The sequence below is a fragment of the Daucus carota genome, chromosome 9 (genome assembly GCF_001625215.2).
Source record: "Daucus carota subsp. sativus chromosome 9, DH1 v3.0, whole genome shotgun sequence".
Classification (NCBI taxonomy): Eukaryota; Viridiplantae; Streptophyta; class Magnoliopsida; order Apiales; family Apiaceae; genus Daucus; species Daucus carota.
Genome location: NC_030389.2, coordinates 9,112,093 through 9,219,027, shown reverse-complemented (window position 1 = coordinate 9,219,027; position 106,935 = coordinate 9,112,093). Strand labels below are relative to the sequence as shown.

The 106,935-nt window shown below is 33.5% G+C and overlaps 9 protein-coding genes and 1 pseudogene across 17 annotated transcripts; 2 read left to right on the top strand and 8 right to left on the bottom strand.

Moving 5' to 3' along the window:
• Positions 1–4,660: 4,660 nt before the first annotated feature.
• On the bottom strand, positions 4,661–6,799 carry LOC108200460 (probable xyloglucan endotransglucosylase/hydrolase protein 30). Its single transcript, XM_017368618.2, has 4 exons — positions 6,459–6,799; positions 6,104–6,204; positions 5,728–5,936; positions 4,661–5,343 (listed from the first exon to the last, which is right to left on the bottom strand). Exons 1-4 carry the CDS (start codon positions 6,646–6,648, stop codon positions 4,845–4,847), a joined length of 999 nt encoding a protein of 332 aa, XP_017224107.1. The 5' UTR covers positions 6,649–6,799; the 3' UTR covers positions 4,661–4,844.
• A 4,551-nt stretch (positions 6,800–11,350) lies between these two features.
• Positions 11,351–27,262, bottom strand: LOC108203117 (putative acyl-activating enzyme 19). Of its 2 annotated transcripts, XM_017371863.2 has the most exons (19): positions 26,787–27,259; positions 24,964–25,461; positions 23,928–24,124; positions 23,067–23,270; positions 21,215–21,928; positions 19,813–20,489; positions 19,044–19,119; positions 18,877–18,963; positions 18,487–18,530; positions 18,199–18,307; positions 17,728–17,787; positions 17,094–17,178; positions 16,666–16,730; positions 16,052–16,111; positions 15,568–15,612; positions 13,990–14,099; positions 13,258–13,905; positions 11,738–11,969; positions 11,351–11,577 (listed from the first exon to the last, which is right to left on the bottom strand). In XM_017371863.2, exons 1-17 carry the CDS (start codon positions 27,118–27,120, stop codon positions 13,695–13,697), a joined length of 3,576 nt encoding a protein of 1,191 aa, XP_017227352.1. In that variant the 5' UTR covers positions 27,121–27,259; the 3' UTR covers positions 11,351–11,577; positions 11,738–11,969; positions 13,258–13,694. The 2 variants fall into 2 exon arrangements, with proteins under 2 accessions (XP_017227352.1, XP_063940715.1); XM_064084645.1 differs by lacking the exons at positions 11,351–11,577; positions 11,738–11,969; positions 13,258–13,905; ... (2 more) ...; positions 16,052–16,111; positions 16,666–16,730 and having other exon boundaries at positions 17,125–17,232; positions 26,787–27,262.
• Positions 27,263–36,065: 8,803 nt separating this feature from the next.
• Positions 36,066–40,744, top strand: LOC108202884 (histone-lysine N-methyltransferase, H3 lysine-9 specific SUVH1). 3 transcript variants are annotated; one of them, XM_017371482.2, is made up of 3 exons: positions 36,066–36,225; positions 36,564–38,643; positions 40,479–40,744. In XM_017371482.2, exon 2 carries the CDS (start codon positions 36,641–36,643, stop codon positions 38,591–38,593), a length of 1,953 nt encoding a protein of 650 aa, XP_017226971.1. In that variant the 5' UTR covers positions 36,066–36,225; positions 36,564–36,640; the 3' UTR covers positions 38,594–38,643; positions 40,479–40,744. The 3 variants fall into 3 exon arrangements, with proteins under 3 accessions (XP_017226971.1, XP_017226972.1, XP_063940440.1); XM_017371483.2 differs by having other exon boundaries at positions 36,074–36,225; positions 36,512–38,643; XM_064084370.1 differs by having other exon boundaries at positions 36,078–36,225; positions 36,629–38,643.
• Positions 40,745–42,522: 1,778 nt separating this feature from the next.
• Positions 42,523–69,893, bottom strand: LOC108202820 (uncharacterized). Of its 6 annotated transcripts, none has more exons than XM_017371364.2 (20): positions 69,738–69,893; positions 68,818–69,086; positions 68,631–68,712; positions 68,456–68,533; positions 68,287–68,346; positions 68,090–68,194; positions 67,616–67,726; positions 67,305–67,346; positions 64,749–64,859; positions 64,499–64,650; positions 62,073–62,203; positions 61,840–61,949; positions 61,688–61,730; positions 61,485–61,576; positions 50,244–50,292; positions 48,982–49,052; positions 47,977–48,093; positions 45,439–45,524; positions 44,205–44,250; positions 42,523–42,790 (listed from the first exon to the last, which is right to left on the bottom strand). In XM_017371364.2, the coding sequence occupies exons 2-20, from the start codon at positions 68,967–68,969 to the stop codon at positions 42,758–42,760; spliced, it is 1,671 nt and encodes a 556-aa protein (XP_017226853.1). In that variant the 5' UTR covers positions 68,970–69,086; positions 69,738–69,893; the 3' UTR covers positions 42,523–42,757. The 6 variants fall into 6 exon arrangements, with proteins under 6 accessions (XP_017226853.1, XP_017226857.1, XP_017226855.1 ...); XM_017371368.2 differs by having other exon boundaries at positions 61,840–61,946; positions 69,738–69,876; XM_017371366.2 differs by having other exon boundaries at positions 68,818–69,039; positions 69,738–69,876.
• On the bottom strand, positions 52,750–52,864 carry LOC135149817 (small nucleolar RNA R71; annotated as a pseudogene).
• Positions 69,894–73,681: 3,788 nt separating the features above from the next.
• Positions 73,682–75,471, bottom strand: LOC108202053 (benzoate carboxyl methyltransferase-like). The gene is made up of 4 exons (XM_017370426.2): positions 75,335–75,471; positions 74,841–75,245; positions 74,478–74,732; positions 73,682–74,235 (listed from the first exon to the last, which is right to left on the bottom strand). Exons 1-4 carry the CDS (start codon positions 75,407–75,409, stop codon positions 73,861–73,863), a joined length of 1,110 nt encoding a protein of 369 aa, XP_017225915.1. The 5' UTR covers positions 75,410–75,471; the 3' UTR covers positions 73,682–73,860.
• Positions 75,472–77,436: 1,965 nt separating this feature from the next.
• LOC108200938 (S-adenosyl-L-methionine:benzoic acid/salicylic acid carboxyl methyltransferase 3-like) lies at positions 77,437–79,158 on the bottom strand. The gene is made up of 4 exons (XM_017369211.2): positions 78,748–79,158; positions 78,245–78,649; positions 77,909–78,163; positions 77,437–77,812 (listed from the first exon to the last, which is right to left on the bottom strand). The coding sequence occupies exons 1-4, from the start codon at positions 78,820–78,822 to the stop codon at positions 77,486–77,488; spliced, it is 1,062 nt and encodes a 353-aa protein (XP_017224700.1). The 5' UTR covers positions 78,823–79,158; the 3' UTR covers positions 77,437–77,485.
• A 70-nt stretch (positions 79,159–79,228) lies between these two features.
• LOC108200937 (sesquiterpene synthase 2-like) lies at positions 79,229–82,113 on the bottom strand. The gene is made up of 7 exons (XM_017369210.2): positions 81,739–82,113; positions 81,366–81,651; positions 80,828–81,203; positions 80,530–80,748; positions 80,201–80,342; positions 79,873–80,121; positions 79,229–79,778 (listed from the first exon to the last, which is right to left on the bottom strand). Exons 1-7 carry the CDS (start codon positions 81,865–81,867, stop codon positions 79,485–79,487), a joined length of 1,695 nt encoding a protein of 564 aa, XP_017224699.1. The 5' UTR covers positions 81,868–82,113; the 3' UTR covers positions 79,229–79,484.
• A 4,820-nt stretch (positions 82,114–86,933) lies between these two features.
• Positions 86,934–89,938, top strand: LOC108202066 (heavy metal-associated isoprenylated plant protein 4). Its single transcript, XM_017370442.2, has 4 exons — positions 86,934–87,184; positions 87,771–87,940; positions 88,408–88,495; positions 89,303–89,938. The coding sequence occupies exons 1-4, from the start codon at positions 87,067–87,069 to the stop codon at positions 89,626–89,628; spliced, it is 702 nt and encodes a 233-aa protein (XP_017225931.1). The 5' UTR covers positions 86,934–87,066; the 3' UTR covers positions 89,629–89,938.
• A 1,360-nt stretch (positions 89,939–91,298) lies between these two features.
• LOC108201885 (AT-hook motif nuclear-localized protein 23) lies at positions 91,299–92,577 on the bottom strand. The gene has a single exon (XM_017370222.2). It carries the CDS (start codon positions 92,360–92,362, stop codon positions 91,526–91,528), a length of 837 nt encoding a protein of 278 aa, XP_017225711.1. The 5' UTR covers positions 92,363–92,577; the 3' UTR covers positions 91,299–91,525.
• Positions 92,578–106,935: the final 14,358 nt, after the last annotated feature.

The following is a 106,935-nucleotide window of genomic DNA, read 5'->3' as shown; positions in this document are numbered from 1 at the left end:
ACAATAACACATAATTTCCACCACAAAAACTGACATCTTTATATAACAAAAAGTAACCAATTCATATGGGTATCATCAATACAACTACTAAATGTCTACTTTCGCAATGCATCCGACATAAAATTTAAAACATCTAAAATTAATGATGATACTATCATTAGCAACTTTCAAATAAACAGGTGAGACGAGCATATTCATGGTACCAGCCTACTTAGAACGTAATGAAGTTGCCAAGTAGGTGCAGCTCTATAGAGTTGAATTTTCCTGTTGTTTGTATTACAAAAATAGACATTAATACAATTTGTTCTAACCAAGACATCAAGATATACGAATATTGTATGAAAAACTCAATTTAAAATTCACTATCAAGTATGTAACTACAAACAAATTAAAATGTGAAACATAGTATTATGAAAATTTAGAGTAAAGACAAAAAAATTTAAGGTTGAAATATCTTCAGATGTTCCATTTTCGGTGAAACAAGGCTCTGGATATAAACATCAACTTCCAGACACCCACCGATGTTATTGATTTGGAGCACCTTAGTCTTATTTTCCTTTGGGGTGTACAATATAACTCTAGGATAATATCACCATTTGTTGAGATGACAAACGAGGATGAGTACTGAAATGACGATGCACTATCCATGCACGGGAATAGTGAACAATTTTGTCCACACAGCTAGTGAAGAAGGCATGCAGTACCCATAACACGGCGTAGTTGTTCCGGTAGTTACATAAAATGGAAAACAAATGGTTCAACACACTCAACGTCAAATCATAATCGTCTTCCACAATCGGGGTGGCACAAGTTCAGTTTACATCTTCTTTTATACATCAAATGACATAAGGACTCAAAGAGAGTTATTATCGAAAAATATTCCAAGATTGAAGGCAAGTTCCCTACTAGCAAGCCAACATAATGATCCGTTCACAAACTTTCCGGAACTATCCCAAAAGGGAAATCTAAAGTCCTCCTCCAACATTGAGTCTTTGAGCTCCATACCTCAGTATGAGTTACATAATCATCACGTTCATTATGAGATGTGGAGAAACATACCACAAGAAACTTATCAGTGGAATCAAGATATGCAAACCCGTAAACCCCATAACTTCCGGAACCCAAATGCTTACCCCAATTCGGCAATATTTCAGACATTGACTCGTCATCAAAAGACAAACAAACAGCACATCTATAAGAACTAACAAGCATATACCTCCATCATAGGCATTTGTTATAGAGAAAAAAATATCTGCGGATCCAGATGGAGCAAGAGGTGTCAGTCGACCCTCCTTAATTTTTCGTCCTTAATTTTATATATAGTCTCCTTAAAAATTTAAACAATTAGCATTGCACTAATTCTTTAAGTGAAAGAAAAATATATAATAACTAGTCTTGCATTAGTTTTCTAAGTAAATTAGAGTATTATTTCTAAAGGAAAAACATCAAATTACTAGTATTGCAGATAATGTTATGCAACTGTAAAAAATTACATAGTCTAAATATTAAAATTTTATTTTATGTATTATCATTTTGGTATTGAACATTCTAATCGATGTGTACATGACTTGTTTATTTGGTGCAACGGTAAAGAATTACATAATATGGATATTCAATTATTTTTTGTTTTCTGTGTTATCATTTTGCTATTGAACATTCAAATCGTGTCTACTGTCTATACGTACCGAATCTCCAACTTGTTATCGCTATTACAGTAGGTTATATTATGTTTTACAATCTCCCTCTATTTGTTTGTTTAGGTTTGACAAGAAAATCCTTAAAAAGGATAATACAACTTACACTTAAAAAGCACAATAATTAAACTGGAAATAATACTAAGTACAGTCTCGATTATATCTTACACATTCTAAAATTTAAAAGTAAATACAAGTAGCCATTGTTCCTCTAGACTGAACTAATTTTTCTTTGATTTCTTGGATCTTGCATTGATCATAGCTTCATCTGCTCTTTTCTTAGCATCGTTCTCTTCAAGAATCTGCATGTGTATGTCCTCAACTTCAACAATCCCCGCAGTGATACTAGTTCCAAAGCATTTGCACGAGAAGGATCCTCAAATCTTTTCTTCAATTTCTCCAGAGTAGGAAGGTGCCTCATTTCTTTCAATTTTTTGAAAGTCGGTTTCAGTTCCATACCTTCGATTGTCATGATAATCCGAGATGGATGACCACGAACTCTCGTAGTATTGTGTATTGCTTCCACGGTCTTTTTATAAAAAGAATTAATATTTTTTAAATATAAATCGAATTATTATATATGTGTTTTTGGTAAAAATCAAAAGTTATATTATGCAAGTACAGAAATACTCCTAAACTAACACCTCGTCTTTAACATTAACATAAATTTTTAACGGAAGAGTTACAAATTAATTTATTTATTTTTGAAATTTGGAGGGCGGACTACAACGATTTAAAGTATAGGTCCTTAACTGTCTTTTGGCCAAACTTATGGATACAAACTACATTATACTCTAGAGATGAATGATAGGAACACCTACTACCCCAGATTCGGTCCTTAAAAAGCCCAGGCTTTTTTTAAATAATCTGGACCAAGCTTTCTTAGTTACCGGGACAGGCCAGGCCAGATAAATTATGAAAAATGAGGGACTACAACAAGCCTGATGAAGTAGCCCAATCTAACCGGACTTTGACCCGGGCTTTTCTTTTGTAAAATAATTAGATACATATCTATATTCTCTAAAACAAATTATACTTCACAAATTCACAAATTCACCGACTCGGCTACTCATCACAAATTCACAATACACTCTGCTTCGCTCCTTCCTCAACTCGTCCGCTCAGCTCAATCTCATTCCGCTCACTGAAGCTCCGGCCCGGCGTTCTTTCCTTCTATATTCTCTTTCTTTCTTTTTTTTTTATTCGCTGATTGTTTCATTTATGGAGTTGAGAAGCCGATTGCATCTAAGATGACTGTTTTATCTGGGTTTTGTTTTGATTGTACAATTGCTATTTTCTTCAGGTATATCTATCTGGGTCTGGGGTTTGTGTGTAATCAAAAGCTATTGGTGTGTGTGTGTGTTTGTGTTTATTGTGTGTGTATTGTAGCTGCATAAATAATTGTATTTATTGGTGTAAGAACAAATTTATGAAATGTTTAAGTAAGTGGTTTTGGAGGCTGTGATCCTGTCTTTTAAGAACAAATTTATTGTTGTATTAACTGCTCCCCTTGGATTTAGTGGTACTAGTTCGTGGTAGGTCTTAGGTGGTTGTTTGAATTTGTTATTGTTTTCATGTTAAATATATATTCAATTCTGCCTTTACAAATAGCCGTTTTATAACCGTTAGAAGGGTAGAATGTGGAAATAATAGTAATTACTTTTTTGGCAGAGTACATGGACGGAATCATGGAAGCACATGGATGGAAAATTGGGAAGCGTGCACATATTCACATGGAGGGCCTGGAGCATCACATTATTTTATATTGTTGTAATAAATTATAACTATTTTTTTATACTAGTATTGTACAGTTGTGCTTAGGAGTATAAAGTTTTAAGTTTAAACTGTTGTAGAGTGTAGACGGTATAATCTATGCATAACTCTATACATGGATGAGAACTCCTTTATTAATTTCACTTATTTAATATATTTTAATTTTATTCACCTGGCTTTTGTCCAGTCTAAACGGGCTGGGCTTTTACCTATTGCCAGGCTTTTATTTGGGCTGTAACCGGGCCAGAGGCCTTGTAACGACTTGCAAGCCAGTCTGGCACCAGTCCGGGTTTTTCTTATCCGGTCTATATTAGATTTTTTATCAGACCTATCCAGACAGGATTTTTAAGCCCGGTGTTTTTATTTAGCTCTAATATTTTCTAGATAAAAGTTGGGCTTTAAATTGACGAAGACCAAACCTGCAAATGCCTCGCATTATAAGAGAAGACGACTTACATCAGTAGAAGTCGATCACCTACCCCATTCTCCATCCCGTTAAGCACATCTGATGTATGACTGTACTTCATGTTAAACTACACATCATGACAAAATGTTTTGACATGATCCTCACAGAACACCCCTGCTTATACCATATCTAATATTAAAAGAAAGAACTCCCAAGATTTCTTAACTTCATAATTATTCAAAACTGTAATCACCTTCCACATTCAGGGAATTCAAGCTACATGTTGAATCTGTCAAAAGGTGATCAATCTAATTGCAGTAGTATGATAGGTGTAAACTGAATTTCATTTAACAGATTCTTATATCATTAACCAGAATGTAGAAGTGAAAAGCAATATCATTCGCGAGGAGGGGGTGTTCTGAAATTTAAATTTACGACCATTTTTCTTGATAATTTTACAAGGTAAACCACAATGATCTATTTTCTTGTTATACACTTTGGCATAGTTTATGCATCTTTTTGCTGTCGAATTCTGAATGCAAGTTTTTGACAAATATGGCTTATAGCCTTACAAGTGAGTCTCTGTTCTACTAAATTCTCGAGGTGAGCCAGGGTCGAACACAAATTCTAGGATGACAGAGGATAAACTCTTAACCACTTGAGCTATCTAACCGTGCTCGTTCTGAATGCAAGTTTGGTACTGCAGAATTTTTCAATTTTATATTGTACCGTCTGTACATGTCTAGTGTACCATATTGCCAATACTAAACTAAATTTAAGGCTCGAATTGTTCAAAGGGTGAACAGTTTTATTATCATTTTTACAGGAAATCACTATACCACGATTTCTATATCATGGACTTGCAATCAACAAATAAATATATCACACGTAAATATTTGTACATCACATAAGGCTCAAAATTTATTCTTCTTTTCTATACAAAATAATCTTTGTAAGAATCACAGCGCTTTTTAATTACCGTACCTTCTTCCTCTGGCAATCTTGCTTCTTCTCTGAGAATAGCTCCGACGCTTGCCACCAAACTTCAATCTCCCGGTATCCTTAAATTGTTCTCTTAACAAAGGATCAATCACACACTCTGGTAACGCGACAGGGTATCTCAATGTATCATAGCAGTAGGAATAATACATGTACCGTTGCCTGAATTTACTCATCGCCATTCGTTGTTTTGGAGTGACAGTACCGAAACCAGAGGTAACATCATCTTCGTTGCAACTAGGAGTGGTGAACTCTTCCAACGGATCAACAGAGCATCCCTGGAGGGTGAGGTCAGTAAATTCAGCCACAAATGGCGCGTACTTGTAGTTCACTCTGTATTTTCCACCCGAGGTTGCCCAGTCCGAAGCATCCCAAATGGTAGCATACAAAGACATCGGTTTCAGAGGGTAGTCTCCACCCATTGCTTCATTGTGAAGTATTTCCCTTATCGGAACATCATCAATGTAAAAGCTGAAAACACGTAACATCTCAAATCAGTTACAGAGAACTACTAATTCACTTAATTCGATAAACAACTGCAAATTAAAGCAATCTCAGCATATAAATTCATTCCGGTTATACTATTAAATCAAAAATACAGCAATAACAAATTTCAGATCATGACCCTTTCAAACATAACATTAATCATAGCACCAAATATTTGAATACAACACGAAAAATATTAATTGCATGAAGAAAAATTCAAATCCATGCAATTTATAATACTAGAATTTATAAAAGAAAAACTGATCACGGAAGACGGTATCTAGAAGATATGAAAGATCAAAGAAAATATTAAGGCGATAAAATTGACTTGTTCATATGGTATGATAATATTAATTAAAGAAGACTCACATGATATTGTTTGACGTCCATAGTATGCTATAGCGATGAAATTCTTTAGAAGGGTCAAACCAGAGAGTATATCTCTCTTCCCTTCCTCTGCTTGTGCTTCCATTTCCATACAAATTCGTCTGGAATCTCCATGGTTTGCCTTTGGTATTTCCCAAGAACTCGAAATCTAATTCGTCGTGAGTCTTCTCAAATACATCTCCGTTGGTTGTCTGCGCAAAAATTTGATAATTCAATCAGTTGAACATGTTAAACGACCAATTCTCCAAACCCCTCAGACTGTTAGGAGGAGGGCTTACGAGGATCATATGTTCTAACAGAACAAACTAAGCAAATATGACAATCTTCATGTGAATTGTAATAAAATTGTGATACTTACGTAAAAGGCGACAACGATTCCGGCAGTGTAAGTGGATGGGAGCTTGATTTTAGCACTGAAGAAGCCATGAGTGTAGAGATCAGAAGACTTGAAACCAGAACCTGGTACAAAATCAGCATCATGTCCATTTATTAACTTAATTATCACCAATAATTTTCAATAAAAATAAAAAAACACTCATAAATTGATTACATCAAAACAACTTTTTAAACAACAATCAGTAAAAAGTAACGTAAAAAATTGAACCATATTCACTAAGTGGTCTACCACCAATCACCACAACTAATTCCAACTGAACACGTCAAGTAACCCGTCCATCTAAAACTTTAAGGTATTCGAGAAACACGAAACATACCTGTATACTGGTTGAGATGAAGATGAACAGACTTGTCATCATCCGAACGAGCAATATTCCCATCACCAAAAAGCGGAGCAAAGCCTTTGTTGAATTCTATGGTTTCTACTTTACACTCACCTCTATATTGCATGAGAAACAAAGAGAAACATAATAGTACTAGTCTTTTTGTGGAACCATAATTCTCCATCTTCTTTGTGTGTGTTTTTAGAAGGAGAGATGACAAGTGAATGTGTATATTTATGTGCTAGAAGAAGCAGCAAGGCAAGGAAGAATAACGCGGTCAAAAATTTGAGCTAACTGATAGAAAACGAGTTAATTGGTTTTAAGACATCATCATTAATCTTCTTTTGAGTATTTTAATATTATTATCAGTTTTGAGTATGTTACAAGGAAAGTACACCTGTTTCGCATCTATTTCCTCTTTTTTTTTTTTCTCTTTTTTTTTTACATGTAAATCTTTTCGTTGCCTTTTTATTACCTTTTCTAGTGTCAGTGTCACTGTGTAAATTACTGGATATACAGGTTTAGCGCTCGGCTAGACAAGAACTTGACTCGTATTTGATTGATTTATTCATGAGTTAAGTTAAAATATAACATTATAAATTAATTATTAATGAATCAAATATAGATCATATTATAATTCACCAATAAATTCATTAATATATTTATGAGAGTAGTTCGTAAATAAGTTCGTGAGTTCTTGAGTAAATTTAGTTAGTAAATTTATAAATATGCTCATTTTTTTGATTTATTATTAATTTATGATCAAGTTCAATAATAATAATAATATAATAAATTGTTTTATCAAGCAATAACATGTTGTTAAACTTCTATATATACTAGCCTTAAACCCGTGCAAAACACGGGCGGCTATATAATTTTAAACTAATTATTAATTATTATATAATAGTAATATATATTAATGATAGTAAATTTACTATTTTTAATTTTTTAAATAATTATAAATTTATATTTAAAAGTATAATGGTGGAGTTTTTATCTTGTAATATATCAAATTGTTTAGAGATGTAAAACTATGAGAACTCTACGTGTAGCAGACTTTTAGTTATAAAGTGAATCACCAAACTAACATGACCAAACCAAAATTTTGTACGACGACAAATTATATTTGGCTTATTATATTATAGTATAGATGTCTACATTCTAATAATTTATTGAAGTATAACTAGTATCATTATTTTTTTTTTGTCAGGAACTAGTATCATTATTAGTTGTACATTAACTAAAAATATATCATATATCATGTTAAATGTTTATTTAAACTTGTTCACATAAATAAAATATATTTATTTGTAATTTTTTGATATTTAATAATTTAACTTTTAATACACAAGAACATTTTATATTTCTCAATTTAGTCCTACTAAGTGTAGTAGACACTTGTAGCCATCTGGCCTATATAACAACTTTGTATTGAAGCAATTTCATGAGTAATATATTTAAGTTATTAATAAGTATAAAATGATGAGCGAAAAAGTTTGTAAATAATATTAATTATTTGTTTGCAAATATGAGAAAAATCACGCGAGGCATGTTTCGTGAAAAAAGAATTCCTTAATAAATCATATTTAAATAATTGTTTTAATTTGACTGAAACTCGAGTTGTAGTCCAAGTTTGACTTAACTAATACTCCCTCCATCCCAAATTATCCCAAATTAGATGAACTAGTTGACTTTGGGCACGTAACTTAAGGTGCATTGACCGACTAGCTCCGAAATTTATTTTTAAAATTTTTTCTTTTGCAAACGAAAATTTTATATTTGAATTTTTATTTGCAAAAATAAAATTTTAAAAATAAGTAATGTAGCTATGCGGTCAATAAATTTTAAAGTGCGTGCCCGAAGTCAACGAGTTCATCTAATTTGGAATGGAGGAGTAATATACGATATTTTAGGATTCGACTCGGCTTCTTTACCGTTGGTCTTTTGGCCTGTGGGTGATGCTTTGAAGAAAAATAATTAACAAAGCTATGGGTCTAATACACGAGCTTCTTCGGTTGATACAAAAAGAGAGAAAGAAATTAAAGAAGCTAGAGGCCAAGAAAAAGGTGCAATATTGGCAATTTGCAATCCATGTGTTTGTGTATATTTGGTGGATTGCGTTAGGAGGAAGGCTAAGAGGGAAAGAGAGAGGCGTATTAGAATGAAATAACTTTATTCTTTACTCAAGGTTCAGTTCACTTACAGGCTACAGCTGGTATGATTGGCATATTCATATACATGTACAACATTTAACTTCCCGTTCTGTGTGTGTACACGAACTACTCATACTCATACACTCATACTCATCATATTATATTATGAGGGGACTTAGGGGTTTTGGACCATGACGACCGTTTGTCAGAAACCGTTTATATAACATATATTATCAGAGATGTCGGATCTATATTTAAAGGGTCAGGATTGAAGCATTTTTTTTATCGATCTGTTATAATTTTTCGCGGATCGGAACTTTTTGGTACCGAGAAAAATATTCGTGGAAATGAAAATTTCTGATCCACAAAAAATTAAAATTAAAAGCTTTCATTCCAACCATTAAAATGCATATCTATCCGAAACTGTGTGTTGGATAAGCCCTTCATAAGATACGGTTGTTATTATGTACCAAAACCCATTATGTAGAAAGCAAGTTAAACATCAAATACGTGTCTACACATGTGTGGTCTATGACTATCTTTCCATGCAATTTTAAGCGCTCTTCATTTTGTTATTACGCTCTTCTCTTTCGCTTTCTTCGTTATCAATTTATCATGTAGATACCAACAATAATACAGTAATAAATAATATATAGATGCTACAAAATTGACTTGCACGCTGCTTCATAATTTCGACGGAAGAAAACAAGGTTTTTTTAGTATACTCCCCATTTTACTAAAGAAAGTTAAAATAGTTTTGAGAAAATGTGACAAGTGCGAGAAATTTTCTCCAAATCATCTCATTTTATGAGAAGGTTGTGGAAAGAAGCTCATGAGAATTTTTTATTTTTTTTTTCTCTTCTCTTTAAAAAATTCCAAAGCATGATTTCAAAGAAATTAAAATTTTCTTTCTTTCTATCTTCCCTTCTCTCGTATCCTTAATTCGGAATACAACAATAATTCTTTATCGGATTCAAATTTATTGGATTCGACTATCTCAAACCCTCCTATCAGTATGCTGTTTGACTACTACCCGTTTTAATAAATATTTAAGATCGATAGGTGGTGTATAGTGATCAGTCCTTGAAAGCCAACAGCAAAAATTAAGAGAGATATTATTATAATTAAGATCGGTAATACATGATTAGGCAGTAGATGAAATGTAGGTGCTCCCACTTGTTCATATGATCTATATTTTGAGGTAATATATGGTGTTTGGTTGAAATGATAAAAGATGTTGAAGTAGTTTAACGACTACGACAACAAAGACGCACATAACCAACCAACACATTATTATATTACTAGTACTAGCCTTTAACCCGTGCGAAGCACGGGCGGGTATATAGTTCGTAATTTATTATTTATATTTAAATTTTAACATCATTTTATTAGTATTTTAATATTAATAGATTGAATTTAAATAAATTATATTATTCGACTGACTATATTCTTTCCCGATTACTTGAAAATGGACAAACCCTATATATATATAATACATTTAATCCGATTTTAGTACATGTAGATTTAAAAATTAAAAAAATCAGAAAATTCAATTTTTTTCCAAACATAGACTATCTTGTAATACATTTGAAAGATTCAAATCTAATCAATCGAATTTCAACATAATTCTGTAATGTTGATTTTTTTGACAACAGAAACTTTTAAGATTAGAATTTGAAAGGATTATGTAATGTGTGGTGTTTATATTGATATAGAACACGTTTAAGTTAAAAAGAGTTATATAAAGCTTCTTGTTAAAAAATGATATTCAAAATTATTATTTATAATTTTATTTATAACATCATTATAATTTTTTAATGAAATATTATATGATAAGATATTATTAGGAGTGTTTTTAATATTTGAAACTGTTTAACAATGTAAGATTAATAGACTCCACATTTGTAGAGTTGTAGTACCAAAAGGAGAGTACCAAACCAAAAAATATAACTAAAATCTAGGACTACAAATTATACTCATGTTGGCTTATTATAGTATAGTATAGATTATGATTAGGCGGCTTTATCTTTTTCTGAGTTTTGATAAGAATGAAAGTCTTCTATCTTCTTGTCTTGTGTTTTATATATAGATTATGTTATGCTATGAAGTACTCCTATGTGTATATCTAGTTGCGGCGCTATCTCAATTCTGTCTGCTTCTCTTTCTTAGTATTTGGTTTGTTAAATAGCTCAGTCTATGATTAATAGTATTCCCCAGTTTCTTAGCCTTAATTTCAGTACTCGCTATTCACTAGAGTAGAATCGTGTTAAGTGTGATTTCCAGTTTTTGAAATTATATCGTTATGATTAGCTGGCATGTTAATTTTTTAAAGAAAAATTAACAACTCAAGAAATATAATGATGCAATGTTTAATAAGAAAATTGCAATTAGATGGGTCACGGGTGTTTAAAGACATTTACGAGACGACTTGAATAGAGTTCAACTGGCTATTATCACGGGTACAAATAGATACAATTTCCGTGACCAGAATCTGCCTGCCAAAAACTTGGCTTGTATTTTTTCTCATTAAAAAAATAATTTACTCATAGCAATTGTACTAGTGCTGAGCACCAACATGGATTTTTTTCCGACTTACATGCCTTAATGATAAGTGTCTCTTCTAATTTTTCCTTGGAAGATAAATCCGATCACTTGGACTATTCAGTCGTGTCGCACCAATATAGATTTTAGTCAATCAGGAATTTATAATACTAAATGGCAAACACACAAAAAGACTGAGCAAGTGAGCATCATATTTAAATCAGTAACTGAGACTGGAATTATAGTTATTACTTATTACTTATTAGTATGACATAATTAACCTATTGTCAGAAAAGTGTTCATTATCTATAATTAAGAAAAAATGCCATCAAGACTTGGAGGACTAGATGTTCCCCCTACTTTGCACTTTCCCAGATACTCGTCGCAACTGAATGTAATGCATAAGCCATCGGGATTTCCTAGAAAGCAAACACTACTTGGTTACTCCAAATTGCAGTGGAGAGACAACTACTTATAACTTCATGCAACAACATGTACACATGTGACTAGGCCCTGAAAATCAAAGCAATTGAAATGTAGATGTAATTCACACAACACATGTATGAAAGGTTTTCTTACCAAGTTTTAGAAGTAAAGTTGAACATATGCTTCACGCACGGAAGTGCAACCCATGCGCAATAATAATGCTGGTAACCTGCATGTCATGATCAATTCAATGATTTTTAGGCCACTTCCATGCCTGATTCACAGTACCAGTTCAGCAACTAAAGTGAAATGTTATATCATGTGTTATTCCAGTGTTCCTCTTGATATTATGCTCGATGAGCTGAATAAAAATTCTCCCCTGGAACTGCAACATGGGAAACAGACAGCAATTTCAAATACTAGAAACAGGCAAGATTAGCATTGGTACTAAAGAAAATATTATATCTAGAATTTGGACTGGTCGAAAGTTAGTTTTAATTGTTGGTTAGGGAATGAAACAGATGATGGTTGCATGGTTTATTGTGAAAGTTATATTACCGAAGCAAATAGAAATACAAGTCAGGTATGCTCAAAGCAAAACATAATATAATGCCACCTCTAATTGTGTGTGTCTGAATAAAACTTATAAGATCAAATTTGAGGCAAGAGAAGTACATGCATGCATAATATTGAATATATTACAAACCAGAAATCCATCACAGAATTCATTCGTGCAGATTTTAAAATTACTTTAAAACTTGCACTTGGTACATTCGGTTAAATTTCTAACAATCTTATCACTGGCTGCCAGTTCTGATGAAATTAGGGGGTCACAGTAAACTCAACATATTATGCTTAAAATTATTGGGAGGAATGGACTGGGGAAGGAATGTACTGAAAAAATGTCAACCAAAATTACAAGGGGGAAGAGAAGGATGCAAGGAGGAAGAGTGGATTAAAATGTAAGAGGTCAGATTTCTGTGACAAGGTCTGTGAAGGATAAATAGTACATATTCCATAACATTCCCTCCCAATTGTATTCATTGCAGACCGTTAGTTAACCATTTCTGTTATTATCCCAACTTCCTTTAAAGAGCTGTTACCATCGAATATAGAGGGCATATTTTACCATAAATTGGTAATATCTGTCCAATTTTGTGAAGCAAGATGCATATATAAAGTTCATACCCAGCACACAAGGCTCCCTCACTAATGGAACACGCTCTCAAGAGTTCCCAGCCCAGGGCTAAATATTTATTGTGAAGCAATATACACCAGTGCGAGATATTTTCAGGCCAGTAATTCACCCCTAAGCCATGTTTGTTTGAAGGGATTAAAAATCCCGGACAAATACATTATTTTCTCCAAATTTAAAGGATTATAATCTAAAAGGATTGTATTGCAATCACTTTTTTGATTCATTTCTATGGATTATAATATATTCTCTCACAAGGTATTATAATCCAATGGAAATGAACTGAAACAATGATTGAAATATGAGCCAAGGGGATTATAATCCTTTACATTTGAGATAAATAAGATAATAATCCAGGGATTATAATCCCTTCAAACAAACATGACCCTAGTGTATGACCCCCAAGCCACATGCCACATAACTATTATCAAAAAGTGTTTAATAGATGCAAACTATCAGCCTCAAAAAATATAGTTACCTTCTAAGGAATTTCTGTGAAGAGTGGCTGGAATATATATAAGCTGTTTCTAGACATGCTTACAACATCAGTTCCACTGTTTTTTGCTTCAAAGATCAGCTTCAGTTTTTTTGCTTACAAGATTAACTCCACCTCTTTGAGTACAAATATGTTGAGATGTGCCCTTGAGTTTTGGAAATGCCAGTACATCCTTAACTATGAGAAGTGAGAATAGACATTGGCAATTGAGAATCTGATTGCAGATTACAACCAGAACAAGCAGAAACAACCTTCCACCGAAAAACCATCCACCAAAGATTCTCACCGATAACTTTTAGATGTAGATTTGATACCTGTACAGTGTTGACACTGCTCTTAGGAGCCGCGAGACACTCTGGAACAACTCATAATAGATAGACAGTGATCGCCGAGTTCAAAATTTCTACTATATATGGCCCCTAAATCCCTATGCAGTGCACTGAATCATCCCTGCACCCAACAAAAATCCTTCCACCAATCATCACAGGTGAAGAGAATATGTCTCCTTGTAGATCCAGCCTTGCAAAGTCTTGAACCACATATTTACATTGTTGGTTCGTCTTTTCATCATCTTTGAGCATGATTTTCAGGACATGGATACTCCCAGAACTACCACAAACACATATTAATCTGGAAATACAATGTACAAATAACAAATATGAGGGAACGTATCTACGCTTCTGATTCTCTGATCATTTAATGCTAATCAAATACCTCTCTGATAAATGTGAAGAATCAGATGCTACTTGTATGTTCTCGTCGATATAAGCTGATGATGTGATCGGATCCTTGATATCATGCTTCCAGACTAATTTGCCAGTTCCCTGTAATAAAGTGCAAAAACATTCAATGTTCTCAATATCTTGTAGACCCGAGAAGAAACGGATTTTCAGATGAAAGTGGCTGAAATTTACTGCCACTAAACTTGCTAGAGTTATAAAATCAACAGACTCAGCTGTTGTTGAGCCGTCATAGTTAAACTAAAAAGAGATCAACATACTACACGGCTAATATCACCATATATAAAGTTTAATAAACCTGCTCTAATTGAATGGTTGCAAGTTGTAATTTAAGAACCAGTTAATGATGAGGAACAGAACATGAATTTGTGACTGATTAATTATTAACTTATAAAATAAAAAATGTTACTAATCATTAGTTTTACAAAAATTACTAATACAAACACAATACAATTTTAGGTAATCAATTTAATAGCTATCTTATACTTGGAGTAGAAAATGAGTCTGAGCTTGGTTACAATTAATTCAGTCTCATCATAGAAATATGATTGCAGTTTTTAAATTTAATGAAATCATGAATTCAATATCCGACTAATTGCAAATAGAAGGCTTTGGCTTTGGCTTTTGGCAATATAGTCTCAAAACTCCTTATTCCATCATCTATTTGTCTATGTTTCTAGAACTTTTGCTGCATCGAAGAGGCTATTGATCCAAAGTTCATTCAAAAGGGACTGTTTAGCAGTACTGATGCAGAAACGTAGACAGAATACGTATTACATCTTCTATATGTCTTGATGTGTCAAAAATGCAATTATCTCATTCAGGGAAGGGTGGCAGAAGGACTGATTAAACTTTGGTGTCAATGAACGGGCGATGTACATGGACCTATCTTAGCTGACAAGTTTTTTTTGGACGAAATGTCTTTGGTGTACTAATTTAAAAGAGTGAAGAAGCTACAGAGCAAACGTTGCGACATGGCATGCCCAGAGTAATTCAAAGCGATAAATAATATCTTTTTTCTTAGAAATGAAGATATATGAAATATAAAATATATGAATTAAAAGTAATCAAAAAACGCATTATCACATGTTAATACTAGAAAAACATTTACAGATAGATAATAAAATTGTTTATTGTTTATACTACCAATTTTTTACAATATAACAAAAGATTGTAAAAGCTAAATTTTCAAGAGAAAATATAGTCAGTCGATTAATATAATTTATTTAACTTCAATTAAAATGATGTTAAAATTTAAATTACAAATTATAAATTTTGAACTATAGGTATGACTATCTGACTATAAGATAATCTCAACATTTTAAGTTATATACTAAACTTCTTTACAGATAAATTAAATCAAGTTGTCCGCTTTACAAGGTCTTTTTAATTGGGCATAAGAAACACTAGGGTAAAAATCTAACAAGTACAAAATAAAGCTAATCTATTTGAGCATAATAATACAAAAAGTTAAGGCTCACATAAAGCAGGTGAAACGTATTCAGATTAATAAAAATACAAAGATCTTAAAAAACATAGAAACAGGACTTACAATTTCAAATGATGAGATGCTCCCATCTCTTGAGCATATAACTACCTGAAAAAATAAGAACACCTGAGATCTAGCAGAAAAAGTTTTGACAATTATGTCACTTCTTTAAATTAATAACCAGTAGATTTTAATATAAACTACAATGGTCATTCAATTTTGAAATTATAATAACATGACTTGGTGGATCCTTACCGAGGTTTACCATATGTTAAAGCACACTGAACATAACTAAGTACGGGCATTACAGGCACAGTTTTGGATGTCTTAGTTGGTACCTTGGTGTAGAGTATGATTCATACAGAAAGGTACACAATATATGCCTCGAGCTAATTCTTGTATATATAGGTTCTTTAATGATAGAAAACATATGTACCAGATGTCTTTTAAAGTAACTAACCATATAAATACTGATTCACAGAACACTACTAATGTGGGATTCAAATCTCCAAATGATATAACATGATTTCTGGAAGGAGATGGTCACCTGAGAAGGAAGATCCTCGGATACGCAGGGGCCAGCAAAGATTGGCCCATCTGTTCTTGCCTGCCAAAAAAACACCTACATGGGTGAGACCTATAATGCTGAATATTTTACCGAAGAAACAAAGTAGGAAGAAATGTTTTGAAAATGTTATATTGAGTTATTTATAATATGGACGAGTTATTTTGATTTTGTACAAACTTTATATTAATCATTAAGAGGATAAGAAATGAGTAATAGACATTGTGTTCAAAGGAAAATTAAGTGATATATAGATGTGCATGTGTGTGTTATCTTGCAATCAAAAACAATATACATTACAATATCACATATATAGCGAAAGGCATACTATATATAAAAAAAAATGAAAGTGAATATTCGTGCATCACACGAGTTTAAGCTAGTAATTACACAGACAGTATAAAAAAGAAGGTTTGGCGTCACATCATATTGACAGATGTTCAAGCATAGTGGTTACTAGAAAATATATATGGGACTGAAGTAAGGACACTTCCACAACAAGCAGACATAAATTATAAGAATATAGTACAAAGTACAAAGCACAGAAGAGGCTTTTCAAAATAATTATCAAAATCAACAAAAGAACACAAACATACCTTCCAGATTATGGATCCATTCGCATTCATTGCAACAACGTCCCCACTCACCAAGCTACAAATTACTGCAAAAGCATATCAGAAACAAAATAGTTTTACAAAGCATGTAAATACCGTATTTTTTAAACACAAACACCTAAGCAATCAAGCATACATCAAAGCGTGAGCGCAAAACAAAAACAATCACATCAACTTTCTGTAGGAAATGATTAAGATGTATCAATTATGAAAACTAAAACCACAAAAATAACAATTTTAGTTCATAAGTACCAAGAAGTAAGATGAAATTATTAATCTCCTACTATGCATATATAGGTTTTGATAAAGTTTGATTTCTAAATATTCGTCACTGGAAAAAGTTTTCAGATAAAAAGTAAAAGAAATTGTGATAAGAAGAACATGTTAGAAGACAAAATCACTATAGTTACCATTTCCATTGTAGGAATCAATGAAGAGAGAGCCAAAGACGGGCGCTCCCAAGTCTTGCAGCCACAGTTTACTGAACTGATTATCCTATGCATCAAAATTTAGAACACCACTCAGAAATCGCCAAGTTGAAAGTGCATCCTAGTATACACAGAAGTGGCATACATACAGCAAAAGGAAGTAGAAAAAAGTTTATTTACCATCATAAGGGAATGCAAGAAATGGCAAACAAAAAAAGGGAAACTCTCAAATCACACACATTAGAAGCCATTTATTAGTTTCATCTATTGCTCTATATAGCAAAGAAGTCCAAACTTGAAATCTTTTTAGTAACCAAGCAGAAACTATTTGACTTATTATGGTGACAAAAATATGCATTTTAATCATGAATTGTAGCATGCACGCTGCACTATACTCCATATTACAAAAGACCTGTCTTAATTTGGAATGTACATATTTCAGCGTTCAAAGCCAACTTTGAAGGGCAAGAGATAATAATGGAACAGAGCAAATACATCATGTTCAGCTTACCATTTTAATGAGGCCTGCTTTAAAAGAACGATTTGTGAATTATAAACTAGTCAATATCACAGACATTAGATAAATACACAAAGGAAATACTTGAGATGTCTATACCTTTAAGGATATTGCTGTCATAAAACCACTAGTGGCAGCCACATAAAGTTTGTTACGCACCTGATGTTCATATATAGATTAAAAAAAATACTTGTTAAAATAAGTTGCATAAAATGACAATAAGTATGCACTCACCTTTTTCAATTAAGATCCAATAACCTTTTTTGTTAGGAAAAACAAAAACTAATAATAGAGACTGACAGATCCACCAAGCCAATAAATTTTATACCGACAATTGTAAAACTTTAAGCTCTAAAAGAATAAACTTGACTCATTAGTTCTCAAATCTTGTGGCTTGAACCAGGATAAATTCAAAATCATCTAATACAAAGTTTATGTTTCTGAGTTTTATCTGCATACCAATGTGATAAAACAATTCATTGAATAATTACTCTCATTTTTGGTGTGACATTTATGTAAATATATTACATTACAATTAGGAAAATTGTTTGATGGAAAAGAATAACGCACCTCATCGATTGCAGGCGACCCATATATGCTGCCCCCACAAAAAAGTTTGTAAACACAGCAATAGCCTCTATAGTCAAGGGCATAAATATTGTGGTCATATGACCCACACCTGTAATAATTGGTTATTTCTCTCAAACAACTTGTATGTGGCTGTATAATGTTGGTGTTGGAAGAAACACTCCTTCTAATAAAACAATACGGACAAAGATAAGTGAAAACGTTACCAAACTAAATGCCTAACACTCCTTCTAATAAAACAATACGGACAAAGATAAGTGAAAACGTTACCAAACTAAATGCCTGCATTTGTCTTCTACTGGTTGGGACTTTACCTACAACATGAGAGACCCCATTACATTGGCATGTTCAGAAATAAAACAACGGAAAGAAAACTGGTTGAGGACAGGTTGAGACATTCAATAAGCTATCACTCTTAGCATTCATCACATCCTTCGGTTTTGACAAATGATGCTCTAGATGGAACATATGCATGAAAAGATTATCTACTTTTTTGTTTTTTGACGTTTAACAATCATACTAATGCGGCAAGTATCCTTAGGGATAACTGCATCAAAGTAATAAGTTAGACTATAACTTATATTGTCCAAAAAGAAAGAAGCATGTTGAAATCGATATCCAACTTCAATGACTTATCGAGTAGAGGTAAAAATCCAATACCTCTCCACCCGTTCTAAAGGTCCAAAGGAAGTTGCCATCCAAGAAATCAAGAAAGTAGATGTTCCCTTCATAACATCCTACAACAACCTAAAAGGATATTCTTGATAAATATCTGGATGCATTCTGCGAATACATATGTATGGTATTAAACAAAAGTAGTAAATAACCTGACGAAAGTCATCAACAATTAAAGCCGAGCATTCTATCCGTCCTTTTAGTTTCACCGTCCACTTAACAGAACCACTGTAAAAAAAAATTATATAGCAATTGGAGATGTGAAGAGTAACCACAGGTTTTAAGCTTAAAACTGATAATACAGTAAAACAGTGCACACTGCATCAAATCAACCTACTAAACTGAAAAACACTTCAAGAAGTTAATTGGTCAAACCAATGCCAAATTAGCAAGGAGATGCATAACTATCTACATGGATGTCAATCCCTACTCAACAACTAAGTACAGTAACATAACCATAGTCCATACCTAGTCCACTTAAATAACCAATAATGGCATATTTAGGAACTTGAGTAAAATCTTTTTATCCTAAAACTAGAAATATACTATTAATTTGGGACAAATGCAAAAGAAATGTTCTATCTTTATCTTGTAAGAGGGTAAATGAATAAAAACCTTGTTCCAATTCTTATGCATATGAGAAAAAGACGATACCAAGTCCTTTCAATGGAACAGCGGTATTTTTTGGAGAAACAGTTATGGAAAAAGTTTTAACATAGTAAAATCTAAAAAGATGCTGTGTACTGCAACACATCCATGCAAGGTTGCACCTGGTCAGGAAAGAAACCCCCCGTAATTAGGTGGTGCATGGCCCCAGTAAGCCAGTTTTCCAATTATGCAGTATGATACTGAAGTAGATGCTTAAAACTAGAAATTGTTGAAACAATGCAATTTGTTAACAGACTAATACTTGGTGATCACCTTCTGGCATCAATACAAAGAAATTTGAATGAGTGAGATCCAATGTAAAGAAATATATCCCCCTCTCTCATTACAAGAAGCGGTGATGCATCGACACAAGATTCAAGGTGAACTTTCCACAATTCTTGCAGGGGTGTAACTTCATCTGATGGATTTTTCTTCAACCTTGCTGGTTTACACAAACTGCGCCTATTATATTCCTCACTATACATTGATCTATTTCCCCGACCAAATGAACATGCCATCTGTACAGATCTGGACATCCAAGGATCCAGAGTTCTGGGGCTAACAGAATTTGGGTGAATAAAGGAATCTATCTGCGAGCCATTCAGAGGAGGATTATCTGCATTTTCTTTGCAGTGGATTGTCAGTGACTTCTCAAGTAACTCACTTCTATCAAAATATAGTCTATTAGTACCAACTGGCAGAAATGTGTTCCTCTCTGGCACTAGCATATCTGCTTTTGCATTGACACCCAATATATCATTGTTCTTGCAGAAGACTGCTTGTTCAGAGAGGGCAATGTTGAGCTTCTTTGCACTTCGACATGTATACAGTAATCTCATATCAATTCCGATATTGTGAGCAGCATGAGCCGCAGAAATCGAATCACCTCCAATTGAAAAAAAATCATCATCTTCTGAAACTACTTCAATCATCAAAGCGTTACAGAAGGCCTGCACAACAAAGTACATAAAAGAAAAATGGGTATAATATTTATAGGAATTCTTATCCTTAATGTGAAAAAAATATCAGCAAAAAATAAGATCTACAAAAGTTTGCTAACACTTAAACCATAACAGAAGTACAAAGGTGTACATTTAAACCATTACAGAAGTACAAAGGTGTAGTGTTAAAGCATAGGACAGTATCGCTATCCAAGAAATATCCATATTTTCCGGCCACAATCATCGCATAGGTAATCTTAATGGAGTTGAAGCATTCCACAATTAAGTCCATCCAGCACGTTAGATGACGGTTCGTAGACTTGAAAATTTACCACGTGATTTACATATAAGTTATAACACTTGCAAAATGCCGTTATTATGTTAACTAAATATGCCTCTCACAGCATGATATATGATTCAGAAATGTGAAGGAAATTAGAAAATACGCCAATTTATTCTAAAATTGGATTCCAAGTCTTTTGAAGTGTCTTTCGAAATAACTGCAGACACAAGGTAAATCAACTAGTACATTGGAACAAGTTGACATTGCCTTTGGAATGGTCAAAGTATCGTGTACGTGCGCGTGTTATTGTATAACAATGAACATAAAGTGTCCCTATTCTACTAACATAAATAACTTTATCAGTTGATTACAAGAAAGAGAACCAATTCATTAGTGATGTAATGACACTGATATGCAGCTAGCGTAAATAACATTGAAGCAAAGAAAGAACCTTTTTTATAACATGCAAAAGTTCACTAGTTTGAAAACCTTCCGCCTCACTGGAAATGGGTGTTGCACAAGTCTTTGTATCAGCCAACAATGAGTAATCTACTTTTCCTGTGGAAGACGTAGGAAGTGATTTCATACAGAAAATTTGGCTAGGAATCATTGCAGAAGGAACTTTTTTTACCATCCAACTTCTAATAGAATTAGAAACTTGAAAATCCCCATCCTTCTCTTTAGTTACTATGTAAGCCTCTAAAATTGGGTCTTCTCCAGGTTCCCGTAAAATAACTGCAGCATCAATTACATTATGATGTTCTCTTAATATATTTTCAATCTCTTCCAGGGAAATGCGGTGGCCATTAACCTTCACTAGGCGGTCTTTTCTCCCCAGAAAGACCAAGTCACCACTTTTAAGCCTTCTTGCAAAGTCGCCAGTTTTATAAAAGTACCGACTTTCTAGACCAACACTTGAAATGTCAAATAATGATTCTTCACCCAATTTTACATAGTCCAGTAAATTTATAGTTGAATCACCCAAGTACCCACAAGCAATGCAGACTCCACTCACATATATTTCTCCTTCACTGGATATGTCTTCACCAAAGAGATATACATCAGATTCCGAAATGGGTATACCAATTGGAACTGTACTCAATTCTTCACTTTCTAGTATAGATGGCAACCTTTGGCAATCAAAATAAGTACAATCACCAGTCACCTTCATTGTATACTTTGTGTTAGTTATTTGAATTAAACAACTAAATTACCAAACGCTCATATATGAAGAAAAAGAGTCAGTCATCTGAAGAAGAGATGGTCAACATGAAATGGACACTGTGTCAAGGTCCTAATCCATAAACAAACTTGTACTCTTGGATACATTATACATCATAGCATAGCATACAAGAATACAAGTAAAGCCTAAACTTATTTAGACAAGAACAGCCAAGTCAGGAATGAATCTGCGCTGAATATGTCATATAAAATTGAACCAAGATATCAATAATTAAAACAGCATGAACACATGGAAAAAAAACTGAATCAAAAAGATTTTACCCAGAATACGTTATTGCAGATAAAGTATTGAAACGGCGTACAAGACTTGCCCTAAACTCAAGAGTAAGGTGACTTGAAAACAAACTGTTCTGCTCAGGAGATGGTATCAACTTCTTATCGGTGCAAAACCTTTATACTAATACGGAAATACCTCACTATACCAAATGAAGTTAAGTCTGTGATTTATTTATAACCAATCTACCACCTATACCTTGCATTATTGAGATTCCCAGTGATTCTCGATCTTACATTGCATATTTTCTCGTATTCACTTATTTCTTAATGACGTAGGTTTTACCCATTCCATTCACATACTCCATATTCCAAATTACTAATCTTTATTCACCTTATTACCTGAGCTACTGTCATCTTTTTCTATCTCTATTATCCTTCCAACAATATTCTACAACGTCTTGTTCATTCTTATCCATACACCTGAGGCTGAGATTTAATTAACATATACATTAATTAAAAAATTTCGATATTAACCATTTCTACTTTGTCAGAATATTAATAAATAAAACAAAGTTGATTATTATATAAACAATGTTTCCACATTGCACCAAGTATGTATTATTAGGAGTTTGTAGATGTACTAGGTTTAGACCTAAATAAAACTCCTGGTGTAATTAGAAGAGTAATTCTACCTTCCTTGTATAACCTAATCACCCACATGATATGGGGTAACTAAGCTTTCAGATTTTATTAAAACAAGTAATATTACAGGAGTCATAACATTAGAATTAAACATGAGTATACAAGTCAACTACCAAATAACTAATGTATTTCTCAGTTCTCACCTCGGTGCTCCCATACAAGTTCAAGATAGTAGTCTTTGGTAATAATTCTGACAGTTTACTCCATAAGGACAGGTGAAAGATTTCCCCACTTAGCACTAACAATTTCAACGATGCCTGAATGCTGATAATACGTGGGCTTTGCAGTGTGGGAAGTATTATCCTCATTAAAGATGGAACAGCAACAAGCCTTGCAATCGAGTAACACTGTTCAAGCAAAGCAAATAATTATTAGGGAACATATAACCCTACAAGGTTAACTCCTACCTAATAAGTTATGGATGAAAATAAGCATAAATGGTGTCACGTGTTTCAGAACACCAAATATTGATTACTATGAAAAACATACAGTGCGTGAAATCTTTTACAGGCAGACCCTAGATATTTATGGTACAGCGGATTTTTACAATTTATTTGATCCTAAAATTAATGTAACAGAATTTTAAAGGGAAAGGGCAATTGAAATACTGCTGACACCTAAATCTATAAATTTTCTGGCATTCAGTTGGTGGTGCACTGGATCACCTAGATGCATTATTCTTTACACATCAATTAAATTTCCACTCTTTAATAAAAGGGTATGATAGCTTTGTTCAATTCAATTATTTTATCAAGATTGAAGTAGATTAAATACCTACCCACATTTGAAGAGGATTAGTGAGTTCTCAATGATTATATAGCAAGAAAAATGAGATGAATGCATAAGAGATACCCATAAGTGTCAATTCCGATCCTCAAGATCCTTCATACTTAGTTTAGTTAAAATATTGTATCCTATTTTCAGGTAGATTAATTTTATTTAACCTTAGAAACAACTTCTTTAAGTCGCATAGGTCCATAAGTTCAGATTTCTTGCTCATTTACCTTTAAGTAATCCACAAGAGATAATGGATTGTTTTTTAGCTCTTGAAAAGGAGGTATAACCAATGTACAACCTGTCAGTAAAGCCGAGAGAAATTCTTGGAGATGATCGATAAAGCTTATTGATGTTTTGAACAGAAGAAACTCCTCTCCGCATAATGGATACACTCCTTGCATCCATAACAAGCGGTTCAGAAGGCCTGAGATACACAAGCCACTGGCATTAAGCAATAAACTAACATTTGAAGGCAATGAACCACAGATTTTCAACTTGCGAAAAAAAATCATTTTTCATGACATGCTCGTACAATTGATTGCAAATGTTCCTCAAGAATACAAGAGAAATAATATATAGATACACAGATAAGTTTGCAAATTTTCCTCAAGAAAAAAACAGAAATAATACTGCATATTAATGTAACCGCTGAGCTGACATCTTTGATTCCCTTTACTACATATTGCCAATTGCTAATATTAGAAAGCAGCAAATAAATAATCACGTATATGTATTACTTTGAAGGGTGGAGAGAAATAGTACATAAATTCATGTATGATATAGCATTTGGCATGTTTATATCAAGTTTCCATCTGTTTCCTTGTAATAAAATTACAAAAGCCATGGGGAGCCATAATAGCTGGCAGCAGAGACAGTCCACATGGTATCTAGGCTATGCAATAATGCACCATGAGACATGAAAATAAAATTATTAATCTGTACCAGATATTTACGAAGTTCAATTCGTGTAGTTGTGCTTGAGTGCAATGCTAAGGTATTCTAAGAAATTGCATGACTTCAAGTCCGACTCGCAACATCACACACGAAAAAAAAAACAGTGTGCCCTATATGTATTATGTTACTATTACAAAGCTGAGCTCGCTAAAGTGGTCCTAGGCACTTGTTCAAAAATACATGGTAAGGATTCGCCAATATATATTGACTTTCTTTATTAACAATTCACGAACTATAAACACCAACTTGCGAGGTTGGGTATTGTGAACAAATGTTGACACCGGAGGTAAGAACACATATTTTGCTTACCTAGTTCAGTGCCACAGACCCCTTTGGCCTTTCCAGTTGAACCTGAAGTGTGCATAACATAACAGAATTGTTGTAGTCGTTCATTTTCACAAGGATAGGGTACATTTGATGGACCAAAATGATCATGAAGGTTGTCTTTCATGGATATGTATAAAAAAGGACACCTGATGTATTCAAAGAGGTCACGTGCTTTGGCAAGCTGGTAGTAACGCTTTCCATCTGCTGGATAAGCAGGTCCAATAACAAAATCTGCTTTTGATGAAGAAACAACCATTGATATCTTTTCATCTGGCCATGAAGGATCTATAGGCATGAAAGCCTCCCCACACCGCATGACAGAAAGCACCGTGATGATATAATCCACAGAGGGCACCATATATATTCCAAGTATTCTTGGAGTATATGTATTCTGCTGAACAACAGAACATTGCACACTTGAACAGACAATATCCACAGAAACAGAAGCACGATCGCTAAATGACTGCTTACCATGGTTACCTGCAGCAAACTATGTAATGTTTTTTATGTAGCTTCACTCATAATATGCCAAGTTTTAAACATGAGACTAAACTATAATCACGCCAGTGCATCAATTATTGACTTTGTTCTTTGACAAGTATACACAATGTGTTGCAAGCTTTCGGAAATTTTCAAATATCATTTTTTTTTTTAGGGGAAAGCACTTGTCCTGGTTTCTGTCCCACCTCAAAAAATTGACATTCCAGAGCTGACATTCCACTTTGAAACTAATATATCATGCTGAAGCAAGTTCTACAAGTAATCAATGCATATAGCCACACCACACAGTTAATCCATTCATAATAAACATGCAGAATGGATAAAGGGAAAAATATCGGATCTAAGAGCCTCTACTTTCTTTGTGTTAATATTGCATCGCCAAGCCATCAATTCTCATTATTCATATAACTTTCCATGTTTGCATATTAATTACAACTAATCAACACACATACAGCCAAAAAAAAACAGAAAACCTAACGTTGGTATAATAAGATCTGGAAAATCACCACCAGAAAGTATATTACAAATTCGAGAGCTCATTCTTCCAAAAATCACCAGCCAGCAAATAACCCCTATCTCATGTTCAACCACTAATTACAACAAAGTAGAACTATAAAATATACCTTAGCTAGGTGCCTAGGTATAACAATATTTGCATCATCAGCACGATAAACTATACCATAAGCACAGCAACTCAATTTCTGCCATAATATAACTAATCATATCATACAATCATGATCACATACACTAATTAACAAAGAACTATCACATAAAAATATAAAACACTACCTAATTTCACTTTTTGCACACACCAACAACAAATAGAGAAAAGGCCTTCGGTGTCACTATTTTAATACATAATGCCCCAAATGTTTTAAAAATAAGGCCCCCTCTGTCACTTCACATCACAACTTCAAGTTGAATTTTTCTTTTTTATCAAAAAAACGTAAAATCGTGTTACGTTTTCCTTAAAACGGTAGACGAAAAACATAACATCGTGTTATGTTTTCCTCAAAACGGAAGACGAAGTGGCGTTTTGGAGGGAAAAACACAACTTCAAGTTGTGTTTACAAGAAATTTGAAAGAAAAAATATTATGTGAAGCAATCAGGACGAAGTTGCGTTTTCACTTATTAAAAAAACACAACTTGAACTTGCGTTTTGATTATTAAACGCTGTAGTGACACTGAGGGCCGTATTTCAGAATCGTGACATTCAGGTCCTTTCTCCTGGTATACCAAATTATCGCGAAAAGCCGAAAACATAACTAATCATATGATAATTACAATTTCAGCCACAAATTACCTAATGTAGGTCTAACGAGAGCAGGATCATCACCACCACTAATCACATTCCTAATTCGACGACTCAAATTCTCAACTGCCGCTACAATCTCAGCAAACGTGAAGCACTCGTCGCCTTCGTAAACCGGGGGATTATTCGAAATAGTTCTCTCCTCCACCAATCGTTGGAACTGTTCATCCCGATTGTCGTCGCCGGAGAGTCCGGAGAGCTGAGCGCCGCCGTGAGCGTGAATCACGGCGATCTTTTCGGGGGTTTTAGAAGCAGACTTGTAGAAGTCGTGAAGTATGCAACAGTGAGTAGCTGAAGAGTGTGGTTTGTTCTCGCTTGTACTCATTTTTTGATGAACAGAAGAGAAACGAGAAATAACTGTTTCACAAAATATTTTGGATGAAATACTGCTACTGAGTAGGTCGATAAGTTCTAATTTTGAGAAAGGTCCCGAAACCGGGGAGCCGCTGATTAACACACACCTTTCCCTCTAGAACTTCTCTTTATAGATGTTATACCTTATATTTCAACACTCCCCTCACTCGAAATCCCATTATTTGGGTTAAAGAGTGAATCACGGATGCCCATCTTTGAGGCATAAATTGCCTTCGTGTCCATTTTAAATATGAGAATATTGGGGGTGGCAAGGGCTCGAACCCGAGACCTCCTGCAAACCTCGCTCTGATACCATGTAAACAAAGATAATAGCAATATGCAGAAACAACAACTTTAAACACAGAGAGGAGAAAACTTGATATATTCCATAAACTGCCACAAACAATGTGTGCACTCAATCTACCTCATAACGGCAATACTTCAACCCTTTTAATGACTCCAGTAACAACCCAACAAAAGACTAACAAAAGACTGCAGTGCCCGTAACAGGTCCTTAACATTAGCAATGGTACTAGGGGACCAGCAGGGATAAGACTGACTTAAACAAAAGAGACATAGACAAACAACTACTGCAGATAAGACAATGAACTGAAAAGGAAAGAGACAAGAACTACAACTGTAAATTTTTGTGACACTGATATTCATTCTCCATTATATACGTAAAGCGCTTTTTTAACTATTATGAGCGCTTTTTAAGTGCAAGAAAGATCATTTGTGATTATTCATAACACAGCAACTCGGTCATTGTTATATTCACTTCATTTTTAACAAAAAAAAATAGGTGATAACTAAAATTTGACATTGTGAATAGAGATCTTTGAAGTAAGGAGCACACTCAAGTTTGTGATAATATCTTATTCTAAATTAGTTGATTTGTAGGGTTATTATTATGACGGATTTATTATTTGAAAATTTTGTTCTAAAAAAAGTTTAAATAGTTGATAATAATGAATTTTAACATGTAGATGATGTTGTTAAAGTTGATAAGGTTGTAGATAGAGTGCTTATTGATATCAAAGATGATGAAAATGTTGTTGATAATAAAAAGTTATGTTAGTGTTGATAATTCCAATGTTATTAGTAGTGATGACGAGGTTGATGAGAACGTAGATATCGATGATAAAATAGTAGATGATATATTTGACGATGAATTAAAAAAAACAGAAAATGGAAATCCCGTATTTAAATCAGAGATTTGATCATTTAGATTTTGGGGATAGATTTACTTAGACATATGCCCTTAAGAATGGGTTCGCCATTAAAGTATAACAAACATAAAAATGGACAAAAGTTGATGAAATATGTGCATGCATCATGCATGTTTGTTTGTAGACTCGCGAATCAAAATAAAGACAAAAATGTTGTGGATGATGAATTATGTGTAGGTAGTGGTAAGGGTAGCATCATCGGATAAACTTCTGAGAAGTAGTTGGAAAGTTAAAATGTTTGTTGTCAAAAAGAAGAAAAAAGTTTATTAGGAGTTGACTACACTTGACTTACAACACAATATGATGTTGTATCGCTTAGTAAAATGAGTTTGATTCAATGAGAAAGACATGTCACGGCCACGGCTAGAAATTTGATAAAAACCTTCATTGTGTCGAGTGTTTGTTCAAGCCAAACTGTGAGTCTTTTCAGTGATATGCAAGGTGGAGTGAGTAATGTTGGTTTTAGTAGTCAAAATGTTAGGAATGTAGTGCGGGATGAGCGGAAAAAAGATACAAGTTAGTGATGCTCAAACAGGGTTGGATTTGTTAGATCGTCTTATAAAAGAAAGCGGTGGGAAAATTTTTGCCAAAACTCAAATGGATGGAGAAAACCGCTTGAAAAATCTTGTACGGGTGGATCCTAAATGTTTGATGGCCTACGGTAATTTTGGAGATGTTGCATTTGATACGACATACCGAACAAATAGGTATGTCATGCCATTTGTGCCTTTTACTGGTGTCAACCATCATTACCAATTTGTTTTATTTTTTTTTGAAACGCAGGAATTATATTTCAATAGATCTCAGAATTTCTTACATAGTTACCAAAAGGGGGAACAACAACTGAAATAGACAAGGGGCCAACCATGCCCAATGAAACATAAAACCAGGAACTTAAACTACTACAGCAAAAGAGAACTAATACTACACCGCTAGGAAAGAAAAACTGAGACCCTGAACATCATCAAACAGACTAAAGCCACTAGCCGCAAGGCCCCTCAGAGGTGGAAGCACCGTTGTCCTTGACATTTTCCTAGGACACTCCCAAACCAGACCCCAACCGAAACAACACAGGACCAGCCCCATCAATTCGAGCAAACTCTGAACCAGCACCTTTCGCTTGCATGGGGAAAGACCACCTGGGAAGGACATCAGCTACAGCCCCAATGAAAGCATTTGTTATAGCGTGCTTTAGAGCCACATCACCACCAACTAAAGCATCCAAGTTGAAACTCGAATCCAGGAGAGACATGGCCACCTGAGAGGGAAGGGCAGAGGAGATGAAGTTGGGGTCCTGCAACAATTTTGCCTTCCCTTTTCTAGCACGGATAAACTCTTCATCGCCACTCGCAAGCATCCTAGAGTTAGAGTGGGGTTTAGCAGGAGCAAAGGGGCAGTTGAAACCTGCCCAGTTAAAGAGCTTGGGCACAGGATGAGGAGTGCCAAAGAAAGAGTCCGTAGAAGGTGAAAGCTTTCGTTTTTTGACAGGAGGGGGAGGAGGACCATCAATCACCTCCCCATCGCCCATGTTCTGGACAATCTCCAAGTTAGGAACAGGGAGAACATTGCCCATGTCCCTCTAGAGGAAGTACTCGAGGTTACCAAACGGCTCTGAGATTTCAACAAACTCCTTAAGATTCTCCAGCCATAAATAGCCATATATTATACAGGGCCATTCATTCGAAGAGGGACATGAGTGACACATTTCTTGGACTTACCCACCTTGTAGCTGTTGGCATGAAGGGTGTTAAACAAAGAATAAACCTCAAGTTGATCGTCATCAAGCAGGATTTGTTGTTGGAGACGGAGAGTATCAAATACGCGGTGATTAATGGTCTCGATGTGCACCAGATCCCATTCTTTTTTGTTGGCATGGATACACGCAGCTTGAAGGGCAGTGAGAAGGACATGTTCTTCATTTAAGGCAGTCAACGGACCAAGGCACCCCCAAAGCATCTCTCCCAGCTCATTACGGATGATGGAGGCCACACCCATAGTATTACCGTTAGGCATTGGGAGCTCAGAAATCACACAGTAAACGTTAATCTTCACAAAATCCTTATCCAGAACTTCCCACATGAATTTCATAGATTCTCAGCTCACAAGAAAAATATGAAAGGAGGGGGAGAAAAGATGACTGAGAAGGAGGAAGAGAAGGTGTATATAAAGAGTGAAAACACCTCTAACCAAAAGTAATGACGGCACAGACTGCCCGAGAAATTGAAAATGGCTGCAGGAAATATCAACCCATGCGGAGAGAAACAGTGAGAAACAGTGAAAGATGATAAAGACCAGAACCAACAGATACTCAGAGGAACCATCAAATAATCAGGGAGACCAGCTAATACTCAAGGAAGTGACTAAAAGATAACACACCTCCCCGTGTAGATGTCTTTACCAACACTCCTTGGGCAGCAAGATCACACTGACACCATATTGAGCCTAGCTAATGATGAGACTGGAGATGAGAGAACTCAATACTACTAAATCTCCAAAAGATATGCCCTACCCCACCAGCTTTTCTATCATGTGGGGTCTAGAGATACCCCTTTTTGCCAGCTCATCAGCTTGCTCATTGAGGTACCGGGGGACAAAATGAATAAAGATAGAAGAGTTAATAAGATGTAAGTGATTAAATTCCATTTTGGTGATGAAGTATGATTTGAAATATCATTCATTTTGGTGGAAAGATTTGGTGATGAAGTATGATTTGAAATATCATTCATTGCTACAAGGATTGTATTTGTTGAAGGAAAAAATGGATCTCGACATATACTAAGAATACATTCTCCGCGGGTCAAAATACGACATCGAGGAGTGAGAGAATGAAAGCATTCTTCGATAGCTATGTTAGTTCTGGTATGGGATTAAAGGAATTTGTCATAAACGCACAAAAAACTATCGAAAGAACATTCATGCGGGAGAATGAAGAGGATAATGATACAAAGAATAAAACTCATTACTTGAGGATGAAGACGACTTTGGAACATGACGGAGCTTCGTTGTATACGAAAGAGATGTTTTGCCAATTTCAAGTTCAAGTGATAGAAGCTTCAAAATACTTTGGTGAGAACGATAAATAAAACTATAACTTTATGTTATAGGACGAAGTCGCACATTATAAGTGTTTTAGACCCTTAACGGAAGTGAACAATAGAACAATGTATGACGTGAAGTTCAACAAAGTAGCCCTAACGGGAAGTTGTGTGTGTCGAATGCATGAACATTTGGGTCCCTTATCGATACATCATTGTCGTTTTAAATAAGAAAAATGTGGGGCAAATAACAGTTGCATTTATTAAGTGTCGTTGGACAAGAGATGTTAATACCTTATGCTATGATTTGTGATGATCCATAATCTATAGACTTGACACCAACTCAAAAATTCAACCATATAACCTTTTAACAATGAGTTTTTTGAAAGAAAGATATGAGGATGCCCTAGAGGTGATGAATCCAGAAATTGCATATCCTGAGAAAATGCCCGTTGATAGAATGCCTAATACAAGTACTAAGAATGCCATTGAAGAAAATATTGGTGACAACTTGAATGAACTAGTACTTGACCCTATTGTGCCTCAGACAAAGGGTAGGAAGCAAACACAACGTTTTAAAAGTCCTATTGAAGGGCTTAGTAAGAAAAAGAGGAAATGTAAGCAATGTCATGAAAAAGGCTATGATATAATGACTTGCCAAAAAATACAAGAAGAAATAAAGAGTTCCAAAATGTAATTGTTTAGATTTTTAGCATTTTATGTAATTTTATATGATTTAATATGTTTTTACATGATTTTATATGATCTTTATACAATTTATATGTGTAAGTGAAAAATGAAAAGAGGTGACAATTCTGATGCGGAATCTGTTTCACATGTTAGTGAGACACTTCTCGCATGTTAGTGATTCACTTTCATTCTCGGAGGATGCTTTGAGTGAAAGTTCGTTCCGTTCATGGTCAAAACCCTCGGACAATGAGATGTTTGACATTATTAGTCGTTCGCCATTAATTAGGACCCCTGTCCTAGGAAAACAACTTTTGGGTAGATGCTTCCGTGGTTGAAGAAGAGGATTTTAATTTATATCCTTCGGAAGTTGAAATAGAAAGAGAGAGGAGATGGAGCGAAGCTTGTGATTGGATTGATAGGAGAGAGATGGAGGCAAAGGCAAGGAGATGTCCGCCACCTAGGCCTGGCAATCATGTCGTTCAATGTACTTTCATTTCGTAGCTAAAATCAAAAATGACCCAAAATTATTCCATGTACCTGTTTACCCGATCCGAACATGACACGAAATAATTCGTGTAAACACGAAATGAAATGAAAAGTACACGAAATTAATTTCGTGTGCTTTCCTATACTTCCTGTTTATAAGAAACGACTCGAAATAATTATACCCATAGACACGAAACATACATGAAATACTAATGAATTACATCTAAGATAAGCTAAACAAGTTTCAAAATACAACTTCGAATTCAAAACAAGTATTAATTCTTAAGTTTGCAACAAAGTTCTAAGAAATCAAGGGGACAATCTTGGCAAGTTTGAAGTCAAGGCTGATAAAGGAATCTTTGTTATATATACAGTTGAAAAGGCCTATAGAGTCTTCAATTTAAGACTAAACATTGTTATGAAATCTGTCCATGTAATGTTTAATGATAAGAAAATTCAGAGACTGGAAGATGAAGTCTATCACGATATTCTCCAATTTGAAAATGAGTATTAAGGAGATTTGCTAGTAGATAGTGATAATCTGATTAGAACAACCAATGTTGATGGAAATGAGTTATCAGTTGACAATAATCTATCAACTGCTAATGTATCATCCGTTGATAACTCAATCTCTACATCAATTGATAATTCATCATCAACTAATAATCCATCAACTACTAATCAGACTAGTAGTTTAAGGTTCATGCATTTAGAGGGAGCTCTTCAAAATAATAGAGCTGAACAAGATTTCAATAATGAAGCAATCTCATCAAGATCAAATCTTTCACCCCAAAGAAAATGGACTAGAGATCATTCTTTTAAACTCATTATTGGAGATGCAGCTGTAGGTGTCAAAACTAAAAAGCCTATCATGGATGAATGTCTATACAACATCTTCTTATCTCAAGAGGAGCCCAGTAAGGCAGAGTAAGTCCTTCCAGATCCCAATTGGATTTTAGCTATGCAAGAAGAGTTAAATCAGTTTGAAAGAAACAAAAGATGAAATCTAATACCGAAGCCTAAACACAAACTAGAGATGTAAAAAAAGCATGGCACAAAATCTGGCCCGTCCCAACTTGGTCAAAGCCCGAAAAATCCAGTCTGGTCCGCATTTAAGGCCCTCAACATGATCTATATTTTTATTTAAAACCCGACCTGGCTATGATAAAATATTAATGCCACCTCGATTGTAATGATATCTGTTTGGCGTTCATCCAACCACAACCTAATATCATTATTGATAAGATACACACAATTAGAGGTTAGTTATTGCGTGTTTCATATTAGAATATTTTGAGTTTATGGATATATATGTGACGGGATTTTTGAAATTTGCAATCTTTCCTTTGATAAATAAAATGAAATACGTTACAATCTTTTCGAATCAATGACAACTTAAATTGTTACAAATTCACTAATATTGAGAACTAATGAATGCTAAAAGAACTTTTAAACTCATAATTGGACATAATGAGATTTTGATGAGAAATGTTTTTAGTATTATCTGATTCCATAAAATATATGTTGATAATGCGTTATTCCAAATTCAAAATGAACATATAATATTCTCTATAAAATTTGATCGGATTGTTTAATTTGGTTATTATTTGATTCCATAAAGATATTGGTGATGCCATATTTGATCGAATGGTTTTGGTGTTATTCGATTTTGTTAAAAAAAATGTTGACAAGACGTATGCCAAATTCTAAACGAATATTTATTATTTCATTGAAATATGTGAATAAAAATGATGTGATAGAGAAAATTCGATCACCAATTCTTATTCAATGATAAATAAATAAAATAAATATGAAATCAGTGTCATCTTAATTTTTTAATTGTAAACATTAACAACTTGAAAATATATAATAAGATTTTAATGAAGTTTTATATTATATGATTTATGTGATATTTGTAATATATATTATATACGGTACTACATCAATATAAATCACTAAAATAGATATTAAATACAAATCAATTTAAGTAGAATTTTTAGAGTCGAAGACAACCCGAAATGGGCTTGGTCTGGGCCTAGTGGAAGGTGCATTATTATTATACTTACAAAGACCTAGAATTAATTATGTAAAAACATGGCAGTGTTGAAATATAAAATTGGATAAACTATAATTTAGTCATTTAAATGTTAATTTTTTTTTCTACAATATTTATAAAGGGTAATGCCAGGTAACCCCGAATTTTGTTCTCAAAACTTTTTCCCAAATGACGTGATAGATACATGGCTAGATTTAAGTGGATGATTAGTGTGAGTTGAACCAATCAGACGTTAGCAAGTAGATTTGGGGGGAAAAAATTTGAGAAAGTTTTTGCGGAACCTAGCATTTTTCGTTTGTAAACATTCAATAAATTTAAATTATGTTCTACACAAGGTTGTAAAAATCGGAACTCGGTCCAACTCGGTTTGGTTCCTGAAAAATGAGTACTCGGAACTCGGGAGAGTACTCGGAATGAGTTATCGGATAACTAATCGGGTATTTTTTTTAATTAATTTTTTCTCTCATATATAATTATATACTAATTAATAATAAAACTATCTAATAATATTAATATTTTAATAACACACTTGAAATAATGAAGTTCAAATAAAAGTTACTTATTTGATAGTTTTTGAGATAATAATATTCACAAGTTTTAATGATAAAACACATATACTTTCTAATTAATGTCAATGCTTTGCAAAAAAAGACCAAAACATATATAAATTTACGTTTAGTCTCTTTGGAAATAATTTTCAAATAAAATAATAAAAAATTGATAAGTCAAACTCGGATTTGACATCGAGTACTCGGAGTCAAACCGAGTTCTGACCGATTTCTTAATAAATCGGTTTTGAACCCGATTACTCGGAACTCAGATCGGACGAGGGGTTAAAAACGAGTACTCGGAATGAGTACTCGACCGACTCGGCGATTTTTAGAACACTGGTTCTACAACATGAATATTGTAATCAAAACATAGAATGAATTACTTTTGTAAATTATAATCATAATCAGAACAATATTCTTAATACTTGTTAAAATTGAAAGATATTAATGATTAATGAATAATCATGTTTAAGACTATTTATAAATGATAAATTATAGTATATAAATTTGGTTAGTCAAAAATATAATTTATAATTAAAATAAAAAATTATGACATGTATTTCAATACTCCAATATTTTTTTTATACTTTATAAAACTTGACCTTATATTTTTAAAATATATTCTAACTTATTTTTAGAATATATTATAACTTATATTTAAAACCCGTCATATGTACAAAGTGTTTAGGAATAGACACTTTAGCAGAATTATTCCATATATGAAAAATTAATTATTATTTTTTTGAGAGCATATATGAAAAATTATTTAAAACACTTTCAAATAAGCTAAACATTACAAATTCTCATAAATTACTTTTTCACACAAAAATAATTCATACAATTTAATGCAGAACAACAAATAAAACGTTTTGTACAACCAGTTTTAAACAAAAGACATCTGTGTTCTAATTGCACTCCGTGAGTACGAGGGATTAATTTCTTTCAACTTTGCGAGAAAAGGTTTCATCTTTTTCATCTTTTTCAACTCTCACTGTGAAATTACAGAGACCCAATTGAAGATCTTTTGAGGTATGATTAAAGATCTCTTTATATGTTTATATATGTGTGTAATTGTGTTGGGCTTACCAAGTTTGTAACTTTAATTAATTTTCGTATAAAGTTTTGATTTTTAATTTGTTTGTGTTCTTGTTTTGCTTCATTGTTGGTGAAAAATTATAGGGTTTAATTTCCTGCCAATTTTTTCCTTTGGGTTTGTGAATTTTTATATATGCCATTTTTGTTAATTTGTTGTTTTTGAGATTGATTGTATGCTGAATTTGAAGAATTGTTGGGGGCATCTGTTGTTTTTGAGTAGGATTATGAATGAGCTGATCAGAAGGGACTGATAGAAGTGTTATTTTTGTTAGGTTTGAAGGAGAGAACTGATTGTGTGGTTTAATTTTGGTACTGATATAGAAGAGAGGTTTTTTAGGTGGTTTTGGAAATGGAAGAAGGGTCATTTCGGAGCTCTATACCAACTTATGTTGATAAGTCGAAAGTCTTGGATGTAAAGCCTCTGCGGACATTGAAGCCTTTGTTTGTGTCCTCTGCACAAGCACCTCCATTGTTTAGTTCTTCCCCCTCGGGTCCGTTTCCATCCGGGTTTACTCCATTTTACCCATTTAGCATGAACGGAGAATCTCCCGGGAAGAATCAGCGAGGTGGGATGGCTTCTGATAAAATGGATGTGGATGGTGCAAATGGAAATGCGGGGTCCTCACGGAAAAGGGGGGCTGGTAAACAGAAAAAGGCTGCAAGAAAGTCAGTAGGAAGTAGAAATGCTGGTGTCTCATTCACAGTTAATGGTGGTGCTAATTTTATTGCTAGATGCACCCCGTTTAATAAGGAAGATGGTGACAGAGAAATGGTTGAGTATGTACTCATGACTTTTGATGCTGTCAGAAGGCGGCTTAGCCAAGTTGAAGAAGCGAGGGAAGCACCTAATGGATCTATTAAGCGTCCTGATCTGAAAGCTGGTAATGTATTGATGAGCAAAGGCGTGCGGACAAACATGAGGAAGAGAATCGGTGCGACTCCTGGTGTTGAGATTGGGGACATCTTCTTTTTCCGGTTTGAGATATTGGTAGTGGGGCTTCATGGTCAGTCTATGGGCGGGATTGATACCTTAATTACCAAGGGGGGTAAAGGAGATGATTCTTTGGCTATTAGCATAGTCTCTTCGGGATATTATGATGATGATACAGAGGATAAGGATGTTTTGATCTACAGTGGGCAAGGTGGAAATCCTATTAGTAAAGAGAAGGAGGCATCTGATCAGAAGCTTGAGAAGGGAAATCTTGCTCTGGAGAGAAGTTTACATCAGGCTAATGAGGTCAGAGTCATTCGAGGTATGAAAGATCCAATGAATTCGTCAGTGAAAATTTATGTTTATGACGGCCTGTATACAATCAAGGAGTCATGGTTGGAGAAAGGAAAATCAGGTTGCAGTGTGTTCAAGTATAAATTGGTAAGACTACCTGGGCAGCGCAGTGCTTTTGCTGATTGGAATTCTATCCAGAAATGGAAAGCTGGACTGTCCTCACCAGCTGGACTTATTTCTCAAGATATCAGTTCAGGTGCTGAAAAGATTACTGTTGCTCTTGTTAATGATGTTGATGGTAGGGAGGCTCCTTCGTATTTCACTTACTCTACAGTGCTCAGGTATTCAAGATCTATCAGATTGACGAATCCTTCTGTTTGCAACTGCCATAAGGCCTGTCAGCCAGGAGACCTCAATTGCTCATGCATCCGCAACAATGGAGGTGACTTTCCTTATGCATCCAGCGGGGTACTAGTGAGTCAAAAGCCATTGGTGCATGAGTGTAGTCCAACATGTCCTTGCTTTCCTACTTGTAAGAATCGAGTGTCCCAGAGTGGTTTAAAATTGAAGATGGAAGTGTATAAAACAACAGACAAGGGTTGGGCCTTGAGATCATGGGATCCTATCCGAGCTGGTTCCTTTATATGTGAATATGCAGGTGAAGTCGTAGACAGTCCGTCTGGGTTGCAGGGCATAGGTCAGGAAGATGATTACATCTTCGACACATCACGCGTTCTTGGCCAGTCATACAAATGGAACTATGAGCCGAGTTTGCTTAATGAGGAGATCCCTGATGAATCTACTGAAAATGACAACATCCCAGCACTAGTCATCAGTGCAAAAAATGTTGGCAATGTAGCTCGATTTATGAATCACAGTTGCAATCCAAATGTCTTCTGGCAACTGATTCAGTATGAACAGAACAGGGATTCATTTCTTCACGTTGCATTTTTCGCAAAGAAACACATTCCCCCGCTTACAGAGTTGACTTATGATTATGGCATTAGCCAGTTTGAAACCCATAGGAGAAGGAATTGCTTATGTGGATCAGAAAAGTGCAGGGGCTTTTTTGGTTAAAGATGGCTGGGAAATGCATTTGGCACCAAGCATGATCATCAAGAAACCAGGTTTGCGTTTTTCGAAAATGCTATAATAAATCATTCTGTGGTGAAATTTAGTATGCTAAAGCTAGTTTATACTCAGTGGCAACAGGGAATTATGCTCCTCCCAGTCCACTTCGAATTTTTGCTGGATTAGTGCGGTCTTGTGATATATATATAGACAGATCCCTGCATTATTGAAAATGATGATCAGCTAGAGTTGTTCATGTTTTTAAAATGATGGTAAGGGTTTAAGCCTGTAAAAGCAATGGACACTATAGGTAAATTGACTATGAATTAATAGAAAGCAAAATGTTGGACGTAAGAAAAACATAAAATTGAAAAAGATTGTCATTAATATAACATCTCTCACCAAGACATTCATCCTTTAAAGCTTTAATTCACTATTCATTACCAGTACTAATAAATAATGGTTGCTAAAATTAATATGTCGAGTCGATTGTATGTTTCAAGTAATTATAAACTCTGTATAAGTTTGTAACTAATTTGAATATCTGATAGTTTTAGTAGCTCACAAGTTCTCTTTGTGAATAACAGATATGCAAGGATAGATAATTTGGTACATTGATGGTCATTTTGTCCTAATTTTATGGTATTAAGCATCTTTTTTATTCTGGAGTTCTATTAACAGTGTCTTCATAATTACAGTTGATAACTATTGGACAGATTGGAAAAAATAGACTATTTCAAATTGTTATACATGTTATTATGTCACCTCTACTTTTCATAATTTACTCTAAGATGCTTGTATGCTTAAGTTTACTATGGTTAGGAGAATTAGTACAGAGTTTTTTTTTTTTTATTGGTTTTTTTAGTCATAGTCTTCCCCCTAATTTCAAAAGGTGGATGATTGCTTATCTAGAACATCTCTCTATATTATTGACCTACCAAAGTAAGATTCCTGAACAGGAGTATAGAAAGACTTCTTGCAAGGGTAGAAAACCACTCTCAAAACTTAGATGATTGTTCTACATTTTTGAACAAAGCTTATTCTATAATCAAAGTTTATATTAAATATTTTCCCTTGGTAAGTAAATGTATTTCTATTAAATGTTCGTCTTTCACAGGTATGACATGTGAATTGTTGGTTTCAACATTCAAGTTAAGTGTACCTTCCAAGCTGTTTGATAGCTGATCCTTCTAAACTTAAATGCTTATTTATATAGAAAAACTTTCTTTTATCACTCCAACTTAGCTTGCCAGGCATTGTGACTTCTACATTCTATTCATACTAGAAATTAATGTTCTCATGACGGGCTAGGCAGGCAGTTACTAAGGTCTATTGCAGTTAATTCTGTGCTACAACTACATTATTAGAATGTGGCATCTCAGGTGCCAACCTATGCAATGCTTTTGCATAATAAACTGCTGGAATTATTGTTTTCTAGGTGTTCATATATATATTTTAATCCGTATTCAAGTTGTGTTATATTGACTGCTGGAGTCAACACGAGATTCTCCCTCTCCTGCATTCCATCTTCTGATGTTGAATTGTTAAAAAGAAATTCTCTCTTGTGGAATTAGAAAAAGGAGAGACTAAATTTATCGGCAGGACAGATTCTGATAATTTGTAGGGCTTCCCTCTCTCGTGGAAATTAGGAAATAGAAGAGATTATAAGTTAAAATATTGAAAGTACATTTTCTAAACCTTTTTTTTGTGCGAGTAGAATGTTTCCCGTCAATTTGTGATTTCTCTATTAGACATGGCTAAATGCTAATATTATTAGTACTGAATGTTTCTTCATAATCTTGATGAAATGCTTTTAATTTTTACAGGTTTGCTTACTGGCAGTATATATAAAAATTTATCTAACATCTGCTTTTGATGTACATTCTTGCAGTCTCTATGGCAATTTAGAAGTTCACAACTCCGTTTCTGCAGTTTGATTACATATTGCTCTTGGCTGAAGGCATGGAGGCAAGCTCATACTTATCATGTACTTGGGCGTATTTGCATTAGTTCTTTACCCGGTGTATTGCTTCATGCAGACTACCGTATTTAGCTTTTATTTATGATCAGTGCTTTAACTTATGTTTATGATCCGCCCTTGTAGCGGATAGACATGTAGACTGTAAACCTTTTCTATGCACCCCTCTTTAGATATTAGTTTTGGGCCGCTGCGTTGTGAAAGTAGGGGTAATGTTGGATTTTTCCCCCCCCTTTATTTTCGGAAATGGTCATTCCAGATTCTCAGTATTATTATGATTATAAATGTTCAAACAACGAAATTTAAAAATGAAAACACCCTTGCCTTTCAACTTCTGTTATGATCAATGGGAGAAGAATGCTATTGAATTCGCTAGCATGTTGATGGACATATGCCAGTGAATTTTATAGAAGTGATACAGTATGGAAACATACTGCAACTTACATTGATCAGACAGATTAATGCATATTTATCAAGCATGACAAATGGCCATGGTCTCTAATCCTGTCTTGCTTGATGATAAGTCTGACAGAGGACCAATTATACAAATTCAAGGGCAGCATAAATTTCTTTTACATCTTGTTCGTAATTTATAATCCAAGAAAACATCTTGTGTGAAATTATGTTTGTTTGATTGCTTCATAACATATCATTATTTATAATTTAAAAAATGTTTGTTTGATTGCTACAAAATTTATCATCATTTTGAGTGTAAATATATTTGCTACATAATTTATTAGTTTTCCTTGAACACAATAATTTTCGACGATAAATATAGTAAAGAAATCAAACATTGTAAGTATAAAATGGGACGGAGATAGTATTTAATGGAGGCTGTGAAACAAGGCTCGGCTTTGTTGTGATTGATCTTCGACCCCTGATAATTTCACAGCCTCGGCTTTGTTGTGATTGATCTTCGACCCCCGATAATAACGTTATGTCAGCCTGTAGTTGCAGTATGCGTGATATATGAGGTGATTGTTATGTGTTTTTTTTTTATTATTATTATAAGCGTTTTGTTGTTATTTGTTATGTGATTCAACTGTATCTATATTAATATTTTTATAAAAACATGGAAGTAGTACAAAGTTGCATTCAATTGAAAAGTGTTTTTATAATTATTTTCGAAAAATAGTAAAATAACATTAAAAAATGTATTTTGGACCTTTAGTTAAATACTCTATATTTTTCACATTTTCCATACCATTGACAAAGTCAAATTAGTCTAAATAAAAATATTTTTTAATAAATTTTGGAAAAAAATGTCTGCACATGTACGAACGACGTTAGGGCGAAATCATAGCTATCAATGATTCGGAACAATTCTTGAAATTAACTCCTACTCAGTTGTCAATTAGATTTTACAATCCACTTTAATCTATTGATTACTTTAAATTTTGTCATATTTATGGTATTACCTAAATATATACATATCAGAAAAATATTAGAGAGTATATTCGGCTGAGATTTAAAAACAAACAAAAAAATTATTAAACTCATATTTTAAAAATTGTATCTAAATTTTGTGATATTCAATTATGATTTTAATTATACTTCAAAATCTGATGATATTCCATTAAGATTTTAATTTATACTTAAAATTTGATAATATTCAATTGAGATTATTTAACATTCCTTAAAATTTGGTGGTATTCACTGGTGAATTTTTTTAGACTTCATAAAACAATGAATTTTGTGAAATTATTCAATGTATTTTATGTTTTTTAAAATCTCACCATAATATATGGAGATTCTAAAACATTGTGCTTGAATACTAAAAATTTTAAATCAACACTACGACATTTTATGTAGAATCCGCGTATAATCAAAAACTGATAGAATCCATTAAGATCTATACATCATATATAATCCATTAAAATACCAATTGAATACACACATCTTTGACTTATTTAGTCCATCTTTTTTTAATACAGAAAGAGTGTCCAAGCTTGCAAAAGAAAGAAATAAATTTTGCACCTTCTCATAAATATAGAATATAACAATCATGCTAAACTATAGTCTAGTAATACAAATTATACACATTTCCTCTCAAAACTCTCTTCGACTTCACATTACAACAACAGAGACCAAGACCACCAATGATGACAAAAACTCATTAATTTTATTCCTCTACCTAATAAAGAATATATCTAATTCCTATTCTTTAATATATCAGCGACAAAAAACAAAATTTAAGATCTCCCTTTGCGCTTCTCATCCAAAGCCTGCACAAAGTAGTAAGCTATTTTAGAGAAAATCCAATGCTAATGTTAAAATAGACGTAGCTATTGCTATAATATAAAACCAAAAAGTAATTCTTGCTAAAATAGATTTAATGCTCGGTTTTAAAATAGAAGAATGCAGTATAATGAATCACAAGCACAAAAAACTAAATTAAACATGTTTTTTATATTTATTTCCCTCCAATTTCCTACTGGCATGCCTGCAATTATAGCTACATCTGTACTCGGTCCTGTACCAAGTATAACATTTATCTATTTTAGCACCTTCTTAAGCATTGCATTGGAGTGCCATGTTCTACAGTCGATGCAATATTACAGAAATAGCTTCTCCTTTAGCATTGCATTGGACTTGCTCTAAGTCTACTTAAGACTTGTGGCTGCCATACAAAATTACAAATATAGAAACAGGACATTACCTAGTCTATTTTTCTTATCCTAGTTTGAAGAATAAATTCTCCTAATCTTAACATTAGTAATCGTTGCCAGACAAGAACAAATGATCAGAATATCATATTTAGCCAGGGGATGAGGAACGACGGACGAGTAGGAGAGGGCAGGCGCAAGCCCACAATTTTTGATTCTTTAAAACTGTTTATAAACATACTAGGGTGCCTTTACAAAAATGTAGTACAGAAGTGACCTCCTAAAAATTATTTTGTGCCTTAAGAAAGTGGATAAATCTGCCCCTTCAATGTCGCTTATTACGCTAATTCAAACTAATATCTAATTGTACAGACAATGAATTTAAATCAACATTTGTTGTTCAGGAGACAAGTTCATTGTTAAGAGCTGTAGATATTTTTTTCTGATTCCAAACTAGAAAAGGGTTCCTAGCCAGGACAGTTTTCACATATCTGAAGTACACAAATTTTTTTTGTATATATCCGACAAATTGCCAAGGAAGTGCCATTTTTTCATACAAATTAAAACAAAATTAGTTCAGATGTTTTATATAGGACTGAAATAGCCATGAGCAATCATTTAAAGCGTGAAGATGTTGCATTTGAAGATGATACATGCATTCAAGAAAGCACATGTATGATTGAAAGAAACATATGAAGAGGTACTTAAGACATGCAGATATATCATATGGGATGTAATTTCAAGGAACGAACACCACCAAGATACAGTTTCGAACGAATATCACTGACATTGTTTACTTCTAGATATAGAAAAGAGAAAGAAATAGATAAGACTAGAAATGTAAAAAATATATTCATTAAAAGGTTTCAAGGTTAACACATATATCAAAGAAAAAGTTTTGGAGAAAAATCTGCAAGACAAACAGATGTAAAGATAAAAGATATGATGATCCATGTCCACAAAGTAACTGCAATTCATCAAGGTCCCTTATATAATTAATTATATCATTTACGATATCTTGCAGATAAAATACCTTGTTTTGAAACATCCTCATGGTCAAAACGATAATGTCACGCATTCTACAATAGATAAGTAGAAGCACAGTATTAGGAAAATTGCTTGTTCAAAAGACACTGTAGTATATATGCATGCAAATTTAGCACTATTGAAGTCGATAGATATCACTAGCCCATCACATGCAAAAACTACCCTGTAACCACAATTATACTATCAACTTTATTTTTCCTGGGATCTTCATAGTTTTAGTATTATGTTGTGCCCTCCTAATTTCACTGGTTTTTGCCAAAATCTGCCTCTGCTTCCATATAATTATTTCACCCTTGGGCCTTGACAATTGTTCACTGTGGCGGAATGATCATTAGGATATCACACTGCCTAAATCTTTAGAAGATTCACAAGTAGCTGATCTCTATTTCATTTTTTTGTATACTGTACATTCAGGAGTTAGGACCTTTACGACATGCTCCTGGAAAAATATTACCGCATACTGGATGAGCAAAAAATTTGCAGTTTGGATCTTTTATATTTTTGTCGTATATTCTCGCTAGAGCGGGCAATTTGGTACACGACAAGTGAACACAACATGAAATGACAAGTAAATTTCGTGTTTAGGTATCAATTTTTGGTACGCGAAACACGAAAGTACACGAACACGAAGGTACACGACCGATAACGTGTCGCATACGGGTTTTCTCTTCAAGTACACGAAAATACATTAAAGTACACAATATATATATATATATATATATATAACACATAAATATGTGTGTGTGTGTATTATAATAAATTAATGAAATTGTATAAATATTTCATATATATTTAATAAAACTATACAGAAAATGAGAAAAACATAGTTTCAACATAATTTTCAATTAAATTATATTAATATTTTTAAATTTAATGTACACGAAACGTTTCGGATCGGATACGGGTTTCACCTTCAAGTACACGAAACACGAAAGTGACACAACACGATTGCCCGCTCTAATTCTTGCCATTTTCAAGTACCATTGTAGGACAATACTTAATGTTTTACAGGTTCACACCAATCCCCAACGTATAAATATATTATGTAGGAACCCATATACTAAACAAAATTATGCACAGCTTATGTTGTAATATGCTCCTATTAATTTTCAAGAAGAAGAGTAGTTAATAGTTCTCTTCGACAACATATTATAGTGTTGCCCAAAAGGACACGCAATCTTTAGAAACTAATTAACATAATGACAAATATGATATATTACCGCATACTGCTGGCATTAAAAGAGTAGGAAGAGCCATCTGAACACCCTATGTTAAATTGTGATGTCATCCCAGCCGGAATATTAATCTGCCAACATTATAAGACACATCAAATTATACACAAAATGTTAGATAAGTCAAAAGAGATATTATTTGTATGCAAATTTGGTCTATAATCAAATTATTAAACAAGTTTGGTGTTGTATGAGATACATAAATGCCCTAGGTTGTATATGTACGGAGGAATTTGTTTGTCAATTTTTTTATATGAATTAGTAAAGAAAAATTAGTTTTAGTTAATTTAGTAGTAGAAGAATATTAACCTAGATTATTGTTTCCTTTATTATTAAAATAGCAGTCACTAATTACAAGGTAGTAGTTATCAATTAGGAATAGTAAACAATTTTTTAGGATTTTAATTGTTAACCAAGTATTAAAATATCTATATAGGTCACTGATCAAGCAGAAACCAATTATAAAATACAAACTAGAAACAACCCCTTTATAATTAGAGAAAACATCCCACGTCTGTTTATACCAATTTGCTAGCATTTTTGAACTGAACTATGGTGGTTTGTTGGGTCCGGTATGCATTCAGTTACGGGCTTGAGATGTCATAAATGGTATGGTATCAGAGCTCTACCAGGCCGAAAAGGCATAGCATTGCCCGGGATGGTGAATTGTAGTTGCAAGAGTTCCATGATGGCAGTATGTGATGAGTAGAGGTGTGATGGTGGTAGGTAGTCGTTGGTGGCGGTAAGTTAAGATGGCAAGCGGCGGTGGCTATTCATGGTGGAAGGTGATGGTGACCAATTATTTTATATAAGAGCTATCTTATATATAAGATATTGATTTGTGTTATACAAACGAGTAATTTTAGCAGTTAAAAACAGTGATTAAAAATTGGTTTGAGACTGGTTTCTAGTTTCTAGGCTCATTTAGTCTACTCATGTAAAACTTTATCTATTATATACAATTGTAAGCATTGTTATTAATTAGAGTTGAATTATATATTTTGATGAGAATTTTATAACAAGTCTGCCACTTTGTTATGTGTTTTGCCGATTGGAGATATGTTTTATTCTTTTCTACCTTTGTCCCGCATGAATACACTCCACAAAAACCCATAGTCAACTACACTCTATCAATTAAAGTGGTTCTACAAATTTTACTTCTTAGTGAACATAGAGTCTTGATGAAAGACAATGTGTGATAAGTTTTTCTCGTCTTTGTCATGAGCATAAAAAAGAACGAGCAAATTTTGTGCATAAAAATGATTATAACTTGTAAGTATATAAGAAATTAATAAGAAGTGTAAGTTGAACTTAAAAATACAGTAAAATCTTAAAAGAACATATTAGATTGATGTGCTCGTTTAACTTCAAGCATAGTGAGCCAGAGAAATATTCCATCTAGTTTAGACTTCCACTTTTTTTTGAAAGATGCTTCTTAGACTGATTTCTAATAATTGACATAAGATACCTCTAAAATAATAATAGTTAAGTTTACAGTTTTATAGTCTACAATTGCTCTATAAGTTAACACATCAGAATTTACTTACAACACTTTACTTTCAAATATGATCACTCGAAAAAAAATTACACTTAAGGTATTACAATTGTATACCAATCTCATCTCTTTATCAAACCACCTCAGTACTTTGCAATTTCAAAACTTATATCAAACTTTTGTTTCAAATCCATTAAAATTTAGTTCATGTCTTTCAACTATACTATCTAAACTTAAACATAAAAAAGAGACCGTGATTTCTCTTCTTTTCTAAATCTACACCTAGCTTCATTAGACTGAAGAACAGCTTATGTGACGCAGCACATCTTGTAAAGAGAAGAAGAAAAATGAAATGATGAACTTGGGTGCATTAACCACAGAAATTCCAGTACCCCAAGGGTTTCCCAAATAAAGGAGAAAAAACTATGGATCGCAACCCACGAAAGGGACTCAATTTACTATTCCACGATAATTTCAATAATCAAGTCTAAAATAATATACAGGGATTACAATGTTTATATAGGGAACGGAAACGCTAATTTTTTTTAAACTAATTGGTTATGATCCATAATATATATATGAACTTGTCATAGAAAATCTAAATAACTATACAGCCTGGCTACCTTACGTACAACTAGTAAATATATGTAGGCAAAAGTTCAATGGAACACCGTATTATTAAACTATAAAAAAACAAATATATGAATTCTTTTCTATCTTCACTTTCATTCCTTATCATTATGTCACGTCTCATGTGCTATCTTTAAAAAAGAGACGACCACCACAAATCTAGTGCATTAGGTGGATTAGTTCAATCAATAGAGACAAAGGGCTGACTAATTAAATGTCTCATTTTACTGCAATTCGAGGTGTTTAAATTTATATACACCTAATACATGTATCAACAAATTCGACATGCAATTCTTCTTAATTGTATAGTGTCTTTATAAAAAGTGAAGTTCACAATTGCAGATCACTTTCAGACCCTGTTCATGCTGACAATGTTGATACTTCAAGAGTGGGTAACATACCGAAAAGTCAACCGAGAAACTATCAGACATTATGTCCTGTGTTTTATTGATCTGTATCTGGAAACCTGTTCTTTGCAAAATGAGGGTTGTCTGCTCCCAGTCTTTTGACGGTTCCATCTGGTAAAAAATGTCAATAAATAGCCCACATGTTAGTTCAAATTTGAACACAAGAGGCAACTGTTGCAATATATTAATTGAAGTGTTCCCTTTCTTGCCAACGTGTACCATTCTCAAAACAAATAATTTCAGAAACTAGATAATTAGAGGATTGTGACAAATCCTATGATCTTTAATCTGTCATCTCAAGTTTTTAAATCATATGGCATTGCCAACTTCTTTCCTATCCTATAAAAAGATTATCTGATCACATGCCAAAAGACTCTATGAACATGTTTTTGCTCTCTTCCTAAAGCATAGACACAATCAACCCGAGGTCACCAAGGCAATATAATTTAGGTGATTTTAAGCTCTGTTAGTAATCCACAATTGTTGTTAAAGTCAAATTTTGCGAATCATGCGAGTCTCTTTGATAACATTCCCTTCAATGCTATATAATTCAATCTGTAATGATAATTGACTGTCAATGAGATATTACATGAAGAGTTTATAGGAGACTTCACCTTCGCCAATACCAATGAAGGGGTCTAGCAGGCAGCAAATATTAACCAGATGGCCAAAATAATCATTTCACTTGCCTAATCAGACCATAAGTAATTGACATCATGTTTTCCGATGAATTATTATTTTTAATTCTATATTGACATCGATAAATTCTACTCTTCTCCACTTGACAATATCCCTTAAAACTGGCTGTCCATTCCTTGCCTTGACGACAGAACATTTCACTTTTCAGCTAGTTGAGTTTTTTATGGACTTCAAACAAAGATTGAGCTCAACCAGTGGAGAACATTTATATCGACAAGTAGCATGTAAGAAAACTATGTGAAGCATAACTATATGCACATGAAATGAGAATACTGGGATGAAAATTAAGCTCAAACTTACCAATAACTGCACATTATATACAGCTTCGCCTTCAGATATATATGTGTCAATCTCCTGCTGCATCTCTGGGTCTGCAGAGAGAAGAATTAAATTTCATCTGAGGTGTTGTGAAATAGTACTTAGTACTTCACAAGATAAAGAATAGAGATGGAAATTATGAGAATACTAATTGTTTATATGAGACTTATTTACTACTACACCCTAATATCATCCTAAAAAGTACAAACCAATCAGAGAGGACTGTATGTTTTAATCAAATGACTCTAAATATATTAGCAACTACCAATATCAATCACCATTGTCAGCTAGACAATTCACCACGATAATACTACCACCATATATACAACGCACCATTGGATGACTACCAATCTAAGGTTGTAAGTTGTAACGTTTGTAGTTTATATCCTAAAAAGGGAAAATTATTGGTCCCAACACAGGTTTTTTTTTTGAACAAAAAATCCGGTAAATTTGGTCAAAAATTGTTTTTTAAAATAAATTAGAATTCTACTTAGTGTCCTTTCGTCAAGATGCGACTAACATGAGACTAACAGACGGTGACAAGTATAATAAGAGCATCCGTCCACAAATGGCTCCATTGAATCCTCTGAGTTTATAGGACCAATTCCTAACAAATAATTAACCCGCAAAGAATTGGGGTGGCGTATTTGATATATGAACATTATCTGATGTCATTGGATCTTATATATAAGGATGGCAATCACATCGGATATGGCAGTATCCAAATCCAAACCCGGATTATATATCCATATCCCAACCCGAAAAACACCCAAAAATGAAAACCCGAACTAGATCCGACGGATTTCAGATCGGACCGAAATTTTTTTTAGATTGAATATGGATATATCCGAAATCTGAAACATGAACCCGAAATCGAAGCATGAGAATTTGAATTTAATAATACTCAACCATTAATTTTCAAATACACCGACATTCCTTGAATGCATGATTATAATACATCATTAACACTTAAAAATACATCACTTAATAACTATTGTAAAGAAATAATTACACACATCTCATAACTATGCATTGAATGTTTATCATTGCCTCACTTATTTTTCTGCTAGGTAGAAACTGATTTTTTTAAATTGATAAACTTACATCTAAAGCTGATATTGGTTCGACAATTCAGAGTAAATTGATCCAAACCCTTGCATATATATTGAATAAAGGGTCCATATCTTTCTAGTTCTCTAATAAATTGGGGAGCAACTAAGAAAAATCAAGTCAAGAGAACTTACCACATGTGATTTTGTTTTGATCGTTTGCAAAAAGCCTGACTATTTCACCCTGGTATAAATTATCACATTAAGAAATATCAGAAATAAATACATTATAAATTAAGACGTAGCCTATACACATGTTTAGCTAGTTGGACGTGGAATCATGTAACAAATTAATGCCCTGAGGATTTGGTAGATGCTAGCTTCGACTTAAATACTGGTTGAACTGACTGCAAGGCACTAATTATAACTCAGATATCACAAAAATAACATATAATTTGTAAGACACGTGATTCCAAATATAAAGGAATGAAATAATCTGAGCACCTTAGGGAAGGTAAAAATCTCAACTAAATTTTTTTTTGCAAGGACCAGTTTATTACATTAAGCATTCTCCTCCATCATAATGTTGAATGAAGTCAGTTAAGAAATGGTTCGCCATGTGAGAATTGTTGGAGAAATTTATTTCATCACGGTGGATTAATTATAATATGACAAGTTTGCTGAAATGTTACAATAATCCCAAACTGACATCAAATAATCGTTTAATCTTCTCATTCTGAAATTGTTTTAGTGCTCTATATCTTGTAATTTGTATAGATTATAAGGATACCCAGCAACACTGATAGAGCATATATTTATATATGCTTTTATATGATTTTATTCTCATAATTGTAGTATTTTGTAAATAATCGGGTAATTACTAATTGATTTTAAGTGTTTAATGGCAGGAAAATAAATATTCCTAAGTTGGATGAAATTAGCTTATTTGGGCTTTTATTTGATGGAAATTCGGACTTTATGGGCTACCTGCGAATCAAATCTTGTTTGGGCCATAACTTGAGCTCCGGGCGTCAGAATTAAGCGATTCAACAGCCCACGCGAAGATATTGGATTTTTCTACAAGTATAAAGTGGCCCAGCTCTCTAAAGACAAATGGATCAGCCCAGAATCAGGCCTGAAAGTCAGCCTACGAATTTCTTTTCAGAATCCAAATTGCTTTAGGAAAATATATTTGTTTTTCAAGGAAACCATAAAAACACTATTATTATTAGGTTTTGTATGATTAGAAACATATTGAGCATTGTGTATTGAGAAACGGAGATAGAGAGAAATCTTCGGGAGATAACTTGAGCAAAGATTGAAGGGATTCAGTCGAAGTTCGAGAGATTTCGTCAAGTTGTATTTTCTTCACTCTTGTACTCATTTGGCATGATTTCAGTAATATATATATTCGTGTTTTATTTAATTGTTATGGGTAACTAATCCTCTAATCCGAGGATTGGGGAGTATTTGTTGGCTTAATAGGTTTGTTTGATCTAAGATTGTGGTTTCTCTATGTATGCTAATCTGTCATTGAGCGCTTAACACAATTATAGGAGTCGCGAACCTGTAATTGTATCTGTAGGATTTATAATGAATCGGGAGAGGATTTATATTTCTTGTACATGATATGACAGACATAACTTGATTTATTAATCGGGATATTATTAGGCGAGTTGTGAAATAGAAAATCCTTGGTTCGTGATAGCTTGTAATTTGGTTTTGATTGATCATGGGAGTGACTTCAAGGTTAAATTATAGGTATTATTTTGTATCTTGGGAGAGAACATTATAATCAATAGAAGGATTGTTTTTAGCAGAGTAGAGACTTGAATATCACAATTGATTGACATTCATTGTAGCCAGCAAAGAAACCTGATTCTTGGATTGCTTTTTATCATCGTTAATTCACACTTTTAATTGCTTTATTAGTTTAATTTAGTTGATAGTAAAAACCAAAATTTATTCTCCAAACTTCTAAATAGAAAGAAATAATATACTTGATTTGATATTGTATTCAGTCCTTCCCTGAGAACGAACTTTACATAAAATCACTACAACAAATTGGCGCCGCTGCCGGGGAAGGCAGCAATATTAAGTTTAGGTTAATTATTTCTTATTGTTTAGATTTTATTAAATTTGTTTCCAAGATCTATCTCATTGGTGTTTCGTTTCAGGTACACCTGATATATGCGTAGATCGAAAAGTGTTGGAAATTTCGAACCAGATCCGGAAATCGAGCGCACTTTTCGAGTTAGAAGGCAAGAAGCAAGGAAAAAGAAAGAGGAGGCCAAGATGACTGATAACAATAATGCAAACGAAAATCTCCATGTTATTGTTCCTGACGAGTCATCCATTCAGGATCATGAGACTCCTAATCCTGCTAATTGCATGTACAAGACTCCTGCGATTGGTGCAACTCAATATAACATCAATCCCAGTCTTATTCAGATGGTGAGCAATTCAGCTTTTGAAGGAGACATTGAGAGAGAGGATCCACACCGACATCTAGAGCGCTTCGTGCAAATGTGTGGTTCTTTCAGAATCAATGGGGTTACTGTTGATCAAATTCGTCTTCACATGTTCCCTTATTCTATAAAGGGAAAAGCTTTGGAATGGTTTCAACAGCTTTCAGATGCTACTTTAGCTACTTGGGATAATCTTTCTACTGAGTTCTTATCCAAATATTATCCTTCTGACAAGACTCAGCAAATGAGAGCAATTATTCTTACTTTCAAAGCACAACCAGGTGAAGGCTTGTATCAAGCATGGGAGAGATATAAGGCATTGTTGAGAAAATGTCCACATCATGGTTACGAAGAGTGGATGGTTCTGAGTACTTTCTATGGAGCTCTAAATTCTGATATTCGGCTGAGTTTGGATGTTGCAGCTGGAGGAAATTTTAAAAAAGCACCTGTTACTCAAGCTAAGGCACTTCTCGAGGAATTGGCCTCAAATAACTATGCTTGGGCACCTAGTGGTACAAGCTCAGTGAAATCAGCACAAGACACTGAGATGATGAACTTGCTCACTCTAAAATTGGATGCTCTTACTCAGGAGGTTCGTGGACAAAGGGCAAATGTCAATGCTATTTCTACTCCAATGGAAGGGTATAATGATCCTGGTACTGATCAGTACTTACATGCACAACAATTTCCAGAGGAAGCAGCTTTCATCCAAGGAAGACAATCATGGCCTGTTCAGAATAATTCTTATTACAATCCAAATCAGAGGCCCAACAACAATCTTTCTTACAACAACAATCATGCTGTTAATCCATCATATGTAGCACAGAAGCAGCAACCTCCCGGTTTCCAACCACGTCAGCAGTATCCAAATCAACAACAGTTTCAACCTCCACCAAAGGACAAGAAAGAACCTGCTGATTGGGAAATTGCACTCAGTAAGATGATACAAGGGACGACTGGAGCTTTTGCCAATATGGAGACCAAATTTGAAAAAGTGGAGTCAAGGCTTGATCAGATGGCTTCATCACAAAAGATGTTGGAAGTTCAAATTGGGCAAATTGCTAATAAGGTTGGTGTTCGTGAGCAAGGATCTCTACCTAGTCAACCAGATTTGAAGGGTAATGAGCAATGCAAGGCTATCACTTTGAGGAATGGAAGAGAATTGCCCGAAGTCGAGGCTGTCAAACGTAATGAGAAGGCCCCTTCAAAGAAAGACGAGCTAGTTGAATCTGAGGTTGAAGTTTCAGAAAAGGAAAATGATGAGCAGAAAGAAGATGAAATTGCACCAAAGGTACCAGTGAAACCATATGTTCCTCCAATCCCTTTCCCACAAAGGCTGCATAACAAGAAGTTGGAGAAACAATATGAAAAATTCTTGCAAACCTTTCGACAATTGCATATAAATATTCCTTTTGCTGATGCCTTGGCACAAATGCCATTATATGCCAAATTTTTGAAGGAGATGTTGTCTAGAAAGCGGAAACTTGAAGATGTGGAAACCATTACTCTCAATGCGGAGTGTAGTGCAGTCATTCAAAAATCAATTCCGCAAAAGTTAAAAGATCCCGGAAGCTTCTCTTTGCCATGCACTATTGGAAAGATGGAGAATATTAAAGCCTTATGTGATTTGGGGGCTAGTGTAAGTTTGATGCCATACTCCATTTGCAAGAGGCTTGGTCTTGGAGAGCTCAAGAAGACAAGAATCTCACTTCAGTTGGCAGATCGTACAATCAAGCATCCTTTGGGAGTCATAGAAGATGTACTTGTCAAGGTCGATAAATTCTTTATTCCTTGTGATTTTGTGGTGTTGGATATGGATGAAGATGTGGAGATGCCCATAATCTTGGGAAGGCCATTTTTGGCTACTGCTGGAACCACGATCGATGTCAAAGCTGGGAAACTCACATTGAATGTTGGTGATGAAAAGGTTGAGTTCGATCTCAACAAAGCACTGAAGATGCCTTCAATTGACGCTACATGTTTCAATGTTGACATAGTTGATGAGATTGTGAAGAATGGTGATGTAGACTTGGAGGACCAAGTACAAACTCCAACTGACAAAGAAGGTGAGGACAAACTTGCATTAGAAATGCAAAAACCAGGTATGCCAATGATTGAGATGGCATTTTCAATTTCAGAGGCACCTCAGGTAGAACTCAAACCTCTTCCTTCTAATCTAAAATATGCTTTTCTTGGTGATAATGAGACATATCCTGTGGTCGTATCTTCTTTACTTGATGATGATGAACTTGAAAAATTGTTAAATGTGCTTAAAAAATTTAAATCATCAATAGGTTGGACAATTCAGGATATCAAGGGAATTAGCCCCGCTCTTTGCATGCATAGGATTGATTTAGAAGATAATCATAAACCAGTGATTGAAGGACAAAGAAGATTAAATCCTAACTTGCAAGATGTGGTAAAAAAGGAGATAACTAAGTTGTTAGATGCGGGTATTATATACTCTGTTCCACATAGTAAATGGGTGAGTCCTATTCATGTTGTGCCTAAGAAGGGTGGGATGACTGTTGTGAAAAATGAAAAGAATGAATTAATTCCCACTAGAACTGTAACAGGTTGGAGAGTCTGTATTGATTATAGGAAATTAAATAATGCTACTCGCAAGGATCATTTTCTACTCCCATTTATTGATCAGATGTTAGAAAGACTTGCGGGTAATGAGTATTATAATTTTCTAGATGGTTTCTCAGGGTATTTTCAGATTCCTATTGCCCCTGAGGATCAAGAAAAGACAACCTTTACTTGTCCGTATGGCACATTTGCTTATCGTAGGCTACCCTTTGGTTTGTGTAATGGCCCGTCTACGTTTCAACGACTTATGACGGCTATTTTCTCTGATTTTATAGGAAAAACCATGGAAGTCTTCATGGATGACTTCACTGTATATGGTTCTTCCTTTGATACTTGTTTGACTAATCTTTCTCAAGTGTTGCAGAGATGTGCAGAAACTAACCTTGTTCTTAATTGGGAGAAGTGCCACTTCATGGTAAAAGAAGGCATTGTGCTTGGGCACAAGATTTCTAGTAAGGGCATTGAGGTGGACAGGGCAAAAATTGAAGTGATTGAGAAATTACCCCCACCTTCTGTGAAGGGGATTAGAAGTTTTCTTGGGCATGCCGGTTTTTACCGTCGTTTTATCAAGGATTTTTCTAAAATTTCCCGCCCTCTTTGTAATTTGCTTGAAAAAGATAGTGTTTTTGATTTTGATGAGAGTTGTCTTGTTTCTTTTAACAGGCTGAAGAAGGAGCTTACTTCGGCACCTATAATGTCAGCGCCTGATTGGAGCTTGCCTTTTGAACTTATGTGTGATGCTAGTGACTATGCTATTGGTGCAGTTCTAGGACAAAAGAAGGACAAGCGCATGCACGTGATTTATTATGCAAGCAAGACACTTGATAATGCACAAATCAACTATGCTACTACAGAGAAAGAGCTACTTGCTGTTGTTTTTGCCTTTGACAAATTTAGATCCTATCTTGTGGGATCTAAAGTGATTGTTTATACGGATCATGCTGCGATTCGTTATTTGATGTCAAAGAAGGATGCCAAACCTCGTCTGATCCGTTGGATACTCTTACTTCAAGAATTTGATCTGGAAATTCGAGACAAGAAAGGCTCTGAAAATCTAGTAGCTGATCATCTTTCAAGATTGGACCAAGGTGATGGAGTGGTAGATGATAATATGCCTATTAATGAACTATTTCCGGAAGAAGCACTTTTGGTTGTCTCAATGTCTACACCATGGTATGCAGATTTTGTCAATTACATAGTTAGAGGTATTGTGCCATCAGAACTTAACTATCAACAAAAGAAAAAATTTCTTTCTGATGTGAAACATTACTTCTGGGAAGAACCTCTGCTCTATAAAGAATGTGCTGATGGGATTATGAGAAGATGTGTTCCTCATGAGGAGATCCCTGATATCCTTAAACATTGCCATGCTTTAGAGTGTGGTGGGCACAATAGCAGCATGAAAACAGTGGCAAAAATCTGGCAATCAGGATTCTATTGGCCTTCAATGTATCAAGACGCGAGAAATTTTGTTTCCACTTGTGATAGATGTCAAAGGACAGGAAACATATCGAGACGGAATGAGATGCCTCTACAGTCGATTCTTGAGGTTGAACTTTTTGATGTATGGGGGATAGATTTCATGGGTCCCTTTCCATCTTCCTATGGGAACAAGTATATTCTGGTGGGAGTTGATTATGTCTCGAAATGGGTGGAAGCAATTGCTAGTCCTACCAATGATGCTAGAGTGGTGAAAAAGTTCTTACAAAAGCATGTCTTCACAAGATTTGGAGTGCCCAGAGCTATTATCAATGATGGAGGGTCTCATTTTTGTAATAAATTAATTGAAGATCTTTTGAGAAAGTATGGAGTGACTCAAAAAGTTGCTACACCTTATCACCCTCAAACTAGTGGGCAAGTGGAGATTTCAAATCGAGAGCTGAAACAAATTCTTGAGAAGACAGTGGCAAGCTCTAGAAAAGATTGGTCGAGGAAGCTAGATGATGCTTTATGGGCCTACCGTACAGCTTTCAAGACACCTATTGGAATGTCTCCTTATAGGTTGATTTTTGGAAAAGCTTGTCATTTACCTGTAGAATTGGAGCATAAAGCATATTGGGCAACTAGATTCTTGAACATGGGGTTGAAAGATGCGGGACTAAACAGACTGATGCAACTCAGTGAACTTGATGAATTGAGACTCCAATCCTATGAAAGTGCTGCAAGTTATAAAGAAAAGACCAAATTGTGGCATGACAAGCATATTCAAAAGAAAGATTTCGGAGTCGGGCAGAAGGTTCTTTTGTTTAATTCAAGACTTAAACTTTTTCCTGGAAAACTCAAGTCACGATGGTCTGGACCTTTTGAAATTGTCAAAGTGTATCCATATGGTACTGTGGCAATTACTCGAGAGGGGTCAGAAATTTTTAAGGTAAATGGTCAGCGCCTCAAGCCATATCTGATCGGGAAAGAGTCACAAGGAGGAGATCATTATCTTCTCACTGATCCTACAAGTTGATCCAGAACAGGCGTCCGGCTAAATGACGTTAACGACAGCGCTTCTTGGGAGGCAACCCAATATCTCTGTAAGTTATTATATTATATAATATATTTTTTGTAAATTTGTTAGGAATATATATATACATTTTTTTTTTCTCCCTCAAGATGCCTTGATTATTTTTGTGAAGTGTTTCAGGAACAAATAAATAATTTCTAAGAGTTTCGAATGTGAAAAATAAAATTTCGAGGCAGAATTTCTGACACAGGATGGAGCTGTAGTGCTATCTTTTGGAGCCACAGCTGTTACTTCGGCAGACAGCTTCAGAGCCGTGGCTCTTGATTTGCCTCCTCGCGGATATACGCGGACAGAAGGGTTAGAGCTGGCAGCTCTACAATATCTCCCCATGGCTATTTAGCTTCTGTCTGGAAGAAGCACAGCGCACTACTATTCTGTGCTGGCTCGCGCGTGTCTGCCTGCAAGGCCATCAACCGGCCCAGCCCGCAGTCAACCGGTCCAGCCAGCGGCCCAGCCCGTCAAAGCCCAGTTCGCCAAGGCCCAGCCCAACACTAATGTTTCAGCGTATTGTTGCGCGCTGCCATTACTGCTACTCCAGTCAAGAGCTGCAAGCCTGGGCCTGTCTTCAAAAATAGACGCGGGAGAAATGAATTGAACCCTGCACCTCCAAGTCACAGGAACAGATGCCAACCACTTGGCCAAACTCGCAGCTCTGTTCATAGCCTCTTTCACTTATTTTTAAAGGCACTCAAAGGGATGCCAGAGGCGAGACACTTCGTGCTATTTTCAGGGGAGTTTTCTTCTTTTCTTTGTATAAATAATTAGTATATTATATATTATTATATTATATATTATTCATTGAGGACAATGAACCATTTAAGTGTGGGGATGTGATCTCACGAATAATATTTATATAAAAAAAAATATAGAAAATAACAAAAAAATTGTATATTGCCTTGTCTTAAATTTAGACTATTCATGGTAGTTGCATTTAAATTAGAGCATATAGTTATTTAATTTAGCATGCATATTTAGTTTTTTTTATTTTTTTTTATATTTTCTTTTTAGTTTGCATTTGCACAATTCCATGAATGTTTGTCGACCAAGTCAATTTCCTATGATGAGTTTATTTGCATAATTTCTTGGCTAGTAATCTTGATCATATATGATGTCTTGCATGCTTAGAAATTGCTTGTGCGGTAACTTGTAATTACACTATAACTGTTCTAGAGGCGAGATTTAGACTAGCTTATTTCTTGAGTCTTAGCTATGAGCCGGGCGTAGAATTCGGACTATTCCCTTTTCAGCTTGGAGTCTATAATTCTTAAGTGAGGGGGAGCTTTGGGATATACATGCCTTTCTAAAAGAAAAAAAGAAAAAAAAAAGATACATGTATTAGCAATAAAGTATTCAAAAAAAAAAAAAATGGTGGTAGAATTGACTAGGTTGGGCTCATTAATACTCGAGTAATTAAGTCTGAGGGGACTTTGTGCCTAGTAACCTAAATCCTTTCATGGTTTGGGATTGCTGACCCAACACTCGCTAAATGGGTATTAGTGCATAAATCTTTAGGGATCTCAACCATTGCACGGTCAAATAAGCCACCTAAAGCATGTGTGAACAATTTGGTTGGCGAAGTCTTATGGTGGTCGTAACTCACTTACCCTGAGGAGCGTCCCGACCTTAGACCGAGCATGTACACACCAAATAATAGATATTGAAAAAAAAAAAAGCATATATAAGAGAGGCATGAAAGTTCCTTGGTGACCCTAAGCTGTAGTTGACTCTAATGTAACGAAGTGTTTAAGCATTATTCTGATTAACGACTCATGGTTAAGATTCTGTTGAAGTTTGTTGGTCTCTATTTTGTTTCATTAGAGAGCATGTTGAGCACACACGATGCACTCCGTACTTGCAGTGAAAAAGTTGCATGACTAATATGTGTGATAGATGAAATCCTTGATTGTTGCATATTCTGAGGATTATATGTTGACAAGATTGATAATTTCATGATTGGAATCTATGCATATTCATTAGTTTGCATTCATATTAGTTGCATTCTTAAGACTTGGCAAAGAAAAAAAATGAATTTTGTGGGTACATTCACTATAGACCCTCACGAGACCTTACTCGTCCACTAGGGCTGCCTAGGGGTTTAAAGGGCTTGTTGCATATGCCAAATGCAACCGTGATCACCTACGGAAGTGGTATATATCTATTAGATGTTAGCTAAAGTTTATTTTATTTGCCCGAGGACGTGCAAAACACTAAGTGTGGGGATATTTGATAGAGCATATATTTATATATGCTTTTATATGATTTTATTCTCATAATTGTAGTATTTTGTAAATAATCGGGTAATTACTAATTGATTTTAAGTGTTTAATGGCAGGAAAATAAATATTCCTAAGTTGGATGAAATTAGCTTATTTGGGCTTTTATTTGATGGAAATTCGGACTTTATGGGCTACCTGCGAATCAAATCTTGTTTGGGCCATAACTTGAGCTCCGGGCGTCAGAATTAAGCGATTCAACAGCCCACGCGAAGATATTGGATTTTTCTACAAGTATAAAGTGGCCCAGCTCTCTAAAGACAAATGGATCAGCCCAGAATCAGGCCTGAAAGTCAGCCTACGAATTTCTTTTCAGAATCCAAATTGCTTTAGGAAAATATATTTGTTTTTCAAGGAAACCATAAAAACACTATTATTATTAGGTTTTGTATGATTAGAAACATATTGAGCATTGTGTATTGAGAAACGGAGATAGAGAGAAATCTTCGGGAGATAACTTGAGCAAAGATTGAAGGGATTCAGTCGAAGTTCGGAGATTTCGTCAAGTTGTATTTTCTTCACTCTTGTACTCATTTGGCATGATTTCAGTAATATATATATTCGTGTTTTATTTAATTGTTATGGGTAACTAATCCTCTAATCCGAGGATTGGGGAGTATTTGTTGGCTTAATAGGTTTGTTTGATCTAAGATTGTGGTTTCTCTATGTATGCTAATCTGTCATTGAGCGCTTAACACAATTATAGGAGTCGCGAACCTGTAATTGTATCTGTAGGATTTATAATGAATCGGGAGAGGATTTATATTTCTTGTACATGATATGACAGACATAACTTGATTTATTAATCGGGATATTATTAGGCGAGTTGTGAAATAGAAAATCCTTGGTTCGTGATAGCTTGTAATTTGGTTTTGATTGATCATGGGAGTGACTTCAAGGTTAAATTATAGGTATTATTTTGTATCTTGGGAGAGAACATTATAATCAATAGAAGGATTGTTTTTAGCAGAGTAGAGACTTGAATATCACAATTGATTGACATTCATTGTAGCCAGCAAAGAAACCTGATTCTTGGATTGCTTTTTATCATCGTTAATTCACACTTTTAATTGCTTTATTAGTTTAATTTAGTTGATAGTAAAAACCAAAATTTATTCTCCAAACTTCTAAATAGAAAGAAATAATATACTTGATTTGATATTGTATTCAGTCCTTCCCTGAGAACGAACTTTACATAAAATCACTACAACAAACACTACATAAACACACCATGAATTTTTGTTTCTTCAACGTTTCGGAGCTCATTAGAGCTACTTCTAGGAGAGTTATTTCATCTAAAGGAAATGACGTATCTAGGTTCGGTGGTCATTAATTTGTTTCTCTTATTTCATATAGAAAGTTTGTGACGTGTTAACATATCATGTGGAACAACTGGTTCCTTAATTCTTTGTCATACTTTGACTCTATTGGTGTCTTTTGCGATCAGACATTCATAATAAAGTTTCGAACAAAATAACAACATATGCCCTGGATGAAAGCTTTATTCTTCATTTATATATAACATTATTGTTACCATGACACATAGAGAGACAAACAGCATCTAATTGGAATAAGTGATGTGGTATACCTGATGACCTTGGTCATTCATTGGTATGCACTCAACAGCAACAAGTTTATCAACATCATCAGCTGTAATAGTATATTCTGGATTGGTGGCTCCTGAATCACGAAAATAGAAGACGAGAACCGATGTGAATTCAAAAGCCATCAGCACACATATTTTATATTAACACTAGCAACATGGCAAACCCAAGTTGCTTCAAAACTTGCCTTCAATGAATTGTCGAGTGCCATCTTGATTATGGCGAACCCACTGACACAAATGAAAACACTCATCAAGAAATATATAAGATAATACTATAGAGTAGGCTGTGTAGATAATACAATTGCAAATGATGTAAAGATATATAATTATTCGACACCTGAAACATGCAGAGAGAAGTTCCGCGCACAGGATAACCACATCCTAAAAGTTTACTTCCTGGTATAGCATCTCCAATAATTTGAAATCCTTCTATACCAGGTCCGTCTTCTGAACAGCACAAACCACATCAAAAGTAAGGATGTCCATATTTATGTGTGCAAAAGCAAGTTAAAAAAAGAAGAAGCTTTAATCACGCAACTTGAGCAACAAAGTCACTGCCAGTTCCTATACCTTCTGAATCATAATCATAATCAACATCAGTATCATTCCTGTGGAGAGGATTAGAGAGGTCAGGCTTCTCTTCGTATGTCATATTTCCTCTTCTGTCAACAAAATTGTTGTGACTGATTTGTGCAACCTCCCTGAACAAAAGTTACAAGATTGAAGAAAAACTAAATTACAAGAATGTGGAACCAAGAATACCTAAACAATATCAAAACCTACCATAAGCATCAACTATAAGAATGCTCAGATTAGCGACGGGTCAAGAACATGTATCACCCCACAATTTTTAGATCAAATTTTTCCCAACAATTGTTGGGTGTAAATTATGCACATTGCTGCTAGACGCAATTTGTTTTTACCAAATTATCCTTTAATAGCAAAGACAAATATCAAGATTCGATCATGTAGACCGACAAATGTCAAGTTGACAACTTCTTTGTGCATATATTAAGAAACGGCATTAGTATTAAATAATTCACCAAAAAAAAATAATTCAGATGCTGATTATAAAAATCCATATAACTTGATAAGGATTTATTATTACAATCGCTAGCCTAATCTCATTACTAAAGGTCATCGAAGTGCACAAGGCTGTTACAGAGGTTGTACCCAGTACACAATGCCCCACTTCAGAAAAGACAGGTGCAGATCTTGACGTATGTACCATTACCTTTACTTATCATAAAAGACGTTGCTATAGAGTTTAAACTGAGTCCTACCATAGAGCAAGTAGACACTTAACCTTGCTAGCCTAATCTGATTACTAAGTAACTTCAGTTACATTGCAAACTATGGAGATATATTACATTGCCACACATAGAACAAAATAAATTGCAACTTATGCTAGGTAAAGTAATAGTGATTCGACCAGAACTTAATTGGCATTAAGGAGAAGCAATGTCACCTTTACAATAAAGGGGGAGAACATGTTTGTCTTGAGGAGCAAAATGTAGCTCGGAAGGATGAATTCAAGTGTTTAGACTTCATTATCCATGAGGGGAAATTTGGGACAAGGTCAAGCACTGTACAAAAGCAGGACGCCAGAAATGAAGGGTTGCTACAGAGTTTCGTGTGACAAGAAGGTACTATTGAGACTAAGAGGAAGATTTTTAAGGAAGCTATCAGGCCTGCTACATTGTGTTGCTTTCAGATATAAGGAGGGCGATGACAACGTGTTTGACGTCTCTCTGTACAAATGGTTAGAGCACTTCTCCTCAACTGTATTCTTATAAAAAACTGTCATAACCATGAAATGTACTTTAGCACTTCCCACTTCGACATTATACATATAATCTTCTGCCAGTATTATTTATTAGTATTATGAGCTGATTTATTATGATTTATGACCAAAATTAACATCCTTAACCTATATATATACATTTAAGAGCAAGTCCAATGCTGGTGCGAAAATACATATAGCTATTGCTATATTATGAAATCAAGAAGTGATGTTTGATGTTAAAATAGAACTTATACTCCAATGATAGTCTTAAAATAGCACCAAATTATCTAAATATAGCTATATTTCACTCAAAAAATCTTCAAATGCACTACTTTATTTGTCAACATTACTTTAAATATTGATTTTCCCACTTGCATGCTTATGTGGCAATTATATCAACTTCTATACTTGGTTCCACATTTAGCACCAAATATAGCATTTTGCTATTTTGCATCCATGTTTATTGTTTAGCATCCCATTGGAGTGAGGTTTTTTGCTGGAGGTGCTATATTATAGATATAGCACCACTTTTAGCATCTCCATTGGACTTGCTCTAACAAACAGAAAAATAAAGGTCCATTGTTTTCAATGAATGGCATTTCTTTAATCTGCTTAATAAAAACTCTTATACCTGGTGACTGATGGGAATCACAACATACCAATACGCAGAAGCAAAAGTAAAACATGCATGCTCTTTGTTTATCAGAGATATTGTTGCCACTAATTGGTGGCAGATTAACTAATAATATTTTAATGAAAGCTTCTAAGAAAATCTCGTTCAGACATGGATTCAGGAGTTAACACTATCCTTTCAACAGAATACAAGCGATAGATAACGCAGCTTTTCGAACAGTGTGATCAAAGATTTAGTTAGGAAGCAGGGTTTCAATTGTCAGAAGACATAGGATCAATCATTGAATGAAAAAGAAGTGAGCATAAATCATCACATATTAGATTCATCCAATTAATATATAAAAGAGGACTTCGTGATTTCCTATTTCTGTGCATAAGTAAATCAAAACAGACAAGTTTCACACTTGCATAGCTACATTTTATGTGTTGCAACTTAATACAGATATTAAGACACAGGACAAAACACTCACACGCACACAAAATCAGTGTTAGTATCTAATGTACTTGTTACGCAAACATCCTAGAAGCAAATGTTATGTTGCAACAAGATCAGATTACATCAAAATTGCTGTCTAACCTATCAGAGTTTGATACCATCCGATCTTTAGGTATTGAATTTGTCATTTGACCAGAATCATTGTTGTTGTGCGCATTTCTTGACATACTAAAAACTGGTTCCATATGTCGTTCATTGATAGGATTATTATGGAAAGAAAATTCACTCTGACTCTGCAACAGAATAAATATAAGCAATTCAATCGTTCGTATGGATTTTTAGATATGTAGAATTGATATACGGAAATAAAGTTGAAGAACTTCAATGTTACCGGCGGTGCATATGGATTAGTCAACAGACTAGAACCAGGAATATCTCTGATGGCAGAATTACCGACAGCTTTACGCTTCTCTACTGTGGAGTATAAATTTCCGATTTTAGCCTGAAGATAAAGCAGAACATCATCAAATTTCAGAAAGATGACTCATGTAAGGGAATAGGATAGTGGTCACACAGAAAAGAACATTCATTCTTGTTGCCAGAATGGAAGATATTCTTCTGCCAGTACAATAGTACATAGTGAACCCATCAAGAGGAAAACACACACAAGAAGTTGACATGTTTATTTTCATATATAACATGAACAAAAACTGCTAATAATGATGATACTAACAAAGAGGCACGTGATATGGAAAGATTAGAGTCTGCCTGACTATCAATTTGGAAGTTTCAGATGGAGAAACAAAGAAAAGGCTATAAAGGTTCTTCCTTGTGAAAACTATAGAAGTTTTCAAAAGAAAACCGTAGAAAAGATACAATTCAAAAGATCAAGGATACTAGTCTTCTCAAAAACCTAGCAATGTTAACTTATCCTCATAAGTCACATAATCCTATATTTTGATATCTACAGACTATAGCAGATAAAAAATTCACCAAAAACCTTACTTCCATTTGCGGAGTCATAAGATCCCTGCCTATCAAAATTATATCTTGAATAGTTGTTTTTGCTTTCTGAGTCAACACTTGGTAAATCACAACACAGACTCTGACCTAAGGTTTTCATTAATTTCATTTTCACTCGCTATATCTTAATACACAATATATTAAAGATAAATGGTTTTATTAAAGTCTTAAGTCTCCTGACTCTCCTCCCAAAATTATATGTTTTGCCCTTAATGAAAGTAATTCATCTGCAAAACTCATGTTTCCTGTTACACAGAAATTCTGTAATTATTAAATTAATTATCCTCTTCTTGCAAGTAGATTCTGCTAAAATAAATTAAATAAAATATAAACTTACATAGCTCTAATTTAAGAGGGAGGAAGAACAAATCACCAAGTTGCCTATAGCACCATTAAAGATTTTCAATATTTAGAGTTTCGGAACAAAATTAAATTTGCAAACACCTGATAAATAGAGTTAATTATCCTAATCCTTGCCAGATCTTTTTTTTTTTTAGTCGAGGAAGACGGATATAAAAGGCCTGAAAAAGTAAGCGTTCTGCCTTTGCCTATTAACCTTTACAGTAAAATGGCATCAGTTCGCTGGAAGTCTACATTTAAATTAATACTATTGCTATCTTGTTTCTGCGTTCTCAGCCTTCTTTTATAATGATATATTCATCTCATGCTCTGCATTTCTTTGTGTGTTGCTGCTTCTGTTTGTCCTCCCCCGTTTCAAACTATATTTTCTCGTGTTTCTTTGTTTTCCGAATTCTCTTGTTCTTCACTAAGAACAGATTGTGTGCATTTGTTGACTGAGAGAATTTGGTGATTAATCTAGTTTTCATGATTTTGCATCTATCTTTTGTTGATTTCAATCACGCTTTTCTCTCCCTATCTTCGTCTAAATTATACGCGTTAGCTTGATCATTGTTTGAGATTAATGGGAAGTAGCTAATTGAATTTGAGACTTGATCAAGCTTTTGTTTGATGAATTGCATAGCCTGTATGCTTGTTCTTCAACCTTTATTTTAGGGTTTCTAATTGTTGCGAGCGACTGAGTGGCTCAGTGGCCTGGAAAAACCCAGATGAGTGGATTTGCTAGCGTTAATATTGAATTTCGCTCAACCAAAATATGATTAGTAGAGATCCTTTGGCTGAGATTTCATGATCATTTGTTACAAGTGCATTTGAACCTCCAGTGATTTCTAATCACTTCAAAATAAGTTAGGCAACTGATTAAGGTTAATGCTGGATTTCCAATCTGTTAATAGACTTAAGTCGACGTCTATGTTCCCCGGTTCAAGTTTGATTGGTAATTTATTACATTCTTTTGAGCGTTGTAGTAAAAAACTTGGTTTATGAACTTTTTACACGCATATCAAAATAATTCAGAATTAGATGTATGACATAATTAAGAAGTGCAAAGATATAGGTTTAGAAGCGATAAACAGTAAAAAATGAACTTTAAAAAGAATGGAAATGTGCTAACTGGTGAATCATTAACCAGAAAAACAAAATAAAACAATCAGAAGTGCTCTGTATTGATTCAGCTAGAGGGTAGAAACTTTAACAGACTCAGAGACTCTGCGTCTTATTCAGAGGTACAAAATCTATCAAACAAAATATACCCGGTCAAGCTCTAAGGTTTAGCTGGCCCCGAGTATAACCACAGAAACCAAACAGACCATAAAAATTGTTTGTCTCTATCTCTACCTATGTGAACATGTAACACGCAAAATGTGCATGCACAAAAAAGGGGTGGGGAAACATATAATAAACATGCATAATTTGACAACTATAATACAAACTTGAGCCAGCGTGAAAGAGCAAAACATCATCCAAGATAAAGAAACACTATATATATAGACAATAAGACAAAGAATTATCAAAACAATAAGTTCATATTAGCATAAGTAATGATAAAACAAAAATACAATCTTACTTGCATAGTTTTAATCTTCAACTGCAGCTGATCATGTAGATGCTGCAATATGTATTAATAATGATGCTTAGCAATAGTTAAAGATTGGTTGAGGTCATCTGTGAAGTGTATACATGAAATTTAAAGTAGCTGCAGTTATTCACGATTCTGTAAAATGATGTAAATAAGATTGAAGTGCACCTATCTCTTAGACAAATGCAAACTTGTAAAACATGTCTGATATCTTGCAACTGTCAAAGACAAACCTAGCTCAACTCCTAATGCATATTGACATTTACTACAGGGAAGAGGGAACATTTGACGTTTGTTACCTTTACATTGTACGAAAGAGTAGAAGCATTAATAACACGAGGCGAGATGCCATACTCCGCTAATAGAGCAACTATGGATGACACAAATATATACCTCTCAGCTTCTGTTTCCTGGTACAGAAGTAAAATTAAGAATGTAGAAGTGTAAGTTATAGCTATACACCGCAACAAAAAAAAAAAAAAAAGATGAGCGCTTAGTTCCAGTGAATGATTATAAAAAAAACATGCAAGTAATATAGTAGCAAAGCCATATATGTGGCAAATCTAATACGATTTTTTTTTGACTCAATATCAAGTAATACCACATTCCTTATTTGCTTGAAAAGTACACAAGCCACTCTTTGGTGGACGGAAAGAGTTTTAAAGTACAGATTCTGGTATTTTGCAAAAACCAATATATACCATTTTTCTTTTCTTTTTTCTTTACTTCATGTAAAATAAAAAATTAAAAACAGGGAGGAGCTTACGGTTCACCTTCAATTCATGAATTAAATTTAGATTGTTTTCCAGATCACCTTTTCTGCGAGCTATTTCTTCACCGGCAATGCTTACAATCTCATTTTGCTTCTCATCTAGAGTCTGTAGCCAAACCAATATTTCCTTTAGAAATCCACCTTTTTTAAAAATGAGAATGACAAAGGAAGAATCTTTCTTTACAAGCATTTACAAACCATTCGCATGTCTGCAACTTTTCTTTCCAGTGTATACTTCTCATTCAATAACTGCAAATCCTGAAAAGAAAGGGCAATTTGCTTTCATAGGAAATATGGAGAAGAGAGAAGACTGTAATATGTAGAATGCATCTACACCATACAAAGAATCATCTGCATACTGGCATACCTTAACACTGGCACCAGCAATCCGCTCCCGAAGAGAAATTATTTCGTTCTTTTGCGCTTGGACCCGTAAATAAAGTTCCTATCAAAAACTTCATCAGCAAATGGCATTATGGCAACAAATACCACTCTGAATAAGTAAGAACTTGGAATCCCATACAATAATCTATTATTTGTACCATAAACTCCTGGTCTTGGAAATGGCTAGGATTGTCATTTTCGTCTAAATTCTTCAAATTGGAACTTTCATTAGAATTATGCCTGCACCGCATAAAAATTCTTCCTAAATAATTCTTGAGACTTGTGAGGTATATGTATGTATGTATGAATATATATACATATATAGTAAAGATGCTCCTGACTTACCTGCTTAGAAAGTCAGAGTTGTTACCCGCATCATTGTTCTTCTTCACAGAGCTAATAGTGTAAGGCATTGAGATAGATATTCTATGTTGTGCGGCAGATAATAGTTGGTTCGACAAATCATAGTTTGTCCCATCATCACTAAGTTGATGCATTTCACACCATAACTTTGAGATTTATATAAAAGCACATGATCCTCTCCCAATGTAATGCAAGGAGCTACTCCTAAAATACAGCAAGTAATATATCTTAAACCCTGAACAAAAGATGCCCTGTGGTACAAGAAGCAACAAGAAAAGGGAAAATTTTAACTTTGTGATACAAGTCATCGCCAATTAACTACTTCGTGATAAAAAACAATGCCAGAGGAACCACAAACTATGCTCGCTGAGAATAGTGACCACACACATACAGGTAAATTTTGAAACCGATTTCTCGAGGGCTAACACCATCATCAAGAACTTGCATTACCAGTAATCTAAACTCAATAAAAAAAACACTTAATTTGTTACATAAAATTAAGTCAAATTATAACACCACAAGCAGAAAATTCACTCATACTTATTAGCCTAGTTACCAAGACCATGAATTCTAATCATCACTCACCAATCCAATAATAATACTTAACATCCAATACATGAAAAACACAAACTTCACACAACAATAAAATTACAAGAACCCAGCTGTCAAAAAATCACCTTTTTAACTTCAATGTTCAAAAAGAACAAAATGATGGGCACATAGTAGCTCAAACTATACAAAACAATAGAAAAGCTCAAAACTTGAAAATGAAAATTCAAGATTTTGTTGAATACAATAGAAAGGCCCAGAAATTGATTGCCACAATAAATGAAACAAGCCAAATGATTAGAGTAGGTATACACACAGATTCATATAAATATTGTATGTATACATTCAAGTACCTTTCTTTGTTTTGCAGAGCTGGAACATGAAGAAATTAAAAACCCAGATCTATTAAATCAAATAAAAAGGGGAGAGAGATGTTTAAAAAATGTGTATGAAAATGGAGAAACAAGACCAAGACTTTTAACAAGTCAATCCTATCATCTTTTCACATTAAGAAAAAAATGTGATTTCTGTTAATATATTTTTTTATTAACATTTTTCTAGGTCCTGATGGACAATAAATTTTCACAATTTAATGATTATATAATATATAATTTTATAATTGATTTAAAATTTTTTACAATTGTTGGATAAGAAAATAAACAGTTATAATTCGTGAAAAATTACGGTCCGAATTTTTTTTATTTCTGTGTGTGATGTCATCAGATCGTACAAATCATCAGAAAATCTCGCACATATCATGAAAATAAGTATTATCGAATATAACTTAATTATAATCGACAACTCCTCTAACTTTACAATTATAGACATTAGACACACTTGTTTATAATCCTTAAAATATAAATAAGTTCATGATCTTTTTAATTTTTATTAATATTTATAAAAGTTGTTATATATTTGTATTATAATTTAATTATTTTCAAAAATATTGCAATTGTTTTATGAGAAAGTTGGTAGTGAAGTGGGTAAGATACATAAATAGGGGAAGTCGCAGTTATTTCCGGTTACAGTTAAATAAATACAGTTGTAGTACTTTTTGGTAGAAATTCCAGTATTTAATGTTATCTACATTTATTGAAAAGAACAGAGTAGAGAAATAATTGCAATATTTTCAAAAGTAATTTGCTGGAACACGTGGGCTGAAATTCACGACTTGTAGGCGGCCACATGAGTCGTTACTTGTTTTACTCGACCGAATTTATGGTTGACTTTACACATAAATTTGTACAAATTGCAAGACCACGACTCACGTCTCTGGCTCAATTTTAGAGGGCTGGAATAAGTTGAAAATAAGGTTAATTATAATGGATCAGTTATTCTAACCCAATATATCATTCGTATCATTATGAAATTTTTGATCTCATTTAAATCATTCAACACACTAATGGTTGCATTCCGTTAAATTAAATTAAAAAAAACTAACAAGAGCAGCAGCTGAGGTGGAAAGTAACGGCTATTTCTACTTACCGTATATTCCACTTCACTTCATTCCTAGATAACATCACTTCATTCCCCAATAAAGTAAACATAAGTGCGTGTAGTGTATTTGGGATTTTAGACCTGTACGTGAACTAAAAGCTTAATAATACTTTCTAGCTTTATTAATGTAAAATCTTTTTTCACATTTTTTATATTTGACACTCCTCCCCAGTTGCTGCGATGGTTGATCACCTTGCTCAGAATCCTCATCCTCTTCATCTTCAAAAATATCAACTTCTTTTTGCCAGATAGGACTTGTAAAAATTGCCTCTTCTGCAATAATAATGGGAGGCCATCTGACATAACCTGGAATAGGGCTATACCTCATTATACATGACTTGTAGGAATTTCTTTTAATTTGTTTTTAGTTTATTTGTTAAGTTTAAACTTATTTTATTCCTGCAATCCATGTAAGCGCCATGTCACCTGAACTTAACAGAAAAAGTTAACTTTAACATCTTTTTTAATTTGATTTAACGACATGCAACCGTTAGTCTATTAAGTGGTTTATGTGAGACCGAAAATTTCGCAATGATGCGGATGATACATTGGGCTGGAAAAGTGATCCATTTGATAATTAACCCGTTTAAAATAAGTGTGATTTGTTAGTAAAGGGGCAAAATAGAAGTTGAAATCAAGTTAAGACTTATAAATAAATAAAATATTTAGAATAAAGTAGTTGAACCAAAATTTAGTATTCTCAATTTTTTATAAGTGTGTGTTCACTTTTTATACAAACAGTATGAATAAGTATTTCTAATTTATAAATTCAAAAATCGAATTTGTAAGCTCCGGCCAAACACCCATGTATATGTATATCGAAGAGTAACCCATATTTTATTTTATTAATTAATTATGAAAATATATTATACAATTATATGTTAATAAAGTTCTCAAGTAATATTTTTCATCATTGTTATTTTATTTTTTCGATCTTATAAACTATTTAAAAGATGAATAAGAAAGAATCATGCTATTATTATATTGAAGTGATATTTTCTCTTTATAACAGCTTAAAATATTAACAATAATTTTTAAAATATAGCCAACTTACATAGTCAATACCATGAAGTATACGAATTCAACAATTTCGTAAAATGTCTTGTAAATTTAATTTAGGCACCCACTTTTGAAGAGAATGCCAAAAATAACTCTGTTCCGGGGATCATGACCATATACGAGAAAGGTGTCCGTTTTACCCACTCAAATACGCATTTCATATACGGGTGTGTACCTTTTTTAGAAAATGTAAAAAAGACGCATGGAGAAAATGCGTATTCACTGACTAGCTGCTGCTGTGCAATAATTATTTTAAACAAAGACGTGTCGCAGTTAACCAAATGAGAAGGCATGCAAGTAGTGTAGAATGACTGGTGGGTCACGTGAGTGGTCGCATACGCATGTGGAGAATGCCTGAATATGCTTATTCAATATCAGATACGCATATGATGAATGCGTATTTTTTGTTTCTTTTTGTTTCCCACACACGCAGATAATGAATGCGTGTTTGAGTAGTCCTCTAGGGTACTGTCCCTGCACATGATCATTTTAGACAACTTTATATGCAAAGTGGTTATAAAAGGCACTCACCCACCAATTTTGATCATTATGGAGTATTAATTTATTATACTATAGATTCTCTCCGACTTTGTCACGTATATAAACATTTTTCAAACAAAACCTTCTGTCCCTCAGGCAATAACATACCATTCCAGAAACAACTTTTCAAACAAAAGTACATACATGGCAACATGGGTTTGAAGCTAGAAATCAAGCTATTAGTGCAGGATCATGGTGAACAACAGCAGACTTTGGATCTTTGGCATCAGTACACCTCTTTGTCAGCAATAAAACTAAGATATAAAACAAGATCACCCCTGCCATTATAGCTGCTGCCATCCATGGCCGAAACCAATATGTCGAACCTCCATGCATGTCGATCTCCAACCACTTCTACTTCATTACAAGGATGCTATAATTAAGTATATAATTATGTGATCCAATTTTTTAACATGTATATATAGGCATAGCCGCATGATGCTCTCATTATTCCACCAAATATTCTTTTATTTCACTTTGGATACACCGTTTTTCAAATTTGTCCGGTTCCATTAGCATGTAACTTATAAGGGTGATTTTGCAATGATCTTGGGCCAACAGCTACCAAACAAAGAGATCAGAGGATGATCAGTTAAGTGGCTGCTTATAAAAATGTTTTACTTGGCTGCTTATAAAAATGTTTTACTTGACTGCAATATCTTTAGAAACTACTTTGTCATCAATCTTGTGTCATCTTATGGTGATATAATTTGTAAGGCTTAATACCCTTTTAACCTCAATGTTTGCGGTGTGTGCCGATGCGACCTCAATGTTTTAACTCGGCCGATTTAACCCTCTAAGTATCCGATATGTTCCAATTAGCCCACAGTAAACTTGACAATTACTATTGACGATAAAGTTTGTTTGTTCTTTTTAACCCTTAAAGAATATATTATATGTTCCTTTTAACTCTAAAAAATGCATTAAAATACATTAGACGTTCATTTTAACCCTCAATGTTTAATGTTCTTTTAACCCTCATGAGTTCGAAATGTCATGATAAGCCATCCGTTATATACCATTTTTTGGTATAATGAGGGTTAATCGGAACATATCGGATACTTGGAGGGTTGAATCGGCCGAGTTGAAACATTGAGTGTATCGGTACACACCCCCAAACGTTGAGGGTTAAAAGCGCATTTAGCCAATTTGATTACTTAATGACAAAATAAGCAAACCATCTGAAATTGTACTTGTCCTGTTGGCTATATAAGAAGCTTATTCATTATAATCATATGGTGTAAACATTAACACTTAATTTGTTAATGCATAGAAATGTCAAATGCAATGTAACATCACATAGAGATTCCATGCAAACAAGCTAGGCGAGAATAACATAGCTAGTACATATCCATGGAACGATTTGATCCCTTGGCCTCTTTATACATAAACATTTTTCCTTGTCAAGGAAATTAATATATAAAAGCCTTTGATTTTCTCTCTTGAGAGATGATCAGCCACATGTAATGCATACCTCTCGAAAAGCTTGTCCATAAAAGAATTTCCAGTCTGAAAGTGAGTAGCAAGCATAGGTTCAACTATAGCTCTAACTGCCTTGGCCACAATCTTTCCGCTGTTGTTTATATCATAAACAGATTTGGCTTTATCATCACTAGTGTCCCAGTTAACTTCATGGGTTTCCAGGCGATCGACGGTGAAGGATCCCTCGTGTTGAACTATGTCCTTCACTTCATCAATGCACGGGGTATAAAGAGGTAGATTGAATGAATTAATGTAATCATTATCAAGTAACCCCTGAAACAAAATTGTGTAGAAATCAAGCCATTTACTTAATATCATTCGGAATTTATAATTTAACTTTTGCTGGTAATTTAGTTTTTATTAGTGTGTTGGAATGTTGAAGATCAATTCTTGACAGCAACAGAGAATATTTTTAGAGTTAGTAAGAGTTATCCTAATAATGCTTTTTTGGACCTTATGATACTTTGGTCACACGAATCTAGTTGTTTAGTTGAATGATCACAATTGAACTATACCTCATCCGACATGTCTTCAAGTGATTTTGCTAGTAATTCCCATTTACAACAGCAATCTTTGCTGGTGGGATCTGCAATGCCCCTGCCTGCGAATGTTAAGACCATCTGGCCATTAGGAATGACTTCCTCAGATCTCAACCGCAAAAATGTTGAGAAGTCTGCTCTGTATTGATTAAAATAAGCTTCATAAACACCAGGAGGACTAGCTTTTGACATGTAGATGTTTCCCTTATTATTCTCTAGATTCTCTGGGACCTGCATTGCTTTTCACTACTCTATGTTATAAAATCTCCAGTGATATTAAAGCAGAATTGAGAAAAAAAAGAGAGTTAAAATTCAGCTTTACATCTACTACTTAATAACCTGGGAGAGCCAGTGAAGACTAAACGAAGAATGAACAAAGTGAATGCTTTTGCTAGGAAAGAGTCTTGTATAGAAAGACCCCGGAACTCCTGAAAGAAAGCATTTTCCTGATTTGTCACCCTCCCCACTATCAAGATTTGAATAGAATTGTGGTGCCATTTTGAAGGTTGTGTTGAAATCATTATCTGGAAGATCATTTAAATAAACTTGAATTTCAGGTGTTCTCAGATTTTTCTTCTGGCATAATCTATGAACAGTGTTAACTATATTGGTAACAACCCAGAGGGTGTTTGTCCCTGAAGAGCAACCTAAATCAACTATCCTAAAGCATTCAGGAAAGCCGCTAGTTCCAGAGTTCTTGACAGTTTCTTCCAAGAATATACATGATTTTAGTATCACCGTTTTCTGCATGATAGCGATATCAAGTGACTTTTATGCCATAACAACATGAACAAGTAAAAAGATAGTCATCTGAAAGTGATATTAAGAATCACCTGAAGGGTTGAGTTGTTAGCATAGCTAGATTGGTCATCGCCTGCATTCATGCACAAAACATTTACCACTCCCATTCTAGCTTACTCTATGATCTGTAACTTTTTTCTCTAATTTCCTTGTTTTTGTTTTACAAACTCTCAGGTAGCAGCCTCTTATATAGACCACTTCAAATCTGTTATTCAACTTGTAACAAAGTGTTTATCCAAATATATTATATTTAATTAAAATTAATGAAGAATTTAGAGGGTTACAATCAATGCATATATATTTCTTAATGTGAGGAAGTAGCCATTACCTGCAACTGGTGGAACATGTTTGATGTTAAAGGTCCAATGGCAAACCATAATCAAGCAAGCTATTGAAAATTAGCTAAATATTTTGTCCTCATCTGAAGTGCATGGCTTTAGCTTTGGCTTTTTTCCATGATTAGAACTTTTTTCCCTCAACAAATTTCTGACAAGACGATTAAGATTAGTGCAAGTACCAACCCCTCTAAATCGTGTCGTTTAGCAACTAACAAACTGCCAGAATATATCAACTCACCCTTAAGTTCACATTCTTTGCAGGTCTAACGAGTCCTTTAAATTTAAAAGGGGTACTTGCAAAGTCCATTTTCAGCCTCCACCATCATAGCAATGTACAGGACAGTTTGATACAACAATTTGCAGGGAAAAATATGATGCTCAACACTTTTTGACGTTATGGGGGTGAAGGCAGGGGAAGATACATGATTTACGGTGAGTAAAACTTCATTGGAATTCAAATAAAGGGGCTTAAACAAATCAGTATGAAAAGTAATTCAAATCAAAACAATAAAATATAACAAAGGCCATTACTTCAGAACTTTGAAAGGAGGTTTTTTCAGGCTCAAAGTTAAAGGGGGCGTTAGCAATCCATAAATAAGCTTGCAGATGTTTTCCAAGAAGCGAATATATTAGCTTTAGCTTTGTATATTTACTATGACCAGACCTGTTTGCAGCCTGACATTAAGGAATTAATGATCAATGTACGTGTCTATTAATCGACAAATAGATGTTAATTAGCTTAATACCAGATTGAGAAAATAATTTCTCCTCTTTCAAGATACTTGTGACTGAGTCGAAGCAATTTTTATGTATATGAGTAAAAAAAAAGAGATAAAGAGAGAACGCCGCGGCAGTAACATAAAATTCTATTTTTCTTTTTAATTACACTTGGTGTAAAGAGCTCGGCTGAGGTAAGTTGGCAAGAGTTGGAGGCAATAGCAGCCACATGATGGTAGAATTTTAAGTTTCTTCCCCAGTATTCTACAAATTGTTTAGGATTTTCTTGGGTGACATTGCATTTGGATTCTAACAGTTGGTTTTTGTTTTTGTGCTTTCTGAATTAGTTAAGATGAGGTCTTGATTAATTTTGAGTTGGGAACTTAGTTCTCGCCTCAATTTTGTCTCACTTCATTTTTTGTTTTGATTCCCTGTTGCGTCTAAATGCCTAGTAGGCTCTGGCAACTGGTAATGGATCCATGCATCCTTTTTTGTCTCACATCATCAAGAAATGAAAGTTGGTATATTTGAAGTGAAAGTTGAGAGTATTCAGACAAAATATTAGGTTAATCTGAAAATATTTAGTTAAAAAGAGCAGCCACCATTGAATCACCAAGTTCTATTCTAACACCAAAGCCTACTTTTTGATACTATATTATCGCAATGCATATAACTATTTTGCAATTTGTATTGCATATTACATTTGCTCCTAGTAGAATATTTTCTCATCTATTTTTGAGAAAATATAATGATCCCTTTAAAAACACATTTTCGTAACATTATAAGGTTATAATGAATTGGTCACTTAACTGGGCTGTCCTTGATCCTCGACCACAAAAGAAGGGTTAGAATATAATGATGCCGCCTTTACCATGGCTGAATCTGAGAGGATTGCTATTTTCAGGGTTTTTTTTTATGACCTTCAACAGAAATCAAAACAATAATATGATTGATCAACACGCCTCTCTAATAAAATCTTCACCAAAAATAGTATCTTGAAGTTAGGTGAGGTGATGTGAACCTTCCCCTAACTATTGCCTATAATAGAAACAATAATATGATTGATCAACACTCCTCTCTAATAAAGAAATTAATGGTCCCATTACGCAATTTGATAGCTTCACACCATCATACAAATTTCCTTGTCAATGAAATCAATATATAGAAAGACTTGATTTTCTCCTCGGAGAGATGATCTGCCACATGCATTTCATACCTCTGGAAAAGCTTGTCCATAAATGACTTTGTTCCAAAGTGATTAGCAAGCATTGGTTCCATCACAGCTCTTACTGATTTCGTAAATATATTTTCATTGTCTTTCCAGACAAGTTCATGGCTTTCAAATCGATCAAGGCTAAATGAGCCTTCATATTGGACTATATCCTTCACTTCCTCCGCGCATGGTGTATAAAAAGGTAGATTGAACGAGTCGATGTCTTCATTCTGAACCAACCCCTGAAACAGAAATGAGTTGTATTAGTCAAGTTGCAAATAAATATGCAGATACTATGGGACAACAAAAATAGCGACGAGTTGAACTAGTGGTCATACCTCATCTGACATGTCTTGTAGTGCTTTTGCCAGTAGTTCCCATTTGCAGCAGAATTCTTTGCTGGTTGGATCTGAAATGCTCCTAGCGGCCAGTGTTAAGACCATACGGCCACCAGGAACAACTTCCTCAGACCTCAAGCGCAGAAATTTTGAAAAGTCTGTTCTATATTGTTCTGCATAAGCTTCAGAAACACCAGGAGGACTAGTTTTTGATATGTAGATATTTCCCTTGTTATTCCCTAGTTTTTCAGGAACCTGCATTTGTTTGACAAGTCTGCTCTGGACAATATTGAAAAACAAGAAAATCATTATTTTCACTACGCATTTTTAACTAACCTGAGAGAGCCAGTGAAGACTGCAGGAAGAATGAACCAAGTGCATGCTTTTGCTAGGGAAGAGTCTTCTGTAGAAAGAACCTGGCACACCAAAAACAAAGAAATTCCCATATTTGATTCCCTCCCCATTCTCGAGCTCTGAAAAAATTTGTGGTACCATTTGAAAAGTTGTGTTGAAATCATTATCCGGAAGGTCATTAAGGAACAATTCAATTTCAGGTACTGCAAAATTTTTCTTCTGGCATATCTTGCCAACAATTTTAACCATCTCAGTGACAACTAATAGCGTGTTTGGCCCTGAAGCGCAGCCCAAATCGACTAGCTTCAAGCATTCAGGAAATCCACTGGTGGCCAAGTCCATCAAAGTTTCCTCTACATATGCTAGAGATTTCATTACCAGAGTATTCTGCAAAGAAATTTTATCAAAATACATGCTTTTCATATCAGTAACATGAAAAAAGGAAACAATATTTTGATGATCTTAAAAGTGGTATCGAAAAAGACCTGAACTTTTGAGTTGTTAGCATAGCTACATTCATCATCTCCTGAATTCATGCTTACAACTTTTACCTCTGCCATTTTTCGATCTTGATACTCTGACTGGAAGTTTTTTTTTCTTGCTTCTCCCTGATTTCCTCTGTTTTCTTCTCAGAACTCTTGGTGGATATTGTTTTATAGTGGCCGTTTCTCATATGAAGCAATAAAATTATTATTACTACTTTTTTTGGGTATGTACTTGATCAAATTCATATCTTTTTGTCAAAATAATCATTTAATTCGAATTCCTAAAGAAAAAGAATCTTTTATTCAGTTTATATTATCTGTAAATTTTCGTTGTTGGAATTTCCTTTTTCAACATACAGCTCATATGCAATGAATAATAGTGTTTAATATTTTTTGAACACGTTAAAAAATCCCAAACGTAGTGCAAGAAGTGTTTTCTATATCTAACATGTGAAACTGTCCTTTGCATATCCAATACCAAAAGACCCTCCAGTTGTAATTCATTGTCTGATCCTAAAATATTGCTAAACTAAGTTGCATTTTACTTGGATTTTTTTTTAATTTTTCTGCTAAATGCTCAGAGTAAGACAGGGACAGAATCTGTCATACAATTAAAAGGGAACCAAATTAATTTATTTTAATTTATATCCGAATCTAATAATTGATTTATTTTCATCAAACATAAGTAAAGACCACATCCACATATGAACCATGCAGCAACACGGTTAGGCATAGCATTATACAGGGACAGGATCTAACAGGATGGAGGTGATCATATCTTTTGTCCGAGCAGAGGAATGTGTGTAGCCGTCATCCCCATCATAAAGAAGGTTTATAACACATGCGAAATTCACAACTCTTGTCAGCAATGCCATTGCTGCTGCTGTCGGATACAGGCATTCCTGATTCATATCCTTCCATGCATTAATAACGCGTTTCTGTAGTGCATCATATGTAGTTTCTTTTGATACGCCGTATTGTTTCATGAAAATGTCAACAGCTGTCGGTATATTTGGTCGCTGCATCTCAAACTGCAATTGCAACACCATCAGTAATTTTTTTCCCCATCAAATGAGAGCAGGAAGAAAATAGAAATTAAAAGAATTTTAATTTTGTGTGTCGAACCTCATGTCCCACGATGTCATCATGGAGTCGGTTAATGACAGATGCAGCTCTTTCAATTAAGGGCTCTTTGGTTATCCACTCAAATGCTTCTCTAGTCGCTACATTACCCATTAGCACGAAACTTGTGACAGATAACATTTTGTACCCTGCAGTTACGAGTGTAACACTCATGTACTCTTCCAACGTCGGAAAGTATTGGATTTCACACCATTTAGCTTCGTGCAGATATGCTCTTGTCAGCCTTTTAAACTGAAAATGAAATATCAGGTCCTAAAATGAGTATTAAGAAATTGAAATTACAAAAGCAATGAGAAATTAAGACTCTTACAGCTTCTTTTGCATAACCAAAGCCGTATGTTGGCCTGCCTTCCTTTACCATCTCCTCTTCGGCTTCAGAAAAAACATCCAGTAAGGCTTGATAACAATGTCTCATGTACTCCGGGAGCTGATCTATGGTTCGGACATCCCATCTACAGAAATTAAATTAACTATGATTATTCAACTGAGAATTATACTAAAAGCTAAAAGTACAGTAAAATTTAGTTCCATTACATAATCATGCCATAATGAAATTTTAGTAAAATTTCATCTAAATTTACAGAAAATGTTTTATAATTTTAGTTTTATTTAACTCATAGGGTACAAAACTACACTTACTTTTCAATTGCATCAGTAAATTGATCAAGTTCCTCAACGGTTCCATAGGCATCATAGATATCATCAACAGTGGATGTTAGTGTAATCACTTTGGTTACAAAAGTTCTAGCCGAGGCATATTGTGGCTCAAAGTACACCCCTGTAATCCAAAAGTAGCATTCCACCACTCTATCTCTGGCGAATGGAAGTTTATTTGCAAAATCCAAATCTTTCCACCACCTAAAACATTTTTTTTCATGATGAAAACAAAATAGAATATATTTCATACCCAAGGGAGTTCATTTATATTAATGTATACCTTGTAATTTCACCTAGCTCCACTTGATGCAGCTTCTGCACCAGGTTAAAATTGCATTTTGCCAAATCTAGCAGTACTTGATTATGCCAGTCAAGTTTATGGTAGACTGAAATGTAATGCCTTGCCACCAGCCTGTTTAAACTTTTGCGGAGGGGATACTTGAGTGAACGACCAACAAGGCCTATTAATGGATTATCTATGTTGGAATTAAGATATAAACTAAGGTGAGTGGTAGTGAATTCCAGAGCATCTTCTAGTATGTTTTCTCCATGCACTCTAAAATGTGTTGCTTCAAACAAGCTTAGCATTCCTCTCACGTCCTTAACCAAGCTCTCCTTGAACTTCCCGTTGCTGTCCTTGAATTTGTAGAAGACGTCTAGGTGCAGATGAAACAGTCACGGATGCAACGTTATGTTATAGATAAAGGATTTTTTTCCTTATTAACATATTGTCATGATACTAAAATCCTGCAATTTTAATAAGCACAAATTCATGCACTTTCTATAGTCTAAGACATGATGAAATTATTTGGACATACCAGAGGAAACATTATGTCCTTGCTGTCTAAGTAAGCGGAAACTTAGAGTAAATTCATGCAGGTTATCATCATTTGTGCTTCCATAATATTCATGAAAACTTGCATTTATCTCCTGTAGTATTATGTCAATCTCAGCCTCAAAGTGGTAAGACAATCCCAGTCGCTGTATATCATCAACCAGGCTGATTAATTCGCGTTGAGTCCTGTCCTCTGCTGTCAGCATCTTCTTGGCTTCTTGTTTCAGCACTTGAAGACGTTCTTCCACTTTGTGATCAGCATCAGTTTTCTACATACAAATTTGTCAGTACACTTGGTGCATACGGAACATGTTAAAAAGCATATTAGATAAAAATTTATTTGACATTTTACATACTACATCTGAGGTACTGAATGCCAGAAATTTGTCTCCCCAAACGCTAGGATGAAAAGATGCTGATTTGCGGGTAATATCAGGCACAACCTTTGGAGGAGGACCAGATACAGAGTTAACACACAAAGCCATCTTCAGTTGCAGGAAAGACTTATTTGAAGTGATGAAGATTATACTTTTCTAATGAATAGAGATGATCTCATCCTATAAACAGAAGCATGCATTTATAGGGTTTATTAAGAGCTCACCCTTGTTGACACTGGAGATGATAAGCATATATCTGTACTTGTAAGAACACATGCAATATATGACCCGCAACAATTCTTGCTAAAATCTCATTGGCGAGACGCGAGAGTCATGATGCTACTGGATGACATAATATATAGGAAACACCTGCTGATGAAGAAAATCGGAACTTTTAGTGTCCTTGGGAGTCCAAAGTCTGAATGAGATCAGAAATTGTACACCAGAGGGTTAGTAAAATGTACATTTTTATTAATCCAAGAAAGTTCTATTGACATATTTTCAGAGTGATTCATGATTTTATTGACAATCACATATGATCACTCTGCATTTCTGTTCTGCACTCTAATAAAGGCTAATAACATTGTGTTTGTTGATTTGCTTGGCATCATATCCTTTAATAAGGAATTTACTTCCATTTGAAATAAATTAGCTTTTGACCTATGAAATCACCAGTTCTTAACTTATGATTTACCAGCTTTGGACCTATGAAATCTGTCGTAAATGGTTTTAAATGAACTTGAATCTCTTGGCTTGCTACAGTTTACTGTTGAATTAGTTGTACTGAATACTATACTTCACTTCCGATCTCTACTAAACCTGAGGGCCTCATTCCCATTTATCTTAAACTTTGTACCTTTGAATTCTTTGTTATCCTTGCCTACATCCATGTACTTGGGAAAAAGATCAATGATCAGCTCGGTTTTTGTTGAGATGCCACTGCCACATGCAGTGGCGGACCCATGAATTGTATTAGCAGGGGCTAACTTGTACTTTAGAAAAATCACGTATGAGAATAAAACATTTTAATACATGAACATTAACATCACTCGAATTCTTTACATATAATATAATATAATAATAAGTCTTAAGTAACATTCTTCTAGGTGCCGTATCTTGAGACCATGAAAATCTTTTCTTCGAAGCACATCAACTAGTGCCTCACAAATTCTAAAAATTCATTTTGGATATTATTTGTGTCGTTTTATTTGAAATAGCAATTAAGTCTTCCTCTGGAGGCTACCCTGTTTGTTTCATTGCTGGTCTAGCCGTTTAGGGACTTTAGTTTTTGCTTTCCGGACATTACACAAACAAGGTAAGTTCCCACCTAAAACATGACAATGTTATAACACATGCACTACGCAGATAAAATCCCACCTAATACATGACAATGTTTAATAACAGCTTACAGTTGTTGACATTCTATGGTGTTTAGCAACTTAACCTACCTAAGAGTCATTAAGTAAGATATGTACACTTCATAAGCACCTTTAATTGTTCTTAACCAGATTTTAATGAGTGATCAGTACTTATATTCATGGTTTCTCCTCTTGTAGATGCAGAATAATGGGTGAGGCCTTATCTGCGGTATTTATAACAATTCTGTAAAGGGTGAACTTAAAGCAGTCCAACGTTGTAGCATCGTATTAATCTATTGGAGCATAGTAATTTAGGATATTATTTTGTATTTCAACTCAAATACCATTCTTTACATTAGTAAATGAAATTACTTTACATTCTACCCGATTTGAGGTAAAATATCATAGAGTTGATATAGAGTCCTTAGGAGTTGAGAAGAATTTTTCAAAATCTCGTGGATTATGGAGGGATTTCTAGAAACTAAGTGCCATCATTCTGAAATGTGTCCCAAACTTGCATTGTTATTCGTATAAAAATTTATTTGGTTATTGGATCAGTTAAATATGGCCAGTCTTGATTTGTTCTTTTATACGAACTACATACAAAGTTTAAGATATGCAGGACTGGTATATGACTGTTGATACATTAGTTTCTTACTTATTAGTTCTACCTGCGGAGCATGGAATCAGCTACTCTTGCCATTACAATTTTGGCTTTCATGATATTCAAGAAAACTGCCATTTATCTGCTGTAGTATTTTGTCAAACTCAGCATCAAAATGGTAAGATTCCCTGTCGTCAACTAAGTTACTTATTTTATAACAGGAAGATGCTAGGTACTTCAAAAAGTGTTCCCAGTTTTTTTTTTCTCAAATCCAATTGGTAATGTATGATTGGTTCCTCTCATAATAGGATCCCCTATATGCACATCAATCACCTAATTAAAAATAGTCATATGTCTGTCACGTCATTTGAGAAAAATTTTTGAGAATAGATTTTGGGGTACGTAGCATTACCCTTCATAACGAGCCTTATCCCTGCAATGAGCATCTTATTTGCTTAGCAGTTGATGATCAACATCAGCTTCTTAGACTCACACAAGTAGTTCTCTTTCTAAGTTGAGATATATATTCTCATCGTAAATGGAAGTAGTTTCCTCATATAAAAGATGATGTTTTCAAGTATTTACTTTCTTTTAAGGGAAAATAGATTTTTTTGCCACCCAACTTATTATTTGTTTAGAAACCTACCACTGAACTATAATTTTTTTCTTTTTTGCCACTAATGTTAGGTTCGGATTTTTTTTTTGTCACCAACGTTAGGTTCGGATTTGATTATTAACACTGTGTTATTCTTTTTAGAGTTAATTGCATTTGGCACCCTTTTGATTTCAGCATGTTGCACATTGCACCTAATAGTTTTGGAATAAACACTATGCAGCCCCTTACTTTTAACCCGTAGACACTTTGCACCCTTTCCGTTATCTTCTGCCGTTACCGTTAACTTTTGAAGGGGTATTTTGAGAAATTTTATTATATTTAATTAAAATCAGACCTTTATTTAAATTTCCCGACCATCTAAACGATATTTTTCGGAAATTTATTTTTCGGTAGTCTGCAATATAATGGTGATCTGTGTCTATATCTTTATATGTAGTATTCCATATGTGTCCTAGGTAGTTTATCTTAGAGGACGAGAGTACGGATTTTTTTACTCAGAAATGAAATCTCAAAATTAACTTATGGAACTATATTTATAAAAAGTGGGAACCTTAAAATACGTGACAAGTAGTGGTAAATAACTATAAAGTCAAGTGATACTATATATTTGTGAAGTCTTAAAATAATTCATAAAACTAAATTTTTTAGGTTCTTAAAATGCCTGTTAAACTCTCATACTGCAAGGTAAACTAGCTAAGGGACATACTGTATATAATGTTATAGACACATATCATATCACCATAATATTGCAGACTACCACTATGTTTTTATAATCTTAAAAAATAACATATTGTTAATAATCAAATCAAAACATAACGTTAGTGACAAAAAAAAATCCAACGTTTTTTTAAGGAAAAAAAAAACCAACATTAAATTTTATACTGAAAAAATAAAATAAAATAATTTTTAAAATTTTTTGGAGTCTCAAAATGCGTGTCCAACTCTCGTCCTCCAAGGTAAACTACTTAGGACACTAAGATATAGACACATATCAGATCGCCATTATATTGCAGACTAACACTATATTTTAATAATACCAAAAAAAATAACATAGTGTTAATAATCAAATCCGAACCTAACGTTAGTGACAAAAAAAAAGTCCGAACCTAACATTAGTGACAAAAAAGAAAAAAGTTATAGTTCAGTGGTAGGTTTCTAAACAAATAATAAGTTGGATGGCAAAAAAATCTATTTTCCCTTCTTTTAAATGTTATTTACGTGATTGTAAAATCACAATGATCATTATATAGTCAGATGATTGATCAACAGGACTCTTATGTAGTGATCGAATAACTAAAAAACAGTGATAGGAAATTGGAAAATTAATTTTCTTTTTACAATCCCGTTAAAACCAGAAAATGAGAAGTAATTGATTGGAGCATATTTTGAATTTGCAAGTACATTGTGTGGGTGTTTGGGAACACCAACTTCCCACTTTTTTTATATAAAAGTTGAGTTCAGCTTTTTTGCATGCGTTTGGATGCAGAAGTCGGAAGGGATTTCTCAGTCTTTTGGAGCCTGAAGTTGGAAGTTAGAAATGCTAGTTTTTTTTTGAGCTTTTTTTGTGATTTTTATTTTTATGGAGTTTTTAAATTTTTAATATGTAATAAATTTTATTTATTAATAATGTTTCTTGTATTTTTATGATTTGAATGTTTTTTCTAATTTATAAATTTAAATAAAAGAAGAAGAGTATGTGATAATCTGGCTCAAGGCCCTTTCTCCTTTCACGACTAAACATTCACCATTTAAAGAGGTTATATTATGATCAAGTCCAATCCTTGTACACCATTGACAATGCTCATTGTTTTAGGCCCATGGGCCAGCAAGAAGCTAAGAACTTCCAAAGCTAGTCCATTCAATTCCATTAAAAATGAAAACATATTGTGATATTAAAACAGAAATAAACTTGTATTATGTCGTTAATTTCTAAATATTTAAAAATTTTATGGATTTGATTGATTAGTTAATAGTCATCTTTTAAAAAAAATACTAAATACATTAAAATGTGAGACAAAAATCAAAACAAAATTAAATATTTTCAAATATGCAATGCTACAATATTTATTAATTATTAATAGTTATAGTTTTAAAAATTGAAATTTAATACCTATTTAAAGGCAAGGGAAGTAATTAGTGAATTTCAAAGGAAAGGAAAACGACAAAATATTGAACCCCATTATATGCACTTCTAGTTCAGGTATTTTTGTTTCTCGCCATCATCGAAGAAATAAATGTACGGTCTTTCTAATGTGTGCCCAAGGGCACACATTAAACACTAAATTCTATAAAAATAGCTTGTTTTGATTGGTGGAGTTGATGTAAATGCGGGGGGCATTATCATTTATTGTTCATCGACCAATCAAAATGAGTTATTTTCATTGGAGTTAGGGACTATTGTGTGCCCTTGGGCACACCACAGAAAATCCCATAAACGTAACTAGAAAGAACACATAAATATGAAAAACCTAATTGCACAAGTTTTCAATGGCAAGTGAACCACTCTCATCAAATCCCAACAAACACTAGCTAGGTTAGCAAAACTCTCAAATTGCACAAAAGTAACAAAATGGGAACCTTTATTCATTTTTCCAAGTATATATATACACATTTCTAGTTGTGCATGTGTTATTAATATTTCATATGAAATTCATCTTCTTTCTCTCCTGCTCGGCTAAACAATTAATGGATATTGTGATGATGCCGTAGTTGATCAGCTAGCAATAAATATGGGTAAAGAAGAGAAGAAAGAGAAGGGTAATCCGGTAGTTGTTGCTGGGTACAAAGTTCATCTCCATTGCCCCCAGTGTGCAGAAGATATCCGAAAGCCTCTACTAAGGACTACAGGTACGGTAGCTTGAGGTTTTTACAAGGGCTCGTCCCAATTATGCATTATGACGCATACTTTCATGAGTAATTAAATTTTGATTTTCGATGAAAGAATATAATATATTTTCTCAAAACATGAAGCCAATTGGTTCCAAAATTGAAAATCCTTATCTTTTTCGCTAATAACTTGAGTTTCGTTGAAACTCAACTCTAATGTGCATAATAGACCATAATTCAAAATATAAATATGAATATTATGCATACTGTCAAAGCTTTTATGTCTGAGACATATTGACAATATTTCGAAATTATGTTTCAGCTCAAACATAATATGTCTAAGACATAATTCATGAGATACATGATTTATCTATGACATTACATGATATATATCTGATTGTTGAAAAGAATTTAAAGAAATTATATATGTATATATACGTCGTTGAGGATATAATGGTTTAGTTCAATTCTATGGAAACAAACTAAAATCCTTGATGCCCACAAAAATTCATAGACTGCATAATTCGCATCCTACGAGATTTCCATATTCTCTAGGCTATCCTACGGTAATGGCATTTTAGTAACATCACCATTCTGATGCCTCCAGGAGTGCATAGTGTGGATGTGAAATACGAAAAGAATGAAGTTATAATAAAGGGTGCAATTGATGAGAAGATGATCCATACAAAACTAGAGAAATGGAGCAGGAAACAAGTGGAGATACTAGCCAAGGACAAGATCAACATCGTTCAAGTCAAAGACAAGGAAACCAAAAGTGTAAGATTGCTATATAAACCTCGTATAACCTAATCAAGTTACTAGCCTATAACTACTAGCCTCTAACTACTTCTGCAACACCTAGAGTTGAACCTAGTATAGAACACTACTCCCTCCGTCGCTTAATACTTTTCATGTTTGCCTTTATCACGTTTGCCAACACACACTTTTGATCGTTAATTTCGTATTAATATTAATTAATATAAAAATTTCACTGTATTAAAGTATTCATGAATACGAATCCAACAAGATCACTCATGACTATATTTAGTTTTATAGATTAAACGTAAATTAGTAATTTGTCTCATGTTATAAATAATCCGAGAAAAGTAAACTGAGGGAGTACTTGTGCAATATATTTACATGTACTATGAAATTAATAGGTGATGTATTACTTGTAGTCTGTCACTAGTCTTACATGTTAAGCTCATAAATGACGATTAACGACATGATATGTTGGATTAAAGGAAACGGTGAAGACAACGACGATAAAGTCGTACATACACTGCGATCAATGCGAGCGTGACCTTCGGAACAGATTAATCAAGCACCAAGGTACGGAAGGATGAGATTTTTATTTTTGTGTTAATGAAGCTTGCACCAAGTTCCTAGTATTATACTTAGTATGTTGTTCGGATAAGAGGACCAGGGTTCTAAAAATCACATTGACATGCTACTCGTTTTTATTTCCCCAACCCGATCTGAGTTTCGAATAATCAGATAAAAATCGATTTTGTAAAGAATCAATTATAATTTTGTTGTTGAAGTCCAATTCGGACTTGACTTTTTTTTTTAAGAATATGGGTGATAATTGGAAAAATTATATATAACTAATTATTAAAACTTGATTTTATTATATCGTTAAAATTATCAAGAGCATGTATATATGAATTTGGTTATTAACTATATTATTTATTTATTAATAGATTGTTAATGTTATTAGATGATTGTATTAATAAATAACATTTACTTTTATATAATTAAGAAAACTAATATTATAAGGGTTTGGCTAGTGTGTGCCCATGGGCACATGCTAAGCACTAACATTTATAAAATTGGAGAGTTTTGATTGGTGTGGTTGTTGCAACTACAGGGGGGTCCACCATTATTAAAGAAGCTAAGCCAATAAAAACCATCCAAATTCATAAATTTTGGTGCTTAGTGTGTGCCCATGGGCACACCATAGAAAAACCGATATTATAAAGGATCAAGGATTGTAATGAATTTAAATACGAGAATTTCGACCAGTTGTCGGGGTACTCATTTCAAGTACTCTCCCATTTCCGAATACTCATTTTTGGAAGCAAAACCGAGTTGAACCCATTTCCGCTTTTTACAACCTTGAAAAACATACACATGCAGGCATACATGATGTTAAGACAGACCGGAAAGCTCATACTATCACAGTGGTGGGCATAATCGAGTCGGAAAAGCTTTTGACCTACATGCGAAAGAAGGTGCACAAACACGCGGAGATCATAACTTCAAAGAAGGAGAAGAAAGATGGCAAGAAGGAAACCATCGAAGCTGAACTCAAATCCACAGAAACTACAAAGCTAGTTGAGTTTCAAGAAGAGATCAAAGTGGAGGCCAAGGTTAAAGATGGAAATGTTCCATATTTTGTTCATTATGTTTATGCTCCACAGATGTTTAGTGATGAAAATCCTAATGCATGCTCAGTTATGTAATCATCAAGAGAATTACCTATACCTACAACACCTGCATATGCATATATGACGTGCTCATGCTTGTAAATTTAGTTTTGGTATCACTTCTGCAAAAAAATGTACTTTTTAAGCCTATGAAATTTAGGGAGTCCAAGAAACAACTCCTACATAGACTAGAAACTGAAGTTGCTAATAGGCAAAGCTGTAAATGTCTATGCACTAGCTATGATATACCCATGGACATATATGTGTATAAGATAGTTGTTCAATAGGAAGATATATGGGAGAACAATGAGATCAGTTGTTCAAACACATTTTTACCGGAGTATAACAGTTGCTCTAGATGTTGTGCAAAATATACAAATATATTTTTTTAACTATTATAATCTAGCCCTTGTGATTGAATATGTCACTACAGCGAAGTGTCAAAATTAACAGCTGCTAAACTTTTTTATCGCTATAATATTTTATTAAGGATCTTTCTGTTTCACATCTTGATACAAGAAACTCATGAACATAAAATATGTTGACCAACGGATCTAAATTAAATGAGGCAGGTAAGTCAATCACACGTTCTTCTTTTAAGACAACAAAAAGGCTGTGTTTAAGCATTTGTTAAAACGAGAATGATCTCCGGATCTTGTAACCAAACGAGTATATACTCCCTCCGTCCCACAATACATGTCTCTTTTGAAAAAATTACGCATATTAAGAAAGCATTGATCAGATAAAATTTTCTCACCTCTACCCCTAATAAATGCATGAATGTAGACTCTTATTCAACCTCCATTAATTGTTATACAACTTTCAAGAAGGGTAATTTTGAAATATTTGCAATATATTTGCATTGGAAACTAAAAGTAGACATGTATTGTGGGACAAATTTTTTTTCCAAAAGAGACATGTATTGTGGGACGGGGGGAGTATATTAAAACTCTAATGGACATGTGGTAATACTTAAATAACCATATCATGTTCATATGTAATGATCATTTAGATCATGGCTTGTAAAACATGTCAAACATATAGATAATTCACTGAAAATCATCAAGGAAGAGGATAATGTAATTAAGAAATATTTAGTTGATTAACATTCATTGTACGTTTATAGATGATTAGGTTACCAAAGTTAGCTAATCAGATGGGGAATATCAACAACACTCTTTTCTTGAGTTTCTGATAACTCAACTTCCAATTGAATGACACATTACAAGTTACAAAGAACATGAGTTTCATAATAGGCTTATCAACATACATTTTAAAATCCTAGATGCTATTATTTTATGTCCATTGTTTTTAGTACAGAATAAACTGCATAATTAACTAGAGCATGCAGTTCAATTACAATAAACTCTTAGGTTTGGTCACCAAAAGATAACTGATTAGTCACTTAGTAACTCTCAAGGAGTTAAATAAGTAATATTACTTTAGGGAGGAATATGGAAAAGAGTACCTAATTGTATGTCATTAGCTAGTTTTATCAAAAGGGTCTTCATTAGTTTTACCTTAATTGTTAAATATATGAAAGGGAGCTGAACCCTAACTAAAGATGAAAGATAAGAATAATTTAAACATGGCCTTTACTTTATCATCGATAATATGCAGTTAAGTATTATAATACCAGCAGCAGCAAGCTCCAGATCTAGTTGTGCAAGTTGGATCAAAGAAGAAGCAATGATTACAAAAACTAATGTTCTCAAAAGATAAACCTCAAACATTTCTAATAATAATAATTTAAAGTACTACTCATGAGTACTAGAACAGTTAACAACATCACAACAACAACCACAACAAGATCCTCAAATTTTCACATGATAAAACCTAATAAGTTAATTAAACATGATCCATCATAATAGAAATTGTACAAGATGAGATAATGATCTATGGATAACTCTGACCTCAGTTTTTAAATAACCCATCAGTAGGGAGACCGGTTCGGGTTGTTTCCGCTCCATCCGCCGTCCATTGGAAGCTGGCCATTCGGCATATTTAGAGGGAGGTTGAAAAAGGGTAGCCCTAAAGGCTGATCACCGAAATTAGGACCACTTCCACCTCCGCCTCCGCCTCCACCTCCCGATTGGCCCACTTGAGGCTGCATCGGTATCGGCTCTTCCTCCTCGAGAGGCAGCCTCTCGTAAGCCACGTTCGTGAACGAAGCCGCGATGACGATCACCGGGCTCGATGCAATTAATGCACCCACAACATTTCCTCCCACAACTTGGCCTTGTCCACCGGCTAAGTAAATGGTCAAACTTGTCGCCCCCGGTGGAGCCGGGGGCGGCAAGAACGACCCCGATAACGACAAAATCTCGAATCGGCCTTGCAGCGTCAAGACCGATCCAGCCGCCGCAGGCTGCCTCAAACTAACATTATTCACCGTTCCGCTCCCACTGAGTATACAAATCCCTCGTTGCCTCTTCCTCGCATAATTCGCCACCGTTTCGAAAACATCACATCCGCTGCTCACTTCAAGAATATGAGCCCTAAGAGTATTCGCACTCTCCCGAGTAATAATCACGGGAGGTTTCGGCTTGTTCTTTGACCCCGCGGGCCTGCCTCTCGGACGCCGGGCAACCATGTTGCCCGAGTCCGAGTTGGCCAGATCAAGTCCCCCCTGATGATGCGGGGAATCGTCGCTGTTCCCCGAGAACTGGCGACGGTTGTTATCATCTTCGGTATCAGGGGGGATTTGAAGGTGAAGGTCAGGCCTGTGGAGTTGATGCATAAAGCCTCCTAAGTCCAAATTTCCAGACATACTTAAACAATTTGAAAGAAATTAAAGAGAACAGGAAACGGAGAAATAAAGTATGTGGTAATTAAAAACAAGTGAGTTGATTTGTTTAGTTTATGATTATATAATAAAAATATGTTGGGAGGTAACTGGAGGTAGAGAGGGATTGAACAAGTGGGAGGAGTTGGAGAGAGAGAGAGTGGAGAAAGCAGCCATTCACTACTTCAACTATTATATGAAAAAATGGAGCATGGACATAGGAAACCATATTTATATTTATCTGTGTTTCTTTACATTTTTTTATGTTTTGAGCAAGTCGAAAGAACGAGAATGAAAGAAGTGATTTGTATATATAAGTACTTGTGTACCTCATATTTTTCATGTATTTTGGGGAGAATCAAATATTATTTAAAAGTTTGTATATTATATAATATGAGTTAAGTTCAATCGAGACCAATGTTCTGCAAGTAAAATATTTCATAAAAACATTGCAAAACATATAGTTTTGCAAATCATGTTCTACCAAATCATTATTTCATTTAAAATCTTGAATATCATATAAGTTTTACATGTGGAACATTACAAAATGTTTTGTTCTATGAAATATGTCTAGTCTGCAGAACATTTATTCAACTTGCAGAACATACATTATCTACTTATTAAATATAGATGATTTTCAACAATTTTAATGAATACATGATATTTGTAGAACATATTTTATAAAATAATGTATTTTATAGTGTTTTGATTGCAGAACATACGTGGTCTCCGAGGTCTCCGATGAAATTGCGGTCTTCATAGAACTTTCCTCTATATAATATTCATATTATATAATTAAAGCCTCTAACGCGGGAAATAGAAAAAAATGATCTATGTTAGCCAAAATATAGGTATCCTAGAACTGATTTGTAAGTACTTGAGTATCTCGGATCTTCATAAATTCTGTTAAATTTGTTCATCAAACTGCATAAACCGCTCGCATCGCTCTGCGCCACACCGCAAAATACGGCATTTATTTTTCGTGGTGCGGTTGGAGGTTGAAATTTTAACAATCCGCGCGGTTCGGTGCGGTTGCGGTTTGCTATTATAAAAGTGCAGTTTAAACCACACCGCTCCGCTATTTTCAAATATATAAAAATATATCACATATAATTATATATATATATATATATGTATATATATATATAGGCTCATGATAAAATAGAAACCACTCTTAATATAAAAACTAGAAACCAGTTTCCCTACCACTATTTATAACTACGGGTATCACTAATTTATACTGCACTAATCACTGTTTTTTTACAGTATGTAAACAACGATTTTTATTATCAAAATTGAGAAAATCTACTTATCTAAACTATTGATAATCGATTATAGATGATCAATTTCATCCGTAGGAAGGTTCTTGGTGGTAGGAAGCCGCAAGAGAAGTTGTATGATGATGGTAAGTAGTCGTTTAGTTTTGTAAGTTATGATGAAAAATGTATGTGACTATTGGTGATGATAGACAATGGTGGCAAGTCATGGAAACGTCAAGTAATGGTGGTAAGAGATCCATTATTACGATTTGGGTGAAGATGATGGTCATATACGTTGCATATATGTGTATATGTATATTTATATCCGTGAGATATGCTATATATAAATTAGTGATATGTTATATACAAATTAGTGATTTCTGTAGTTAAAAATAGTGATAAAAAACTGTCCAGAAACTGGTTTTTAGTTTTTAGGCTAATTTGGTTTCTATTGGAGTAGGACTCTATATATATATTATTTATTCGTATCTCAACTAAATTTAAATAATTTTACAATATAAACTATAGTTAGTTCTAAAACGACAAATTAAATATTATAATTAAATCTGTGTTCTATAAAATAATTTGTTAGTATTGAAATCTTATCATCTTCATCATTATCATACTTATATATTAGTTTATATTTGATGAGTATTGTAAATCTAAATTTGTAAATATATATATCTATATATATAAATCTATTATAAAAATTATTTTTAAATACATAGTTTAAAATTATATTTATATTATTATTTAAAAGTATAAATTTTTTGAATGTATAAACCATGCAAACCGCACGAACCGCACCACATCGCACATCAAATTTGTGGTGTGGTTTATACGGTTTTTATATTACGCGGTGCGGTTGCGGTTTATGAATTTTCTCAAACCGTATGCGCGGGTTGATTTGCTATTTTAGGAAAAATCCGCACCACTCGCACAACGAACACCCCTAAGTTCTGTGGGGATCAATATCACTAATTAATCATATATATAAGAAAGTGTTCAAATACAAATTAAAATCATATATAATTAAGTGAGTCATCAAAATGGACTTCATATATCAAATCGGCCATCGAATTTAGAACAATCTCAAATTCACTTATAAGTAGTTACAGGTATTCAAGACGTAAAAACATTATTTATGCAGGTTTACACATTATTTTTTAATATTAACACAAATAAACACAAGTTTATGACTTTTTTAATTTTAGCTGTAATGATTAATTCGAGATATTATATCTTAAATAAATATATGTCGACACCCGTTCAAATAAATATTTGGTATATTTTTTAAGTAATTATGTATATATATATAGAACTAACTTACAAGGATTGAATAATAAAATTTTATTTTAATATAGATTTAATATAAAATATTAATATACTTGTAAGAACGTGATCTTTGATTTTGTCATTTTCCATTTCTAACTTTAAAAATTGTACTAAATCGATATCTAAATTTGAAAATTTATTAAATTAGAACAATTATACATATTTTGTATGTATTCACATAATTATTTCTTAACGAGTTAGTTTAAGTGATGTTTTCTTTATAATTTATAATATCAAATTAAAGCCGCAATTACTAAAATTTTAGTGATGACAACAATAATAAGACATCAAGCATTTAATATTTCTTAACAAAATTTACAAAAAGGACTATTAAAATGAAAATGAGGGAGTAATATATGTGTAAGTCAGCAATAAACCTAAAATAGGATTATAATTATTTTATTAAAAAAATTGTGTTATTATACTATAAAAAAATCATTTTGATATTGAAAACAACAATATAATGTCTAATTTTGTAAAACTGAGCATCTTAGCCTCTATTTTAACAAAAAACACGTGTATTTTAACTTAATCATGAAAACTATCTCAATATGTTTGATTCACTAAAATAAAAGACATTTTTTGAAAGTACTACATAAATTAGAAATTTTTTTAAGACTTTTAAATATTATAAAACGACGGTCTTTGATATTTGGTCAATATTGGTTAAATTAAACTTGATCAATGTTCGGATCAACTGTCCCGAAAAATCTCATCAGAATGAAAGTGCTCAAAAAACTAAAAAATCTTCATTACAAATATCAAATATAACCTGGAACTCCTCTTGGAGTTCAATGTATGACAAATTAAATAAATTTTATATAAGATTTTATAAGTCCAATTTTGTCAATCTTTTTTATAAAATACTATTCAAGATATATATAATATTCTTGATGAAATAAGAAATTCGACCTTTTTTACTCCATCGTGAACCATTCATAAAGAAAAGATGAATTTGGTTCATGTTTTTTTTTTTTTTTGACAGAATTTGGTTTATGTTGTTGTATTAGTTAAAATACAAATAACAGGTCATGCATGACATGTTATTAATGATTGTGATAATATTTTTTTTCTTGTAATTAATGTTAGACAAATAATAGCAACAACTTGTTTGGTGAAAGATAATTTTTTTCGGAAGTGTAACTTTAAAAACATAATTCATATTTTGTGCAAGATTTAGCTAGACTTTCAATTACATGGATTCTTGAGTAAATAATTGATAAATAATTTATTTCATTTTTTAATTTTAAAGATTTCTTCAAAAAAGTTTAGCACCATAAATACTTGTCTCCGGATAAATTTTGCAACGATTATTAGATATGAATATTTGAGGCATACTTAACTCACATGAATGTTATTTGCAATATTTTGTGATCATTGCATATATATAAGTTTAATTTGCCTCATAAAGAGTATATTAAAATCTAATTTATTGTAAATATATTTGGATGAGATTATACTTTATTTCTCAATATTTATCAATTATCATTTTAGCATTATAATTAGTCAATAAAAACAATATGTAATACAAAAATGAATATCATAGACATCCATCAAAGAAGTAGCACACAAAGATATATAATCAATATAGGAATTGTATAAATTGGATTGAGTTTATACAAAACTCTTTTAATGAAAACATATCATTGAAAAAATATCAGTCATGACATGGGTACATGCATGTGCAATTTATAGCAGTGCAAGTTCCGCTGCCGTTATATGTACTTGAGCACCAACTAGCATAATCGTCAATATTGCAATTCACATCACCTATTACAGCCATGCACGTCTCACCGGCTTCTCCTTGAAGGACCATGAAACTCACTGCGAAATAAACAACATAACACAAATTCAATACATATATAAGAAATCAAACATCTAAATAGTAAAAATGATGAAATTATTAATTTTGTTATTTTTTTAATATAAGATCTAACATCTTCTTTCAATTAGAGTTATATGATTATACAATCTTTTAATTGTGTACTACATGCGAATAAACAATCGAGAAAGAAAATGTATTAGCTATATAAACAAAGGACAATGACAAATGTGAAGAAAAAATTTGCCATCTTAACAATTATAAATGAATTCGGTATACTAAGGTGAAGTGAAGAAATGATTCAAAGATACAAATAAGCGGTAAAATGTTATAATATAATGATCACACCACACACATGTATATATAGTACATAAATATCATATTTAATGAGATTATATTGCATTTATTGAAAAGATACTCATTAAATCAAGATCTTCAACATATTAATAAGATATCGATATTCATCGAATCCATTTCCAAAACTTTTAAAGAAATTACTTAATATATCTGTGTGTGTGTCAAAAAAATTGAACACATATATATATATATAGGCCATTGCTCAAAACAGAACACTCTTAAAAAAAAACACAGAACACTTTAGAATCAAATGTAGAATCGAATCAAAAACTTGAATTAAATTCAAATTTTAAGGTGATTAACGTTTTATTATGAATAAAACCATATCCACCATGTTTAACAATAAATATAAATTAAAAATTAACATGATTCTATGTAAAATAATCGTGCAAAAGATATATCTATATGATTCCATTCTGGATTCTGTTCTTGATTTCTATTCTGGATTCTATAATATCTCATAGTAATAATTTGGATGAGTTTGGGGTGTTAGAATTCATATATTAAGTTTAATTGGTGTTTAACCATGTAATTATAATCTTAACAAATCATTTTTTATAAAAAAATGAAGTGTTATGATAATGTTTTCTGGAGGCTCCTTAGAAACCCATAATTCTTAGAGTCCTTGGAGTCCCCTCTTAACACTGTTGGATCATCTCTCCATCCTACGGTCTGCAGGACACAAGCAGTTATATATTTTAAAATTTTAAAACTCTCTACTACCCCTAATCTTAAGCTGCCAAACAATCGTGCATAGCCCTCTATCCAACTTTTATCCTGCATTCAGACACTAGAAATATTATTCAAATAATTTATATAGCTACAGGTATTGCAGTACCATAAATACGCACATTAAAATTTTATCATGCAGCACAACATGGACATTACATAAATCATGCCAAATAGCATGCAGGACACAGATCAGATGTAACTAGAGCCGGCCATTCGGGCGGTTTGGCTCGGCCCGAACCGGACCGAACCGTCATTTAGCCCGTATTTTAACGTGCCGGTTCGAACCGGCCCGAACTGGCACGAACCGTGGTTGCCGACGAGCCGGTTACGGTTCTCAGATCTTCGATTCGCAAACCGCCAAAAACCGGCACGTCAAAACCGTTCCAACCCGTTCAACCCGCGTCGAACCACCAGCCCGTGTGACCTGTGTGAACCGCCAGCCCGTGTGACCCGATGGAGTAACTTCAAACACAACATCTATCTGCCATTTGACTAGTAAAAGAATTACCAACTGCATTCACATAATATTAAGTAGAATACTGGCAAATTTAAGAGTCTCTTTTTATTTTCATTTCCGGTCAGTGTCTGGATCATAATTTAACAATAGCATTTAATGATGATTGTTTTTAATCTATTAAGCAACTAACTAATCCAATATTTAAAAAGACTTCAGAAAAGGCTCAAGTGGTTTACAATTTAAGAAACTTATTATCGAATTTTTAAAATTAAAATTTAAAATTTATAAAACTAATAAATATTTAAATTATTTATTAGTTTACAATTTATTAAAAATTAGTCATATAAAACTTTATTATCAAATTTTTAAAATTTAAGAATTATTAAAATTTAAACATGTAACTATAAACCAAAATAAATTATAAAAAGATAAAGATAAACACACGCACGCACGCATAGTCTACGACTTATTCTAAGTTGCAGTCTGCCTGCCAAGTGCCAACTGCTATAGTGCTATAGTCTTTAAGCTTATGTTCACAGACCACAAATCCACACAACTGAAGTGATTGAACCGCAGTCAGCCGAACCGCCAACCCACCGAACCGTTAAACCGCTTAAATCGGAGAAACCGTGTGAACCGTATTCCACGGTTACGGTTTTCAAATTCTCAGCCTGGCCCGGCCCGAACCGGACCGCCAGTATTGGCATGCCGGGTACGGTTCCACCGGTGGCGGTTCGAAAACCGTCTGAACCGGCCCGAACCGCCCCGGCCCGCCCGAATGGCCGGGTCTAGATGTAACACATAACACAATGCTAAGCACTAAACATTAAACTGTGCAGGACATAACTATGGTCTATGTTCTGCAGTTTACAAATAAGATATACGCAACTTGGCTTTGCATAACTAAAAAAACTCATAATTTATACATTCAATGCGGAATCTTTTAAAGGTATGCTGCAACTCATATATCATACTGAATATCTGCAAATCACCAACCCACTTTGTACACGTATTCTACAAATATTAACAACAAAGGAAAAAACAAAATTAAGAACATGAAACTATGCCGGACACAGCTATGTTCTGCAGTTTACAAAAAGATGTACACAACTGGGTGTCCGATGGAGAATGCTGTTGTAGAACAAAGGAGAAAGAAATAACGCACCATTGAAAAGGTTGCAGAACAAATGGCAGGATAATATCTACCCACAAACTCAGCAACAAAATAACTGACGCTACAATCGTGGAAGAGATGAGTGAGCGCTTAATTTGGAAAGATAAAGTAGTTAATTATTTAAATTTTATATAATTCTAATTATACTACAGCCCTCGGATGAGAATGAAATGGAGGGTCAGGATTGGGACTCCGAGAACTCTAAAAAAAGTGGGACTCCAAATAACTTTTCTCTCTCTCTCTCTCTCTATATATATATATATATATATATATATATATATTCATTTTAGTATATGAAATTTTTTAATATTACCATTAATAATTAATATGAGATATTATATCTTAAATAAATATATGTCGAGATCGTTTAAATAAATTATTGGTATATCTTTTGAGCAATTATATTTCTATATAGAAATTAACTTACAAAAATTGAATAATAATTTTATTTTAATGTAGATTAAATATAAAATATTAATATACTTATAACGTGATCTTTAATTTTGTCGTTATCCATTCCAACTTTAAATATTGCATTGAATCGCTATCTAAACTTAAAATTCTATTAAATTACAAAAATTTATACATTATTATTTGTATAAAATTTACACAATTTGTTTATAAAAGAGATAAGATAAGTGTTATGTTCTTTATAAATTATGTTATTCAATTAAACCTCATATCTTTTCTTAAATATTAAATATTTCAGCAAAATGAATGAGATTAGAAGATAAAGGATGGTAAAGATGAAGCGATGTAGATTGAGGTGTCAATGTGTTTTTATTCACTTCAACTAGGATTTTAATGAATTATTTTTGATTTATAAATTTTAATAGATTATATCTTATTTTAATTTTGATTTAATCTACAAATTTTGATGGGATTTCAAAATGCTTAAAATACACTAAACAATCCCACAAATCCATCAGTTTAAGAAGTTCAAAAAATCCGTTAGCATTTGAATACCGTCAAATTTTAATAGATTTTAAACAACATCGATTGAATTCAATCGGATTTCTAAACATAATTTCAAATCTTACTTGAATTCCACTGGATTTTATAGTATGATTTAAAATCTCAACTGAATATCCTCAAATTCTTATACTTTTTTTGAAAGTCTGAGTTGCATACCCTCATATTTCATTAATGAAAAAAAATCTCAATGACATACAACTCCTTAATTTCATAATAAGACAATCAATTTTATGAGAAACATATCTTAACATTTTATATACACTAAAGTAGAAAACGTTTTTTGAAAGTACTGAATAGATTGGAAAAAATATCAATATTTTTAAATATTTTATAATGAATTTTTCAAAAGAGAAATTGGTTGAATTAAACTTGGTAAAAAAATACGCTAGCTAAAATAATAAAATTAGCTTTTCGAGTTCCAAATAAATTATGATAATCTTTACTGTTGCCAATATTTTGGCTTCATTAAATATTAAAATTATATTTTTGGAAATATAAAATAATCTGATGGATATGAAGTAAAACAAATTTCACAAAAAAACCAATTTTCGAAAAATAGAATTATTTCATTTTTGTTCAAATCGAGTAGACTCTTTGACTAAAATTTGATATCAAGATAATTAAAAAAACCACTAGTTCATGATAAATTATTATTTTAATAAGGTTAAAGTTTTTTCTAAGTATGAAAAATTTATTTATAAAAAAATATTGAGTTACTCTTTTTAATTGATCTAATCTTGTCATGCGCGTCTTTAATTTTATTTGTCATTATTCATTTTATATTGATGTGTGTGTATGCAGGTACGTATGTATATATATGTATATAGATACATATATACCTGAAAATCACTAAGTACACTCCCAATTTTGCTATGAGTACTTCATAATTGCTAATTGCACTCCAGTTCATATTTTTTTGATTCGTAGGGGACCCACTGCTGACGTGGCAGCATCCCCAGCGCTGACGTGCGGAGGCTGTTGACATGGCAGGTGCCACGATAGCACTTGCTGACGTGGCAGACTGGGTGGGCACTGATGCTGACATGGCGTCTTGGGTGGACCTCAGTGCTGACTTGGCAGGTGGCGTGTCGCCTAGGTTGGGTCCCACTGCTGATGTGGCATTTGGGTATAATGTGTAAGCTTTAGAAAATTTATGACAAAACTAGGGGGTGCATATTGTTAGTCTTAAAAAGTACGAGGAGATATTTGATCATTTTACAACTAGTTTTTAGGTTTTTAGGCTAAGAGTGGTTTGTTTTTGAGTATCTCCCTATATGTATGTATATTTGTGTTGGTTCTAGTACTGCTATTGTTATGGATGCATGAGCTTCTTGCATAACAAGGTCATAATTCATGGTGGTGGTGGAGAGATCCAGAAGGGGCGGAAAAGAATGGTGCTAACTGGGCTATAATTGTATTTTAATTAATATTATTTATTCTTAATTAAGGGTTTTTATACCATTGACGGTGACCATGATTGGAGCAATTTTTTTGGCCTATAGAGACATTTAAGTATCATAATGTTGGCATATTCATGTCTTTATTTTAACCTTTTTTTTCTCAAATTCACTCATATTCCTTTCATTCGGTTTTGTATTATTTTAAGGATGTCTGAAAGAGATTTTATGAATTTATTTATGAAGGCTGCTTTCGAGAAGACGCGAAACTTGGTGTATAAGACAATTGAGCTACAAATATTGATAGAAGGGAATATAAAAGACATCGGTTTTTTAGTCTGTTTTGTAATCGATGTAAATTTGTAATGCACTCTTTATTCCCTTGAGTTTTTTCCCAAAGGGTTTTTACTCTTGAGGGGTTTTAACGAGGTCTTTTTTGGTGAGTTATCTCATCTGACTTGAAAGGCAATGTTATCTAAACATGCAGGGTATTTGCTTAATTTTGGTTTCTTGAATGAAGCAAACTTTGTCCAACCAGATATTATAACTTCCAATCTTGGTGCAATACAACCGTTTTATGACAAAAAAAAAAGTTTAAATTTTTTTTAAGCAAATAACTACTACCCTCGTTTCAAAATGTTAGTCCTATTTGTCATTTTCACACATATTAAGGTATTAAATGTGTTTATTTTTCTTTTATTTTTAGTACTCTTTAATATTTAGTGATGGTAAACCTTATAAACCAGTTAAGTGCATTTAATAAGATTCACTAAGACTAACTCGGCTAACTCTTGTTTTCTAAAACCAACATTCACAAGATAGTGTAAAGTGTCAAGAATCACTTTTAACACAAACATTTTCTTCTTCTTCAAAAGTTAAGTAGTATTCCTTCCCAACCCCTTTTTACAAGTCTTCTTTTTAAAAATTATGCAACTAGTTGAGTATTTGGTTTGTTTGTCTAATAAATGCATGACATAAATTGATTTATGTATATATGTGTCGTAGTCGTAACAACTTGTATTGAAAGGATATTCTTTGAAAAACATTCAAATTATGCTTTAAAAAGAGAAATGAGACAAGTATTTTGAGACAAACTTTTTTTCAAAAACTGACATATAAAAGGGGACGGAGAGTATTTACTATTGGTCAACTTTGGAAGCACAAGTTCAAATTTAACTTTTGAAAAGTTGTATTAGAAAAAGGGTACACTACAACACATCCTTAATTTTTTGACGCATTTTAATCCCGGAATCCATCAAAAATAGTATTTTTGACCGATTTCATCCGTCCATTATAACCTCGTCTAAAAGTCATATTTTTGTCACAAGTTCAAATTTTTGTCGAAAGTTCAATTGTGGGTCCCAATCTTAATAAACAAATAATTTTTTTATTCTTGACGGATAGTCTGTCAAATGTTTATTATTTTAATAAATTTATTACCGAATAAAAATAAAGTCAAAGTGAAAGTTGTGACGAAATATCCGCACGTCAAAAATTGATTATTATATTATATTTCTTTTTTATTAGATAAAAAAATAAATTATAAAATATACTCCTGACGGAATTTTCGTCAAAAGGGCATTATTCTATTATATTTATTCCAGATGCTAATAAATTTGAAGAAATAGTTGTGACGGATAATTTGTCAAAAGTTGAGTATTGAACTATATATATTCAATAAAAATTTATATGACTCTAATTTCATTTAAAATAATATCTTTTGCACTCAACAAAAAAACTATATATATTTATGTTTTAGTATGTAATAAAAACAAATTAAAATTAAAAGATGACGGTCAAAAAAAAGCAGGGGTAAGACACATATCATGGATTTTTTTTGACAAATATGACTAACATTTTGAAACGGATGGGAGTATGAAATTTTAATAAAATGAATGAAAACTTATTTATATTCATGCGTGATTACTAAAATTTTAGTGATGACAACAATAATAAGACATCAAACATTTAATATTTCTTAACAAAATTTACAAAAAGGACTATTAAAATGAAAATGAGGGAGTAATATATGTGTAAGTTAGCGATAAACCTAAAATAGTATTATAATTATTTTATTAAAAAAATTGTGTTATTATACTATAAAAAAATCATTTTGATATTGAAAACAACAATATAATGTCTAATTTTGTAACACTGTGCATCTTAGCCTCTATTTTAACAAAAAGAAAAAAACGTGATTCTTAACTTAATCATGGAAAATTGATGCATTCTTATTTTAAGAATGAGAGTAAAGGTAAATAGTGAAAAGTTGTTACATTTGTCCTCTCCGAGAATTATTGATAGGCTCATAATATATACACTCAAGATTCTAGACCTAGGTAACTCTGCTACAGACAGGCTTGGCTAACTTCCGGAGGAAAAAAGGTGTGAATATGAAAAGGAACATCCATCAGCTGTAAATTTCACAACCACTACTATCACCAAACCAAACTGACTGCTTTATTAGTGAGGCTCAGCCTCTTTGATCTACTATAACAAGAGAGCTAGAGTCCATGTAAATGAGAAAGGGTCTTTACAGGGTAGTTTACGTGCTCATGGGCACACACTAACAACTACCTTTTGATTTGGTGTAGATTTTTGTGCATGCAGGATGCCATCATTATTAATGGGATGAGAAACGATAGAAATTCATCACCTAACTAAAAAATTTCTATCGCCTAACTAAAAATTAAAAAGTGGTTGTGAGTGTGTCAGAATCTGACTGAGAAATAGAGTCACGTGAGGCATCAAATTCACTAGTGTCAGGCCAGGTAAGGTAAAGCACTGAGTTACAGTATTGAGCTGTTACCCACGAGGCAGCTAGCATCGGGAATAGGCCAAAAACCCTAAATTTCACATCAAACACAATCACATGCTTAAAGTGGACTCTCACGTGCTCACGCCCCCTTCTACTCCCCTGTGTTCTAACCAAAATTACTTTTATTTAACTTTTAAGTACATTTTTGTCTTCACGAAATTTCATAGAGTACCTATTTTGCGAGAGGATATTGGTTAGTGAATTTACTGAACCGTTGAATATTTGGTAACAGAATTCGATTAAATACTTCACAAATAAAGGTACTTTGTGATTTGTAAAAAATTCAAAAATAAATTTCTCCTTGTGGTCTTGACTACGACTATCTTTAATCGGGTTAGACTATATCGTTCGTTAAATTTGACCCCTAAAGATATCACGTAAAATTTGCTCAGTTTATAAGATATTGTACTTCAAATGATATTGACTATATTATTTGGCTATAATATAAAAATAGTACTCTATGTTATTAATATTTTATATTATTAAAATTAAAAAAATTTCAGCTCAATATGATAATAAATGATGTATAATATTTATACAGATTTCTTACATGTTTGTAGAGGTTAGATATTGTGCTTCAATAGTGTTGACTATATTGGTTGGTTATAATTTAAAAATAGTATGTTATTAATATTTAAGACTGTTAAAATAGAATATATCAGTTGAATATGATAATAAATGATGTTTAATCTTTCTACATATTACTTACAGGTTCGTAGAGGTTAGACAAATATAACTATCCATAGCAGATGGGATAAAATTATATTTTTTATTTTTAATATGTCAACCAACTTTTTAGGTAAGGGTTTCTAAAGTTGGACATGCCATAAGGAGTTATTTGTTTATCTAAGTTTCTTAAAATAGGTCACATGTTTTTTAAAAAAAATATGTATAAAGCATGATGGGATAGCCCAATTGATGTGTGTGTGTATGGTCAAGTTATATGGAATACAAAAAAAAAACATTGAAAGATTGGAATACGAAATTGGATAAAATATAACTGGTCGTCTAAATTTTAATTTATCTTGTTCTACAATATTCGTAAACATTCAACAACCTGCAGATCATATTTTACAACATAAACATTGTTATCCAAAATGTTGAATAATTACTTATATAAATCAGAGAACCATGTTCTGCAATATAACTACTAAGTAGCTAGAACAAGTATTTTGCTCTAAAAAAAAGTAGAACAAATATTTTAATACTTGTTAAAGTTGAAAGATATTATTAAGTAATTGATAGTTACATCAAAAAAGTAATTGATAGTTACGTTTAAAATAACTTATAAATGATAAATTATATATAAATTTGATAATCAAAATATATTTTTAATTAAATTAAAAAGTAATTACTCGTACTCCAAACTTTAATATTTTTGTGTTCTACATATAATTTAAACCATATATATATATATATATAGAGAGAGAGAGAGAGTTTTATAGAGAAATATTTTACTATTCGGTGCGGGCTGCGAGAGCCGTACCAAATCGAGGCAAACTCTGGATACTAGATATGACCTCAAATAAAGTCAAAGTCTTGCTAATAATTTTAGAATTAGTAATATTAACGTATAAAATTTGATCATGCGATAGAATGGTAATCATTACATAACACATACAAAAATATAAAAATTTACAATTCAACTAAAAATCGTGATATTTAAATTTGGTTATACAAAATCATTTTGGACAAGATGATTCTATTGTCGAACCATTTGAATATTATGATTAATTTTTAATGATATTTTGAAGAAGATGATAAAATTTCAGTTTGGACTCGCAAAATGTCTTAGAAGAAAAGGAATCAATGATGTACACGTCTACATGACCAAAAAAACGTTCACTTGAAAACCATAGAATAGGTGGTAAAAGGTTAGGGTATGGTGATATATTAGAAGGTCGGATGATAGGAGTCAGGAGTCTCTTTTTTCTAATGAAAGAAAGCTGTGGCCTTTGTCTCTCTTTACGGAACCCTAAGTTTGATTTAAGACTCCCACATTTTTAGGGTGCCTCCCCCTTTGAATGGCCACATATCCCTGTAACCCTATCCACCTAGCCTGCGGAGTGTGTACACAAATAAGTATATGTTATTGTAATATTCGTACAAGAACAAAATAAGAACTCTTATTTTCACCAATCACGTGCCCCATAAATTGTAATTACCGGGATAACTTTATTTTAAAATTCACAACTTTTATTTATAGTAATCTCTCCGTCTGTTAATATTTTT

What these genes read in the sequence shown, in the direction of transcription:
- LOC108202820 (XM_017371364.2), bottom strand. Translation starts at nt 68,969, where the DNA reads ATGCATCAACTTAGTGATGATGGGACAAACTATGATTTGTCGAACCAA. An exon ending in TCCAAGACCAGGAGTTTATG is followed by an intron (nt 68,534 to 68,630) that starts GTACAAATAATA and finishes AGTTTTTGATAG; the next exon opens with GAACTTTATTTACGGGTCCA. An exon ending in GTTTCTCGGTTGACTTTTCG is followed by an intron (nt 45,525 to 47,976) that starts GTATGTTACCCA and finishes TAATGTTGGCAG; the next exon opens with ATTAATATTCCGGCTGGGAT.
- LOC108202884 (XM_017371482.2), top strand. Translation starts at nt 36,641, where the DNA reads ATGGAAGAAGGGTCATTTCGGAGCTCTATACCAACTTATGTTGATAAG.
- LOC108202053 (XM_017370426.2), bottom strand. Translation starts at nt 75,409, where the DNA reads ATGGGAGTGGTAAATGTTTTGTGCATGAATGCAGGCGATGACCAATCT. An exon ending in GTCTTCACTGGCTCTCCCAG is followed by an intron (nt 74,733 to 74,840) that starts GTTATTAAGTAG and finishes AAAGCAATGCAG; the next exon opens with GTCCCAGAGAATCTAGAGAA. An exon ending in TTGAAGACATGTCGGATGAG is followed by an intron (nt 74,236 to 74,477) that starts GTATAGTTCAAT and finishes ATTTTGTTTCAG; the next exon opens with GGGTTACTTGATAATGATTA.
- LOC108203117 (XM_017371863.2), bottom strand. Translation starts at nt 27,120, where the DNA reads ATGAGTACAAGCGAGAACAAACCACACTCTTCAGCTACTCACTGTTGC. An exon ending in GGTCGCCTGCAATCGATGAG is followed by an intron (nt 17,788 to 18,198) that starts GTGCGTTATTCT and finishes TATGAACATCAG; the next exon opens with GTGCGTAACAAACTTTATGT. An exon ending in TGACAGCAATATCCTTAAAG is followed by an intron (nt 17,179 to 17,727) that starts GTATAGACATCT and finishes TTTGATGCATAG; the next exon opens with GATAATCAGTTCAGTAAACT.
- LOC108200460 (XM_017368618.2), bottom strand. Translation starts at nt 6,648, where the DNA reads ATGGAGAATTATGGTTCCACAAAAAGACTAGTACTATTATGTTTCTCT. An exon ending in GAATCGTTGTCGCCTTTTAC is followed by an intron (nt 5,937 to 6,103) that starts GTAAGTATCACA and finishes ATTTTTGCGCAG; the next exon opens with ACAACCAACGGAGATGTATT. An exon ending in TGGACGTCAAACAATATCAT is followed by an intron (nt 5,344 to 5,727) that starts GTGAGTCTTCTT and finishes ACGTGTTTTCAG; the next exon opens with CTTTTACATTGATGATGTTC.
- LOC108202066 (XM_017370442.2), top strand. Translation starts at nt 87,067, where the DNA reads ATGGGTAAAGAAGAGAAGAAAGAGAAGGGTAATCCGGTAGTTGTTGCT. An exon ending in GCCTCTACTAAGGACTACAG is followed by an intron (nt 87,185 to 87,770) that starts GTACGGTAGCTT and finishes TGATGCCTCCAG; the next exon opens with GAGTGCATAGTGTGGATGTG. An exon ending in CAGATTAATCAAGCACCAAG is followed by an intron (nt 88,496 to 89,302) that starts GTACGGAAGGAT and finishes ATACACATGCAG; the next exon opens with GCATACATGATGTTAAGACA.
- LOC108200938 (XM_017369211.2), bottom strand. Translation starts at nt 78,822, where the DNA reads ATGGCAGAGGTAAAAGTTGTAAGCATGAATTCAGGAGATGATGAATGT. An exon ending in GTCTTCACTGGCTCTCTCAG is followed by an intron (nt 78,164 to 78,244) that starts GTTAGTTAAAAA and finishes AAACAAATGCAG; the next exon opens with GTTCCTGAAAAACTAGGGAA. An exon ending in TACAAGACATGTCAGATGAG is followed by an intron (nt 77,813 to 77,908) that starts GTATGACCACTA and finishes TTTCTGTTTCAG; the next exon opens with GGGTTGGTTCAGAATGAAGA.
- LOC108201885 (XM_017370222.2), bottom strand. Translation starts at nt 92,362, where the DNA reads ATGTCTGGAAATTTGGACTTAGGAGGCTTTATGCATCAACTCCACAGG.
- LOC108200937 (XM_017369210.2), bottom strand. Translation starts at nt 81,867, where the DNA reads ATGGCTTTGTGTGTTAACTCTGTATCTGGTCCTCCTCCAAAGGTTGTG. An exon ending in AGGACATAATGTTTCCTCTG is followed by an intron (nt 81,204 to 81,365) that starts GTATGTCCAAAT and finishes ATCTGCACCTAG; the next exon opens with ACGTCTTCTACAAATTCAAG. An exon ending in ATGACATCGTGGGACATGAG is followed by an intron (nt 79,779 to 79,872) that starts GTTCGACACACA and finishes TTGCAATTGCAG; the next exon opens with TTTGAGATGCAGCGACCAAA.